Source organism: Gopherus flavomarginatus, chromosome 12 (assembly GCF_025201925.1).
Source record: "Gopherus flavomarginatus isolate rGopFla2 chromosome 12, rGopFla2.mat.asm, whole genome shotgun sequence".
Taxonomy (NCBI): Eukaryota; Metazoa; Chordata; order Testudines; family Testudinidae; genus Gopherus; species Gopherus flavomarginatus.
Genome location: NC_066628.1, coordinates 42,880,282 through 43,002,290, shown reverse-complemented (window position 1 = coordinate 43,002,290; position 122,009 = coordinate 42,880,282). Strand labels below are relative to the sequence as shown.

Below are 122,009 nucleotides of genomic sequence, written 5' to 3'. Positions count from 1 at the left end.
CTGATGTTCTATATTCTCCAAACCTTTTTAGGAGGTATCTGCCAGTACAAAGGGCTATTTCTCCCTGCCAGAACAGGTAGTTATTATTTAACAAGTTAATTACCTACGTTAGTCATCACAACACTTCACTAGGAGTGAGAAGGCAAATAGCAGGGCACTGAGGCTGAGATTTTCAGAGCTGCTGTGACAGTTTGGGGAAACCTGTCTATGTACAACTTATAAATTCCAGATTGATTTAATCAACTGTCTTTGTTCCTTATGTCTTACCATTTTCTTTACTGTGTTTAAATGCCATATACTCCTTGCATGAAGGAGGCAGGAGAGTGGTGACAAAGGCCCTTTATTTTTTGTTTTTATTTTGTTTATAATTTCCTGGGTATTTATCAGCCTTTATTACAAATAGTTAAAAAAGAGGTGAAAAGTCAATGCACAAAATTAACTTCACAGTTTTCTGGGTAAATATCAGAGTTAATATTAGGGGATGGGAGGGCTATCAGCACCTGAATAGGTCTTGCTCAGGCAGAGGGAAAAAAGAACTGCATCCTAGCTAAAACCAGTTTTATCCAACTTCTCTGTAGAAGGCTAGGGTTTGAAGGAATAGACTATTCCCAGGAGAGGGAGCCAAGCCATCAGGTGTTGGTACAGCCCTTTAGAAACAGAGATTGGGTGTTGGACTGATGAAGCTTGGGGCAGGAGAGTGGGACAAGCTTTTGGAGGAAGAGGGACTTTCTGGCTGTGGAACCAGACAAGGCTGAAGGAAGCTGGCTGCAGGAGAGAGAGGAGAAGCCATGAGCTGCAGGAGGGGGGACTGTGGACACCCTAAAGGACTTTGATGAAGTCCCAAAGAATGTTCAAGACTGGTGAGGAAACTGCAGCAGGTAATGGCTTATAGGTGTGTTGCTGATTTTACCTAGAACTGTATGGCTCTTGTGCTGTCTAGCTTGATTGTGATGGACACAGGCTTTGCAAGAGGCTTCTGTTTGCTTCAATTATTACATGTCCCTACAGAGGTAAACTGTAAACCAGAGTGTCTGCAAGGTTGGAGCTTTGGGAAAGGTGTTTAAGCAACTGAGACATCTGGATGAGCCTGCATCAGTCTTGGGATCTGGGCAGTTCGACTGCAGGGGATCAACTCTCAGAGGTGGGAGACAGAAAGAGAATCTGCACCCCACAAGCATGCCTAGAAACTATGAGCCTGGACTCTGCTCAGACTCCAGAACGGTTAAAAGTGCATGGTTCAGCATGTGGGACTCAAACGCAGCGATCTGGTGAGTGTCAAGCAGAGGGAGCTTGACTAGGGCTCTGATAGCTGCTTAAAAGATTTGGATACCCCATCCCCATTAGAAATTATAAGGAATTGGACATCCAGAATCTGTATGCAGCTTTGAAAATCCTGCCCTAAAATCTATTTTACACAAAGTTCCTTGAAGGCTTCACAGGTAACCAAGGGATGGTTTTGAATAACAAATGTCCCTTTAAAGTGTCTGCAGGATCTTAGTGCAAAACATCACTAATCTGAATTCTGCAAAAGTGCAGGATGCTTAACATGATAAAGGTTACTAATATAGCTAAGTGTCACTAGGAAAAGGGAGATAAGGTGATGATGATATTATTAAGAATAATTGTGGCTAGCAGCTTCCATTTGAGGACCTCAGTAATTTAGAAATATCAATGAAACAAGCCTTGCAACCCCACTGTGAGGCAGGGAGGTATTATTACCCCATTTTACAGACAGGTTAAGTAACTGGCCCAAGATCATAAAAGAAGTCTATTAAAGGCTTGTTTCAAAGGCCACTGAAATCAATGGAACAATTTCCACTGTTGATTTCAACAGGGTTTTAATCAGGCTACAGAAGAACCTGAAATAGATCCCACATCTTCTCTCTCTTGGGGCTGTACTTACTTTAATCACAAGAGGAACCTTCCGACTCAAGAGAGGGAGTAAGATATGGAGCAAGCCCCTCTATGGATACAACTTGCACTTCCAACACAGAATAAAATCACATGGGAGTGATAGCACCCTAAAATATTTCACATCATACTAGTACGGGGTAGGCAACCTATGGCACGGGTGCCAAAGGCGGCACACGAGCTGGTTTTCAGTGGCACTCACACTGCCTGGGTCCTGGCCGCTGGTCCGGGGGGCTCTGCATTTTAATTTAATTTTAAATGAAGCTTCTTAAACATTTTTAAAAACCTTATTTACTTGACATACACAACAGTTTAGTTATATATTATAGACTTATAGAAAGAGACCTTCTAAAAACGTTAAAATGTATTACTGGCACGCGAAACCTTAAATCAGGGTGAATAAATGAAGACTCGGCACACCACATCTGAAAGGTTGCCGACCCCTGTAATAGTATAACAGCCTTATTATATTATGGAACATTTTTACGGCAAATACACATTTTGTTTTGTAGTTCTGAAGTACAGGCTTGCTGAGAAACTCCTATCAGACCCCAGAGCACAATGCATTCGAATCTTCAGGCAAGATATTCAAAAAATAATTAAAATCCTGTCCTACTCTGAAAAGTAACTGTGAAGATGGCCCTGTGGGGAACGATGTGTATTGTCTCTGGCAGACACCACATCACATCTGCTTGCTTTACAAGTAGAAAAATGCTTTTCTAACTGCCAGCTCTGCAAACTTTCAGTGGGATTTTGAAATCACTCTGGCTTCTTTCTTCCCATGTGTCGTCACCACTAATAAAGATTCTGCAAGTGGATTGTAGTTAATTCTCTGGGTGATATCTGAGACAGAATAGAATCCAGCTCAGTCTCCGATAGCGGTACTGGCTGTGCAGTAATAACGGGAAAAAACTAGCAAAAACTTACTGTTAGATATAGGCTCAGTCAGTGGCAAAATTTGTATCCAAATTTTGAGCACACCAACGTTCTGAGGCATTTGGTTTTGTAGGGTGTTGGTTCAGTTCTATCTCTACTTATCTTTTGTCTGTGGAGTGAGAAGCGCTGAATAGAATGATCTAATCCAGGGGTAGGCAACCTATGGCACGGGTGCTGAAGGCAGCACATGAGCTGATTTTCAGTGGCACTCACACTGCCTGGGTCCTGGCCACTGGTCCGGAGGGCTCTGCATTTTAATTTAATGTTAAATGAAGCTTCTTAAATATTTTAAAAACCTTATTTACTTTACATACAACAATAGTTTAGTTATACATTATAGACTTATCGAAAGAGACCTTCTAAGAACGTTATAATGTATTACTGGCACGCGAAACCTTAAATTAGAGTGAATGAATGAAGACTTGGCACACCACTTCTGAAAGGCTGCCGACCCCTGATCTAATCTGTTGACCGTGAAGGTGCCATTTTTACTTACATTGTAAACTCTTTTTTGGCAGGGATTGTTTTGTGTTATGTATTTGTACAGTTCCTAGCGTAATGGGGCCCGGATCCATGACAGAGGCCCCCAGGAGCTAGTGTAATACAAGTAATATGCTCATTCAGTCACTTTTCTGATCCATAGCTGCTCTTTAAAGAGTTTTGTCACTGGCTCAGAGAAAAGGGAGGATTTTAATTATGGTTGTGTGGTGTTGATATTACAGAATTCTGTATTAGAAGTGGCTGCATTTCAAGGTATATCAAGTGATCTTTCAATATATTTTATTCAATGTTTAGATTTCTTCTAGCTTAAAAGCCCCTATATAAAGATAAGGTATTGTGTAGATACTACACTGTCTCTCACTCTACTAGTCATTGCCAGAAGTCCCCTCATCTCAGATGCGATACATCGTGGAACTGATCTTTTAGAGGAAGCAAATTAGGGTTTCTGCATCTGAAATATAATTTCTGGTGGGGCTGCCATCATTTCCTGTTAAGGGTTAATAGTTTGGGATGTGATATATCATTGAAAGCCACTGGGTGTTGGCAGCACTTGCTGGTTTCATTACAATGAGCTGCTTTTCCATCAACGTCATGTTTACTTATTTAGCAAATTTAAATCTGATGTCAGAAACTGTATGTAGAAACTGCACTACCCATGGCAGGTAACTTTATGATTTGCAATTCTGGTTGCCTTCCAACATATACATCCTTGGATATGACATCGTTAGGTATAACCTTGCAAAATATCCTCCTGGGATGAATTCACTTCGTGGGACTCATAATATCACTCAGTGAGGATCTTACTTTATAACAGTTAAACTTCTGCCCCAGGACATTGCCATTAATGACCTTAGAGAGTTGCTATGGTAACAGTAGGATGCAGGTTCCAGTTTGTTGTTGTTGTGTTTTAAACTGTTAGGGGTAAATCAGATGAAGAGAAGAGATAGTGAGAAAAAGGGATGTTGGCAACAGTCAATAGGGGTTTCATGTCCTATTCTGCTCCTGCTGTCCTCTAGGGCCAAAACATTCTTGAGAGGTAGTGGAGTTCTGCCGGGCTGGTTTGAAATGTTGGGGAAATTTCATCATGATTTTTTCCTATTTTTTTTTCCAATTAAATTTCCATTGAATTTGGAAAAATTTCAGTCAGCTCTTCACAAAACTGTGACACTTCTTCCAGGAGCTGTAATGTCCAGTGATGTTCCTTAAAAACATCCCAATTGACTTAGACTCCCGCCCCATTCTGCAAAGTCGTAGGCACAGGTTTAGCTGTACACATTATGAATGGTCGCAGGAACTTACACGGCACTACTCACAGTACGTAAAGTGAGGTGCATGCAGTAAGTCTTTGCAGGATAGCTAACCGGGATGATCTCAGTATGGGCAGTATTTCTTATACATTCCCTTAGCATGTGCCGTATTCCCTGTAGTAGTAACTGTAGGGAATACTGTACACACTATGGCAATGATACCAGTTTACCTAAGGTGAAATGGGAATGTTTTAAGGGTGACCACTGCGCGCTCTATTTGAAGAAACAACGTGCTTAAATACAGGTCACAATATAGAGTGCTATGTTGGGATCACAACAGCAAGGAATATTCTCCTGTCATTTGTACCTCTGTAGTCTTGTTGCTGCCATTTGGCTTGGATGACTGTTGGTAGCTCAACAGCTAGAAATACAAAGGCCCCAATTCTTATTCCCAGGAACATATTGCAAAAAGCTCGGTGCTAGTTCAAATCAAACCATTTCCAAAGTAAAATCACATGGTTACATTAGCCTGTCATTGACACCAGTGTGACACACATTGTCCGCATTCAGCTTAGCTAGGCTGTCTTGGTGTTCAGCAAAGGGAGAATTTGGCCTATGGTGTCTTCAAGTGCTGTTTGAGTATTTGTATTGATTGAACTGGCCCCTGACTTTGTTCATGACAATGTTTTCCCATGGTATTTAAAATTCTCCTAACTCCACCAAGTATCAGAGGAATAGCCGTGTTAGTCTGGATCTATAAAAGCAGCAAAGAATCCTGTGGCACCTTATAGACTAACAGACGTTTAGGAGCATGAGCTTTCGTGGGTGAATACCCACTGCGTCAGATGCATGTAGTGGAAATTTCCAGGGTCAGGTATATATATGCAGGCAAGCTAGAGATAATGAGGTTAGTTCAATCAGGGAGGATGAGGCCCTGTTCTAGCAGTTGAGGTGTGAAAACCAAGGGAGGAGAAACTGGTTTTGTAGTTAGCAAGCCATTCACAGTCTTTGTTTAATCCTGAGCTGATGGTGTCAACTACAAAACCAGTTTCTCCTCCCTTGGTTTTCACACCTCAACTGCTAGAACAGGGCTTCATCCTCCCTGATTGAACTAACCTCGTTATCTCTAGCTTGCCTGCATATATATATATATACCTGACTCTGGAAATTTCCACTACATGCATCTGACGCAGTGGGTATTCACCCACGAAAGCTCATGCTCCAAAACGTCTGTTAGTCTATAAGGTGCCACAGGATTCTTTGCTGCTTTAACTCCACCAAGTGGATGATCACTTCACTGCACTTTTACTAGTAGCCAGGAGACACTGCCAGACAAGCATGCAAAAGAGCAAGGAGGTTGGCACCAATCACAGTAGCCACTGGTCACCTGGGAAGCTGAGGTAATGACTGGATTGGATAAAATAAGCCTCCTTTGCCTCCCTCCACCTGAGTTTTCAAAACACTTAGGAACAAAACCTCCCCTTGTTTCTGGCATGCACTGGAACCAGATGTGCCACAGCACTTTGAGAATGTTTTAATGGGATTTCCGGTCATCTGCAGACTGGGTTTGGGTGAGAGGACCCACCATACCCCCTTCTAAAGTGGGAGGAGAGGAGCCCATCAACTTTCCTTCTGAAGGACTCCAAGCAGGGTGAGAGGGCTGCCAGTTGCCCCAGACTGTAAGACATGGCTCCACCAGGCTGCACTCTAACAAGGTAAAGCAGCCAGGCTGTTGGTCACCCCAAAAGGCCATAATTGGGTAAGTATCTGAACTGTGTCGGGGCTCTGAGGCTTTGGAGCAAATATCCAGTATCCTTTATCTCCGAACAACAGGGCAAGAGAGTGCAATTGTTTAGGGTGATCCAAATGGGTCATAAAAAGGAGCCAGGGCTGGCCCTCTATTGTCTAGTGTTCTCAAACACTAAGCCACACCTCAGGGGTGTGGTGAGACATGAAAAAGGACACTGCCAAATCCTGCAGAGAGTCTTTTCTCCAGATTCTTGGAACCATTATTTTAGAAATTAAAGCTGAGATTTTTCAAAGTCACCAAAGGGATTTGGATCTTCAATCAGCCTCAGCCTGTACTGACATCAGCTGACATGGTTTAAGCTAATTTTCCCAAAATGCACATGGACTCACACTGAATCATTTAGTAAGTTATTTTTCATTGCTGAGGAGTTTTAAAGAAAAGTCTCTTTTTAATGCCATCAGTCTTGTCCTGTCTGTGACGGATTAGACAATTGAATAAATCTTCCCCATCTGAGATCTTATGATATTTGGCAGCAAGGTATATAATTCCCACATACTTGTGGATATAGCAACTAGAATTGGAACATGACAATAAAATTAGATCATGATATAGCATACTAGTAACTAAAGCCAAACAGCAACTTGTATGAGCAGAAAGCCCAAGCTAACTGACTAATATCGGGGGGGGGAAGTGTCAACAATATTTATGCAAGAGAATTTAGGGTCCGTGTCATTGCAGTTCTTCCCATTCATGTGATGATAAGCATATATGAAAATAGTATGATTGTTTCAAAGACAATGTAAGTGACCAAAGGCTTATAGGGAAACATTACTGAAGAGGAAATTTTAGGAGCAGGGAAGCAATTATAAAAGGAGTCTAAATAAGCTGGTTCTGGAGCCATTTATGATGCTTTTGAAGAATGATTGTGGTCGTCATTTTTGAAGGCAGCTTGTAAGTAAGATTATTCCAGACAGCTTACAGCAGAATTGATTCATGGCATCTTAAAACCTTATTCAATCCTACATAGTATGGTGCCTACTTATCAATTCTGTTCGTAAGACGGGGAGGGGAGGGAAATGGGGGTGGAATGTAGGCAAGGCCATAGAACTGAGTTAATACATTCAAATCAATCAGGGTTCCTGAAGACACATCAGTGATGATAAGATGGTTGCCCCTCTACATTGCAAGTATTCTGGTCTTGTTTTTCAAGTGCTATATGAATTTTTACTAACATTTGCCAAAGTGACAGTCTGATGAATGAATTTTTGTCTGTATGCAGCTGCCAGAAGGTTAAATTTTTTAATTCAATTCATCCAGTACATTAGCTTGAGATATTTTTCAAGCAACCAGAAAGCAAAGTGAGAACAAAGACCTCAACTCAGCAAGATACGTATACATATGTATACTGCACTTGCTGAATTGAGGTCTAATGCACTCATCTCTGGGTAGATTGCTTTCAGAGCTGTTTGCATTGGCTGTGGAATCTCAGAAAGAGCAGACTGATAGCAACTACTCTCTTGCCAGCTGTTCAAGGTGGTAGTTTTGGTTATGGTATCTGGAACGAGGTGTTCACACCGAAGAGGAAGGGATTAATGGAGGCCTCATGGGCCTGTCACAGCCTGTCTCAAGGAGGAGCAGTGGGGGTGAATCCTCCAAGAAGCCCAGAGAGGCCATGCAAGAAGCAGCCAGTTAGGGCCCAGTGGGCTCTCATAAAAGGGAATTATAGAGCAGAGCAGGGCAGTGGCTTCTGGGCATTCAGGGAATGAGGACTGTGTCCCCTGAGAGATTAAGAGACAAGGAGTATCTTGGACACTGTAGCAGCAGCAGCAACAGCTAGAAAAGACTGGGGGAGCAAGAGGGAGCTCTTCGCTGGCTGCTAGGACTAACTGGTTTAAGACCCTAAGAAGAAGGCAAAGAAGGTGCTGAGGCCGTGGGGAAGTGGCCCAGGAAACTTGAGCAGCAGAGGAGGAAATTAAGGACTTGCAGCATGAGGCTGCTATCTACAGAGTCCCTGGGTGGGCGCAGGTCCTCTCTGCACTCCCTCCAGTGGGGAAGTGGCTGGACTGTAGAACTGGAAGATACTTCCCCTTTGGAAGGGGGAAAACACGGTTGGATCAGATGCGGTTGGATCAGTGTTCTGGATGTGGATGGATACAGTTTAAAAGCTCCATCAAATTTATGAATGTTATCAGGCAAATATATTTATGTTTACGCTTAATAATCAGATCATTAGTATTAAACTTCCCCAGTGTGTCCCTGCTGTCACAAACTACCCTCCTTCTCCAAAGGGAAAACCTGCAGTGACTAAAAATGATGACAGTAAAGGGGTATTCCACAGCCGGTCAGTCAGGGAACATCTCTAGTAGGTGTGCTGAATGTCACATTAGACAACACAACTGCTCTTGTGTGTGTCGACTTTTATCGACTTCCAATTATTCTCCTTTCGTCTTCACCCCTGCAACTCTTATTATTTAGCTTGGATAAAACAGTCTTTCAGCTCCTGCTGTTTAACCAAAATATCCCTCCAGGGTTGCAGCAGCATCATGAACCATTACTGAACTTACACTGCTGAGCTGAACATACCAACTGTACTTGAAAAGTTGGGCTCCCTAGTGTGTGGGAAAAGGCATTCAGCTCAGTTAATTAAACCCCAGTGGACTGATTCAGCCTCATGGTTGCTGCTCTATGGGGACACCCAGTGTTTCAGAACAAGCGGAGCCTGGAATGGCTGAGACTGTTGGAGTGGGAGAGGAAACAGGGCAAAAGCCATTCAACAGCTCTCTAGGGGTTTGACTGAAGTAGCAGCAAGGGCTTGTCTAGAACGAGTTAGTGCACAGCAAGCTGGAGTGTAAGTCTACAGCATACTAACCTGCTGTGCATTAACTGGCCGAGCGGACCCTGCTACCCTGCACAGAGGTGTTTCCTAGTGCACTTTGGCATACAGTACTCCTGCTTGAAACAACTCCAGAGGAAGTAATCGGTTTTCAAAAGCTTGCAGGCTAACAGATCTGCCACCATCTACCTAGGGTGATGATCAAGAAAGGGGAAAATGACTCCCCCGTTGAAGAAGCAAGGCAAATTGCTTGTATCCCTCCCTTAGATCATAACCAGCTGTTCCTCTAAGTCACTGGTTCTCGGCTGAGTCTTGCCCTCCACACTTTCTCTGCATTGGGCAAGGGGAGAAGAAACTTGCTGCTGTTAGCTACCTGCCACTTATATACCTATAAAGAATGGGGGCACACGGCAGTATCCTCCCATTGCTGCTTTTAGGCAGAAAGTGCTATAATCCATTACAACATAGGCTTTTATTTGGCTTCAAGAACATGTTAAAAATGTGACAAGAGCAGGATCAATATATAGATCAGCACAGATGTAACTACTGGATTCATTCTTTAGCACTTAGGGTTTTACTCCCCAAAGCCAGACCATAGAGGTACACATTTTTAGGCATCAAATCAACTTGATTCCACAAGGTGCAGTATTTAAGTGAGATCCACTGGTTTATTGGAAAGGCAGCTTGTTTGTGCATTGCCAAAGTTCCCCATAGCACAGTTTCAGTTTATTGATGCTCTAACAGCAGAGTTTGTGCACATGTGTTTACATAGCACTACACTGCAAAATAGCTGCTACGCTAATACTCTTAAGTTTCATATGTGGGGAAGCACAGGACTGTTTGCTATTTATTTAGGAGTCTGACAACTGGAACAAGCTGCCTGAGTGTTGATAAAAGGGGTCATTTTCAAAGAGGATTGCAGTTGCACAACAGGAAAGAAGTGATTCAGATACCTCATTTGTGTGATTGTTTTCACTGGGGAACTGGGATACGTATACTTTATAAAGAATTCCCACTTCAAATTGCAAAGCCAATAGCTCACTGTGAGACTCAATCCAAGATCAAGAAAAATATGGATGGGGTATTTGTTCTGACTTATGCCTCCTCCTTATCGCTTAACTAACCTCCTTTTCACTTTCTGGGTGGAGGCCAGAAGCCCAGCAGCTCTTAGCCATTAGAACTTTGGCTCATTCTATGAAGAGAAAGTATTGGCACAGTGTTTATTCTCATATTAAGTATCCATGCCTTCCTGTTTGAATTATGGGGAAAAGAAGGTTTTACTGAGTGATGGTTGTGTGGCACTGAGTGCATTAAAAAACAAATCTTGGATAATGCACATGAAAAAGGAGGCTCAAGAGTAGAAAAAGTGGTTCAGTATGAACACACACCTCAGTCCAAACTGGATCTGGATTCAAAATGAAGTCCTAGCACAGCCACTCTGCAGTGTCTTGATAGAAAGCAATGATGTCTGATGCAGATGCAAAGTCATCCGTTAAGGAAAAAACATCCACAGCTTTGGAAGCAGGCTTGCTGCCTGAGGTTGAATCTTTAGAGCAGCAAACTCATCTTAATATTGGTGCATAAACAGACAAAGAACATTTGGGAAATCCTCAAAGAAGCATCTGAGTGTTATTTATCAGAGTGAAGTTCCCACAGGAAAAGTCAGTGTGAGCAGTATTGAGGCAGAGAATCACAGTTTACAAATTCAAAGGCAGCATTTCATTTAAGAATAAACCATGCATCTCCTTAAATGCCTTGCACATTACCAAAGTGTAAAAGAGGCTAAATTTCCAAATAGTGATTGTTCCTTCTGAAGTTCAGTCTCTGGCACAAGTTCTGCTAATACACCGGAGTTGTATATGAAAACCATGCCAGCCAGCATCCATTTCACCAGTGTTTTTGTTGTGTCACCATCCTGACCATTTTCAACGCCATGTCCCCTTGATCGGATGGTACCTACCATAGGGAAAGAGCGTGTTATTAATTGCTGTGCGGAAGCAGACTGCTAGCTCTAGATGTTTCATAGTCACACTAATATTTAACTTGCTTTTCTAGGACAGCCTTCACCTTGCTCCCTTCTATTAGTGCATTGTGAGAGTACTTTCCAAGGGAGGATTTTGGTCAGGTAAAGATGGGGAAACAGAGGCACAGATAGGTTAAAGTGACCTTCCCTGGGTAAAACAGGAATATGTGGCAGAGCCAGGAAGAGAAAACACGTATCCTAACTCCCAATTCTATGCCTTAAACAGGCCAATCTTCCTCCCAAGCAGTGAGAGCTGACAACATTAGAAGCAAATTCCATGTGTCTCAAGCAGATAAACAGTCATGGGAATGTCCCTAATCTAGAAGCAAGCTTAGGCTCTTGCTCTAGGACTGGTGAAAATAAGTTGGATGCAGTTTAGAATTTGGTTGTTTTTTGTTTCCAAGGTTGCGGGAAGGAAGACAGGGGACCTGATTTGGATCTCATGCTAGTCTTACACCAGTGGGAATAAACTTTACTGAAGACAATAGATGTACTCCCATTTAAAAAAAAACCCAATGAAAGGATAATCAGCTCTTGAGTCCTTTAGTTCTGCCTTTTGGTACTCCCACTGGTAACATTTCTCCAGGGTCATTAAGGGAGAGGATTTATATGTATTAAGACTTTTCTACCAAGGAGGGAAATAAAGAGTGCAACTAGCAGGGCATTAGGATGGTGGTCAGAAATATACATTGGAGGCCTAAAAGTCACTAATTATGGGAAATTCCATGGCAAGACCACGAATCAGAAGTGTATTAAGGTGGCTGCATTCTGAAATTGTTTGTGGCTGGGAAGCTGCTAGATACAGTTTGGTGGTCTTCACTTAGGGTACATCTTCACTGGCAATGTTAAAGGGCTGCTGCTGCAACGCTTTAACATGGCTTGCGTAGTCGTGGCATAGCGCTCTAAAAAACAAACAATAAAAAAAGACCCCACCTCCACGAGGGGAGTAGCTCCCAGTGCTGGTGCACTGTCGACACTGGTACTTTACAGGGCTGAAACTTGCAGCACTCAGGGGGATGTTTTTTCACACTCCTGAGCGAGAAAGTTGCAGCGCTGTGAAGTACCAGTGTAAACAAACCCTTAAACAAGCCTCAGTGCATTGGCTGAACAGGCTTCTAATATTTTGGAGTCTGCAAGGAAAGTGTAATTAAGATTTACCCTCCTCCTACGGTTCTGGATTGTTGTACAGAACAGAAAGATTACATTTTTCTCAATACAGTAGATACATCTACACCGTGTGACAGAGATGGATGAAATGCAGATTACCGCTCTTTGTTCAAACAATTTAGAGAGACAATATTGAATTAAGATCTGATTTTCCATTACCTTATTTGACGGTCAATTAAACCTGAGCAAAGTACTGGGTGTAAAATGCGACCAAACCAGAAAGGCGGCGTTTTACAACCTGTGCTCCACATAATGCATATTTATTTACACCAGTACAGAGAAAGGGAGAATAAGGCCCATTAAGTCTGTGCTGGGTATTATGCAAAGTCTGAGTGTAAACCAGATCTCCAGACCAGGAAGTTAATTAATCAAAGGAATAATCTACATAGTCTGATTCGGAAGTGTTCATGCAAATGTGGGAAAGCTTTTAGCCATATTATGCAGGCAAAGCAGACAGATACATCATCATTTACAACTTGGCTAATATTAGGTTTCTTTTGTCTTTCAAATATTGTGCTATTTACCATGTGCCCAGCCTTTAGAATCCAGTAGAAGGCCAAGTTGTCATAGGACTTATGGAAAGCAGCTGTCTCAGGGGATTCTGGAGATACATACAGAGCCTTCCATTTTTGTTGGCTGAACTGCTTCAGTTTAGGCCATTTCAGTTTCCGAACCCACGCCTCCTGGCCTAAATTAGGGATAGAAGAGTTATGTTTCATTATTAATTGTTTATAGTAAGGCAGCATCCAAAGGTCCCAACTGAGATTGGTGTCCCATTATTCTAGACGCTGTATGAATATATAGCAAGTATAGTCGGTAAAAAATATGTTGAATGTTCAAACAAATTTTTTTTTTGCAACCACAAAAACAAAACAAACAAACAACACCCCCCCCAACACACCACACCCAACTTTCAATTAAAAATTTCAAAGGATTTTCTTCCCTGGCGACAGAGTCTTGTGAAAATTCCAAAAGTTGACCCAAAGGTTTTGATCAGCTCTAAGAACTGACACGTTTGTATTTTTATGTCTGATTTTGTAAGCGAGTCATTTTTATGTGATGCATTTTTATGCATTAGCAACTCCATCATATTTTCATTCCCCTTCCCACACAACTTCCTGAAGCCCTTCCTTGCTACACAGAAACCTAAAGATGGACACACCGGCAGGTAGGAATTCTCAGCTCGGGGGGCACATAAGACCAATGTTAGGCAGTTCCCACCATAACGCATGCTTATGCAAAATAAGCCTCATTCTGGTTCTAAATGTATATCGATACCAATACAAGCACTGGTCCTGCACGTTGCTGGACTCCCTGTCCCCAAGGCTGTAGGAATCGAGGCTGTTCAGCACCTTGCAGGATCAAGCTGACAGCACAAGCTGTGATAGCACAAGCACACATTGGAAACACGGTCTGCATTAGGGCCATTGTTTTGCTGTTTGTTACAGTCATTCAGCCAGGAGAGTCTGAAAAGGCAACATCTGTTTTCAAGAGCAAGCTAGGGAAGAGAAAAGTGTTGAGACAACTAATAAAGAGACAGTTCCAGGACATTTAAAAAAGCTGTTATTGTTTTTAAAACCACCGCTCAGTTACTACAGCAATTCATGCTGTAAGAAGTGCAGTTTAATTTTTTGTCAAAATTAGCAATTTGTGGCACTCCAATTTGTCTTACCAGTTTTGACATCCTAAATAGCATCTATTTAAAGAATTATTGATTGCTGGTTTGTCCATGAAAAGGAGAGCTTCAGGCTGTCTATTCTTAGCAATTAGGGGCTGAGAGATTACAGCAATAAAACTCCGTAATACAAGAGCATTGTTTGCCCAGATCAGTACAGGAGACTATTTTAACAAAGGAGAAAAAGGAAACAGAATGAACTCTGGGGATTTGCTTCAGAATGAGATATTCCAGTGACACCTAATGTGGACCACAAGCTTCATTTCACAAGTGTGGAGTCTCTTAAAAACAAACAAAAGCTTTTGAGCAACCGTGATGTACATGCGCTTAAGCTGAGCAAGCATGTGCTCTTGGGCAGGTGCACATGTCCTTCAACCCCACCAGCTCCAGACTGATCATTAGGCTCACTCGTCTCACTAGACACCATTATTAATGGTTTCTGTTCTGGTAACGCCCAGAGTCCTCAGTCAGCACTGGGCCACCTTGTACTAGGTGCTGTACAAACACATAATAAGACATGGTTCCTGCCCCAAAGGGCCTGCCATCCAATACAATCAATACCAGTAGGACAGGAGAAAGGAATGAAATAAATATGTCCATTTTTATATCTACACCAGTCATGTTTTGCATGTATAAATATATAGTCACCTCACAGCTCCTTAGTTTGTGATTAGTTAGTGGGCTAATCATGTGGAGGCATCATGGAAAAAGTATGTTGTGAGGAGAATTTGCATCAAGGGAGGGGGCCATTGGCTTTACTGATGAATTTAGAGGGCCTTCCTCACATAGGGGGCTGCCTGGAAGAAGGCCCATAAATTCTTGGGGGTGGGCGGGAAGTAGACATAATGGGGGAGCAAGGCTAGAGTGGGTGGGGTGATGTGGTAAAATGTATGGGGGGCAGAACTGTGAAGGACCTTAAAGGAGAGGGCAAGAAGCCTGCACCTGATCTAGTGGGTAAGGGGCATCCAGTGGAGGGATTCAAGTAGGTGTGGCTATGTGGAGGGGGATGGTTAACAGAGTCAGAGCATCAGGCCGGAAAGATGATAACTCAGTTATTTGTGCTTTGGGAGAGGAGGAGCCACTTCTTTATTTGTGCTATAAAATACCTAGCATGTAGTAAAATAGTTAACAACAAAATACGCCACCAGTGTAACCTGTGATGCCTAGAAAGACATAAGAGAAGACAATGAAGTAAACCACATCCCCAGTAATGGCTAGGGTCAGATAGCAATAAAAAAATAAAACAAAAACAGGATCTACCCTTATTGTTGGCTCCATCTCAGGAGTAGCAAGGTTTGGATTGCTGCCCTTGGCAAACTACACTATGTTGACATAGTTAGGAGTTACGTCATGGTGTGTAACTCAAGAAGCTGGAAGTAAGCATGGCAGAGATGTAACTAAATGTGATCAAATTCTTAGAGTGGGGGGATATCTCCTAGCACCAAATCCCCGTGATCTGAGACCTAGCCCAGCATTTCCCTTCAAACTTAATTTCTACTTCCCAACTCTAGCAAAGCGAGTTTCCAACAGTGAATTCTGTTCCTCATGGAACTACAGTTAGCAGTGTCCTCAGGACTGCAGGACAGATTCTGAGCTGCACCTCTCAAAGGTACAACTCAGAGGTGCAGCCCAACTGAGTGTGCAGCTGCTAGTGCGGCTCTCCTCATCCAGGCATCCAGAGTAACAGCCTCAGCAGACTGAGCCGGAACTACTGGCACATACAGAAGCGTTGCATAATTTACTGAATGACTCACTGTGTGCCCATTTTGGTGCATCTTTTAGGATGTCTCAACCACTCTGTATATTTTATAAGCCACTTGGAACTTCTGAAAGAAACAGTCTTTGTTTAAAACACTGCTTGAAAGCCACTTTTCAAGTCCGCTTTTAGTGATCTTATTTTGCCATAGAAGGAGAAAAAATTAGCCTCAGGTACCCTAATTAACTACAAGTCACATCAGCATAGAGTTAATGCTCCCAGCAGAGCAGGCTTTAATTTAATTGACTGAGAAATACTTAGGGATAGTTAACTATCCAGCACTGCAAACGGACTTTTCTAGGTCTATTCAATAGCTTCAGTGGAAAGCTACATGGAAGAAGCAGCCATATCCACCTATGCTCTCTCAAGATGAAAGGCTCCCATAGCATTGTGTGAGCAGAAAGGAGGGGACCCAAGCCCATGGGTCTGACCAGGATGGGATAGTCAAGGGGCAGCCAGCTCCCTTGTGGCCTTCCAAAAAACTATGACAGGGGCTCTATAAGGATGCAAAAATGTGTCTGGAGTATATTGGCCATCCATGTTGCTTCTCCTAGCAGCAGTCAGGGTGCTCTGCCAAGAGTACTAAGGGACAGCATAGAGGAAGAGCACCAGGTAGCAGTTGGAGGCACTAACCCCTACATAGAGCTGCCGTCCCATCACTGCACTACGAAGTGTGTGTGTGTTGGGGGGTGGGGTGGGGATGGAATCTGTGGATTTTGGGAACTGAATTCCTGGTCTCTTCTGGGAACAAACCCAGCTTAAACCCTCTCCAAGAAAACTATAAAGTGAATAAGATCTATGTGTCTATTGCCTGTGTTCCTGAAAGGGTGACATAGTGTGATTTGTAAGATATACAAATGTACCTTAATGTAGAGGAAGGATAGTCCATTGGTTAGAGCACTAGCCTAGGCCCTGGGAGACCTGAGTTCACTTCCCTGCTCTGCCACAGACTTCCTGTGTGACCCTGGGCCAGTCACTTAGTCCTTTCATGCTTTGGATCCCCATTTATAAAACAGGGAAAATGGCACTGCCCTTCCTCATAGGGGTGTTGTGAGGCTAAATACATTAAAGACTGTGAGATGCATAGGTATTATAGTAGTAGGGACTATGTAATTACTCTAGATGGGGGGATTTTAATGTTAATGACCAGTGTACATTTTTCTCTTCAGAGAGAAGAATGAATCCTTACCCATGGTGTCCACAATGAGATCCAGCTGTCCGTTATAGACAGTAACGTTGACATTGGCTGCCAGCAGCGCATCCACAATACGAATGACAGGCTTCATGAAGTCTTCAGCCATGTGTAAGAAGACTTCTTCTGACTGACCTATTCATACGGATTCAAACATGAAAGACAGTGCAATTGACTAAGTGTGTCATCTTTAAATGGAAGCATCAGTAGCAGGGCTTGCCAAGAGTTGTGCAATGCAATTCGTTGCTGCAGAAAAGCAAGCACTGGAACAGTACATTCCAGACCACAATGATCAGTCTGAGTGACTGGAGGGAAATGGAGAATGGCCAAATTCCACATATATACAGGGGATATCAAAGCAGCACAGCACATGTTTCTAACATTACTACACATGCGGATTTGTCAGTTTCCATCTCCCATTACAAATCTGGAGGGGTGTTGGCAGGTATTCAGCATTGCTCTCTAATGTTTCCTTCTGGTTTGATTTACACCCTCCTTTCCCTGAACTCTCACAGCACCGGCTTTCTGGCAGAGGAGAATGACTAGGAATCCTTTTGGTAGACTGAGGTACATGGATAGGTTTCAGCTGCTTAGGCATTAGGCATACTCTCCCTTCTAGGGTGTGCACCTAGTTAGACCCTGGCAGGCTAGAGGGGAAGACACAAGGACCAGAATCATGCCTATGCCCATAGGCCTGCCCAGTTCCCTGTTGTGGGTCCTTTTTAGGAGCCTGTCCTACAGCTGGGCCCAAGCAGGATGAGAATTTTAACAAGCAAGTCAGGGAGACTTTATGTGGTACAGCATCAAGACTGCTCTGAACAGACTACAAAACTGTGTAAGTGACAAGCTGCCCATTAGAGCCATGTCAGAGGGTAGGAAGGTACCTCCCCATGTGACAGAGTCAGGAATGCTTCTCAGCTTCTTTCGGATAGGTCCATTCATCAGGTCACTTAAGCTGTCCTTATGCAGACGTTCAACATGGCGCTGGTAAAGTTTAACTGAAAGGAAAGAAAAGAGTTTATTCTGCGGCACAGGGTGTTGGATTTAAAGATGATGGATATGCATGAAGATGGTGTCTGATAAACAAACACCACAAGGCAAAAACAAGTTATTGAGGCTCATTCAGTTCAGATCTAAGAAACTCTTTGCTACTGAAACCGCAATAGTACACAGAGGAAGAGACTTGCTAATTTTTAAGAGGTCTACAGTAGAAGACAGAATCAGCCTACAGCATGGTCAGAAGATAGAGGAGGAACAGAGTCATTATCTTGTTCTTTTTTCTGTCAGTGCATATTGTTCCCAACAGTACGTTTCTGGGGCTAAGTTTCTGCTTTAGCTAGTAAGCCTGAACAGAAATTCTTCTCATCACCAGATGAGTTAGTTTTGAGCTGCAACCACTTGTACTTTTAAAAGTAAGGAGGGCTCTTCACCTCATCCCTCCACCCCTATCTGTCTCTGGGAGCCAACAGAGACAGTAATAAAAACAGTTATTTTATCTCCATGTCAATATTTAAAGGCGATGAAGAAGTGATGGCGTGAAGGCAAGTGTCTAATCAGATCATCCCATGCACGTGTTTGGAGGACATAGTTAGTTCACAGGTTCTGAAGTTCTACAGTAATGTATTTACTACTGCCCCTGACTAATATCCCGAGTGCACAGGGTGTATCTAGGTGGAAGCACATGCCACAGAAGAGCTGTGGTATATCCCTCAAGAGTATTCTTCAAGCTCTCCCAGTAGGTTCAGGAGCTTGAGAGCACTGGAGGCATCTTTGCAAGATGCGGCAGCCACAGACAGTTCCTACTGCCTACAACCACATGTCTAGGTGCTCAGCACCTCTGCAAATCAGGCCCTTGGAAGCTTAATTTCTTAAACATACTCCCCTCAACTTACTAAGATGGATATTTTCATGTTTCGAGGCTTTGAGATCTGGGGACTTCTTGGCTAGGATGTTATAGAAATTCACGTTGTCCGTGTTCTGAAAGAGTGAGAGAAGAAGATATCAGACTCGACATTTTATTTCAATAGCTAGAAGAGAAACATCTCTCCAACACATGAGGGTTGCACTCTATCCGCAGAGCGGAGAGGGATCAATGTTCCCTACTTAAATGGGGCCCTATTCTGTTCCCTGTTCTGGCCCTATTTTGAGAAAGCCCTTTTTGGAAGGGCCTTTGGTCCCTTGCTCCCTCCTTTTTGATGATGGGTTTTGGGAAAGAGCTTTTTCCAGTCCCCAAAGTTCACACGCAACTGTGTGTGAGAGAGAGTGAGGGAGAGCATAGGCCTTTCTACTGATTTTCTTTCCTAGCCTTGAAGAGGTGGGAATCTCCTGGAATCCCACCACCCCATCCATGGCTCCAGAGACTTTCCACCAGCTGCTGCCATAGCCTCAGTGCCACAGATCTCCCAGATGCTCCCTTCGGCTAGACCTTCCCAATGTGAGGCTTCCCATTGCTCAGTTTCCTCTTATCACACCAGCCTGAGCCATCCCACATGCTCCCTTCTGTTAGCGTCAATCAATATCTGGCATCCATATTCTGGAACAACTGATGCAGCCAAATCATCACATCTAGATGAATCCAAGAATTGTGGATTCACCACATCCCTAATACAGCCAATAGACTGGAACTGGACCAGAAAAGAGGTGTGTTTCCATTAAAGTTACTCAGAATTAAAAACAAGACACTACACATTTTCCGTAATTAAATTTAAATATTTAGAAGTTCTGATGTAGACGTTAGACATCATTCCATAGCAACAACCAAAGTGGAGCAGCTGTGCCGTCCCTGTTACACACACATTGCAGCTGGGAGGAATGGTTACACAGGCTTAGCGAGAAAGGCAAAAAGATAGCCAAAGTATCATCCTAAAGCATGAAACGAGGAAGTGAAACCAGCCATGCACAGAACACTTGCAGCTGCAAAACAGCCAAAAATGAGAAGCAGTTTTTAGCATAATCTTTCAGCTTTACTACAGCATTATGTGACTTCTTTTTTTTAAGTCACATATGGTTCACTTATGTAGCACTTGTCGCTGTAAAACACATACTTTGGCCCAACCAAGTAAAGCATGTTTTTAAAGTTAAGATTGAGTAGTACCACTGAAGTCAATGGGCTTAGTCGTGTGCTTTACTTTAAATCTGCTTTAATGACCTTCGAAACCTTGCTGCTGTACTGCTTCGCATACATCTGGGCCTCATTCTCCATTGCCTAACACCTTGTGTAGTCATTTACACCAATGCAAAGATAGTATCAAATGCTTTCAAATCAGCATGGTGGCACACTGAGTGCACTGGTGTGAACAGCTGCACAAGCAGCGGGGTAATGGAGAAACTGTCCCTTCTGTACGTTAATAGCAGAGCGTTACCTGAATTTGTTCATTTCCATAAGCCATGAGCATAGGTTACTTACAAATCTTGATGCCAGACAGCGTTTTCATACCTGTTCAATTACTTCCTCGGTTTGACTCCAGAGCTCAGTGGCCAGTGTGTATTGCCCTTTATTCACTGCATTCATGACCTTTTTGGCAGCAGCAGTCACCTCCACTAGCCCTTGATCATCAAGGAGAGACTGGAATGCAAACAGGAAGAGAACAACTAATTACTCATGGAAGGAATTTGATTTGAGACCATAAGTCAATGTCATGCCCTATTAATTACCAGTATAATTACCAGTATACTGGTTGAAAGCTAGCCTAGAAATGGAAGTCCCCTCTTGGATTTAAATTGTATAATACAAGGTCTTGAATGAAGCCTTAAAAACCAGAACAATTATTGCTAATAGCAGAGATGGAGTAGATACTTACAGTGCTGTAAAGGTATGGCCCCCAGGAAAGCACAGAATCTAGAGAAACAAAGTAGGTTTCAAGCATCTAATAATTTCTCAGACACAAATTTCCCTCTAATATAGAAGGGATAACAGTGACAGCAGCATAGAGAGGCAAAGATGAATTACTCAGTAAAGAGGCATTGTACAAATTTAGTACAAAATTTAGGCATTGAAGCTGTTTACAAAGTCTAAACCCACCACCATGACATGAGCTCCGGGCAAATTAACCAATGGAACCAATAGACATTTCTCCTGCAGCATTTGCAACTGAAACATTGTAGCACTGTGCTAGTGCATGAGAACATGTAGACAGGGTTGTTATTTGTAGCACAGGTAGGGAAGATTGTTTAAAGTAAACCTATAGCTTCCCACCCTTCTAACTTCCCACATCTAAATCCAGATCCGCCAATGGGGTCTCCCCATGTAGCTCTCACTGCAGGATCAGGACCCTAAGAAATGCTTTCATCTCTGCCATTTTCTCTCCAAGCAGTCATACCAGCTTTGTTAACTATCACACTGCTGTGGCTGGTGGCTTCTAATGCTAGCGGTAAACTTAGAGATTGGTGGTAAAATGCAAACAGTAGTTTAAAAGCCTGATGTGGTGGAAATTTAGGAACACTTAGACCTCCCGATGTAAAGCCCCCTACTTACTGTAGAGGCTAGTGGTAAAACAGGCGTTTTCCTACCTGCCATTTTTGAAATGTGCTTGGATTACATAAGGAGCATGCCAAATCAGTTGCAGCCTTGTGAATCCTTCTGTAGCTAAGCCTTAGTGACTTTTTAGTGACTTTTAGGGACACTCCCCTGCTACCCATCTAAAGGAACATGAGTTTGTTACTAGCTTTGTCCTAAGGCCATTTTGATTTTTGACCCCTCTAAAGTGGGGCTGGTTTAATTACAGCTCCTTGGAACATCAATGTACATTTACCCAGATTAGATTTCCTGCATTCACTGGAGATCTGCTCCATTTAAAGTAGGCACAGACAGCATTCTAGACAGAGATGGGCTTTTTGGGGAGAGGGAGAAGTTCACAAAAATCCTATAAACGTACCTACAGGAGAAATCCATGAATCTCCGAGAGCAGCCCCAGCAAAATTGCACTCTATGCTCCCATCGTGAATAGCCTTTAAAAATAATGTAAAGAGAGCTTTTAACACACATTTAGGTAAACAAGGATCTTCTTCCTAGTTCTCCTTAACCAGCAAATGGTAGAAACAGGCTTCACAATGCAAGATAAGCAGAAGTGCCTTTGTGTTACAGGAAACAACCCTTTCATTTTAACTAGCATCAAGACACAATGACAAATGAGATCTGATGAGAGTCCACTTATGTCCCAAATGACTATAAATTCATCATTGGCACTTGTCTTGGTAAGAGGAGGCTCTGTAAGAATTGCTGAATTCATTCTTGAACTTCATGGCCTGATATGATTATCATAGGATAAGACAACAGCACCAGCAGGAGGAAGATAGGGAGTACATAGTTTGCTCGCACACTGTATCTATAAAAGTCAGTTATGGAAGCTCAAAGTTTTATGAAATTTCTAATTCAGTTTGAGCCTTTGAGAATAAACTGCTTCTTTCAGTGATCTTGAGCCCTCAAGAGCCTTGTCACTTGTCAGAGGCACATAGATGATTCAACAAAGCCCTGAGTACACCAAGTCAAGCAACTGACTCTGGGCTAAAGAATATATGGGGCAGATTTTCAAAAGGCACAAGTGGAAATTGGGTGCCCAACTCCTACTGACTTCCAATGAGAGTTGAGCACTTAACTGCCCTGTGTGCCTTTGAAAATCAACCCCAACAAGGCTGCCTGTGCTCCATTTAACCCCTGAGACCTGGGGCACAGTGTAATCATTTCCTAGTTATCCACTTCTTAGCTTGACTAAGATCTTTCTTGTCTACGGTGAAGAAAGTTTACTCTCTAAAAATGAAAAAGCTTTTACTCAAAAACTAAACAAAAATCAAATACACCATCAGACCCTTCTTCAAGATGTGAGAAATACACATGCTGCCAAGGAAGAAGCTGTTATTCAAGCCCGTAGGGAAGGATCTGCTTTACCTTATACAACTCTAAAGCGATTCCAGCTGCCATTTTTCCTCCATAAGATTCTGAGAAGATGTAGAATGGAATAGTCTGGAGAAGGAAACCATACCATAAGGCTATTAGGCTCCCAGAGCAATATACATTTTTCCCAACCTCTGTCACCTGCACAAAACCCAAACTGCAGCTGTTCATCCCTCAAACACTAGGTATTTTGTTTGTTCATTCTGAGTTGCATCTAAAGAGACTCCGATCCTACAATGCTGTATGCACAGAGCTTCACTGTCTTCAGTGAGGCTCAGCACAGGGACAAGAATCCACCAGCCTGAATGGAGGATTGGGGCCAAAGACAGCAGCACAAATAAATGCAGCTGCAATAGATGTCAATTAGACATTCAATGTCACCTTTAAACTGGGGAGAAAAAAAGGACATGAGTTGTGTCTGTAGGTTTAAAACAATAGGAAGTACTTCTTCAGCCCATGGAATTCGTTGCCAGGGGATGTTGTGAAGGCCAAAACTATAACTGGGTTAAAAAAAGAATGTAGGTAAGTTCATGGAGGATAGGTCCATCGATCGTGCTTAACCAAGATGGTCAGGGATACAACTGCTGCTCTGGATGTCCCTAGCCTCTGACTGCCAGAAGCTGGGAGTGGATGACAGGGGATGGATCACTCGATGATTGCCCTGTTCTTTTCATTCACTCTGAAGCACCTGGCATTGGCCACTATTGGAAGACAGGATACTGGGCTAGATGGATCATTGGTCGGAGCCAATATGGCCGTTCACATGTGCAGTAGCTAGTAGCATATGCTACCTTCTGGAGAGGCTGTTATCTTCCTCTGTCTAGCTGTTTACTAATCCTCTCTGATGCTTGATTAGAACCACACTTTTCTTTAGTGCTATTAAACAAAATTAGAGTTCCTTACCTGGAATTCTTTCATCAACCTGAAGAATTCTTTAAGAAGAACCAGCATATCGGAAGATACAGTGGAGAGATCTTTTGCAAACGCATTACTATCATTTGTGTAACTGAATCCAGTGCCAACGGGATTATCGACAAACAGTACACTGGCTGCCTGCAGCTATACAACCAAGAGAAAGGAGATTTGTATGAAGTCTCCATTCAATTACTAATATGTGCAGATTTCCCCTTTTCCCAGTCCCAGATGCATATTACAGACAAGTTCACCAAACGGTGTTTCCTCCACCAAATCAAATGGTTAAGCCTATGCTTAAGCTCTTAGCAGCTGTTTCCCCAACTATAGCATTTTAGGGATAAAGTTTTCAAAGATTAGCAAGTGATTGCAAACATGTAGAGGACGATGGTTCGATACCACCTTAAGTGTTTTTGTTGGCTCAAAAGTAGAACTACGGAAAAATTCTTGTCTGAGAAAGTGTTGAATTTAAGATGGACACCGTACTGCTTGGGGCATTTTTGTCCTGGTCAATCACCTGACTAAGAAAGCAAGGATCTCATCTATAAGTCAATGAGTAAAAGCTAAGATTAGCAATCTTAAACTTTCTGCTATACCCAGGTTGTATTTCTTGGTTTCAGTTCTGCATCCAAGGGACCAATTTCTTCAAAGTTCCCAAATCCACAGCCTGAAGCTCCTGGACCTCCCTATGAGGGAAAACAAGATAGCTAATTAGAATCAAGACAAACCAATAGAGTTAGATCATTGGAGTTACACAGCACTAGTTTGTGTGCTGCATGCTAAAATGCGAAAGGAGCCCCTGTCTTCCTTCTTTATATATACGGCCTGTTTGTGGAGAGAGGAATTTAAAAGACTCAATCACTAATTTGTGAAAGTATTTGATTATCTTTATGCTAGGCAGATACCATTCTGAAGCTTTTCTTCCCATCCAGAGCTGAGCACACTTCAGTGCAGTAGGTTATGGAACAGTCAGCTACTGAGCTAGTGCACGTATAATAGTCAGCTTTCCCCAGGTGCACAGCACGTGCACTACACATTGCAGAATTAATCCAGAATGTGAAAGCCTGTGTCAACTGGTGGATTATATTCAATATTGCCTCCTGTAATATACTGCCTAGGATTTGTGTGTTTTTCTGCCCTTTAGTTATGTGTTTGCAGGGTGCCTAGCACAAAGAGGTTGAGGCCACTAAGTACAATCACAATCCAAAGAATAATGAACTCTCTTGGTTTCTGCTTCTTGATATAGGGTGATCAGAACTAAACACACAATCCAGGTGAGGTGTCCCATTAATTTATATAATTGATTTTTAACATTTTCAGTATTCTTATCTAACCTGGAAACCTAGTTCAGACAGGACTCAGAGAATAAGCCATCGCTCACAATCTTATTTCCGTGTAGCTAGAATATCATGGAAGATCAGTATGCTGAATGGTGCAGAAATCAAGATTCCTTTTAAAATGTCTTTCACAATATCTTACCTGAAGCCACATAATGAGAGGTAATTCCGTGAAATTTTTGGCAGAGTTGTTTGCATAGTAGAGCCACCAGAACATGTGTGCATTGCTTCTGACTGTTACATACCCCCATGCTTCTTTCTGCTCTTTTGATTGCTTTATAACTGCACCTAAAGAAAAGGGGTATCCGATTCAGTCGAGTAGAGTAGGCATTTGACCAGTCCAAAAATAATTGGTCAACGACAGGTCAAGTATTGTCAAATCATATCAAAATGGTCAAATATTTTGCAGAACTAATTTATTTAAACAGTAACAACAAAGAGAAAGACTTTATGGTCTGCAGTAGGCTAGTCCTTAGACATAAATATCTATCTAACTACAAAAAGTAAGTTCTTAAGTGAGTTATTTTAACTCAGAAAAATATGAAACACAATGAAGTGAAGTTCTAGAAAATGAAAGAATGATATCATGATGCAATCAAAAAGGTAGGTCAGAGCATTCTTGTTAGGATAACTGATGGTGATCAAATAATAGCTGGTCAGTTGACATTATTTGTCAACTGACCAGCATGCCAAACCTAAATTAGAGTATGAAACATTTGGCCTTGAAACATTTGACCAACAGAGACTTGGCTGAGACCCATGAGTTTTAATTTTGGATGTGGTAATTACAAACACTCTCATTCAAAAATATTTACTACTTGAACAAAACACCTGAACCCTGACTACACTCAACTTCCACCCAAATCTTGCAAATATTTAAGCACTTGCATAACTTTGACTTCATCGGATCTACCCACAGGACTGAGATTATGCTTGTACTTAAGTGTTAGCAGGATTGGGGCCTTCCATTATCATTACCACCAGTGCAGCTGTCCAAATGCTGGAATAAATTTTCTAGACCAGACATGCCTTTAAGTATTTGCAAAGAGCTGGGCTGAAATACTGGTGCCTTGAAGACAATGTCAAGTCTTCCACTGACTGTGATGGGGCCAAGATTTCAGCCCCAAGGTATAACGGTTTGGTCCCAGTCTTGCAGGCAAGATCAGATCATGATATTATAGTATCCAAATATTGTTACATTTAGGGCCCTAAGAAAAGTCATCATTAGGGCCTGATCCAAAGCCCAGTGAAGACAGCTGAAGATTGATAATAACTTCATTGGGCATAATCTACTATGGTGTATGATGCAGATGCATTGTAGGGAGCTGACCTTTAAAGCTTAATCACCTCCCTAGACTTCTTTGTTCTAGTGACTGTCTTGTGATAATGTGGAATGTTCAGTAACTGAGAAGCAGGTTAGTCAGTAAAGATGACCTAGAGCATAGCACTGGAATGATTCCATCTATTCTGTTAGAAATGTGGGTTAAGAACTGCTCCACGTCTCTGCAACAGCACATTAAAGTGCTTCCTTATTCTGAAGGGGCACAGTTTCACTTGGATTTCAGGAGCAGCAGCATTCATGGCCTTGAACAAGCCTACAATTTGCTAGCAGCGTATCAGAATATTTTGAAAACACTGCAAGCAGAGGAAGGGTTACCCATGTAGAATGATATTATAAAAACAGAATTGGTTTAGCCGTGTTCTCTTTAGATCTGATGTGACTCTTTGATATTTTTCTTGGTACTTTGTAGCATCAAGAATCCACAATCATTCTTACCACCAAATTGGACTTCAACTCATCAGTTCACATTGTGTCATGGTTTCAAAAATAAGGATAGCACACTCGACCACTCCTCTGCCTCAGTCTGTCATTAGTTGACAAGCTATTTGGGACTAATAGCATTACCTAAAAATTCAGTCTGCTTTGAAGTGCAACAATGCATTTGCCTTATACGCAAGAAAAAGTCTTTGCTGCCCAATCAAGCAATGACCTCCGAGAGAGTTTGGTATCAAGCTCTAAAGACCTATGGCCCTGATACTACAATTGGATTCAAAACAGCAGACCATGTGCCTATGGGGAGCCCCATTGAAGTGGGTGCAAGGGTCTGCATAGGATCCAGGTCCAATTGCAGGATAGGGGCCTTAATTTTCAGGCAGCTTCACTCCAGGAAATACTCCATTACCCAGTACCAAAGAGCTTGGATCATAGAAGCTGAAGGTGGAAGCCGAAAGGCCAGGCTGCAAGAATCTTGTGGTAGGAAGGAAAGTCAGCCTCAAGTAAACTAAAATGCTTGCAATTAAACCACATAAATTTCCCAGCAGAAGTGTGCATCTAACTTTAAATCAGTTATTAGGAGTTAACGGGGCAGTTGCTTACAATGGTCAACATAGGTGTGTCTTGAAGTTATTTTTCTAACTTCAGGAAAAAAGTCCTTGTCTTGTCTATAACCCCCTAAATGTTGCATAATACAATAGCTTGCAGTAAATCAGAGAGATGGAATTTGAACAAAGAATATTGTTTTTTCAGCTTGTTAACTAGTCTTCATTTTTGTGTTTTCAATTTATTTAGTTATTTCAAGAACCCTAGAGATCCAGCAAGATCATCAATTGTATGACCCCTCATCTAAAACCTAGGCTAACTGATCATGTGTATAGACAATTATCCACATAAGACAAACAATGTCTCTCCAGTTATATCTTATCAATAGCCTTGACAGTAAGCTCCAAAACATCTCAGTTACATTATTCTTAGTCATCAACTTAATGTTTTATCTGAGAAAAGTTACACAACAAAGACTTATCTTCACTTGTCTTGGGAGATCAGTGATGGTGGGGAGGGTGAGAAGCAGCAGAGTTTAGAGTGTTATATTCCATCTAAAGCCTGTTCTGTGTAACAAGCTGGCATCTTTAACCCACTCCACATTAGATTCATGCTTTCAGGTAAGGGAAGTGGACCTTTTTCTCCAGGAAAAAAGTCAGCCACATAATAAAGACTGACACTATAGCTTAAGGGTGCACAGCACAGAGCTCTAAATTAAAAAGAGGCACATCATGTTCAAATTAAAGCACCACCTCCAACCAAAATTTTTTTGGACACACCAGATTTTCAAACTTGATCCCCAAACCTTCAATCCTGAGGTTGTGCAGACTGACCCATGCAGAGCTCTATTAAAGTCAATGGGGCTCTGTGTGGGGGCAAAGGGCCATCCACATGTTCCTTATTGATGGATCAGGGCCCCAGAGAGCAGTTCTTGTACATACCACATAAATAAGAGACTGCCTGTCTATCACTTCAGTAATGCAAGGCTATTTTTATGGGAGTAAAAGGAAAGAGCTACTCCTACAGATGGGAGCGGTGCTGAGTACTCCCGCAGCAGGTATATATGTACATTCTAGGACACTGGATGAGATCTCTGACTCATCATGCAAATACTTATCAGTGATTTCAGTGGGGCTACTTATATGTGGTTAGGTTACATATATTCTTAGGGCCTGCCACTGAACACACTTGTAAAAGCAGCAAAGAATCCTGTGGCACCTTATAGACTAACCGACGTTTTTGAGCATGAGCTTTCATGGGTGAATACCCACTGCGTCAGATGCATGACATGTATTCACCCAGGAAAGCTCATGCTCCAAACGTCTGTTAGTCTGGATCTGTAAAAGCAGCAAAGAATCCTGTGGCACCTTATAGACGAACATGGCTACCCCTCTGATACTGAACACACTTGGAAACTTTTTGCACTGTGAAAGACAAGGGAACAGCCAGAGTGTTCCAAGGAAGGGATTACATAATTAATGTCACAGGATAGGCAAAGCTTAAAACAGTATGAGCCTGAAACAGACTCCCTTAAAAAGGATCAGTCTTTGAAAGCTCTGCACAAAACTCTCAGCACATCTGGATTTAGATGCTTCTGCCAGGGCCTAGCACAAAGAATATCTGGGGAGTGGGTATGCAGGCTAAAAGGAGGCATCATTCATTCCTTAGTGTTCACCTAACAATAAATGCCTGAAAGTTCAACAAGCCATAAAACAGTCAATTTAGGAGAAAGGTGCTTGTGAGTAATGTCCACCACCCTAGCTTCAGTAACTCCTCATGGATCTAGTTAAACATGCATCTCTCGTACACTCAGCCCCCTACCAAACATACCTGAACCCAAAGTCAGCAGGAAAAGCAGCGGGATAACATGTTGTCTAAGCAGCAGCTCCATCTCTACAGCAACTGGGGAGTTTCCTGACTGAAAATCATATGACTCGGGTCTCTAGTCAGCTGCCTAGTGAAAAGGGAAGTTCTGGCTCTCTGGTTATAAAGGGAGCTGGTTACTACTCCAGGGCGCCCTCTCTCCTCCCCTGCGTGGTAAAAGCAACAGATCTCTGTGCTGCCGTCAAGATGCCAGTACATTTGGTTCTATCTGTGCAGCTAGATTTAGCTGGCTTCCCAAACCGGCTGATTTCCCTATGTTATGCTACAGAATTTATTATGCTTGTCTACATGAGAACTACTGGCTTTTCTGATGTTGGAGGCTAAATCCAGCCTGTGAGATGAGGAAAGGAATTGTGTATAAAATCAGCAAGTGATTTGTGTGTGCTAAAAGGATTTACAATCATTGTTTCCACAACTTCTCTAGTGATTTAGATTTTCCAAATTTATCCTTCCTGGAGACATAATCCTAAGAAAATATTTCTCCCAACTTCTTTCAATTTTAATGCCCACACATCTGAGATTCTCATTTCATGGTATTCAGGTTTTACACTTTCTATAGGAACGCCTTGCTCCTATCTTGCAGACCCAAACCAAAAACATTTATGTACAAGAGTAATTTTTCCGATGTGAGTAATTCCACTGAAGTTAATGAGACTCCACATATGCATAGGGCTCTACTCTGTAAATCTGACCTCAATAGCATGGATTTAAGATGTTAATATCAGTTTTTCTCCTAAGAACGTAAAAGCAGAATTGTTTTACATGATTAACGTTACATGAGGTGTGTTGGAGGGATTGGGGGGAACAGAGAGTTTAAATGATAATTAAAGCTTTGATCCAGAATCTGTCTCCAACCAGCCATATTCTAACGCCCATGCATAGCTAGCTGCAGGATCAGGGTCTAAAACAGACACTCCTCTGTGCCAAGGTGGGTGAGGTAATGTCTTTTATTGGACCAACTACAGTTGAGGAGTAGAGTGGCCAGACAGCAAATGTGAAAAATCGGGACGGGGTGGGGGGTAACAGGAGCCTATACAAGAAAATGACCCAAAAATCAGGACTATCCCTATAAAATCGGGACATCTGTTCACCCTATTGAGGAGAGGACAAGCTTTCGAGCCACACAGAGTTCTTCTTCAGATCGCTCCTCAACTCTCATGAATGTCACTATGAAAAAGAGGAAATAGGGAACAATAAAGGAAATATGGGCCCTGATTCTGCTCCGAGCTTTACAGTCGTCAAAAATAAATACGGCGATAAACCAAAGTAGATAAAACTCACACTAGTGCCTGGTGATCAGTGTGACCATGATTGTGATAGAGTGATTGACAACCCAGCCATTCCCTGCTGCAGCAGGCACGGTTCTCTGGTTGTAGTTAGCCGCTGCCGCCGGCAGGTGGCGCCCGCAAGGCGAAGCTGCTGAGTGATGCGTTTCTTGCGCCGCGTGGGGCACCGTAGCCTCCCTCCCCGCTCCGGCCTCCTTGTCCAAGATGGCGGCGGCTGGCGGAGGGGGCCTTGTGCGGCTCCGGCTGCTTTTCGACTACCCGCCACCGGGGAGCCCGGGCTGTTCGTTGTGCTGGCTGCTGCTGGAGCCCAGCCAAGTGCGCCTGGTCACCGACCTCATCAGCCTAATCCGGGAAAAGTTCGGCTTCAGCCGCCGGGCTCAGCTCAGCCTCTTCCTGGAGGGGGCGCTGCTGCCACCCACCGAGAGCGCGCGGCTGGTGCGGGATAACGACTCCCTCAGGTGGGGGAGTCGGGGAGCACGAGACTCCCTCAGGCACCGAGGGGACGCGGGGAGCGCGAGACTCCCTCAGGCACCAGGGGGGAAGCGCGAGACTCCCTCAGGCACCGAGGGGGCGGGGGGAGCACTGGGGGCGGGGGGAGCGTGAGACTCCCTCAGGCACCAGTGGGGAAGCGCGAGACTCCCTCAGGCACCGAGGGGGCGGGGGGAGCGCGAGACTCCCTCAGGCACTGGGGGCGGGGGGAGCGCGAGACTCCCTCAGGCACTGGGGGCGGGGGGAGCGCGAGACTCCCTCAGGCACCAGGGGGGAAGCGCGAGACTCCCTCAGGCACCGAGGGGACGGGGGGAGCGCGAGACTCCCTCAGGCATCGGGGGGAAGCGCGGGACTCCCTCAGGCACTGGGGGCAGGGGGAGCGCGAGACTCCCTCAGGCACTGGGGGCGGGGGGAGCGCGAGACTCCCTCAGGCACTGGGGGCGGGGGGAGCGCGAGACTCCCTCAGGCACCAGGGGGGGAGCGCGAGACTCTCTCAGGCACCAAGGGGACGGGGGGAGCGCGAGACTCCCTCAGGCACTGGAGACGGGGGGAGCGCAAGACTCTCTCAGGCACCAAGGGGACGGGGGGAGCGCGAGACTCCCTCAGGCATCGGGGGGAAGCGCGGGACTCCCTCAGGCACTGGGGGCGGGGGGAGCGCGAGACTCGCTCGGGCACTGGGGGCGGGGGGCGCGAGACTCCCTCAGGCACCGAGGGGACGCAGGGAGCGCGAGACTCCCTCAGGCACCAGGGGGGAAGCGCGAGACTCTCTCAGGCACCGAGGGGACGGGGGGAGCGCGAGACTCCCTCAGGCATCGGGGGGAAGCGCGGGACTCCCTCAGGCACTGGGGGCGGGGGGAGCGCGAGACTCGCTCGGGCACTGGGGGCGGGGGGCGCGAGACTCCCTCAGGCACCGAGGGGACGCAGGGAGCGCGAGACTCCCTCAGGCACTGGGGGCGCGAAGCGCGAGACTCCCTCAGGCACCGGGGGCGGCAGCGAATCTTGGTGGTGGTACCTCTGGCCACGGTTCAGTTGCCCCCGTGGGAGATTGACGCCCCTGATGTTTCTGCCCAGGCTCTCTTGGCCCAAGGTGGTACTTTAGTCTGGGATTAAAAAAATGGAGCCCTAGGAGAGGGGGCTTTTTTGATGGTTAGGCAACTTGGCTGTTCCCCAGGTGGCTGGAGGCTCAAAGCTCTGCTTTGCTGCGAGCCCAACCAGGACCCATCTCTCTCTGCACCTTCTCCATTCTCCGCAGTGTTGCTTTCATGTAGCCAATTTTGGCTGGATGTATTTCTGGAGATTTCATCACCTGACATCTTTAATTCCCGGAGATTCCAGGCCAATCCTGGAGGGTTGGCAACCCTACTTTCATGGCTGTCCTGCTCTGCTCTTGCTAGTGGATGGGAAAACCTGTTTCTGAAAATAGCTAACGGGATTTGGAACAACCTCTTCCCCTTGGGCAGACACCTTTTAATATTTCTAAAATCATATCAGCCAGTCATATTGTAGCCTAGGTTCAACTCTCTTTTGAAAAGTATCTTTATTGTTGCCTAGACATACCCTTAAAATCTTGAGATTTTAGAGGCAGGCCTGCCGTGCCCCACAAAGCCAGTGTGGTTAGATGTTGACAGATGTTTGGCTGTGTGTGTGTGTGTGTTCTCTCTGTGTGCCGTCCCAGCCCTGTGCAGACCGCTGGCATGACAAACCTTGCGCAAACTGCCCAATGACCACAAGTTTCGTTAAGGGACGAAGGCACCCAGCCAGGTTTATTGTTGACGAAGCATGGCACTAGTATTCTGGAGACTCTACTGGACCCACTAATTACATGTATGCCTGTAACAATGAATGAGCTCAGTGAACTCCCTGAGATACATCTTTATATTCTGATACAAACAATTTAGTACTGCCCATTTGATGTAGTTAGTTACTGCCCCCTGACATGGCTAGTTATCACACATCACATTGGTTTGATCAAAACATTTTTATTACGTACTGTCTTCCTGACCTTATCTTTTAGGGGGGATCTGTGTTCCTGTTATCCTTGGGGAATGTTTTTGTAGCATTCTTGATATCAGGATGTTTTGGTACCACTTGATATTGGGATGTGTTTGCGTTAGTACTTTGTGACTGGCACTTCTTAGGAATGTGTATTTCTGCAATATCAGCCCTGTTTTTGCCAGTTTTTGTGAGCAGGTTTTGCTTCATAGCAGGCCGTTGATACAAGGGCTTATGTGTCAGAGCTCTCTTCCTATTACAGACTGTGCCTCAGATCAAACACCTAAAGTTTGACAAGTGTGGCTAGAGGAAATCTGGGGTGCAAGACAAGGCTTCTTAGATACTGGAGGAAAGTGCAGCCCATGTTCCCTGCAGACTTCCCACTGAGCTTCCCTACTCCATGGTACCTGCACTGGCATGTGGTCCCCTCAAGCAACAGGGACATGTCCCCCTCCTCGAGTGAGCATATGGGGATTTTAGGCTGTTTGATGGAAGCTAGTTTAATCTTTGGTGGCATAATTTGTTGGGAGATTTATAGGTGCATCTCCTCATCTACTAGGGTAATATTCCTTAGCTGCTAAGTGAATAGCTGTGAGATTAGATTGTCTTTCAGACATAAGGATTACTATTTCAAACTCAATATGTAGAAAGGAATATTAATTTGCTACTTATACTGAACACTTGTTTCTCTTTGTCTTTTTCACAGAGTTAAATTGGAAGAGGTAGTTGCAGATAGTTGTGATGAGATGGGTAATGGTTTCACTTATTCATCAAGAAAAGAGAGAAAAAGGCACAGGCAAAAGTTGGAAGAGGAGGGGGAGTCTAAAAGTGAAGATGACAGACACAGAAGGAAGAAGAAGAAGAAACAGAACTCTGAACATCTTTCTTATAAGGGAGAGGACTCTGTAAATGTTCAAGGCTCTTGGAAAAAGTCCAAGAAAAGAAAAAGAAAAGAAGAGGTGAATGGAAGAAAGGGTATCACAGGAGGTAAGGATGACAGTGGTCTTGATGAGTCCAAAAAGCTTAAAAAAAAGTCAGAGGGGGAGAAAGAGCCGGAGACAGAAAGAAAGGATGTTAAGCAGAGAAAGACAAGGGCAGTTAAAGGAAAGACTGTGTTAGAAAAGGCCAACAACATTTTCCTTCTGAGTCCTAGTAAAAGTAGCACAGTAAAAAACATTTCAGCACAGTCCAGCAAAAAGAGAGGGGGAATTTCAGATTGTGATTCCTCCAGCACATCATCTGACAATGAAATAGATATGAAACAAAATAAATCCTCACATAAACCTGTGGCAGCAATCCTACACAGAGACAAAGCCCAACTTGCTGCAAATTCTGCTATAAAAGCTGTTGCTGCTAGTAAAGTTACTGCAAAATCTAAAGATGAAAATTCCCCTAAGACTGCCATTAGTAAAAAAGCTAAACCCCAGTCCTCGAGTTCAGATTCTGACTCTAGTATGGAGGAGGAGGAGCAAAGCAGTAACTCAACGAGAAATTTGCTGCCTAAAAATCCACCAATTGTGAACATTATGTCAAAGTCCCCCAAGGCAAAGACCTCCTCTTCAAAGTCTGATAGTTCAGATTCAGAGACATTTGTTATTAAAAAGCCCATAGTAAATGTTGGCTTCAATAAATCCTTCGTAAGAAATGGTAATAAACAGTTGTCAACTAGCAATCAAGGACCAGCTGTAAACCCTAGCAGTTTTGGAAGGGGACTTGGAAGAGGAGAGGATAACTTCTTCTGGAGAGGACCCAGGGGTCGTGGGTGTCGTGGGATGATCCGAGGCCGGGGCTGGGGCCGGGGCCGAAGCCGAGGAGAAAGCAATAGTGTCTTTTTCAACTACAGCAGTGAAAGCCAGAAACAGCAGCAGTTAAATGAAGCAGCAAAAAACACTTCAATTGTTATCCAGGTGAGTGACTATTTATGTCCTTAATACATTTCTTTAAAGATTTTTTAAAATTTTATAGTTTTTTTACTAAAATGTTAGTAATTGAATATACAAAAACATAGTAATACCACTAGCTCTTATATCTTGCTTTTCAACACTAGATCTCAAAGCACTTAACAAAGAAGGTCGATATCATTATGCCCATTTTACAGATAGGAAATTGAAGCACAGAGAAGAGAAGTGATTTACCCAAGGTCACTCAACAGGCCAGTGCCAGAACTGGGAATAGAACCCAGGTCTTGTGAGTCCCAACTGAGTGTTCTATTCACCAGGGAACACTGCCTCTCACATCAAATGAGCATAAATTGTAAAAACAAAACAAAAAAGATAAGAATAAGACCAATGCAAAGAATACAACTGTATAGTTCATATGGTTAAGGACAGTTAACTCACATCCTGAACAAGTGTTTTTAAAATACTGTTTTTTTATATTATACACATAGCTTGTGCTCTACCTTTGGGTTGGATGCTGGTTTGCGTGATGGATTTTCTCAGTTTTTTCATACAGCATTAATATTGCTTATTTGCTTTTGTTAAGTAATTGAATCAATAAGTGTAATGTTAATTTTACAGAATCCAGTGGAAGTTCCAAAGAGGGACTATAGTGTACTACCTCTATTAGCTGCCCCTCCACAAATAGGGGAAAAAATTGCCTTTAAGGTAAGGAAATCCTAAAATATATAGTGTTAGTCATATCGCTCAGATTTCTTTCATATGTACCAGTATAATACATTTTGTGATTTATTACTTTAGCTGTGACATCCAAAAATTTTGCAATGTTCAAACTTGCATTATTTAGTGACTGTTGCTGCAGAAATATCAGACAATATGTTTGCATTTATCCTGATATGCAGTTAACCTTGGTTCCCTTAGCTTGTAAGTTAGATGAGGAAAAATGGGTCCCAGTAGGATTGACATCACAACCTTTCCAGATGAATTATAAAGCTAGGCCTTCAACCATTAGCATAAGAACTGGGTATCCTGTCATAAACAGATAGCTAAGGGTTAATGTCTCTTTCACCTGAAGCACCTGACCAGAGGACCAATCAGGAAACCGGATTTTTTCAACTTTGGGTGGAGGGAAGTTAGTGTCTGAGTCTTTTGTCTGTCTGCCTGCTTTCTCTGAGCTTTGGAGAAGTAGTTCTACTTTCTAATCTTCTGTTTCTAAGTGTAAGAACAAAGAGATCAGATAGTAAGTTATATGGTTTCTTTTCTTTGGTATTTGCATGAATATAAGTGCTGGAGTGCTTTGATTTGTATTCTTTTTAAATAAGGCTGTTTATTCAATATTCTTTTAAGCAATTGACCCTGTATTGTATCATCTTAATACAGAGAGACCATTTGTATGTATTTTTCTTTCTTTTTATATAAAGCTTTCTTTTAAGACCTGTTGGAGTTTTTCTTTACTTCAGGGAAATTGAGTCTGTACTCACCAGGGAATTGGTGGGAGGAAGAAATCGGGGAGATCTGTGTGTTGGATTTGCTAGCCTGATTTTGCATTCCCTCTGGGGGAATAGGAAAGTACTATTTGTTTCCAGGATTGGGAACAGAGAGGGGGAGTCACTCTGTGTAGTTTCACAGAGCTTGTGTCTGTGTATCTCTCCAGGAGCACCTGGAGGGGGGAAGGGAAAAAGGATTATTTCCCTTTGTTGTGAGACTCAAGGGATTTGGGTCTTGGGGTCCCAGGGAAGGTTTTTCAGGGGGACCAGAGTGCCCCAAAACACTCTAATTTTTTGGGTGGTGGCAGCAGGTACCAGGTCCAAGCTGGTAACTAAGCTTGGAGGTTTTCATGCTAACCCCCATATTTTGGACGCTAAGGTCCAAATCTGGGACTAAGGTTATGACATGAGTGGCAGTGGTGGGATATAGACAGAATCCAGAAGCCAGTAGGAATATTATATTTTTCTCTTCTCTGCTAAGGGCTTTTTAGCAGAGAGAAACAGTTGGTTTTAAAAGGGAACCAGAGAGAATTTTTTTTTCTGCTCTCTCTGGCAGTTTGTGGCTTGCATGTTAAGCGAGAAGCCATTAAGAGACTGTTGAGGGTCTTTTGTCACACAATAGCACTCCCATTGAGAGTCATTACCAGCACTATATAAATGCAAATAAAGTGGTTTTTCAGGTTTACTTAACATTGAAAATTAGCTAAAGGCACTGTTGCTAGGCAGACTTCAGGAGGCAACAGAGAACCTGCAGTTCAGAAGATAAACACCGGAGGGCACCCCAACACAAGAAAACAGGAATCATGACTTCTAAGGCAAAAATTGAGGCCGAAGAACAATTCAAAGAAGCTGAACACAGGCGACAACTGGAAATAAAACAAACAGAGATGGAAATAAGAGAGAGAGAGAAAGAGAGGCAGCACACAAAAGAAAACTAGAAGAAGAAGAGGCGGCCCACCGCCGAGAAATGGAAAAACAACAAAAAGAAATGGAAAAACAACAAAAGAGAATGAAGAGAAGGAAAAACAGAGAAAAACATGAACTGGAGTTGGCAAAAGCTGGGCTGCATGTGCCAGCCAACCCTAATAACCCGGCGCCAATTATTGCTCCACAGCACAGGAAATTTCCCACCTACAAGGCAGGGGATGACACCGAGGCCTTCTTGGAAAATTTTGAAAGAGCCTGTCTTGGGTACAACATCCCCGAAGACCAGTACATGGTAGAATTGAGGTCACAGCTCAGTGGACCTTTAGCAGAGGTGGCAGCTGAAATGCCTAAGCAGCAAATGAATGACTATAAACTTTTTCAAACCAAGGCCAGATACCGAATGGGGATAACCCCAGATCATGCCCGTCGGCGCTTCAGAACCCAAAAGTGGAAACCAGAGGTGTCATTTCCCAAACACGCCTACTACATTGCAAAAAACTATGAGGCCTGGATAACAGGAAACAACGTTCAAACCTTGGAAGAACTGCACCTCCTCATACAAATGGAGCAGTTCTTGGATGGTGTTCCTGAAGACATCACACGGTACATACAAGATGGAAATCCCAAAGATATCGCTGAGGCGGGGGAGATTGGAGCCAAATGGATGGAACTGGCAGAAAGCAAGAAAGCTACTGTCAAGGGGAACGATTACCCCAGGGGGCACACAGACCATAAACCCTACAGCCGAGGACAGCCAAAGACCCCACATACCACCCAAGTAAAGCCACAGACACCCTACCCTTCCACCTCACCAGTCTCCAGTAACTCACCTCGGCCCAGTGACCCATCAGATGGAAGATGCTTTAAGTGTAATGAACTGGGACATATCAAGGCCAACTGTCCCAAGAACACCATGCGAGTGCAATTCATTACACCACCATCACACCAAAGATCCCCAGGCCCGGATGCCTCTCAAATACCCTTGGAGCGAAGGGAAAATTTGAGAGTGGGCGGAAAGAAGGTTACTGCGTGGAGAGACACGGGGGCACAAGTGTCAGCTATCCACCAATCCTTCGTTGACCCCAAATTCATCAACCCAAAGGCCAAAGTTACAATTTACCCCTTCATGTCACAGGCTGTAGACTTGCCTACAGCTCAACTGCCTGTCCAGTACAAAGGCTGGTCAGGAATGTGGACTTTTGCAGTCTATGACAATTATCCTATCCTCATGCTACTGGGGGAAGACTTGGCCAACCAGGTGAGGCGGGCCAAGAGAGTGGGAATGGTTACCCGTAGCCAAACCAGGCAAGCTTCCAGACCCATTCCTGATCCTGAGCCGTCCACAGACGCCCCGTCTGTGTTACCAGAGACCCAGACAGAGGTAATGGACCCGGATTCCATGCCTACCACTGAAACAGCCACAGCATCTCCAGTCCCAGGCCCGGAACTGGAACAGCAACCAGCACCAGCAAGTGCAAACCCATCTTCAAACTCAACGCCAGTGGGCGCCAGCGAGCCACAACTGGCAGAAGCAACAGACAGCCATACCCAAAAGGCTCAGCCAGAGCCTGAAATACCCTCAGGTGCACCAGCGGAGAGCGGTTCACCAGCAACGGAAACAACCCCATCACCTACATCGCTTCCAGAGGGACCAAGCCCAAGTCCACAGTCTGAGGAAGAACTGGTGACCCCAGCCTCAAGGGAACAGTTCCAGACTGAGCAGGAAGCAGATGACAGCCTTCAGAAAGCATGGGTGGCGGCACGGAGCACCCCACCGCCTCTCAGCTCTTCTAATCGATCCCGGTTTGTTATAGACCAAGGACTTTATACAAGGAAATTCTTTCTGGTGGACACCGGGAAGAATGGCAGCCGCAAAAACAGTTGGTGGTTCCAACTAAGTACCGGGAGAAGCTCTTAAGCTTAGCCCATGATCATCCCAGTGGCCATGCTGGGGTGAACAGAACCAAGGACCGGTTGGGGAAGTCCTTCCACTGGGAGGGGATGGGCAAGGATGTTGCCAAGTATGTCCGGTCTTGTGAGGTATGCCAAAGAGTGGGTAAGCCTCAAGACCAGGTCAAGGCCCCTCTCCAGCCACTCCCCATAATTGAGGTCCCATTTCAGCGAGTAGCTGTGGATATTCTGGGCCCTTTCCCAAAAAAGACGCCCAGAGGAAAGCAGTACGTACTGACTTTAGTGGACTTTGCTACCCGATGGCCAGAAGCAGTCGCTCTAGGCAACACCAGGGCTAACACTGTGTGCCTGGCCCTAACAGACATCTTTGCCAGGGTAGGTTGGCCCTCCGACATCCTTACAGATTCAGGGTCTAAATTTCCTGGCAGGGACCATGGAAAAACTGTGGGAAACTCATGGGGTGAATCACTTGGTTGCCACCCCGTACCACCATCAAACCAATGGCCTGGTGGAAAGGTTCAATGGAACTTTGGGGGCCATGATACGAAAATTCATCAACGAATTCTCCAATAATTGGGACCTAGTGTTGCAGCAGTTGCTGTTTGCCTACAGGGCTGTACCACATCCCAGTTTAGGGTTTTCACCATTTGAACTTGTGTATGGTCACGAGGTTAAGGGGCCATTACAGTTGGTGAAGCAGCAATGGGAGGGGTTTACGCCTTCTCCAGGAACTAACATTCTGGACTTTGTAAGCAACCTACAAAGCACCCTCCGACACTCTTTAGCCCTTGCTAAAGAGAACCTAAAGGATGCTCAAGAAGAGCAAAAGGCCTGGTATGACAGACATGCCAGAGAACGTTCCTTCAAGGTAGGAGACCAGGTTATGGTCTTGAAGGCGCAACAGGCCCATAAGATGGAAGCATCATGGGAAGGGCCATTCACGGTCCAAGAGCGCCTGGGAGCTGTAAACTACCTCATAGCATTTCCCAATTCCTCACTAAAGCCTAAAGTGTACCATGTAATTCTCTCAAGCCTTTCTATTCCAGAGACTTACAGGTTTGTCAGTTTACAGTCCAGGGAGATGATGCTGAGTGGCCTGACGGTGTCTACTACGACGGGAAAAAAGACGGTGGCGTGGAAGAGGTGAACCTCTCCACCACCCTGGAACGTCTGCAGCGGCAACAAATCAAGGAGCTGTGCACTAGCTTTGCCCCATTGTTCTCAGCCACCCCAGGACGAACTGAACGGGCATACCACTCCATTGATACAGGTAATGCTCACCCAATCAGAACCCCACCCTACCGAGTGTCTCCTCATGCCCAAGCTGCTATAGAACGGGAGATCCAGAACATGCTACAGATGGGTATAATCCGCTCATCTACCAGTGCATGGGCATCTCCAGTGGTTCTGGTACCCAAACCAGATGGGGAAATACGCTTTTGCGTGGACTACCGTAAGCTAAATGCTGTAACTCGTCCGGACAACTATCCAATGCCACGTACCGATGAGCTATTGGAAAAGTTGGGACCTGCCCAGTTCATCTCTACAATAGACTTAACCAAGGGGTACTGGCAAGTACCGCTAGATGAACCTGCCAAGGAGAGGTCAGCATTCGTCACCCATGCGGGAGTGTATGAATTCAATGTCCTTCCTTTCGGCCTTCGAAATGCACCCGCCACCTTCCAGAGGCTGGTAGATGGTCTACTAGCTGGACTGGGAGAATTTGCAGTTGCCTACCTCGATGATGTGGCCATTTTTTCAGACTCCTGGCCCGAACACCTACTACACCTGGAAAAGGTCTTTGAGCGCATCAGGCAGGCAGGACTAACTGTTAAGGCCAAAAAGTGTCAAATAGGCCAAAACAGAGTGACTTACCTGGGGCACCAGGTGGGTCGAGGAACCATAAACCCCCTACAGGCCAAGGTGGATGCTATCCAAAAGTGGCCTGTCCCACGGTCCAAAAAGCAGGTCCAATCCTTCTTAGGCTTGGCCGGATACTACAGGCGATTTGTACCACACTACAGCCAAATCGCTGCCCCACTGACCGACCTGACCAAAAAGACCCAGCCAAATGCAGTTAAGTGAACTGATAAGTGTCAAAAGGCCTTTACCCAACTTAAGGCAACGCTCATGTCTGACCCTGTGCTCAGGGCCCCGGACTTTAACAAGCCATTCCTAGTAACCACAGATGCATCTGAGCGTGGTATAGAAGCAGTGCTCATGCAGGAAGCAACAGATCACAACTTCCATCCTGTCGTGTTTCTCAGCAAAAAACTGTCTGAAAGGGAAAGTCACTGGTCAGTCAGTGAAAAGGAATGCTATGCCATTGTGTACGCCCTGGAAAAGCTACGCCCATATGTTTGGGGACGGCGGTTCCAACTACAAACTGACCATGCTGCACTAAAGTGGCTTCATACTGCCAAGGGGAACAACAAGAAAACTTCTTCGTTGGAGTTTAGCTCTCCAAGATTTTGATTTTAAAATTCAACACATCACAGGAGCTTCTAATAAAGTTGCTGATGCACTCTCCCGTGAGAGTTTCCCAAAATTCAGTAGTTAAAAGGTGTTCTTAAAATGTACAAGTCTGTTAGTTATATACTTCGTAGTATATGTAAAGGTGCATGTGTTGTAGTAATCTGTTTATTTTAAAGTTCTACAAGGAAATCGCCGCCAGTGAGCTTCCCCACTGTCTGCAATTTGGGGGGCGTGTCATAAACAGATAGCTAAGGGTTAATGTCTCTTTCACCTGAAGCACCTGACCAGAGGACCAATCAGGAAACCGGATTTTTTCAACTTTGGGTGGAGGGAAGTTAGTGTCTGAGTCTTTTGTCTGTCTGCCTGCTTTCTCTGAGCTTTGGAGAAGTAGTTCTACTTTCTAATCTTCTGTTTCTAAGTGTAAGAACAAAGAGATCAGATAGTAAGTTATATGGTTTCTTTTCTTTGGTATTTGCATGAATATAAGTGCTGGAGTGCTTTGATTTGTATTCTTTTTAAATAAGGCTGTTTATTCAATATTCTTTTAAGCAATTGACCCTGTATTGTATCATCTTAATACAGAGAGACCATTTGTATGTATTTTTCTTTCTTTTTATATAAAGCTTTCTTTTAAGACCTGTTGGAGTTTTTCTTTACTTCAGGGAAATTGAGTCTGTACTCACCAGGGAATTGGTGGGAGGAAGAAATCGGGGAGATCTGTGTGTTGGATTTGCTAGCCTGATTTTGCATTCCCTCTGGGGGAATAGGAAAGTACTATTTGTTTCCAGGATTGGGAACAGAGAGGGGGAGTCACTCTGTGTAGTTTCACAGAGCTTGTGTCTGTGTATCTCTCCAGGAGCACCTGGAGGGGGGAAGGGAAAAAGGATTATTTCCCTTTGTTGTGAGACTCAAGGGATTTGGGTCTTGGGGTCCCAGGGAAGGTTTTTCAGGGGGACCAGAGTGCCCCAAAACACTCTAATTTTTTGGGTGGTGGCAGCAGGTACCAGGTCCAAGCTGGTAACTAAGCTTGGAGGTTTTCATGCTAATCCCCATATTTTGGACGCTAAGGTCCAAATCTGGGAGTAAGGTTATGACATATCCAAAGAACCCTTTTTCATCTTTATTAGTGAATGACATTTTTGTCTAAATCTTTTTATAAGAAATCTGGAACTCTGACTGGTTCAAAGCCTTCTAAGCCTTCTGGTATGCCTTGTATTTGCTAGTAGCTCTAAAATTATTCATTAATCTCTCTAACCAAGTATTTTCTTGAATAAAAGCACCTGCTACAGTTTTCATTGTGCATATATTTTCAGATTGTCTTACTCTAAAGACACAGCTTGAAGGGAATCAGTTGATGCCTCTGTTTTAGAAAGCTTTTGAACTAGTGCATTTAAGTTTATTTTGTTTTAACTTAATAGAATGACAGCATAAGCAAAGAAATGTCATACTCTCCATCTCCACCTCAATTTCAGTAGAAATTCATAGAGAAATCTGTACAATAGATCCTTCCCTCAGACCACCTGAGTCAAGCCTCAGTTAATCAAGCTGACTTTGAACCTTCCCAGAATGCGTCTCTTTTCCATGGAAAAGGTGTCATGATACAAACAACTCCTTAAAGACCACCCCAGAGAGAAGTGCTTCTCTCACACAAAAATGAAGTCACTATGAAAATCCTCTTAAGTTACTATTTCTCTCTTTATGATGTTTCTGGGACATCATTGCAAAATTTGCTATAAAAATGCTACTTCATTTCCAAAATCAAAAATAAAGAAAACAATCACTGGTGCTGAGGAAACTGGAGTCACAGTGATCTCTTCTTGAAGCCCAAGCTGAATGGAAAGCCACTGGAGCAATCAGTCATGGAATAGTAGCAGGGGGAAGCATTAGGGTCTAGGAGCAGAATACACAGCTCTTACGCACTTCACCTCAATGATAGGGCCTAGGCTGGATAGTAAGTGGGTTAGCAAGGGCCAGAAGCAGGAGATAAAAATTTTTCATCTCTTATAATGATTTATATTTTTCTTTTAACAGCTTTTGGAATTAACTGAAAATTACACTCCTGAAGTATCTGACTACAAGGTATTTTTTCAAAAAATGTATGTATAATACTATAGTGGGTAAGACAAGGTTTTGGGGGAGTCTTAGATATTTTACAATTCTGTGCATTGTATATTCTCTCCCCCCACTTCTCATGTTATCATGCAGACTATTTCCAATATAAATAAAAAATAATTACAAAATACAAAACTATTCGAAATATTAAAGTGTTGTCAATAGAAAAACACATGCAAACAGTACTGCTGATTTAAGAGGAAACAATTTAAAATGTGAGGAAAAATTCCAAGCTTTTGGATGCAAAAGAACATTGAAAGACTTGGCACATTCGTTGGAAGTTGTCAAGACATTTCATGGAATTATTAAAAACATACCTTTGTAGCAGTTTCGAAGAACTTGATTTATAGCTGACTAATTGCCACAGTCACTGTGGATTAATGTAGCAATAAAAGATTTGGGTTTATTGGTATTACTAATTTAGTTCATTTACAACTTTTTAAAGTTAATTGTTTAATACTTTAACAGATTTTTCAGAACTAGACAAAAGACTTAATCAAATAGAAATATGTGCTCTGGCTGTGTTCAAGATATCCTTGTAATGTAATATGAAACTCTTGTCAAATTTGCTATGCTTCACCATAGGACCATTTTTGTTGTTTTTTGAAGGAGGGAAAAATAATCAGTTGGAATGCTGATAACAAACAGCTAGAGCTTGAGATTCTTTCATCTTCAGCAGGCAAGTATATGTAATGCCAGAAGTCAGTATGTAAATATCTAAAGTCATTTCTGCTGCGGTGGTAAACATATGTAAGACAATATATTACAATTTTTAGACACATTTTTTCAGCATTATCTCAAACATCATAAAATTTCCCACAGATTAAAATAGTATGTTAAATAGAGAAAATCCATTGCACTTGCTTGCTGTCTTGAAGTTGGTTGTACATATTGCCAAGCAGGTTTGGATACTCGAATGACTTGTTAGGTGTGGCATCATGCATATAAAGTTCACTTTGAGTTGTACTATTCACAGCTAGAAAGTGAACAATGTCCCATTGGAACTGCACTGTATCATCTGAAAGATTAAAATGGTTAAATGAAAATAACTGGAATAGATGTGCTTGTGAATGGAAGAAATTTTAGGGCCCTGTCCTTTGACGTCAATAGTATTGCCATTGACTTTATTTGGTGTAGGACTAAGTCCTCACCAAGTAATGGAGTGCACCTCAAATACTTGATTGAAATTCTGAATGCAAGTATAGCAGTTGCCATTTAACAACCAGCATTTATCAACAACTGCCACATATCTGAGTTTGACATAGTTTTTCCTTATACTTAAATCGGGAGAGATTTGTGATTGAGTTGGCAAATGTTGACTTTTTACTGGATTTTACTGTGTGGTCTTAACTAGATACCTGTATTGTACTTTAGAAGGGGTTGAACTAGGTCACCTATCCCTGATACATATACACCAGTTATATGCACTGTATAATTGCATAGTGACAAATAGGTCCCTACCGCAAACAAATTAGATTAATGAGTTGATACTATCTAGTGTGATACAGTGTAATATAAACACAGAGTAGTGTATGGTCATTACTGCTCAACTGCTTCATTGAACCACTGGGGAGTGAATGATTGTAACAGTGTTTGTTGTAATGTGTATTGCTGATTAAATAAATGAACTTGACTAGCTTTTTAAATATTATACAAATAATGTTTACTTTTACATTTATATAAAACTAACTGTAAATCATGTTTTTGTTCTTCAAGTGGTGAAAGAGCCAGGAAAATTTGATCTGGTGTACGAGTCTGCAGATGGAGCTGAAGTGATAGAATATGCTGTTTCTCAGGATACAAAGGTGTGTTAATATTCTTTAAACTGCTTGGCTTTGTGCTATGCACAGTTGAAATAGTATCAGTTGTATGTGACTGTTCTTTGCTGCTAAGGAACTTACCTGTTTTAATGAGATTTCTATTTGTCAATACATCTCAATGAAAATGAGCAAAAACAAAAAAAAAATTGCTTCTTTGTAGTGATTGGTATATATTTATATTATAGCAATCATTACACCTCATTTAATAGCTGCGTAGGTGTATAGATATATGTACTGTGACAAAGTTCCTCCTCTACCTTGGTGGGTCCTGCTCTTATTGGCAGATTTTCTCACCTCAGAGATCTTCCCCATAGTCTGGATCAACTCTTCCTGTGTCTGATCAGGAGTTGGAAGGTTTGGGGGGAACCTGGGCCTGCCCTCTACTCCGGGTTCCAGCCCAGGGCCCTGTGAATTGCAACTGTCTATAGTGCCTCTTGTAACAGCTACATGACAGCTACAACTCCCTGGGCTACTTCCCCATGGCCTCCTCCAAACACCTTCTTTAGTCTCACCACAGGACCTTCCTCCTGGTGTCTGATAATGCTTGTACTCCTTAGTCCTCCAGCAGCACACCCTCTCACTCTCAGCTCCTCACACACACTTCCTCTCCTCTGGCTCCTCCTTGCCTGACTGGAGTGAGCTCCTTTTTAAACCCAGGTGCCCTGATTAGCCTGCCTTGATTGGCTGCAGGTGATCTAATCAGCCTGTCTGCCTTAATTGGTTCTAGCAGGTTCCTGATTACTCTAGTGCAGCCCCTGCTCTGGTCACTCAGGGAACAGAAAACTACTCATCCAGTGACCAGTATATTTGCCCTCTACCAGACTCCTGTACCCCTGGATACCAATAGGACCAGACTCCTGTACCCCACTGGCCTGGGTCTGTCACAATACACAATTCACTGAACAAAATGTTTTGAAGACTTTTTTTTTCTTAATGTAACAGAATTCAATATTAAGTCTAGCATATTTCAGTTTTTACAAGTTTGTCTGTTCATCTGGTATTTTACTCTCCCTACATGTGTGGATCTTTGCTGATGTCAGTGGAATTCTGTGTGTATTGGGAAAGCAGAATAGCAGAGCAGGGATTCACCATACAGATCTTTGTATTATACAGCAGTTCTTGTTTAGTAATATTCTTGTATAGATGCACAGCTATGAACGTACCTTCTTAGTACAAATATAGACAATAAAAGAAAATCTCAGCTGTTCCACTCCATGCTAAGTATTATACGTTTGTTTCAGATAACTGAAAGCTGGGATGCACTGATTGAACCAAGACTGATCGTTGAGCATTCTCCTACTAATGAATCAACCACTGAGAACATAAAACTCTAAGATGTGAACTCATTTTCCATATGTGTAAATAGTTATATGGACTCACTGTTTTGTGAAGTACTTTCTTTTGGTTTTGAAGACAGCAAATGCACTGGATGTTTTTTAATAAATAATTTCAAAATGAAACTGTGTATAAGGAACTATAAATACAGTTTTTCAAAGGGAATTTTGGTGTATTTAATATCGAAAAGTACATTTGCCTCTCTTTTTAAAATTGTTTTAAATAAAACAGCAGTTTTTCTGCCAGACAGCCATGAGTTACATATTTAGGAATTGCTTGCTAATGGATGTGAAATACAGGAATTCTTTTAAAATCATAAGCTCCAGTTAAGTTTATTCTCTGTAAGGATATAGCAATATAACAATACAAAGATAACTTACTGTAAGGAGAACTTAAAATAACATTTATAATTCATCACAAGTCCAATCGGTAACCATACACGTACTCCACTTCTCAGTGCACTATCTGCCTCCACTGCTGCAAGACTTGGCATAAATGCTCTTTCTTGCAGTTCTGTAGCACCTTCCATGGGAACATCTCAAAGGACTTCATAGATGTTAAGTCCTTTTACCCCTGAGAGGTAGGTGGGTATCCATCCCTTGTAGATGGGAAAACTGAAAACCGTATGTAAAGCAAGCGGCAGAACAAGGACTAGAACACCGAAGTCCAACACTCCTAGGCAGTGCTGCCTTCTATGTGTATTAAATTAATCTGTTTGCACTTCTTTAAATAACTGTTCTGTTGCTCTTTGTGTTGATCTGTTTGTGTGCTATGTTGAGTGCCCTTTCTTTCCTCCTTAAATCCCGCCTCATTCAGTATCTTCCAGTAATACTCTGTTGTTGCTTTCTTCATTATTATTGATATTGTGATAGCACCTACGAGGCCTGATTATATGTTGCTTAGAACAATGGCACATAGACACATAAAGATGATCCTTGTCCCAAAGACCAAAGTTTCAAACACAAGAAAACAGCTAGATATAACAGACTCCTCAAATATTGTCCGTGTCATAGGCTGCTTATCTAGACTTGTAATCTATTTGGGTTAGAGAACTTGCCTTATCTATATTATAACATTGTGTAAAGTTACAATATCCTTTGATTTTTTTACTGTGTAAATACAGGACATACTAAAACATGTTAACATTCTACATGATCAGTTCAAATATTTTTGGTTATTTTTCATTTGGCATTGTTTGTGTTGCAGTATTAACTTTTTTAAAATTCAGAAAAATGGGATAATGAATAAATGAAAAACTATTTAGTTGCGTACTGAAACAGTAAAAAAAAAAAAAAAAACTAGTAAGATATTTTTGAGCCAAATAATATGTTTTATCCCCAAAAGTTTGTGTTTTTAGGTAACTGCTGATTGTTTTTCATTTCTGCAAAAGAATTGCAAACAATTTTATTTAAATGGAAACATTTTGCAATATCTTACAGAAGAACTGTCATCTAACAGAGTAGTCCTGACATTTAATATGCATTTTGTGCAACAGACCCAAGATCCATATTCCCCATTCTACAGCTGAATGTGACACACAGTGCACACCTGTCTGGATACAATGCTGTCCTCGGGAGCCAAAATATCTTACTGCGTTATAGGTGAAACTGTGTTATAGCAAACTTGGTTTGATCCACCGGAGTGCGCAGCCTTCCCCCCCCCCCCCCCCAAAGCACTGCTTTATCGCATTATATCCAAATTCATGTTATATTGGGTCGCATAATATCGGAGTAGAGGTGTATCATGAAAAAAAATTGAAGTTTAAGTACTTAGAAGGTTTTTGAAGATACACATTTACTAATTGTATTTGGCCACTGGGTGGCAGTATTACAGAATATTTCATTACTATAAAAATCGTTTTTTATAGTCCACCAAATCCCTCAACAAGCACAAACCAAGTCAATTGATATGAAACAATGTTGTTCGAACAGACTGAATTTCAGTTAAGTGAAGGCAGAGTTTGTACGATGTCCTATTAGGGTTTTATTTTGACAGCTACTGAGGTAACGTAATATACCTATACATTAAACACCTTGGATTATTATAGTTTTTAAGATTTAATTTTTTTCTACATCTGCAGTTTGCTTGCATCTTGTATATTTCTAAAACTGACCAATGTAAATCGAAGTATTCCAGGTTTACAAAATTCTGCTCGCTTGGGAGTAGTATTCTGTTGACTAGCAAGTCAAATATCTGCCCCCGCCCGCATTCAAAATCACATCAAAAGCTGGTGACCAGATGGTGCGCCTGGGCTGATATTTTCAAAACAGTTTTTAAAGGTTGGTATATAGTCAGTTACTAATTAATGTCACTTTTACATTCTTGCGTGCACTGGTACAATACTACATTTTTTTTTTTTTATTGTAGATACGGGAAGTGGCGAAGTCTTATTTTGTAGTGCATAATGTTTAGTAAAAGATTCCATTCTAAAACTTAATTTTTGGGGCTAAGAGTCTCCTTGCACAACTTCAGAAGGGGGTAATCTTAGAACAAAAGTATGGAGGAGTCTCAACTCCAGGCTGGATTAGTTAAAGTGAGAGAATTGATGGATGAATGCCTATTTTGGAAAAGTCTGGAAAACAGTTTTTAAGGTTTCCAAAACCATTGCCAATTGAGTAGATTAAAATTGTTCTTGAAATTATTTTAATGGGATATTGAAAAGACATAATTTGAGGAAGTAACAACTTATGCAAACACTGAAATGATTAGACTATGCCCTTTTGGAGGGGAAACATAACCTTGAACAAAACAGACATAGTGGGATTTAAAGTGAAACTGAAGATTCTTAATTTTCATTAATTTGAGTAGTGGACCTATAAGAAACATTGCTAATTTAATTCTTGAATGGTTTCTTTTAAGTAACTGAATTAAATACTTGTTTCTTTTTCATAGGATTTAGTTAATAAGATCACTTATGTTTGCCCATATATAGGTTATCTATGATAAATCAAACAGGACTCTGTCTGACTCAAACAAAATTCCTCTGCCCAGCTATAAACTGTTTTAGTTATCTAATATCAACTAAGGTACAATTCATTGATGATTTGGAGGAATAATCTATTTTGGTCACAATTTACCTAGTGAAGAATGTTTCTACCAAAGGCAGACCAACTCTTAAAAGTGTAATAATCTATGTCAAACTCTCCACAAGTGAGATATAACAGAAGAGATAGTAACTGAAATAGCCATTGCTTCTTTCTTTCTTTCATCAGTGATGAGTATTTTGCTTATCTTTAAACTCCAGTGTCCCCTAAGACATTAAAAAAAATGGAAGTCCCATCCTTAAATTGGGATCAACAGAAATACCAATAGAGATGATGTTTCTTTGAACAATAAAATTTTAGCAATTACTCTCAGCACTTTGACACTCTTTTCTTGTCTACACTATTTTATGGTTCTGAAGCCTAACCCGCTTCTCAGGAGATGTACATGCACCGGATCTACAAATTCTTTAGGAAAGTGGCATGTTTGTTTTTGCCAGAAGCCTATATGTTCTATTACATTCATAGCACTGTTATAGTGCTGGCAACAAACCAAAGGGTTTCAGGCACTGAATTCTCTTCTATGGTGGTTTTTTGTTGTTGTTTTTCTTAAAATAATCTCTCTCCACTTCCCATTTCTCAACCGTCTTGTGTTCAGATGCTAATCTAAAATGTAGCCTATCGTATTTTTGTAGGCAACCATTTCAAGGCCATGATCATGCTGCTGCATCTACATGAGCAAGGTTGTGTGCCTGGGAAGAACCCCAATGAGAAGCCAATGAGATTCAGTGCAGGGTGCAGCTGCAAGGGCACCACCCATATTACTAAGCAAGAAAATGAAGTCCACTAAATAATTCCTCATTTCCTGATAGTTTGTGCAAGATAAATAGTGCTGGTGCAATTCTAGTTGAGGAGGTAAAATCCATATAGGTAGCCCCAGACTCACAATGATAATATATATGTGATTTAGTCTTCAAAAACACTTAAGAGATTTTATTGTAAGGATTCACTCCTCTTTCTTAGGCTTTATGAGATTTCTTTTCCTCTCTTGCAGGTCCCTGAGCAACTACAGATGGAAACACCAGTGTCCCCTGCTAATGTATTTTTTAATCATATGTAAATTAGAAAATCAGCAGCTCTCAATATCGGTTCACTTTAGACCTCTGTCTTAAATAGAATTTAAGAAAAAGCATCTCTATGAATTACAGTACTAACCACTGGGATGTGTTTGAAATGCTAGGCATGGATTGCTGGCTGTGCACTGGCCTTCTTTCTGAGCATAATTTACAGCAGTTCAGGGCTACACTAATTTCATCCTGGCTATAAACTGTAGCGAGGGAATCACCAAGGTCCATGAAAGCCCAGTACCTTGACAGCCAGGAGGGGGGATGGTAGCACAGAATCCATTGTGGTAATTCTATGTCCCTAATACCATTCCTCTGTGCTAGATTGATCCTCCTGCAGTTGGCTCCACCGTCTTTCAGGCCTCTGTGCATCAGTGCGGTGATGCAAAGCAGCTCTAGTGCATCTGAGAAACAGGGCCTCTGTCTTTCACAGTTTACAGCTAGCCCTGTAGGGACAGCTGTCATATCTGGGAATAGAACCTGGGTTTCCTGTGTGGTAGTGCTGGCTGGTTTAAGTACTGGGCAGAGTTAGTCAAAAGTTACAAGCTGTTGAAAATAATTAAGTTATTTCTCTCTTGTTTTCTATATAGCTGGTTTAATAACAGTTGGTTTGGGGAAAATATGCTCCTGATACATTTATATTGAAACAGTTTCTATATGCACATCTTGGTATCCCAGGTCCTTTACAAATACAGCATAAACAATAGCTCATTTCTTGATCACAGGAGTTGGCCATAGCATGGAAAAATGCATTGTAACTTTATCAGTGATTCAACTCGGCATGCATTGTTTGTTACTCACTGTTTGCACATTCAGATAAAGCTCAGTAATACACAGCTGCAGCAGCTGTTATCAGTGTACACAGGGAAAGTGGGTATAAGCTAATCTGAATAATGTGATAGGGTGGACCAAGAAGCACAGTCATTGAAGCAAGGATGGCCAAACCCCAGTAGAGTCAGAAGTCCAATTTGATTTGCATAAGCACCACGAAATTATCCAGATCTTTTTGGTTTAGAAATCTGATAGGACAGTTTAGGAGATAAGACTCTCATGAGCTTTCCAGAACATCAGGGTTTAAGTCAAGTCAGACATCAACGTGGCCATGCACTTTGACATCTGATGAGTTTCCATGATCTCCACGTTTTATATAAACCAGAAATGCAGAAAGCACAAAAATATAGCGTTTGACTCAACGAGTAGGGGAAGTTTTTGATCTATTCTTAGACTGTCCTAGTCAGTTTGCTCATTTCTCACATGAAGAGCTATTAGGAATTTATAAGTGACACCCTTCCTTCTGAGTCAGCACTGAACCAGTCCCAGCATGGAGCTAGAGGATTATATGAGGGGCAGGGGAGATTTCTGAAGTTTTATAATGGAGGACCTGACCATGGTGATTATTAAAGATCCCATGCCACCTTTCGCAAATATAGGTATTGTTACTCTTTTCCAAATTCTAACCTTAGTAAGAACACTGCCTATCTTTATGCCTCATGCACTTTTGACTGCATACATGCAGTATCGCCAAGTCTTGACATTTTATCACAAGGATCACAATATTTGGCATTTTTCTTTAAGCCTTAGACTCTGCAGTCAAGTGAATACACTAGAATCTAAGGGATTTTTTAGAAGTAAGTTTCTAGTCCTCATGGTTATGGATATAGTTTTGAAAATGTGACCCTAAAGATGCGAATACTAGAAGGCAAACAAAAATAATCTAAATGTGTTTTTTTTTTAATCTCACAATCTGAAAGTCAATCTCGTGATTTCTGAGGGCTGATTTCTGAATGCTTGGAGCTGGCAATACTGTACAAGAGTCCTAATCCTAAATCGTTGTGCAGTATTCCTTGTCTCTATTGTACAGCTGCTGTTTCCCACTGCAGAGGTGACTCCTACATACTCAGAATGGTATTGTAAGGCCTAGTTAAGGAATGTTTATAAAATGCTCGCAGATCCTTGAATGGAAGTGCAAAGTATTATTACTATTTTGTTACTATTTCTGTTTTATTTTTATTACACAGACTATTACGCAGGTGTAGAAAATGGACAGCATCCAAATGTAATCAGAAAAAAATGAAAGTGAACTTCATTATTGGCCACTTATTCGTACTGTGCTGTTCATCCTAATCAAACTTATTTTTTCCACCTATGAAATGGTTTAGCATAATAAAAGAATAAAGATAAATGCTGAAATGAGATTTAAAAAAATCACAGCATTGCAGCAAGCAGAAAATGGTTCAGTTGTGAATTTCAAGCAACATAGTCATGAGTAAGGCTGCGTGTCTGTCACGGAAGTCACAGAGTCTGTGACTTTCCGTGACCTCTGTAACTTCTGCAATGGCCATGCTGGTTCAGAGGCTACCCGAGCCAGGCAGCCTGTGGGCCAGCAGCAGCAGTTTGGGTGTGGGAAAGGGCTCAGGATAGGGACAGTGGTTGGGCTGTGGGGAAGGAGGAGCTTATTGGGGGGTGGTCCCCCAGCTCCTACCGGCATGTCCCTACAGCTCCTAGGTGGAGGGGCCAGAGGGGCTCTACCCGTGCCCACAGGTGCTACCTCTGCAGCTCTCATTGGCAGTGGTTCCCAGTCAATGGGAGCTGCGCTTGCAGAGCTGGTGCTTGTGGCGGGAGCAGCACACGGAGCCCCCCGGCCTCCCCTCTCCCTAGGAGCTGTAGGGACATGCTGGTCGGATGGGTAGGGAGCCTGCCAGCCTTACCAATCTGCACCCCCTCCCCAGCAGAGGTCCCAGGTCATGTGCTGCTGCCTGCCTCCCCCCCAGCACCAGCAGGGGTGCCAGGCACGCCTCCCACCCCAGCACCCACAGTGCCCCTGGCCCAGGTATTAGTTAGGGATATATAGTAAAAGTCATGGACAGGTCACGGGCTGTGAATTTTTGTTTACTGCCCATGACTTTTATAAAAATACCCGTGACTAAAACGTAGCCTTAGTCATGAGCTATTTAGGGCCCCGATCCTGCAGTCAGATCCATGGCGTGGATCTTTGAGCCTTTATGGAGTCTCAGCGGCTTCATTTGATTGCAGGATTGTGGACTCAAATATTAGTGGCCAAGTAAGATTATTTTGGCAGGATACTAGTAATATTATATGGGTCTAGACAGAAATCTGAGCCTTATTGTGGGTCTGGTTAATGTGAGTGTAGAGTGACTTTTAGGTCACGTATGGCAATAGCATGGGATATAAAAATACATCTTTGCGTTTCTCTTCTGTATTTTGAATCAACATAAATTTGTTTTATTTAGTAATGGAGTTACTGGACTGTCTTTAAAGACATGGGGTAGCAATAGGAAATACTGATTTTTTAAACAATTGCATACATGCATTAACCATTTTGATCTGAAGGTAAAAGGGCTATTTAAAAATAAAATAAATGTAAGATATATATAACAAGTACTTCACAATAAAACGTGAAAAAAATATCATGTTGCCATTTTTTTTATATTTCAAATTCCTGTTGCTTGTTTCGCTCTTTCCCTCGTGCAATTTGCTTTCTTTTTAAATGAGCTGCCTGCCAAGCTCTCCGCTCATCCTGAACGGTGCACGAGTGGCTCTGCATGTTGCGTGAGGGGGCGGGGACCAGGCAAACACATTGCAACTTTATATGGGCTTTTCCTGCTTGGCAAGTCTTTCACTCTGGAGCAGTTTTGTCGGAGCGTCCCCCCGGCCAACCTGAAAGGTGCGCGGGCGAAGCGGAGAGGAAGGGCAATACCTTGCAGAAAACCTCTTCTCTGCTGCTCGTGTATTGGAGCAAAGCGTCAGCGGCTCCCTGCCCCCGAGAGTGCTTGGGGCGAGGGGTGAATAACAGCGAAGCAGTAGCCAGCCCTGATTGCTTGGGAAAACTGCAGCCTGGGGTGCGGGAGGGATTTGCTGGGAGCTTGGCCCTGCACGTGATTTCCAGGAACCGCCACCCCACTGCTCTCCGAGTTTCACTTTCCCCTCCCCGGCCCGCCTCTTCCGCTGCCAGCGGAGCGGGTGTCGTGTGTTCCCGAGCATGCTCGGTGCGCCCGAAGTAACAGCCCTGCAGGGAGCAGTTTCCTACACTAGCCCGGCCATGGCGGAGCTAGTGCGGGCGCCGTCCGTGCCCTCCCTGGCCGGGCTGGAAGAGGAGCTCACCTGCTCCATCTGCCTGTGCCTCTTCGACAGCCCGGTCACCACGCCCTGCGGCCACAACTTCTGCGGGCCCTGCCTGGACATCACCTGGAGCGGCCTCCTGCAGGGCTTCAGCTGCCCGCAGTGCCGGGCCAGCTTCCAGCGCCGGCCCGAGCTGCAGAAGAACACGGTGCTGTGCCGGGTGGTGGAGCAGTTCCAGAGCACCCAGCCCGCGGGCCCGGCCGAGGAGAAGAGAGGCTGGGACGGGAGCCGCTCCGGGGTGGCCTGCGACAGCTGCCTGGAGGCCGCGGCGGCCAGGACCTGCCTCACCTGCATGGCCTCCTTCTGCTCGGAGCACCTGCGGCCCCACCAGGAGAGCCCGGCGTTCCGCGACCACCAGCTGTGCCCGCCGCTGCGGGACCTGCAGCAGAGGAAGTGCCAGGAGCACAACAAGCTGCTGGAGTTCTACTGCCGGGACCACGCCAGCTGCATCTGCTGCGTCTGCCTGGTCAGCCACAAGACCTGCGCCACCGGCCCGGTGCAGGAGGCCAAGGCGGAGAAGGAGGTGAGGCGGGCGGGGTGCTGGGATCAGCCCTGCCCTGCCCTGCGGCTGGGCTGCCCGAGCCCTTATCTGAGCCCTAGGCTGGGTTTGCTCCGCGGGTGTCTGACCTCTCCCGCCCAGCGCACATCTGCAGCCCTGGCCTCCAACCTTCTTACCCCCAAGTTCGCTTTTGGAAGTTAAGAGCAACCCGGGATCTACGCTGTCCCCGAGGCCCTGCTCCCTCCACCCCCCCAGTCTCCTTTGCTCACTCACTTCCACCGGGCTGGGCCAGGGGGTGAAGGTGGGGGTCTCAGGGTGTCGGGGGGGGGCCTCAGGGCTGAGCCTGGGGTGCAGGAGGAGGTGAGGGGTTTTGACTCTGGGCAGGGGCTCTGGGCTGGGGTGCAGGAGGGGGTGAGGAGTGGTGACTCTGAGCATGGGCTCAGGGCTGAGGTGCAGAAGGGGGTGAGGGGTGCTGGTTCTGGGCTGGGGTGCAGGAGGGGGTGAGGGGTGCTGGCTGTGGGTGGGAGCTCAGGGCTGGGGTGCAGGAAGGCATGAGGGTTGCTGGTTCTGGGCTGGGGTGCAGGAGGGGGTGAGGGGTGCTGACTCTGAGCAGGGGCTCAGGGCTGGGGTGCAGGAGGGGGTGACGGGTGCTGACTCTGGGCGGGGGCTCAGGAGGGGGCCTGGGGTGCTGGCTCCGGGAGGGGACTGGGGATTGGGGTGTGGCCTCCCACCAGGCAGCACTTACCTTGGGTGGCTCCTGGCTGGCGGTGCAGCAAGGCTAAGGCAGGCTCCCTGCCTGCCCCGCAGGGCCCAATGTTGCACCTGGAAGGGGCCAATATGCTCCTGTGGCCTCTGGGGGGAGGGCACGAGGCTCTGCACGCTGCCCCTCTCTGCAAGCACCGCCCCTGCAGCCCCTGTTGGCCCCAGCTCCCAATTCCTGGGAGCTGCGGATGGTGGTGTTTGCAGGCAGGGGCAGCACTTGGTGGGACACCCCTGCCCCTTAAGGCCATGGGGCTGTGCTAGTGGCTTCTGGGAGCGGTGGCCACAATAAGCTCTCTCTGACTAGTCACTGACATCAAAGGGGTGGGCCCATTGTAGTAAGCACTCCACACAGTTGTAAATGTGTTTGCGGGATTGGAAACTTAGCCCTGGTGCCCACTGAAACCAATGGAAGGGTTTCCCAGATATTTCAGTGGACGCTAGGGCAGGCCTTAGCCCCTGATCCTGCAGACCTACACAACTAAAGCCTCACTGATGTCAGCGTGAGATTTGCTGGCATAGCACTGAATGCTTGGGCCTTACAAGGGCTTTCAGGTTCATGTTTCATTGTTTTGGGGCAGCTATTGCAGACCTTGCTGACATCCAGGGTGGCTTAGCCATTGTCACAGCATGGGGACACAGCAGAGTAGTGAAGTCCCATTGCTTTGATCACTGTTCTAGTCTCTGTTGGACTGTGTGTACTAAGGCCGTGGATCTGCAATCAGATCCTTGCAGGCAAACTCTTGCATCATGGAGAGAGCCTTGTGGGGATCTTAGTGGGCCCCAGAGTCAGCCTGCACAGATAAGATGCGGGAGGAGTGTCTATTGACTCCGTTCTGACCACAGATGCACACCTGCAGCTTTAGAACCCGTTGGCAACAATCCAGTGAATTATGAAGAACTTGTGCCGAGGGTGAGCTCTTAATTCTTCAGATCTATAGCCACAAGAGCTATTCAGGTCCACATCAAGGGCCTGCACACCTTCCACTCCCTGTGACTTAAAAGGGAGTGGGTGCTCTGAGTGTCACAGAAATGGGTCCTAAATATTCTTCAGGTAGCAGAATCTGTATGTAATAGACCAGGAAAGTAGCCTTTGCAAGGGAGTTTTAAGAGAGGTGAAAGTGTGGGGAGTGGAGGAATCACATGCCTTATTAAGGGCCCAGTCTTAAAAGCTTTTGTGCTTAAGACTTCCATTGATTTCCATGTGAGAGTTGCAAGCTCTGCGGTTTAGGTTCTGGCCACAAACATGTTTATGCACAAATACCTCTGTGACTCACTGGCATAGCTAGTGTGATGCTGTGGGGCACTGGCGTGGAAGTCAGCACAACCTGGGTTCTATTCTTGGCTCCGCCACTGGCCTGCGGAGTGACCTTGGGCATGTCGCGTCACCTTTGTTGCTCAGATTTACTCTCTGTAAAATGAGGAGAACGACACTTGCCTCCTTTTGCTTCATCCCTTTAAGAACTTCAGCTGAAAAGTCTTCTGCACAGGCTGGGTGGTGGTGGCTGAAGAAGCACGCTCTGGTTGGGAAATTTGATGGTGAAACTAAATGTGCTTCCACAGTTGGCTCAATCTGAAGCGTTAGGGAGACGTACTGAATTCATATAACAAACTTTTCTCATCCTGCCTAAACTTTATTGTTCTGTGTGTACAAAGTAGAACATAAACACAGTCGGGCAGGGCTTCTTAGCAACACACTGGAGAGAAGCTGAGCCAAGATAATAGAACAGCAGTAGGCCAAATGTGAAAGTCTATTTTTTAGATCTGGCGTACTTATTCAGGATCGGGTTGGGTTAAAATTATGTTAAGGTTCAGTCTTAAACCCACAAGAGCCAGGAAGGCTGCTGTGATAAGTGTGCTCTGACAGAAGTGCTGTGATTGGAGTACTGCCTTGGTAGACGCATGTTGTTGATACAGGACTGCGTGTGTGTCACAACTCGGAAAACATGGCATTGCATCAGGGATGCTTGCTCACCATCCCAACGATGTACAGAGATTCTCTTTGTACAGTTAAGGAACATTGGATTAAAAAAATAAATCCTGTGTTGGTGATAAAGGCTGATTAAAACTAACCTTTTGATTTGCCTTTGACTATTTATCTGGTGCATATTGAAGAGATGCAGTATCCATGCTTTTAATTTGAGGTCTGATCTCTTTTGTTGCAGTCACAGCTGAAGAACAGACTAACGGAGCTGTATAATCAGAGCGAAAAAGCTTCTCTGGCACTGGATGAAGTGAGGGTGCTGCAAAGACAAGCCAGTGTAAGTGGATAGCCCTTGTTTAAAAATGGCTCTTGTTCTGCTATGGGGGTGATGCTAGCCACTGGGATCCTGGCTTCTTGTATGTGGCTTCTGATAAGATGCTGTAATACTGAGATAAGAATGACTTTTAAGCAAACACCCTGGGATGTACCAGGGTACTGATGTGCCTAAATCGATCCACGCATTGTGTTTGGATCAGAACAAGCCTGAGGCCCCTTTATTGATTACAAGCATGCAGGGGGTGACAGCTATCAGAGCTGCCCCCCCAAGTCCAGGAACACACAAGCTTTTTAAAGCTTAAAACCACAGACAAATTACACCTACTTCTGTATTAATTACCTCATTTGGAATACATTGCAAAATTAATATAGGTCAAAAGCAAAAAAGAACAATCACCCTTCTTATTTGGCTTTTTCTGTTGTTGTTCAGTCTGGTTCGTTTGTGGTTTGACTTTTCTAACAGTGCTATTGCAGTTACATATTTCCTAAGCTTGGGCTATTACAAATTGTTCTGTTTGGGAATTTTTTCCACTCTGACTCCTTCTGCCCCTTGTACACAGAAACAAGCAGGATTTTAGTTCAAGACCTGTAAGCAAGCTTGACTAAACTCAAACCCTTGCTTAAAGTTTAAGGCCTGCTAAATTTTCCCTCACAGTACAATCCAGTCTAATGAGCAGCTGTGTCACCCCTGCCCTGCAACCTTGGGTGCCTTATGATACTTTGCTGAAGGAGCTCCCACCTCGGATACTCCCAAACAGCCTTCCAGCGTGCAAGCCACACCCTGAATGTCTGTGTGCAAGTGCAGCCTGCCAGCCTTGCTTGGGTTACATTCTGTCTGGCTCTCACCGGCCTTATACTGCAGGGCAACCCCAGAGATGTATGTTCCTTGCTGCCCAGCCCTCTCCTTGACAGTACAACTTATATAAAGTCTCTTATGTCTGTAATAGAAATAATATGCACACAGTTGACATCCCCAATGGAGTTTCCTGCACACTTCAGTTTAAACACACTTGATTAGATAAAACAAGTGTATTAACTATAAAGAGATTTCAAGTGAATACAAGGAATGAGGCGTAAAAGTCAGAAAAGGTTACAAGAAAAATAAAATGCAGCTGGTGCCTAATTTAACAAACTATGTTAAATTCAAAGTGAAGTTTTCTCATGACATACTTTCAGCAGTCCATCGGCTGCTTACATCATTGTTCACATGCATTGAATGGATGCGGGGGAGGGTTTGGGATGTTTGTTCCTCCTTTTTTTATAGTCTCAGTCAGGAGATAGTCTATGTGGAACAATATTCTCTGCTGTTTTTTTCCCCACCTGTTTGAACTTCCTTTGTCTCCCCTTCCTGCTTCATGACTCTGGTTACTGCTTAAATGCAAATTAAGCAGAGCACACATTACTTTTTTTTAGGACAGACCTGTTTGCCAAATTTTGCTTGGTAGGGCTGTGGTTTGGAACATGTATTAATAACATCATACAGGGAAGTCTTACAACTTTGCATACAGTTTTGCCACACACATTTTATCAGGAAAATGTTGACCAGCAAATTTATGATTTTTTTTTCAAGTGATTCCTTACAAAACGTGCCTTGTACAAAAAGAATTACAATGGTGTGGACCTGGGATACGTTCTGTCACATATAGGGTGACCAAACAACAAATGTGAAAAATTGGGACGGGGTGAGGGATAATAGGTGCCTATATAAGAAAAAGCCCCAAATATCAACTGTCCCTATAAAATAGGAACATCTGGTCACCCTAGTCATATACCCATATGAGTAGTATTTTGACAGGAAGTGTACAGAGGCATTGCAATCATCTGATTAAGAATGACCTATGTTTAATATGATAATCCCCGTTGGTACTAACGGTGGAGTTGGAACCCACTGAACAGCGTGAGCCTGTACAGCTTGAGCTAAAGGAATAAGAACTGGTCCAAGCCCACCAAAGTCAGTGGGATCCTGCTCCCTAAAGAGGGAGGATAGTCCAGTGATTAGGGTCCTAGCCTGGGATTCGGAAGACCTGGGTTCAGTTCCATGCTCCACCTCCAGACTCTTTTCTGTGATGTTTAGCATGTCATTCTGGGCTTGTCTGCATGGGACACTCAGGAAAACTAATCCAGATTAACTAAAGGTGTGAATTAAAAGTGGATTAGTTAAACTGCATTAAACCCATGCATGGACGTTCTTCAGAATTGAGAGTGCCCTTAATTTGGTTTACCTTAGATTGCTATGGACGTTAACTAAGGGACTGGACACATTGTCCCTCTTTATTGCAGACTGGCCACTACAAGGGGACAAAGAACCACGTTCACCCCCTGATGAATCTCTCTTGGGGAAAGTGAGGGTAACCAGCTGGCACTCCTTGGGGTGAGAGCACGCTTTGTGCCATCTCATTGGAGAGCCGACTGGAGACTGTTTAAACTCCTCTGCCCTTCTCTCCCCTCTGCCAGTAAACAGGCGTGTGCCTGATATTGTCACCTCTGCCATACAAAGGAGCAGGGGATTTGTTGAGGGTGTACAGGCCCATGTAATCTAATGAGAGCAGCATAACTGAAAATGGTGACCTGGAGGCTCCTGCTGTCGACTTGGATGTTGTGGGGAGCTGAATTTCTGTGGGCTTCTGATGCTAGGGATGAGCTTCGCCCAGCTGGAGTCAGGGGAGAGGAAGTTTAACCTCTTTTAACTCAATATGGACATTTGTTGCCCTCTAATAGCTGGACCACATATAGAGATCTGAGTCTGCTACTGTCTCCAAGCTAATGCATCTGGTCTCTTAGCTCAGGCAGGAGAAGCTCACACTGTTAGATCCAGAGGTCCCAAATTCAATCCATGCTGATGACCAATGGTCTATTACATGTGAATACCCTGCTGGCTCAGAGACGTCACATTCAGCTCATCCCTTCCGAATAATAACTTTGCACCCCAATCGGGCCAGTCTGTCTTGGGGGATCTGGAAGAGTTTTGTAGACGTTAGTTAACGATGCCTCACAAAACCTCTGTGAAAGGGGAGTAGTTGTAATCCAGGGGTCGGCAACCTTTCAGAAGTGGTGTGCCGAGTCTTCTTTATTCATTCTAATTTAAGGTTTCATGTGCCAGTAATACATTTAAACATTTTTAGTAGGTCTCTCTCTGTAAGTATATATTATATAACTCAACTATTGTTGTATGTAAAGTAAACAAAGTTTTAAAAATGTTTAAGAAGCTTCATTTAAAATTAAATTAAAACTTATATCTTGTTAGTTCAGTGCAGTGGTTCTTAACCTGGGGTGCCTGCACCCCCTGAATGTGTGAGATGCCCTTTTGGGGGGTGCAAGACATGCAAGATTTTTTTAGACGGTGAATCTTCAAAAGCACAAATTAAGCACAGGCACATAAGTACAACTACTTTATTTCATCACACCTATGTATTTATTAACATTATACATTTTTTAATCATTACTGTAATATGCATACAAAGTTTTCAAGTTTTTATGCTGATTGTAGTGTAATTTTTGATATGCGGTACAAGAACGTATTTTGAGAATTCCAGACCGTCAGTGGGCTGAGCGGGCCTGGGTGTAGTGTATTAAATTGCTCCCCATAGGAGTGTGCTGCTTACGGCTGCTTGATGCTCTGAACGGCATGGTAGAGGGATGGGGAATGGGGGTGGTTGGATAGGCATGGGATTCCCAGGAGGCCTGTCAGGGGTTGGGGGTGTGGATAGGGGACAGGGAGCTGGGGGGGGGCCAGTTTCCAGGGCAGCGGATGGTGGGGGGGAATCCCGGGAGGGGTGGTAGTCAGGAGACAAGGAGCAGGGGGGGATTGAATGGGTGGGAGGTTCTGAAGGGGGCAGTCAGGGGGCAGGAGGTCCCGGGCGGCGGTGGTCAAGGGACAAGGAGCAGGGGAGGTTGGATGGGTGGGGGCTTCTGAGGAGGGCAGTCAGAGTGGGGGAGGTCCCAGGGGGTGGTGGTCAGGGGACAAGGAGCAGGAGGGTTGGATGGATCAGGGGTTATGAGGGGGGCAGATAGGGGTGGGCTGTTTGGGGAGACACAGCCTTCCCTACATGGGTGTAGTGTATTAAAGTTTTCCCCATAGGAATGTGCTACTTACAGTGTACTACTTACAGCTGCCAGTCCTCCACCGCCGGGCAGAACCACAGACCGGCAGCCGGCTAAGTGGCTCAGCCCGTCGCTGGTCTGGGGCTCCGTCTGCCGGCTCCTGCCAGCCCGGGTCCTGGCTGCCAGCCCCGCTCAACCACTGCCGGCCGGGGGTTCTGTTCATCCAGGCTGGCAGCGGGCAAGCGAGGGCAGCGGCCGGGACCCCGGCTGGCAGCAGCGTGCCAGTAAAAATTGGCTCGTGTGCTGCAGGTTGCTGACCCCTGTTATAATCCTTATCAAAATCCTTATCAAAAGAGGTGTTTTGACTTCCCCTTGAAGTCTTGATTTGCAGTTCTCCATTCTAACCACAAGATGGCACAACCTGCCTTATTTCGTGCCTAACACAGTGACTGATTTTTGGGGTGAGAATGGGGATGGACTCTGTTTCTGCTCCCTTTGAAGTGAATAGGAAATTTGCCATTGATGTGGGGGGAAGGATAAGGCCTTTTAGGGGGCTGCTGTGGGGAAATGGAATGCAGGCAGAGATATTTCACTACAGGCCTTCCCCACCAGTAACCGCTTTGAAACCAATGTCAATATGTTGGTGATTTAGGAGACAGCTGCCCGAAAGATGGATTTGCTCAGAAGTGAGTTCTTGGAAATTAAAGCTTTAATAGAAGAAGAAGAAAACCAGGCAATGAAGAAGGTTGAAGAAGAGGAAAAGCGAGTCTGTGATAAGTTTGATTATGTACATAACGTCCTGGGAAAGAAGAAAAATGAAATTCAGGTCACCAGGGATCAGATTGAAATGGCACTGACTGAAGATGATGATATTGCATTTTTAAAGGTGAGTTCTGATGTCCGACTTTGTTTGAGCTCAGAGACTTCAGGAGGAGCCCTGCTCTAAGACTTCTTATCAATCTGTTAACAGTACATAAAAAGAGATTTTTTGTAAAGATTATATTCATAATTGCTATGTGATTTGGCTTTATGAAAGGCATGAAAATGAGTCCTGTGAGTACTCCAGGCAGTGATATGATTTGTCCATTGAATCACTGGTTAGAGGAGTTGTTGTCTGCATAATTGTGTTCTCCCTTTATACAGGCAAATTATCTTCCAGTTTGTTTCTATTCTCACAGCCTTTAGCCACAGTTGCCCCCTCCTGGCAGGGTCAGTTAACCAGAGAAGTAGTCATGGGGTAACTTAAGTTCACTGCTGTGACCCAGCCACAAAAGCTCTTTGTCAGTTTTCAGATTTCACGTGAAAAAATAATCAATGTAGGCTACTTTTTATTGAATTTTGCCATGAATGATCCGTGTTTGAATATAACCTCCCTTCCCCCCAATAAATCAACACACACAAGAAATAATGGAGAAACAAAATAATTTAAGCCAGTTATGACATTCCAGATGCAAATTTTTCTATGTGGTGACTTATCCCTGGCTTCATGAGCTCTTCCATATCTCATTACAGAAAGCAGCGAAATTACGACACACTTCAACCAAAGATGTGTTCATCCCCAGAATTGATCTGGACCAAAACTTGATACACACCATTTATCAAGGTGCCTTTTCCCTTAAAGAAATAGTGAAACGAACAGTGAATCAACCACAGGAGAAGAAAATGGAAGGTACGATATCATTTCAGAGAGAATTACCACTGCGGGCCTTTGTTTTATTGTTTTGGGATCAAATAGTATAACTTCTTTAAATTTAAAATATTCAGAGGCAGACTTTTCTGGCTTGTTACAATTTTGTATATGGATGTTTTAAAACTGTTGGTCAATTGAGCTGTTTTGTAAAGGATTGAAATCCTCCATCTCAAAATAAAAATGCTACAAGTTAAATATTCAGGATGTTTAGGAAAGAGAACTGAGGTAGGCGTGTGTTTTTTGTTTTTGTTTTTTTTTTATTTAAAGCTTGTCAACAAGACTAAACAATGGTATGTTTTATTTACATTTGGATAAACTTATAAGTGTCTTGATACTTTCCCACTGTTTTTTCCTTTGACAAAACTCATAGAAAGCTATATTATCATCAAGAAGTAGAATGTGATAAATAAAGAAATTAGTCTTGTATCTCAGCCTGTGAGGGGAAATTCACCAAGAGAATTAAAAATGTGGAAAGAAATGGCATTACACTTTTCCTGTATATCTATAGGCAGGTGTGTCTGTGTTCCTAGCATGTTGGGTTTTCCCTCATCTGTTCTGCTATTGCCGCTTTAGCATAGAATGTTGTTTTCCTTCTGTACTGCTCTGCGTGTGTAGAGTGATGTTGTAGAGAGCGGAAAGTTGGTTGTTTGATACATCATCTTAGAGTGGGGAAGTAGGGCTGGGTGGAAATCATGGAACCAAGAGTAAAATGGTGAATGTGAAATACAGGTTTGTAGCATCTTAGGCAGGGGTTCCGTTCCGTGGTTATCGCGTAAAGCGAAAACCGCATATAGTCAAAACCCCAAGCCCTTTAAATCCTGCCTGCAGCTCCAGCGGCAGGGCTGGGGGGGGGAGGGCATTTAAAGGGCTGGTGGAGCCCTTTAAGTGCCCCCCTCTTCCCTCCCCTCCCCCCCCCGGTCCCGCTGCCAGAGCTGCGAGTGGGATTTAAAGGCCCCCCCGCTGCCCGTCCGGCCACCAGAGTTGTGGGCGAGATTTAAAGGGCTCCACCAGGCTTCCCGCTGCGGCGGGGAGCCTGGTGGAGCCCTTTAAATGCTGCCCCGGCCCAGCTGCCAAAGCTGTAGGTGGGATTTAAAGGGCTCCGTCAGGCTTCCCGCCGTGGTGGTGAGCCCGAAGGAGCCCTTTAAATCCCGCCCGCAGCTTTGGAGCTGGGCTGGGGCTGGCATTTAAAGGTCCCGAAGTTCCACAGTGGCTGGGGCCTCGGACCCTTTAGTTTGCTCCAGGGGCTACCAGCCACCTCTGCAGCTGGGAGCCCCCTGGGTGATTTAAAGGCTGTGGGACTCCCAGCCACAGCTGGTGCCACGAGACCTTTAAATCTTGAGGCCACGCCCCTTCCCAGACTTCAGACCTTTCAGCGTAAAGCTGAAATCGCGCATGTTAAATGTGTGTAAGTTGCGAGAGACCTGTAAATGTTAGTGAATTTTATAGCACTGATCAAAGAGTAGGTTATCCCCATTAAACTTTCTAATTTATTGGCTCCATGTCTGCAAGGCAGACCTGCTGAATGGGACAGATATCCCTCTTATCAAAAGTGTCAGGCTGTACTTTTTGTCTGTAATTAAGTACGTTCTTGAAGTGTGACTGGGTGTCAGTTTTTATATCCTCTTTGTAGAAGTGCAGAGTTGTTCTGCTGACTCACCTTGATAGCCAGTCTAGGCATGGCTCTTTAGCTTCAAGTTCAGGCATATAAAAGGCTGACAGTCACTCAGAAGGAGGAAAAAAAATAAAAATCTAGAGGGAGTAAGTGTTTGTGGGATCAGACTTTTGTTTGTAAGTACAGTCTAGCTGCATGGGTCAGCTATATGACAAAGGATAAAGACAACAAAACTCAGAATGGGGGTGGTTTTTGAACTATAACCCACTGTGGGGAAGCTGGTGGACTTCTCTATAACACAAAATCCATCTAGTTGAAATGATCTGAACCTCTAAAATAAAATGCTTAAACCGGGTTTAAGTGCCTGTTTTAGGGGTTTGTGCCATTTCAAGTAAATGTTTTTTAAAATCCATGTAGTTTAAACTGATGTACTTCTCCAGTGTAGACAAGACCTGTGCACTGTTGGACATGAAGGGGATCTGGCTTGTTTACAAATCGTTTGAAGAGGCCATGCTGTCTTCATCATGTCTAGAGCCAAGTCACTTGTTGCTGCATAAAAGCCAGTGGGCTTGTAAGGGCTGCTAATAAAGATCAAAATGTATCTGAAACAGTTGTACCTACTGATACAAATATCCATAACAGCAGGTGGACAGTCCAGCCCAGGTGTGGAGGAGAAAGGTAAGTTCACCACGCCCTGTCCTCCTTTCTCCCCTGCTTCTATCTTTTTCACTCCTTCCCTGGCTGGTATCTGTTTTTTATTAAAAACATGTAAAAACAAAGTATTGGTACTGATCACTGTACCTGACTCTCTGGCAAGACCAAGCTTTTTTTTGTTGTACCTTGTGTCAGATGTAGGAAGGCGACAACATTGTAATGGGCTTATCTTTATAAATGTCTGCCTTGTTGTTCATCAGCATTACAGAGGACTGAAGGGTGCATGCAATGAGAGAGAGTCCTTGTTGCAAAGAGCTTATATTGTAATAGAGAAAGGCATAAAGCTATGAAGTCCACTAGTGCCTTTCCTGTTGCCAGGTTCTGAGACCTTACAGTGATGTCTGGCAGCGTAAAACTCTAAGACCGAGAGAAACTACTAGTGCCCTATTTTACAGATGCAGAAAATGAAGTGTTTGTGGAGTCGGGGACTTAACTTAGCCCTATTAAGCTGAGCAAAAGTGTTTGTAGGAGTGAGGCTTTAATTGAATTCCCAGCTCTGCCACAGATATGGGCAGGGATCTCCTGACTCCCAGCCAGATACTTTAACCCCAAGACTATCCTTCCTCTCATTGTACCTTGTTACAGCAATACAGCTCTAAAATATGGCATGTGTGATTTCATTGCAGCAACTCCACAGTGGAAACCTAAGGCTTTTCAAATAAACCCTTCAAATAAACTCTCGGCATCTGGAAGAAAAGCTGTTGGATCGCGTAAGTTAACAGTGTGGCCATCAAAACGCAAATGCTGCTCATTCAGTGTTTCCTTTAGCAGTCAATGCAGCGGTATCCATGAGAGCAGATAGGTGACTACTAAAGGGCACCATCAACTTGAAAATCACATCTCTGTTTGAAACAAGAGCAAGCTTCTCCACGACAACTAGAACTGAAAGCTCAGGGAAATTATTCCCCCAGCCCTGAGCTGGGTTAGATTGTATACTCAGTGATGACAGCTGTACAGTGCATGTGGCTGATGGTTGCTTATCTTGTCTCTTGTATGATGACATCCAGTTCTGGGCTCTGCCCTGTTGGGAGGGGAAGGTCACAGCCCTGCTCTTTCTTAAGCTCTGCCAGAGGGCGTGTACCTGTAACGGCTGCTGCAGAAGGCGAGCGTGTGCACTGAAAGGCGGGCCCAAGCAGGGTTGGTTTGTTGCTCCTTCACCCACCCAAAAGGCTCCGCTTCCCCCCTAAATTTCTTCAAGGGAGCCGGCAGAAAATTGGAAATGTTTTACAGATCAAAATGAATAACTCGAGAAGCCCTTAACCAAAGGGTGTGCTTTCGAAAAGTCAAGTGAGTTAGTTTTACAGCGTTCAAGTTGACGGTATTCCTCTAACTTAGCTTTGGTATGGGAATTTCAGGTAACATCTGCAGGGGTGTGCCCTTGGAGAGAACATTCTTGCTATGTAATTTGCATAGCCCAAGAATTTAGTGTGTGGGGTGTTACTGATAGGGCCTTGAAATAATTACAGCTCTGCCTATTGCTGGAGGCACCTACTTATACATGTGAAATGCCTGAAGATTGTGGATTGATGGCAAGATCATGCCCTGGGCCTCTATGCTGCTTTTGTGTGTCCAGATGGAGCAGGGCCCTGGTCCTGCGAGGTGCAGAGTTCTTTCTGCAAGGTGCAAACCCAATGGGATGTGAGAAGACCTTGCGAGGTGCCAGGTGGAGTGCCTCGGGAGGGCTAACCAGGCAAATTGCACATGGTGTGGTGGCCCACTGGTCTGTGGCTCAGGCACCGCTGTGTGTGTCAGTGCAGGTGGAAAGGCTAAGCAAGACTCTCGTTGGCCTTTCAGTTCTCTGCCTGCTAGTCCAGCTATTCCACGGTAACAGTGCAAGGGACCGAAGTCTCCATTAAGCTGGCCATAAATGTCTGTTCCTTGACTGTTGTTGCATGTGATGCGTCCTGCTTTATAAGCTGCTCATGTTCCATCTTCTCCCTTCACAAGACGCTCCAAAAATAGGTAAAGCCCCTCAGAAGCCTCAGCCGGAGTTGAGTGAGGATGCAGACACCAGTGAGTGATGCATTGTTCATTGTTCTTGTTGATCTTGGTCATGTTTATGCTCCTGGGGCCCAATCCTGCCACGTGCTGAAGCCAAGGAGGGGTGGGAAGGCAGATGAGATTCTTGGTACCTTGCAATGGGGCCCATAGATGAAGTGCTCTAGGCAAGCGCTTTTGGACTGATGTTTCTTACCTTGACTTTTTCAGTCTGATTTGGCAAGGTATCCTCCATTCCGTTGGCTTAAAAAAAACAATCACCTTGTGAAGAAATGACCTATGTATAATATAGAGCTATTAATCTGTAGCTAGAGCTCTTGAAGAGGGCAAAACAAACATATAGCAACTAGCTATCTTGGATGTAGACACAAGCAATGTTGCACGGGTCTTACATTAGCTGTGCAGTAGTGGTTTAAAAACCACTGGCTTGACCCCACAAGCTCTTGACAAGTAGATCTTCCGTTGGTTTCAATGGGAGTTCTGTGCCTAGAGCATGTGCAGAATCAGGCCCTGTATTGTCAGAGCTGAACTGACTGACTGGTAGCGTATGCTTCAGCCTATTGGAGAAGTGAGCAACCAAGTACACTCTGTGAGTGTGTATGTGTAATATTGAATTTCCAGCCTGGAAAAATCTACATTGGACTGCAATGTGCCAGCACTTCAGCTGCTGTTAACGGCAGTAATTCCATTGGCTTCAGCAGAGCTATACCAGCTGCAGCATTGTCCTTCTGTGTCAATGGATGTCGTTTTTAAATGTTAATACATCCAGCCTTACACGAAGTAACAGAGACCTTTACTTTTTCAGAGGATAAAAGAAAACCTGCCAAATCTGGTAAGTTCAGAACTTCAAGAGACTTTTACTCCAAAAAAACCCCAAACGTACTCCTTAAAATGCAAAGTGGAGGATGGCTGACTTCAGTGTGCTGGAGGCAAGTGGAAATGAGCGCTAAGCTTGAGAAGGCTCCTCGTGTCTCTTCAGGAGAGAGGTGTCTGGCTGTGTCAATTTAGCTCGTAAAATTGTGCGTGAGAATGGTCCTCTGTGGGCAGTCAGTGGGGACTGGACCCCAGGCCTCTTTCACTGAAAGCCTAGTCTCTAGTGCTTGAGCCCAAGGACCAGTCCTCTAGCTGGCATCTGTAGAAGAGTCATTAGCTGCTTCTGTGGACGGGCCACTAGGGAGGATCCAAGGACCCCCACTGAGGTAATGTATCTTCCACCTGCAGCTCACATAATTGTCAAGCTTGGGTCAAGCTTGGCTCTGGAATGGAAATGCAGGGGTGAGACAGGGCAGCCTCAGGCTGCATTTGGCAGAGCTGAGAGGAAATTACACCTGAGGAAATTCTGTGCCAAAAAATTCTGTGCATATTTTAAAATTCTGCATATTTTATTTGTCAAAACACAATAGAATCAACTCCCCACAATTCAGCCCTCCCTCGGTTCAGTCCTCCAGCCCCTATCAGCACCACCCTATCAGTTCACCCCCCAAACCCCATCGACCCCCTGCTCTCAGTTCACCCTCCCAGCCCTCGCCCCATCTGCTCAGCACCTACCATCAATACAGTCCCTCACCCCATCAGCCCCCACCCTCTTCACTTCAGCCCCCAGCCTCACCTCTGCTCCTTAGAGTTCTTCACCCTCCCCAAGCCTCAGGAGCCCCCTGGCCTGACAGCGGGAGCATTTTGATAGAACTCACAAATTCTGCATGGGAAAAAAAAAAAATTCTGCAGGGAACATTAGTTCTGCACTAATTCTGCAGTGTGCAGTGGTGCAGAATTGCAGCAGGAGTAGGAAATACACACGGTGTCTGAGCCAGCTGTGTCAAAGTCCTTGGCAAAACTTCCCCTCAGACTTACGCCTGTATTTCCTGTTCCTGCTCCTGATTTCTCTAATGGATGTCGAGGGCACTGAGGGCTTTGCGAGAGGAGCTGTGCACCTGTAGGATTAGGCTCATCGTGACTAGCTTAGTCAGGTTGCAAGTCCCCCTCTCACACATGACTTGCTGAACGCTTAGAGGAAGAACAGCTAAAAGTATAAGATGGGGAACTGGGTGACTTAGGGGACTTGGCAATAAGGTGTGGAGCCGCTTAACCTGTCTGAGTTTCAAATCGGGCCAAGGTCAGTAGTGGCCTGTGTGAAATAAGTTAGTGAGCAGTCCACACCCAGAACCCTTATCACGGCTGCCACCGTGGGCTGGCTCTACAGAGACGCCGGAGAATGTAAATTCAGCCTGCAGTTTGTCTTTTCCCCCTTGAGCTGGTCCTTGCAGAAACGGGTAATGACTGTTGGTGGGACAGAGCAGGGGATGCCTGGCTGGCAAGTTCCATGTTCTGTGGCTAACAGAACTCACTCTAGTAATATGCTCTTTTATACAACCTCTGGAATTTCTCCAGGCTGACCCATGTGCAGAGGGGTTCTGCTTTTCTGTGGCCTGTTCTATTAATCTGAGATTCATAGATTTAGCTTTAGGACATTATTGGATTACATGTAAGGAAACTGCGTGAACTCAGCGTGTTCCCCAATGACAAATTAAATGACATGCCATTAGAATCACAGAATATCAGGATTGGAAGGGACCTCAGGAGGTCATCTAGTCAAACCCCCTGGTCAAAGCAGGACCAGTTCCCAACTAAATCATCCCAGCCAGGGCTTTGTCAAGCCTGACCATTGTTTCTTTTTCTTCCATAAATTCAGCACCAAACACTGTGAATCCATGTGCAACATCTCTCGAAAGCTTTTTAACGAAATCGAGAGAGGAGCTCCTGGAGTGTAAGTAACCTGACGTGTTATGTTTTAAAAATGATTGACTCTTATTATGATCATATTAGACTTCAGTGGTATTATGTGACTCACTTCTTTCTGGATCTTTGCATCGCTATGGCTTTATTAATGTACTGAAATTGTCAGTTAACTGATATATATGAGAGGAGTTACTAGAAAAAGGGTAAGGCCGTTAACTACTAAAACACTGGACCTGTTGCCAGAGTAGTCAAATTCACTGCTAGCATACGTGTGACACTAATTTTGAGGTTCACTCACTTATGGCCCTGCTGGCTTGGGATCACTGTTCCAAATGAGTTTGCTGGGATATGGTATAAAAATTCAACTCCGCAGGTGGGGTTCATTGAAAGTTAATGGCATTTAGGCTCTGAAGGGAGACTTCCTACTGGAAGGTAGTAACTGCAATGGTGGGATCGGACCCATGGTCTATCTGGTTCAGTATCTTGTCTGCAGCAATGGCCAGCACCAGATGCTTCAGAAGAAAGCCCACGGTGGGCAGATATGGGATCATTCCCCCACCCCAGGAAGGTCTCGTGCTGACCCCTAAGATTTGCGGATAGGTTTCAAGACAGACCAACAGTGTGAGGCGCTCTCCCTTCCAGTACTCTGCTAGCACTAACCATTAGAACGCTGGTTATCTGCCTACAGCTACGCCGTGTCGGCAGCATTCTGGAATGCTTGTTATGTTGCATGTGTGTCATTGTCTGGCTTGCTCTCTGGCACTGCGCTTGGGGTGTGTGGCCTGGGGTTCTCATGCCAGTTGAAGCCTGGCATGTTGCAGAGCTCTGTCTTGGGAGGGGTGGTCGCCTCCAGGCAGGGGTGTAGGTTGATGGTGGCATATGCCTTTCAGTGCCACCTCGATAACTGCTGTGCTGTCAGTTCCTTTGAGATACAGCGGGAAGGGATCCTTCCACTCTCCTCCTCCACCCCAAAATCACCCATGCCACAGAGCAGCATTCGAGCCACTCGACAACCACGGCCGTTGTCTCAGGGCTACAGGAGCCTCCACAGGTCCTGGCCTGGGCGCCCTCCAGCCTGCTGGAGGAAAGATTCTTGGCGCTGCAGAGATGCTGCAGGCATCTTGCTCAACACCCACACTTCCCACCCCCCCTTCTGTGCACCAGTTCTGCTGGATCAGAGCCAAAGAGTAACGGATTCAGGGTTAATTCCTTGGAGGCTGCACTACTTATGGTGAACGGTCGGGGTGTGTGTGTAATGATCTTGAGGATATGTGGTTTGGTAGGATGGGTTGTGTTTTTAATCTGTCCTTATTAGATAACACATCACTCGCTCTTTCCCTTTATATGTGGCGGTGATCAGACTGTGTGTAATTCTGGGTCTAGGTCTGGGTTAATGGATCATGTGGCCAGAGAGCATTGAGGTCTGTGTGTGTGTGTGTGTGTGTGTGTGTGTGTGTGTGCAAATCTCAAACTGCTACCTTTCCTCTCCTTCCCAGCTTGGCCGCACTGCGGTGGCCATTCCTGTCTCCCCACCCGGAGGGGAAAGTGTGCTATGTGGCACTAGCTGCTGTGCGGAAAAGCGGAAGCTACTAGTGTTTTGGAGAGTAAGCAGTAGGGCCAGTAACTGTTCCATTCCTTCGCTCTCCCGCCCTTTGTACGTATACACACACACAGAGACATGCCTGTCCATGCACGCACACCTTGCTGAGGTATTTATAATTTATTGATATGTTTCTCCATAGATGCTGCTAAAATCACGCTGGATTTCAACACCGCTCATAACAAAGTGCTGTTATCAGAGAGAAACACCAGGATGTCGGTCTCTGAAATACCCCAGAAGTATAGCCCCCACCCTCAGCGCTTCACCTACTGTTCCCAAGTGCTGGGCTTCCAGTGCTTCAAGAGGGGCATCCACTACTGGGAAGTGGAACTGCAACGGAACAACTTCTGTGGCATCGGCATCTGCTACGGGAGCATGGACAGGCAAGGGGCGGACAGCCGCCTGGGGAGGAACAGCAGCTCCTGGTGCATTGAGTGGTTTAATTCCAAGATTTCAGCCTGGCATAATGATCTTGAAAAATGTCTGCCCAACACCAAGGCCACCAAGATTGGTGTGCTGCTCAATTACGAGGGAGGATTCGTTATTTTCCTGGGTGTTGGCGAGAAACATAACTTGATCTACAAATTTAAAGCGCAGTTCACTGAAGCGCTGTATCCTGCTTTCTGGGTGTTTTCCAGTGGCACTATGCTTTCACTCTGCCAGTTGAAATAATAGGCTGTCACACCTGAATCTGTTTGCTCCGGGTATTTACATCTGCTCGATCCCTCTCTCTCTCTCTTTCCGGGATTCACTATTGTAGTTCTAGCTTGCTCATTTAATTCCAAGCACATACGTTCTTGCTTTAGCTTGCTGGATAGCTTTTTCTAGTGGCTGTCTGCTTATCCAAAACCACTAGACTGCAGTCCTGCAAGTACTGGAAAGTTACTGGTTAGAAAAGCAAGATCTACAGACTGGATTTAATGCACTAGTTTGACACACATGAAGAAAGGTGGCTTTTACTGCACATTAATGTAAAGGAGAGCGAGAAATTCTCTCCGTCTCTAAAAAGATTTTACCTGTGAATAGCTCCAGTTTTATAACTTAAAAAAATAAGGTCACAGAGGGTAAAAGAGAAATTCTATTTTTAAACCTACTAAATTTATAATAATTAACTTAAGGCACCTGTTTTTTATAGCAATATTAAAGAAGAGAAATCCCAAATATGCCAGAAGGCAACAGCTCCACTGTTCCTCTTTCTACAGAGGGAGACAAAGATTTTTGCTGCACAATGCATCAAATGAATCTTGGGTCAAGTAGCACCAATATTTTTCTGTTTGGGCAGGAGGTTTAACTGGCTGTCACATGCAGTTTGGCTGCTGGTGCGTCCCATTCTTCCCATCTGAATTCCTAAATCCATAGGTGGAGCACTAATGACCATGAAAACTCTCTGAGGTTTTCCCTGTAATCACTAGATAGCAAAGATAGTTCAAGCAAAAGTCTTTAAAAGAACCCAGTTTCTTCTTTTACAAGAGAAATGATGGCCATACAACAAAATCAAATGATTTTCATGGCTAAACACAAGGGTCAGATCCACTTACCACTGACCTCAGTGGGAGCTGGATTCTGTCCCGAATGTAGGAAATTTTTTTTCTGAAAAAGCCCAGCATTGTCTCCCTCTCTTGCTCGATCCCATCACTAGTTCTAGAGGTTGATTTTGTTGTTGTTGTTGTTGTTGTTGTCTGATTTCCTGTTGCTCAGGCAGTAGTCTATAGGCAAAATACCAGCCTTGCACAGGTATCGGAGGCCTTTAGAAATGGTTAAACCTATGGAAGATGCTTCCTACACATGGTTTGTCTAACACTATTGCCGATGGGTGTGGGTTGAGTTAAATAAATACAAGTCTTTAGCACTGGATGGTAAAAGCCAACATGGGGTAGCATATTAGAATAGAAGACCAGAAACTTCTAAAGGAGACGTGCAAGTGACAGTGATGTACCCAAGAACCATGTATCGAAGCCAAGTGTCTTCAGAAAGAAGCCCTGCAGAAACTCCTCTGTAGTAGCTAGGGTTAAGAAGTTACCGAGTTATCATTAGCGTATCTGAATTGTCTTGAAGAAAGCTTCGATGGGATGGAACAACACAGATTCTGAACATTTGCAAGGTATTAAAGATCAGAAAGGTGAGCAGCGCCACAAACTGCTCCTGCCGTAGAGATCAAAATGCTTTTCAGCCCCACCAGTTTAAAAAAAACAGCCCTGTTTGAAATGAACAGAATTTTAAAAGAATACATCTAGTTTCTTTGCTGTGCCTCTTGGAATGAAGCATTCAGTCTCACATAATGTATCAGAGTGCTTTCGTTTTTTACACTATGAAGCTCTGCAATACCTCCTTACATTTTGAGGAGTCTTGGGAAGAAGTGGAGAAAAAACAGTACGTCTTGGGCTTGTCTAATAGCATTCATGTTCTGGTCACTCACAGCAGTGTCAGAGAAGTTTCTCTTCTGAAGTATGGCATTCCCTGAGTACCAAGTCTTTATGTGCCATTTAGCCATGATACTGAGCTCAGTACCGTGGCTTCCGAAAGTCTGAAAACTGCCTTCATGCAAAATTGAAGCATCGTTCTGAGTGACGTGTCCTCTTTGGCATTGAATGTGCATGTGGGCTGGTGGACTAGCAACATGTTGGAAGGATGATAGAAGGAGAATATATTTCTGGCAATGCATTTTTTTATTCTCCTCATGCATTGTTTTTACTTTACGTGCTATGACATGGGTTTACTTTGGAACACGTATAGTAATTGCTTTGACTCCTTCCAGGCATCGTATGCAGTCTAGGAGACCTTTGCTGTAGTTCACAACTATAAAATCCTCTGAAACTGGAGAAACAACCAGGGGACGCAGCTAAAGGTTGGAGATCTGAATGTCTTGTGCTGATAAGTAGGCGTCATTGAGAGACTTTCCTTGCTAGATCTCGGTGCTCAGACCAGTCCATAAAGAACTGTGAAGATGCTGAAACTGACCAAATATATTGACGTGTAAAGTTCTTCATAATGGAACTTTGTATGCCCTGTGAAATACAATGCAAAACCACTGTAGGATTAGAGAGGGGGAAAGTATCCGCAAGAGTCTTGGTGGCAGAATTTTACAGGGGCTGAGGTTTCTGAAGTGCTTTAGCAAAGCAAAGTATTGCAGCATTCCAGGCTGGATGTTTAACAGCATGTCAACTGTCTAGTTGTTCAGAGACACTAGATGTCAAAAATAGAGTAATATTCCTTTGGTCAAAAAGGGATTTAGTTAAGGAACTAGTGTGACCTCAGTGCTGGATCACAGTGGGGTTATTTGGAATAGCTGTGGTACTGAAATATAGAACAGGCCAGTTCATCTTTCCAAAACCAGTTCAGCAGGAAAGCAATCTGGAATGCAGGACAAAAGCACTAAAATAGCTTAGAGATCAGGAGCTGATGCTGAGCTGATCAGAGACAGGAACTTGCTGACTGTGTAGAACTCCTCCAAGGAAGGAATATAGATAACGTGAGTGTGAACAACGAGGAGGAAACCAGTGCAGTGCTGGACAAAGTTGGAAACCAAGTAATTGACAGGACAAAGACAGAGCTTTATGGTGGTATCCAGTGTGACTGCCAAGAAGAAAAAGATGCTTTGATGGGACAAAAGACCTTTAACATTGTATGGCCCATCAAGAACACACAAAGGGGCAGGAAATCATTGGAAAGTGGGTCTCGCTGCTTTCCATGTGCGGGGTTCCCCCACCTCCTCACTAAGGTGATCTCAGTCTTGTTGAAATATTCAGGAGTTCTGGGGTCTTATTCCCCATAATGAATCCTGCTTATTGCTCAGGAGAGCTTTGGATTTTTCTTCCATAAGAAATGGGCAGTTGACACTTCCTCAAAGAGTCCTACCTTGTATTCATTGTAGGTGCTCATTGGTCTCTTTCCCTCCTAAAGAGTTCTACGTTCTGTTGAGGAATTCTAGGATTTTTATGGGATCTGGGATCTTATCCTCGTGTGAAGTCCTGCACAGATTTCAGGTGCTGTGGACTTTTATTCACACAAGTGTTTCTAGGTTTTACACGTGTCTGGGAGGCACATGCTCTCCAATAAAGAGTCTTAACTAGTATGCAGGCATTTTGGATTCCCTTTCACATAAGGAATCCTACCAAGTTTTCCGATGTGCTGGAACGTTATTCCCCACTGAAGAGTTTAAAGTACTCCCTGTGGACAGTCCTTCTAAGGATCCCTGCTTTTGGATGCATGGGTATTCTCTAGGGCTGTCTGCCCATCCTGCAGTGCACCAAAGCATTAGAGAGCCATTCTGGAGTAGTAATCTTGGAAAAGGTCTTGCTGGACGGTAGCAACTTTGTGTATCCTTGTGCTGCCCAGAGCTGTCAGCAGTGGGAGTCCAATTCTTGTTGTCCATGCTCTGACAGAGATCCAAAAATTGAAAACCACAGTTTGGGGATCATTGATATGGAATATGTGTCATGGATTAGCGGAGGTGGACAAACAGACAGTTGTATTGGTAACTTCTATTTTCAGGCTAGCTGCAAGATGCATGGTTGAAATGTCTATACTTTCTTCTCAAATCAAATGAGAAACACTTAATTGGCTGCATTTGCTAGAAACTGTTTTATTCACTTTTAAGTTACGGTGTTTAATGCTTAGCTTGATATGCTTGGACTACATTAGATAGACTATCTGTTGTAAAACAGTTGACGTTAGACATAGCATAATAAAAATTTGATCAATTGTTTTCAATACAATCTCAAGATGATGCAGCTAAAACCTCCTAGGTAGGATTTTTTCTTTTCCAATAATGGTATAAAAATAGTATCTTTGTCATCAGTTTAAATACTGATGATAGATATAGTCATCCAGTGGATTACTTCTGTCCATAAGAAAAGTCCTTTTAAACTTAATTTTCTAGGAATTCAGTCTGGAAGAAAGGTGACCCAAAAAGCCAGAAGCATTTTGGGGAGGGAATGTGCAAAAATATAATGAGTGGATGGACACACATACTCAAAATGCTTGAATCTCTAGAGCATTCTTTCTGCAATTTCTCTGCATGTGAAATTTGTTAACAAAAAATCTTGTTGCTAAGAAAAATATGTCCAATTATAACAAGTTTTATTGAATGCATCTTTGATTAAAATTGTCTACAGTAACTAGAATAGTCCTGTGAGCCAGTTGATACTTATTGTGCTCTCGCTTTTAACACTTATATGTAGTGATGCATCAATAACACCTACAGTCTGTCTCATCAAGGAAGCCTGTAGCCATGTATTTGGGAGTTCTATCCTGTTGTTGGGACTAATGATGTACAAGTTGCATAATGTGATGAATCTAATATCTGTCATGATCTTTTATTGATTCTGCAGCTGAGTGAAAGTTTTGTGAATTCAGTAAAGTTTGATTGTTATGAAATGATTTGTTCAGTGATTTAAACTGCAGAGGCCTTGCTCCTTATAAATGCTGACTATATAGTCCACAAATAAACAGTACTTGGGGTGTCTTATAACTGATTAAGTGACTGAAGTGTTGTGGGGAAGGGTGAGACAAACCATCTTGTACAATTTTTATATAGAACCTTTCTAAACAGCACCTAAGCACTTCATCAACTCCACGGAGATCATTCTGCATCTACCACTGAAATGCACCCACCTCTGGGCTAGGACACTAACTGCTAAACAGCAGCACAACAGCATGCTTGAGGTGTAGACCATTATTGCACCTAGCAGAAGCTGCAGACAGAATTCAGTATAAGCAAAAAAACTGGAGAAAAAGGGAAAGACAACTGCGACTTGCCTCTGGTATAAAAACACACCATGGATTCTCTTTGCATAGGTAGTGCCTAAAAGATGGCTGCCCCAGCTACCTGTAACTAACAATATTTATTTAATACTTCTGTCATAATAAAGCCCAGAGACTCGGATTGGGCTGGAGGACCTTCTTTGCTACGTAAGCACTCGCCATGCAAAAGTTGATCTAAGTGACCGAGGACCACCCAGACAAACTAAGTGAATGTGACTCTTGGTGAGCACTGAGAGTGCCACCTCTGTGATGGGTATTCTTAAGTGACCTGGATCTCTGTCCCTGACTTACTTTTTCCTTTCCAGTGTGATCTTGGGGGGGGGGGGGAGGAAGATGAGGGGAGAGAGAGATCTATTTCTCCCTCAACGCCACCTCGCCTGAAAAGAAGACAGTGGAGAAGTGCCTTCTCCCCCCAGGGTCATGGTCCAGGAGCCCGCCTTGGGAGTGAGGGGAGGCTATTGGCTCCAGCATTAAGAATAGTTCCTGGCTAGGGGGAAAATGGATTCCCCACTTGCCGCCTATTCACTGTCGTCGTCTAATGTCTCTTCCTCCTCACTCCGTGCAAGTCCCCCCTTGCAGGTGTCCACGGACAGTGGTGGGGTAGAGGTGGTGTCACCCCCCCATAATTGCATGCAGCTAATGGTAGAAGTGGAATGTATAGGGCTGTGACCCAGAGCATCCATTCGCCTCCCTGGCTTTTTGGAACGCTTGCCTGAGCTCCTTCATTTTTGTACAACACTGCTCTGTGTCCCTGGAGTAGCCTCTTTCTGTCATGGCCCTGGAGACTTTAGTGTACGTATTTGCATTCCCTTTTTTGGATCTCTTGTGATAGTGGACTGTGCTGATCGTCACCTAACAGGAAATGAAATTCAAAAGTTCCCAGGGCTTTTCCTGCCCACCTGGCTAGTGCATTGGAGTTGAGAGTGTTGTCCAGAGCGGTCACAAGGGAGCATTCTGGGATAGCTCCCGGAGGCCAGTAACATCGAATTGCGTCCACAATACCTTTAACCCGGGATTGCGATCTCAATTTAAGCGCTACTCCACTTGCCGAGGTGGAGTACAGAAATCTGATTAAAGAGCCCTTTAAATAAAAAACGGTTTGGTCGTGTGGACGGAATCATTTTTTTTCGAATTAACTCAGCTCATTCCGAAATAACTGACTAGTGTAGACCAGGCCCGAGTTTGTCTAGTTTAAAAACTATTCCCCTGGGTTTTCCTTTTCGCCAAAAATGAAATCTTTTCTTCTAAAACAGGTTTTATCACTGGAGTAGCCATTGAGAAACTCCTGCTGTGTGTGTGCGGCGGGGAGGGTGTTCTCCCAGGAGGAGAACTGAGTGTGCAGTTTTTGGTTTTTGCCTTAAGGTCTACCCTGTGGGTGTGCTCCCACTCTCAGCTCAAAGAAGGGCGTCTCACACTTGAAGGGGGGAGTTTGTTCCACTTTTCAGTTACATTGTTTGTTTTTAAAAGACAAAGCGTGTAAAAGAAAACAGATTGGTTTACGTGAGAGTAGAGCCTGAGGCACTGTGCTACCTTAAGCAAGACACCTTTCTCTTCTGGCTGCTAGTAAGATGCCTAGATTCTCCTATGTCCAAGTGCACCGCTCTGTCCCCAACCTGCTGGGTCAGCCAAGACATTATTGCCTGGGTATAAGTTTGTAACTTCTGTTTGGGGCGGTATGTTGACTTTATGAAGGTTCCTGGGGGAAAAAGGACTCTAAAATGCTCTTCTCACTGGTGCATGCAGTGCCCATGTGGTTATATGCATGACTAAAAGGCCAGGATTTGGCCAATGCTTCAAAAGGGAAACAAATACATATTTTGAACCTTCCTGAATAAGGTCTGAAACATTAGGCCTATAGGCCATAGAAGAAAGTGAAGAGTATTGTGAAGTGATCATTATCCATGTGCACGTAATTTTGGGGGGTGGGAGGAGACATAGCTAATACTAAATTTTAGGGCCTGATTCAGATCTCACTAATGCTGGTTTCACGCCACTGATTTCAAGAAAGTTATTCCAGATTTATACTGATGCAAATGAGGACAAATCAGATTTCAAACAATAGCCTGTGGAAATGTATATGGGAACACTTATCAAACCATCAGTTTCTGAATGTTTGTTTCCCTCCTCATAAGAAATAATTTTAGCCTTTCTACAATGTGCAGTGTTTACTACTTCCTCTCTCCCCCCCTCCCTTTTTCAATTGAGTGGCTGCACTCCTCAAATAATCAATGTCAGTTAAAAACATGTCCTGGTGTGGCCATTGTACCACTCCTATTCAAAGACCATGTCATTTAGACTTTCATTGGCAGCTATTTTGTCCCATTAAAAAGTTCAAGACAGCAATTTGTGAATCTTGCTCAGCCAAGTAGAAGTGTGAAAAAAGGAGTTATTTTAAAAGTCAATTAATTGTGGTCTATCGGAGCCCTCTTCATTCATGTTTTTTTCAAGCCTTGTCACTGGCTCACATCTGTCAGCCCTGTGTTTCCCAGGCTGCTATCGGCTGCCGTTACATTGTAAATAATGGGTTTATTCAGGCCCTTTATTGGACTTTGTGTGGTAGACACATTTGTATATCATTTTACGGTGTAACAATTCCATTTACATAAAATATAGGCAATTATGGGAGCGAGACCAAAGCATTGGGGGAAGGGAGGCGGAGCCACCATTAAAATAATAAAAGCTAATTGAAAAGAGGCAAATAATTTAGGTGAAAATGCCAGCGTGAGCGATTCCAAGATGATTCAACAGAACTTTAGGGAAGAGACTTGGTTGGTGGTGTGTGTGTACATTAAACACTTAAAATTTTGCCATTAAAAGTTTTTGTATTTTTCAATGAGTTATTGTCACATTTCTTATTTCAAAAATCAAATGGTTTTAATGAAGGTAGACAGAGAGAGAGAGAAATCGATCATCCACAAAGTACAGCCATCTTTCAGCATTTGGATGTAACTAGCTTCGTGGTATTACTTTTCCCAGGCTTAACCCTGCAAACCTGCACTTGTCCTTGTGATTGCAGTGGGACTCCTTGCCTAAAGCCCTGTATGTGGAAGGTAAAAACAGAAAACTTTTGCTGGATTATCTTGACTGCATTGAATAGACTGAAAATGACTAGAAGAGGTTGCAGATTTTTGGGTGGCATGGTACAATTCCTGCAAAATATCCTTCCTCCTTCCTGTAACTTTGTGATGATAATTCACTATCACATGATACTGCTATACAGGCATTTTAGCTGTCCTTAATCTAGAAATTCTAGCTAGATGGAGGGTATGTAAATTCTTGTTCTATAAGAAAGAGGGGTGCCGTACTGAAGTTGCTTGTGAACTATCAAAATATTTTTCCAAGTTTTACTTGCTTTGGTGATAAGGGGAACTACTTGCTGAAGTGTCAGTGGGATTATGTGCTGATAACATAGCATAGGTATCCCTACAGGATACAACTGATTCCATCTTAAAGTCTTGTTCCTACCCTTTGTAGGGTGCATTAATCTGAAGTATGTGGTGGCTTTTTTACTTTTTTTAAACAAAAGCACAGAATTAATAAATCTCTTATCTACTTTGATACAAAGGTCATCACTATAGTATTGTAAGTGCATTTTTCCCTAAAAAGTTTTTGGATGGTCTGATTCAGCTCCCTTGTACTCAGTGGAAATTTTGACATTGACTTCAGTGGAATGAGAACTGGAGTGGGGGGAAGAGGGAGAAATAAAAATACTTATTAAACGGTCATTGTCTTCTGAGTTTGAATGTGCCACGTCTCAGCCCAGAATGAATTTGTATGAGCAGATTTTAAAACCCAGCACCTATGAATTCTGAATGAAAATGCTGAGAGAGTGTTAATGACATTAGAGTAGGAGCATTTTAGCTCTTCTAGACCTCAGTTGGGTGAGATGAAGATCCTGAATTTGCCAAATTCTGCAAGGTTTGTAGCCTTGTCACATTTAGCCCCGTTCAGCTGTAGCACTTGCAAATGCTGCACTGAGGTAGGTAAGATGGGGAAAGTGATGTATGGAGAAGTCAAGGGCCAGATTTTAAAGGGACCTACCTCCCACTGATTAACTTGAGTCACTGGCAGAGCTAAGAATAAAATTCAGGTCTCCGAACTCTTTTCCTTGGGCTCTATCCATTGGACCTGGCGGCATTAAACAGCCAGAAAATGATAGATATCAAATGTACTAAATGGGCATCTCTTGAAATATCCAGGTGTTACAGTTACTGTGCAGATAGTGCTGTGATCCTTTCCCTCTAGTTGAGAGACACACTGACAACCTTGAGCTACGGTCTAAAAAGTACCAGAGCTTATTAAGTGGTTTGATTCTAAAAGAAAAATTTAGAAGTGTAGAAAGTGGGAGTTAGTTAAACCTATGAGGAAGTGAGTAAACCTATATTCATGTAACTGATCACAATCTTCTGGAACTGAAATGTTAAAAATTGACTTTTCTTTTGAAACGGTGCGTGAAAAGGTCCGGCTGGCATTCAAAAAAGAGCCCCTGCTCTCTGAAGGGGCCAAATTTCACCCTGGTGTAAGCAGGCACAAATCCAGTGAGGTCAACAAGCTGATCTTGGCCCTGCAGTCTATTCATAAGCTTATTACTGGATGGTGTTGGTCCAGTCATTCAAAAACTCATTACAGATTCTTAAGGCTGTTTTTCTCTTTAATGAATCGAAGGAAATGTTCTGTCCCTCTTGATTCTGAATCTACAGAGCAGGCTCAGGTCCTGGAAAGAACAAATGTTTAGCTGCAGAAAGAACATTGCTGCTTTATGAAATGTTCCTGATCAGACAGTTTATAGAGCCAGCTTCACTCCTTTCTTGGAACAGTTTAAAAGATTGATTTGCAATTGAGGGGAGGAAAATGCAGAACACGCATTCTGTGAGTAAACAAAATCCACTGGTTGAAATGTAGGAACAGTAAAGAAAAAATCTTGCTTTGTTTTCACTGGCCGTGGTGAGAAGAATGGTTTACAGTTATATTGGATCTGCGCTAGGGCACAAGACCTAAATTTGCTAATGCGACTGATGATTTTGGGTGTTTCCGTTTTTGAGTATCTGACTGTGACTGGAGATGTCTTAAGGCCTCTGAAATCAGGTCCTTAAATGTGTTGGAAGGTAAGTGCACAAAATCATGAATCACTCTTGAAACCATAGGCCCGACTGACTGGTTTACCTCTTCCCCATGTGAACGTTACCCACACAATGGGGTAGCCTGAAATCTGTAAACTGATTTTTTTCTTTCAGTGGAGGAGAATTTGCTGTCTGAAATGGGAGAAGCTGCTCTCCATGGAGGGCTCAGTCACTGAATTTGGGGAAAGCTTTACTTGTAGGCAATGGGTCTAATTCACCTGGATAACGAGGGAGGGTAAAATGCTACCCATATGGAGTCTGTGGTCGGTTACTCGTGCTACACAAGGGGCAATAGGAGATCACACCAGGTTGGGACACCATCTTGAGGGACTGATGGGAAGGAGGCAGCCACTGAGCATTCATGTACCATGATCTTCCTGTCCTGGGGTGGATGAGGAAAAGGGGCACCTCTGCATCCCCATCCAACTATTTGGCATATCACCTATGGCCCGTAGCACTTGCTGCCTTCTGTTTTTTACTGCTACGATTAATTCTAAGGGCCGAGTTCTTCAAGAGGCTGTGTGCATCAGGCACCCATAGAAATTAATGGGGTGCGCATCGCCCCCCAGAATCGGGCCCTGTCCGTGAAAAAACACGAGCCCAGATACTGTAATATTGTTTCAAAGGAGGAGATATAAAGCTACCACTGCCCGATCTTATGTGGGGTCAGATGCTTGGCTGCTTGGGCCTGGGACCTTTATGAACAGTCTAGACTTTTTTGAAATGAACTTGTACATGCTTTGTTTATAGGTTGGGGGTTTGTTTTTTTTTTTGTTTTTTTTTTTTTAAAGCTGCTGCATGTTTTCCTTTATGGAAAAGTCCTAGAGGCTTTTTTTTAAATCATCTTGGAGACTTGCTTGGAGCGTGATGCCCTTTCTATGCCATTCTAGGGCCTGGATCAACACACACAGAAAGGATAGAGGCGGCTTTAGAATAATTTTTGTAAAATCTTATTGCTTATTTCCCTATTAGGACTTTTCAGCAAGGGTTTCAGTATACCTGCTATTTGGGGAATTTACAGAGGAATAGATTTTACATGCACGGCCTTTCCATTGCCAGCTTCTTACAGCTGACCTTGAATCTATGTATTAAGCATAACTTCTGGCCAGCTCTTCACCTATGGTGTTATATAGCTCCCTGGTTCTTGACCTACCTTGATTTCTTTCATTTCTCATTGCTTGTCTGTCAAGTGCATTATGGCTTTGACACACAATTAGTCTCTGCCTTGTCGTTTCCAAATAGAGCAAACACACATTGTGGGTGAACTGGGTTGCATTGAATGACCTACATAATGAAGTTGTGGGCATTACAAACTGCTTGCATAATTTGCTTTGTCTAGGTCTGTACAACCTCTTACTGTCGGGATGACTATAAGGGGCCCATGAATGCGTTTACTGGCTCCTATTATGCATGGGGTAATCCAGCTAAATCCCATTACCTTTTAGTCTAGTATAGCTTCAGAACAGATGTTATGATTCAATATGATCCTTCAGAAACTGGGTGAGGTATGAAGTTAAGGAAAGAAACCGTCTCTGCCACGCTCTGAAATGAATCCGTGCCCAGGAAATCTTGTGGGCTGCCATTCTAGCTTTCCCAGATTGGCTCTTTAGAAACAAGGTTCCAAAATCCAAATGTCCTGACCTGATCACAACCACTTGACTCATTTACTTGAACAATGACTGTCTACCTTGTCGTGCCAATGAAACTGAATGTACGTGGTCTGACTTCTTTATTGTAGTGGGATTTTTTAACTAGCCCTTTTATACAAAGTGAAATATTGGGGATATCACCCATCTGTTACACATGAGGCCTCATCAAAAGCTAATCTTATTGAAATGCTTGGTCCTGGTGTAAGCACATGCAAGTATTGATTTCAAGCTTACTACACCAGGATTATTCCGGGGCTGGCTGAAGCATCACTCGTTACAATGGATACAGGATCACTTAGCAAATGTATGGGCAGTTAACGCTTCTAACTGCGAGGCTCCCTCTTTCCTAAGTTCTTTGCCTTGGAGAATCTTTGGTTTCGCACCTGGATCTAATTGGTACTAGAGCTGGGCCAAACAAGGTGTAACGTTTATTTAAAAAAAAAAATTGAAAATTTCAAAATAACTTGGCATTCTGCATGTTTTGTTTCTAGTGTGAAATTCTTCAGTGTTTGTATCCCCTCCTATTTCTTCCCCCCTTTTGCCACAGAAAAAGAGGATGGGGGAAGGAAAAACCCACCCTCATTTTTAACTTTTTGTGGGGAAGAAGAGGAAGAATTTTTTTTATTTAAAATATTTAACACTTTAAATTTCCCAAAATGACCTTTTTTTTTTTTTCTTCAAATAAATTAATTTGAAAAATGTCAACCAAGTCTACTTGTTCTTTTGATTAGTCTTGACTTGGGAGCTCTCATAATGCAGTGAAATGTGTGTAGAGTGCAGCACGGCTGGAATAGGAACACAGTCACAATGCACGATCTCTTGTGTTTATTCATTATTCTGTCAGCCTGTGGGTGGTTCACATTGCTAAATTCAAGATTGGTGAGGCACTGCACAACACCATTCCTGAGCCAGGATGGGTAAGGAATGGTGTCCCTAGCCTCTGTTTGTCAGAGGGTGGAGATGGATGGCAGGAGAGAGATGACTTGATCATTATCTGTTAGGTTCACTCCTTCTGGCTCACCTTGCATTGACCACTGTTGGTAGACAGGATATTGGGCTGGACGGACCTTTGGTCTGACCCAGTATGGCCATTCTTCTTCTGTTCTTCTTAACTATATATTATATATCTGATATGCATGCATTTATATGTACATAACTTGTACCCAGATTAATTTCATAGTGGATCATTTGTATTTGAAAACATCTAACACTCAGTAAAACATTGTGTAGCTACGACAAGTTCTTCTGAAAGACTAAGTTACTAAAGGAGCGTCGATCTATGATCAAGCTTTATGAAAACAAAATATTTTATTTTCCAGGTAACATTGCTGAGATATAGCTAAGGGCATTTGTACTCATAGGTAAAACAAATACACAATAATGTATACTATCAACATGTACAATTTTGTTCCCAAATATACAAAGCAGTCAAATACAGTACGTAGGTGATCAGCAAAAACAATGTTTGAAAGTGCAAAGTACAGCTGGGAAACATGGACTGCACTTTAAAAAACCAACCAACACTAACCCTTTAGACAAGCCCGCTCCTACAATTGATATTCAGTGAGCATGGACTTTCAGAAGAGCAGAGTGAGTGCTGACTCTGGGATGTACGAACTGTCTCTGAAACTTAAGTTCCTCAAAACTTTCATTTTTGCTGAGCAAAGTTCACAATGCAAACATTAAGTTAACAACATTGTTCATTTACTTAATCACAAAGCAGAAAGATCAGATTCAGGAACAGGACATCCGTTTTACCTCTTTTGATACAGCACAAGCTTCAGTTCTGTCTCAGCTTGATCACTTTCTACACATCGACCACTACTTACAGTGAATTGTGATTCCAATGCATGCAGTTGGGGGCTAACCATGCATGCCTTACCAGTCGACTTGCCTTGAAATAAATGGTTTTTACCTGCCGTATCTTTCTTATAGGGCTTGACTGAACTGGGACAATTCATCATGTTAGTAACTCATGTTAACCAGGATGATGATAATCACAAGAGCTCTTATCTACACTAAGGTCTTTAGCTGCTATAACCTGAGCAGTCATGGGCACTACACAGCTTTAAAACAGCCAAGCTTCTGCCCTAGAGTCTTAGTTAGCATGTGTTCTAATGAATTGTAACTTCCCAAGAGAGAGACCTCAGGAAACTGACAGACCCACTGATAGGCTGTGGGCTTAGTAGTTCAACTCAAACTCTGTGTCATTGAGTCTGCATCCTCCTTACCCTGTACATGCAGGGTGCAGGGAGGGAAGCTAGTGCGTGAAAACTGAAGCACAGAGTGAAAAAAATAAGTGTGGGGAGAAAAATGCTAATGGAAAATACACTACCAATAGGACACCCACTTAGGGCATCCTAGATTTTGTGAGGCATCTCCTACCTCTAACACACAGCACAGGCTACTCTTCAGCTGGGGTGGGGAAAGCAGTCCCATAAAAAATCAGAAGCTCCCAGGAGGGGCACCTGTAATTGAATTACAAGCAAAGCACTTCATGACTTTAAACCATTCCAGTCTCACTATCCTAGTTTGAGAGGTTCACAGAGCCATAAACTCCAAGAGGCTCTCCCAGCCCTAGATCCAATGAAATCTGTCGTCAGCCTTTGCTGAACCTCATGAACAGCATCCAAACATGAGACCGCGATCCTCTTACTCAGCACTCTTGGGACATGCATTTCAGCGAAACTGAAACTCACATGGGTTTGTTCCCCGTTCTCTGGCTGTTTGGTAAATAGAACTGAAGTCTTTAAATCTAGGGGCACAGCCCAGCCAAGCTTCTCCGAAATGTTCATTGCCAGTGAACAGGAAATCTCCAGCACCTTTCTTTACCTTGCACCGCAGCAGGGTTTTTATGGGGCCCTTCCATTCACCAGTTGCTTCATCCTGTCGGAAAATTCTGTTTTTCTGCCTGTAGACTTTCTGGCCGCTGACTTCAACCTGGGACATGTGATTTTCAGGGTCATGGGAAACATTTTGGATTGATCCTCTCACCACTAGATGCGAAGACGACATGAACAGTGAGTTGGTTATGGCACAGATCTTTCTGATAAAGAGTTCAGCTACTATAGTATCTTAAGTGCATTTTTCCCTAGAAGGAATAATGTTCTGATATTACATAGCCCCTTTTATACCAATGGTTCCACATCACTGTACAATTAATTACCTGTTTGAGAACTTGCTGACATGCAGCCACTTCTGGGGTATAACACAGCAACTGTGCACACCAACATACAGCGACAGTCTAGTTCAAGGGTTCCGTAAATGTTTTCAGTCTCTGTTCCCAGCGAGTGACCCTGTCATGGGCCATCACTCCAAGTCCCCACTATTCCTTTTGGACACCAGTTGAAGCACTGTTGGAAGTTGTAGTGTGGCCAAGCCTCAGAACAGGGCTCAGTCTACACTACCATTTCTCATGCTGCTGCCAGTGGTAGAGGTGCATTGATAGGCCCCAGAGCAAATGCAGCTGAAGTGTTTCCCCCTGAGAGCCCCAGAGAAGGGCTTTGCAGATGCTCCATGGATCATAAATTGAGAGCCATTTGTTAGGTTGTTAATTTATTTTTTAGATTTCCAGTACAAATTCTGCAGTTTTGTGATTTTGAGTGCTACAGTGCTGTATTATTTCAGGTTTCTTAAGAAAACACCATGACTAGTAAAGCATTGAATGTCAGAAAAAAATTGGAAACCAAAGCTAGGTATTTCATTCCTACAGTGCAACTATGGACAGATATTATACTTGAATCAAAAATTCACCCAAATCATCATTTGATCAGTAGCCTTGTTTTGACAAAGTTTTGATTTGTCATCATCAGAATCAATCTGCAGCCATGGTCCACCTCCATAAGGACTAAAGGGCATTCGATGTTTTAAAAAATGTATTACTCAGTATGAAATCTTCTTGTATAAAAAAATTAATTAACCTAGTTAACAAGACAGACATTTTAGGGTCAGCTCTTCCAGTGGTATAAAGCAGCACAGCCCCCGTGAAGTAAATGCAGTGATGCCATTTGAGGATCTGGCCTAATGTAAACTAGATCTGGAAGTCAAAATAAAATAGAGGGAACGGTTTGTACACAGTGCTCTAGATGGGTAAGGGTTTGTGTTCTGTTGGCCATTCTTGGTGATTTCCAGGGGGCGCTTCCTGTGGATGCAGGGTCCATGCTAGTATAGGACTGGGAATTTGGGTTTGGTCAACACTAGAAAATTGTACCAGAAAATCTCACTTTTTTTTTCCTCCCTGGCACAGCCTGGTGTGCATACACATCGAATTTTGTCTCCTACTGACAAAACGCTCCATTTCCCCCAGCATACTTATTCAGTCCCTTTTTTCGGAGCAACAGAAACCTTTATGCCTCATTTAAACCCGCCCCACCTGTCAAAACTAGCATAGCTGGTTTGGGAAATAAAAATAGAATAAAGACCTAAATAAGTTTAATCATTTGTGGCTCCAGCACAGAGAGTGTCATCCATTTCACAACTGCAAAACTCATGCCTGTTGTTTGCCGGTGTGAAATCTTCCTCTCCGTCCCACCTCCGGTCCCCAACAATCAATGGAAACTGACTTTTCTTATTACCTTTCTTCAAGAACAAAATTCAATTTGAACCCAAAATACAGGGAACGCTCAAGAGCATCCCTCAACCATTCTGCCAACAACAGGCCCTGAGCAAATGAGAGGTTACACATTGAGCTGGGACTTTGCAAAATATCCATCACTTAGCTCTTTCCTTTGGAGATAATGGTCTCATTAGTGTAAGGGGCACAAAGAGCTTATTTCTGAAAAGTCCAGGACCTTCCCTAGCTAATTTAATTTTCAAGGGCTGCAAGGGCTTAGCACAACAGATGTCTCCGCTCTGCTCTTCATCTCCTTCTTTGTGTGAGCATCTTTAATCAGATGCAGCCAAGTCTATTGACAAGCTATAATGCACTTGTGCCTGTTCCTCAAAGTTAGGCCATGAGCTGTGCAGGAGCAGTCACTGAAGACCTCTGCCTTAAGAATAACCATAAAGCCTCCATTCACTCCCGGTGTCATTTACACTTTCATTAGCAGCTATTTTCTCTAATCAAAAAAGTTGATGATAGCGATTTGTGAGCGTAGGGCAAGGAAGTCAGGTCATAAATAGAGTCCGTTCAAAGGCCTATTTCTTCTGGTCTGTTGGTGCTATAAGTATAAATGCCCCCCATTGTGCACCCTGGGCCTCCACATCTGTCAGTCTCTGGGGCTACGGGCTGCACAGAGGGAGAGCTGTTTGCATGGGAATTGATAACTTCATCAAGTAGAAACAAGGGGGTACATTGCGTCAATTAGTTCAAATGAAGAAGAAAGATGATTGACGCAGGAATAAACCGAAAGGAGCCCAGGTCTTACTATGGAAATTTTGTATTGATATGCCAATATAGTTCTACCAGGACAACCCCTAGAATGGATGTAGTTACACTGGAATAAAGATGTCTGATATCACGATAGCTTATAAGTAGGCTTGAAAGGAGTCGATTTTTATCAGTAAGCATTGGTAAATGTCCATGTCACCACAAACTGACACAATATTTCCATCCATGATCATCAACATTTACAGTTAGGCAAAGTTAAAAAAAAGTGCTGCTTGAGAACTTATCAGAGTTTGATGTAAGGCTGTTTCCTTTGGCTGTTCTAATATAGACAATTTGTGTTTTAATGGCTGACAACCTTTAACTTTTCAATCTCACCATCTACTGTCATTAAATAAATATCATGACATAATTTCCCACACCTGTGAAAGTTTAAATTGATAAAAATAAAGATAATTAAAATCTATAATTTTGCACAACTGAAAATTTAAATTGAAAAAAGCTTAAATTTAAACATTGATGTTATCTCTTGGAATTTGAAAAAATAAAAATTGAACGCTGCCAATCCTAGCTATAAGCATATTTAACTGTGTCCACATTAGGGGAGGTTGTATGGCTTTAACTAGATCAGTATAATTAATATGATACAATTTGTGTGTGTAAAGGAAAAATCAGTGCAATAAAAACAAAAAAAACGTTACAGAGCAGGAGACAATACTGAGAAGTAACAGATCAGTAGAGATTTTGCAAGATGAAATAAAGGAGATAAAGCCTTTGCTACAGCATCATGTTAACGGTTTCCCTACTTTATAGCATATTAATGCATTTGTTTTCTCAAAAGGGATGTGCAATGCTGGGGCTGAAAAACGGTGTCATTAATGAAGGGTAAAGCTTCTCATACAACTAGGTTTAAGTCACAAGCAATGGACTCCATCAGTAACCAAACTGGAACGTACGTGTGCGCGTGTGTCTGTGTGCGTGTACTTGTGCTAAGTATAATAAACCACTGAGAGCACAATATGAAAGAGAGTAGAATGAAAGGGAATGTACAAAGGACAATTATAAATGTATCTGTGACCTTGTCATGTGCAGTCGCTGGCATTATGTAGCAGGAACTATTTCTGATTTGGCTTCAGTTTCAAGGCTGCACCCACTGATTTTATCAAGGATAAAAGATCTCCTTGCGGGATAGCAGAATCAATGGTGTCCAAAAATATATCTTTTTTTTAATTTGGTCAAGGGCAGTGGAAATTGGGGTTTTGCCATTGATGTCCATCGATGCAGGATCAGGTCTATTAACGTTGTTTGCATCTGATGTTCTATAGCATCTGTGTGAGGTTACACCTCTAACCAGACTCACTTTGGGAAAGTTTGATGTGGGGGTATAACGTACAGTCAGTGCTTAAATTCTCCTAGAGTATTTCCTGGAGCTACCAATACGCTATAAAAACTGCAGGGATTTGAAAATATCTACCAGAGCTCTGCTCCGGACAGCTCTGGCTGAATTTAAGCCCTGGGTACAGCCCCACCGTGAAACACATGGCGAGGAACAGTCCCCACAAAGATTGCTCTGCCATCATTACAGCAGTTTTAAGGTGTGATCAGTTTGGAAAAAGCCAACCTGCATAAACAGGGATTTTACAAAATTCTTCATATCTGTGCAATTAGATGGAAGGTAAGTAAAGAATATTTCTGTTGCACGTGTGTGCATGTGCAAAACTATCAGAAAGTGAAAGGCAAGGGAACTGTGACAAAATGATTCCAGCAAAAAGCTTCATGCCAAAGAGGGAGCGTGTATAATGTACGTGGAAAGAAAAAAAAATTGCTAGATTCAGTGTGTTTGATCTACAGATCTGATTTATCCCATCTTTTTCATTCTTTGACACAAGCTAGTGGAGTTTTCAGATTGAAGAGCAAGAAGATCAAAGTATTTAAAGAAGAGGCAAATAAGCCAAAATAATCAATGCATAATGAGAAGCAGAATATTTTCCTGTAAGTCTGCTTACCAAAATCACTACTGCAAATGGCCATCAGAAGCTCCATGTTGTCACAAGGACGGCACATCGCTAAAGAACAAAAGAATCAGTTACTGATCAATAAAATGATTGCTGACAGACTGGTGAAGGGTGTGAGGACAGTAGCCTGATCCATTGATTTCAATGGGCTTTGGACCAAGCCAACAATATTTTTACTGTCCTTTCTTCAATTCAGTAGTTTTTGGAGCTATCATATAGTAGAAAACTTTGGTACTTTACGCATCCATCTACGTTGATCTCTGAAAATATCAAGAATTCTAGGTGGATTTTTTGTTTAATTTCCAAAGTGAATTCCATTGGAAATCTTACAATGCTGGACTGCAGCACCAATGGCTCATTGCAACAATTACAATATTTTGCACTTCTGTAGCCCCTTCCACCCATTGTGTGACACGTTATATTCATTGCTGGGAATTCTGCAGTAGCACTCCGGTAAGAGGCAGTGCTAGAGACCATTGCTCTGAAATACGGGGCTATTTTATAATAAGGATTCAGAGAATTTCCAGACACTGTCTGAAATTAATGACCTAAATCTCACAGGGAGAAGTGACTTGCTCACAGTCACACACTGAGCCAAAAATAGAACACAGAATTCCTTACTCACAGTCCTATGCTTTAAGCACAGCGCAAAAGTCTTCCTCACTGATTTTCTGTTACATTCCTTCCTATCTTAGGCTAGGGCAATTATATCCTGGTAGCCAATATGGCTATTTCCTCACTGTGAAAGACATAAACCTGATGCAAGAATAATCAGAAGACCAGAATCAAGGAGGATGTGTCTAATGAATCTGTGGTCTCCATCCATCAACGTCGAAGAGAGCATTATGGCTGTTTTCCAAATGGCCTTAAGAGAGTTAGTTGCTCAAATCCTATTCAAAGTCAATGGGAATTGAGGGTTTAACTCTGGAAATCCCCATCCATGGCTCAAAGCCTGCTTCCCTTGGGGACATTCCACTTCCTTGCTAATAGCTGGGCATATGCTGGAATATTTGTCATTTTGTAATTTACAGGGCCATGCCTACTTTGTGACAGACAGATGTTCATACCTGCTTAATTCTATGTCATTCTAATTTTGAACATGCCACTGGAAAATCAGTTTGTTTCTGTTCCAAGTAAAGGTTATTTCATTATGTATTTACTTTGATTTATACTAAGTTTATTATACAGAACATCTACGTCAGGCAGTGCTTGAGTGTGCCAATCTCTTTACAATTACACCCTTAGGTAAGCATATTTCCTCAGTTACAGCCAGTACACAAAACGAAGCCTCTCCCCCCAATAGTCTAAGAAAGGGGAGAGGACAGCAGGGAAGTGCTGTGGTTTCTCTTTTTATTCAACTTCCTTTCCCCCTACAGTTGGCCTCAGCTCTGAGCCACTGTGATGTGGGTTGAAGACATTGTCTGAGGGTCTCTCAGGGTACAAAATGGGAACAGAACCAGGGTAAAATCTTCAAAAGCACTATAAGAACTTAGGAGCCTAAATCTCATTTACAAAAGACACTCCGATCCAGATCCTTAAAGGCATTTAGGCTCCTCCAGTGAGACCTGGGCTCTTAAAGTGCCTAAAGTCATTTCTGAAAAGGGAACTCAGGAGCGTAAAGGGAATGCAGGAGCGTAAGACACTTAAATGCTTTTGAAAATGTTCCCCTGTGTTCCAGCGCTGCTTGCTCAGGTGCCCATGATTAAATTAGCTGACAAACGTGGGGACGGGACAGAATTTTCCCTCACAGCACTGGGAGCTTTTCCTGCTTTTGGAGCACGGAAGAGGGATAGCTCGACTCTGTTCTGTAAGCATCGCCCATGATCAATGTGATGTGTTAACAAGGGGAGTAGGGAGAGGGGCAGGTGTTGGGGTTCATAGGTAAGAGATTATCCGTCTCCTGCAATAAGGAACACCACAACCCCATTCATGAAATTGGTTCCCTGTTGATGGAGCCCTGCACCATTGTGGGAACCCTACAGAAGTGGCTGAGGTTCTGCATGGGTTGAGGGTTCTGTCCTGTCCCCATTTGCAGGATCAGGGTCTGTGGGAGATCTCAGCCTTACCTTCTACAAGGGCCATTTTCTGGACATCAGGGCCCGCTGCGCTCTGGTTGCTCAGCAGTTCGTACTGGAAGCTGGCCGTCCTGCGGCTGATATCCCTCTGTGGGCTGGCCTGCAGGAAAAGTGCTACCCGCTGTGGTGTGTGGGCACTGAAGCAGGACACGTGGCGCAGCCGTGCCTCCTCGGCTTCGCTCACCACCAGGTGCAGCTGGCCAGCGCGCTCCACGTAGATACTGGCACCCTGGAAGTCACTTGCTGGCTTGATGCAGACAGTGGTGTGCCTGGTGCTCGACAGGTTGGGCTCCAGGACAACACGCAGGGCTCGTGCTGGGTACAGCCATTCCAGGGAGCCCTCGGTGCAGCGCAGGTGGACCTGCTCCACTGTGCGGGAACGGGGTTCCCAACTTAAACCACTGCCAAGGCAAGGCCAAATATACATCGTTAATAATGAACAAAACCTAGGCAGCACAGGCTAGTGGGAGGCAGCAGAGTGAGGTCACTCCCTAACCTGCCACTAACCTGCTGTGTGATCTGGGGTAACCCATTTTACTGTTCTGTGCCTCTGTTTCCCTTTCCACCCTTTGTCTTGCAGATTAAGATTGCCAGGTCTTCCAGACAGGGACCGTCTCTTTTTATGTGTGCAGTGCCTAGAACAACAAGGCCCCCATCTCAGCTGGGCTTCAGAATACACATAATAAATAACAATCCCCCTTTTTTGTACACGAAACAGGGAAAGAAATGACCCTCGGGAGTCAGAGCCAGCCTGGATGATTTGTAAGTCTTGTCCATCTCCTGGTGCCTGGCCACTGCTGGATTGCTCCCTACACTCTATTTTCTCCCCGTTTTCAAGAGGAGACAGCAAGGTGCTTCAAAAGTCTTGTTGCAGCAACTACTGGATGTAGATTCATGGTCTACATTATTAATGATTGTTACTACTACATTTAATTATTTCTCTAGTGGCAGCTAATAAAGGAGAGCTGCTTCTGTGGCGAGCTGCATGGTAACAGATGTAGGGTAACTTTTTCAAACTTTGCCACTCTCCCAGCCTGGGGTTGACAGAGTGGAGTGGGGGTCCTGCTAGTGCTCTAAAAAATCACTGTGAAGATTGCATTCTGAAGCTGCAGCTTGGGCGCTGAAGCCCACCCCTCGTCCCAGGCTTCAGAGTCCACGCTGCAACTTCAACGCTAAGCCTATGTCCCATTTTAAAAAGTGCTCAGCACTGACCTTTCCAAACCAGGACAAAATTCCCATTGCCTTCAATGGAAGCAGGGTTAGATCAATGCTTAGCTCTTTTTGAAAATCCTACCCCTTGGAGCAAGTCCTAATGCCTTTCCATGAGAATTAGGTGCCCAAATGCCTAAATCACTTTTGAAAATGGGACTTAGAAGCCTAAGCCAGGTGGACTTTGAAAATGTCACTGGTAACTACCACTGAAGAGTCATTTCTAAACAAAGAGCTGGCCCTGGTTCTGATCTTGCTCACGCTAGCTTTACATCAGTGCAATTTCATTAATTTGGAGTTACTTTTGATTATAGTCGTAGCTTAGATCTGAATCAGGCCCAGTATCTTTAATACTACACCTGGTTAAAAAGGATCATAATTTTTGTGAAAAATCTGAACCACGCTTTCCTTCAAAATTATGACAAAAATATTGTTGAAAATTTTCCATCAGTTTTGTATCTTCCTGTTGTTTGACATAGACGATACACTGATTTGTTAAGGGGAAAATCTTTCAACATAGCTTGACACCCCATGTTCGGGTGCAGGTGTTTTCTGCAAAGGGCAAATCCTGCTTTTTTTAAAAAAAGACACTTAAAATCAGACACTGACATTTGGGGATGTTGTAAAATAGTCTGGTGCTATTTCTGCTGTCAGGGTTCAGGCCTTCAGTAGACAAGAGAAACAAAATTCAATATTGTTCTTTCTCTAACATCAAACCTAATGATTGAAGTCATTGCTGTTATATCACTGGATTGCTTTTGTGATGGCTGTAAAAAAAGAGGCTCAGTTTTAAAAGCGGGACTGGGAAGCTGGAGCCCCGGGCTCGTGACTTGCTGGCTGGCTGCAGACAAATCAAGCTGCAGCGCTGTGCCTCAGTTTCCCCCATCTGCAAATACAGAAATAATATGCAATGTGCCAGTCTCAGATGGGGTCGGTTTGTAATGGGCATAAGAAGCTCGGCAGGCACCACGTAGCTATGCAAGAGCTTCACATTGTCTTAGGCGGACGAGACGCGTCTCCCTGATCAGAAGGGCCAAAGCTGCTCTTCCTGGCTGGGTAACACCGAACCCCAAGAGTTCCCCCTTTCAGCTGCCGAGCGGGTGGAAAAATTTCGATCTAACCGGGGTGGGGGCTGACAGACAACCCCCCCCCCGCCTCATGTCCGTTGACATTTTCTGGGGAGTTTTCTAACCTTTCGGGCAGCCCAAAGCGCCCCCCCCGGGGCAGCGGCTCCAAACCCAACTCGTTGTCCCGGAAAACAACTAAATCCATCCCCAGGAGCCAGCAACGCCTGGCCCTGGCCCGGCTCTGGGGTCGGCCCACCGGCTGGGGCCCCAGCCCGGGCTCTGCACGCCCCCACCCCCCGGCCGGCGCCTACCTCCCCTTCCAGCTGCAGCGATCGGCGGCGCATGGCTCCAGCCCGCTCCCCGCCAGCAGCAGCAGCAGCAGCCGCGCCACCCGCCCGAGGGGCATGGGGGAGGGGGGGGCACCGAGCCCGGCCCCCCGGCGGACCAGAGCCCCGCGCGCGCTCGCTGCAGCCCCCGGGACAGAGGACGGGCGCGCGGCGCTGCTGCTTTGCCTGGGGCTGCCGCGTTATAAACCTGGGCAGCACGAGGGGGTGGGGGCTGGAGGGGGCCTTTGCTGGGACAACCCCCCCCCCGCCCCAGCCCTGTCAAATGGCCCTTTGGCGCTGGGATGCCGGCAGCGGGAGGGGGGGGCCTGGATCTTGGCAGCCGAACTAATTGCAATAGCATATGACCCCCCCTTCCCCCTCCCGCGCAGGATGTGGGGGGGTGGGGGAGTCGCAGTCGGGGGGGGGGGGTAGGGCCAGCTGCGGAGGGTGCATGGGGGCTCCGGCAACCTGGTCAGGTTCGCCGCCCCGCCCCCCGCCCTTGCTGTCTCACCCCTGTGGGGGCTGCTGCGAGCTGTTGGGCTAAAGCTGCTGCCACTAGATTCCAACCCAAGCCCCCCCCCGCCCCCCAGCCTCTCTGCATCCCTTCGGGCTCGTGCCGCGCTGCTCCGCATCCCCGAGAGACCTGCAGCCGGGAGCTAACAGGCACAGCCCGCACCCGCTCTCCGGGTAGGTCTCGGCATTGCTCTAGCCTCGTCCATTGGCTCCCCTGCTGCCGCTGCCGCACTTGGGCTTCAAGCTTTGCGCACACCACTAAGGGCTGGCGGGTGTTTTTAGGACCCAAGGGGCAGATCCTCAAGCGGTGTAACGCAGCCTTGCCAATAGAGTCACTCCAGCCCTAAACTGGACTAGCGGGTTTATGCAGGGATTTGTGGGAAATAAAGGTAATTGTGCAATGGGGCCATCTAGCTCTCTTGTCTTAGCCCTTTCTGCCTCTCATTATAGCTAAAGCAGGAGACAAGCCCCCTTAAATTTTTTTTAAAGTGATTACAAACACTTTCTCACTGCAATTTAAGACCAAACAACAAAATCATGTCAACATAAGCAAAGCAAACATTGAATGACTGATGGAAATTCAATAGCGTTAACTTTTGCTTTCACCATTACCTTTCAGGGGTCCATGCACAAGAGAGCATGAGGGCCCTGCGATTATCATGCTAAACGCGGGGCTGTGCCTGCCAATAATTAGATTTCTATATGCATTGCCCTTTCCATATTTGCAATGAGCAACATGGGGAGCTGCTCTTTTGCAGGTTTGAGAGACTGAGGGTCTTTTCTGCAGCTCTTAAGCGTGGAATTGGGATTTTGCACTAGGGTGACGACAATGTGCCTGAACGCTGTTGGGTGGCGCATGCATGGTATTGTTTCCTGCTCTCAATAAGACAAGGCCCATGGTCACCAAGCCTTCTTGGCCATCTGTTACCGTGTCGCTAACAGAGCATTTTCCACAGCTGCATGCAGAGCTTTGGAGCCTTTGCACTTCTGCCACAAGCTTTTCCAGTTACATGGGGAAATGTAATCATTACAAAAAAGGCTTCCAAAAATCAAGGACTTTAGAGCTGCATAGTGTTTAGGTCAAAACTTTTAAAAGTGAGTGTCTAAAGGTAGGTTTCAGAGGAGGAGCTGTGTTAAAGGTAGGCTCTTAAATCCCTCTTTAGGCCCCTCAATAAGAGATTGGATTGTATTGAGCATTTCACTATTTTGATCATTTATTTAGAAGCCTAACTTTGTGCACTCATTTTCTTGAAATCCTTGGGTTTTGCTTTCAGCTTCGCGAGGTTCTGAACTCATAATATCTCCACCTAGATAGAGCTTTCAGCCTAAATGTATGTGACAAGATCCAAAAGATGGTGCAATTCGGTGTTCCTTGCATATTGTAGATCTATAGCTCACTTCAGTACATTATGTGAAAATATTTCTAAAAGCATGAGGCAAAGAAAAATTGGCATCTTAGGATAAGATCTTGTGTGAACAATAGCATCACGCTTCTGTGAAACGATTGTCTCAGGCATCTAAGGAAAGAGTTGCTGAAAATATATATGACCTGACCCCATCCTGAATAAAAAGCAACATGCAAATAGTCTTTAAAAAGGTTTGATTGTAGCACAGTATAGGAGGTAAGATGCTGGAGCTCCCCTCCTTTGTGCTAGTCAGTCAGGGTGGGGATATGGAAAGGAGAGGACTTGGGAGGAAACTGACATGATGATGAAGTGGCCTGGTAGGAGGATTTATTCAGTCACAAAGGCCTCCACACCCAAACCAGCCCATCTGCTGCCATCAGGAGAAAGCATTGAGCCACTTGATCTCTGAACCTCTTCCAGCAGCAGACCCACAGCTTTCCCTTTCCACCAAGAGCTCTCCGCCTATTTTATTGACTTGGCTTTGGGATTTTTTTTCTTTCATCACCTTCATATTAACACAGGTCACAATGAAACATTATCCGAGTCTGGTAGGTGGATTTACAAATCCTTGGCCCTCAGAGACCAGGAATCGTTAGCACTTAAGAGGCTGATCAAAAACAAATCAAGACTTTCCCTCCTGCTAAAGTCATTAGTAAGTGCATACCAGGAAGACATTTTAAGCTGCTGCTCCTTCATTTTCATTTTAAAGAAAATCACTTTTTGTAAAGCAACCCTCATATTTAAAGACTAACATTAACAGAAATCTCTAATTGTGATGTTCACTTTCTCCCATATCTCCTTGAAAACTGACATCCTTTTGCTAGCATCAAATTATATAGCTAGATATTTGAGTGTACTTTCATAGTACTAGGACTGATGGCCCATAAACAGAGCTTAGAATGTTGCCTTCTCTTTAGTTTTGGTCAAAATAGAAATAAATAAAACACACTCAGAAAAGCTCCCTGGAAAAATCAAGGGGCCAGATCCTCCTGTGCAGTTACATTAGCTGAGGAACTTGCCTGAAGTTTCCTGTTTGGAAACCCATCATTACAGGTGGTTAGTTATTGAAGTTATTGTTGCCTCCACTGCAGATGAAATTCAGAATTTTAACCCAGGTAAATAGCAGGTAAGAAATTAAGGATGACCTGGATTTCCAGGTTTTGTATTAATTTTTTTTAAAAAAGAGCATAATTTAGATCTCCTGAAATATTGTGTGAATGTCTTGGGAATCTTAAAACAATTTACCAAAAGAAAAAAAAAAGGCGTGGCAGTTTATCTTTATTACCATTCAAAACCTGGAGTAGGCTCAGTAAAAACACCCATTAAAAGGCCACACAAATCTAGTGTTACCTGTATGTGAAATACCAGAGGCAATGACCCCTTAAAATGTAGTCAAACGTTTAATCCCTTTCGAAAATACTACAAAACCCCCCTCTTTAAAGTGCCAGATCTTCTACCTGTCAGCACTGAAGAAACCACATAAAACTACCATCAGTTCTTCAGAAAATGCAAAGCATTAAACTCTGTGCTTAATTTGTGCCAGGAATTGCCAGAGCTGAAGGCCTGCACCTCTAGGCTTGGCAGTTTGTAGCCCCGGCCCCTTCAATTATGAATGTAAAAAAAAATTGCTTGAGCTCCAGCATCCCTTTCATTACATATTAAGCATTGATTAAACTGTAAGAGATGCCCCTTAAAAACAGAATAGTTTTTTATTTAAAAAAAACCTTGCTAGAACAGGCTCATTCACAACCTTTGCTTGCTGTGGAATTTTAAAAGGAGTTAATCTTCTTAAAAATCAATCAAAACCACCTCAAAAATTACTGAAAGTGGCAGTTTGGGCTAGGGGTTGAAACAAGAATTCCTGGGCCTAGGATCTAGTCTGACTGCCATGGACTCACTATGTGGTTTTGGTCACGTAACTAACCTCATTGTGCCTCAGTTTCCCCATCTGTGAAAACATGGTTTGAGACACTACGGTCTCCCACTTGCTCTCAAGAAGGCAATGGCAAAACTCTCATTCAATGGAAACAGGCTTTTCAGTGGTCCTGCCTTTTCAGGAAAAATTATTGACTTCAACAGTGTTACACCAGACACTGACATGCCCAATATTTATTGGAGTGCTCACAGATCATGTGATGAAAGGTCAAGAGCAAAACATAGTAACAATGATGGGCCAGATTCAGTGCTGTGGCTGAGCTGTACTCTGCAAAGATAAAGGGGATGGGGCAAGTGAAGAGAGAGAGAGGTGCAAAGGCAGCCTTAAGCCCTCCTTGCTCCAACCACACCCCCAGAACAATATATGGAGATATACCTACCTACCTCATAGAACTGGAAGAGACCCTCAAAGGTCAGAGTCCAGCCCCCTGCCTTCACTAGCAGGACCAAGTACTGATTTTGCCCCACATCCCTAAGTGGTCCCCTCAAGGATTGAACTCCGACAAAGTGGGTATTCACCCACGAAAGCTCATGCTCCAATACGTCTGTTAGTCTATAAGGTGCCACAGGACTCTTTGCTCCTTTTACAGATCCAGACTAACACGGCTACCCCTCTGATACTTGAACCCTGGGTTTAGCAGGCCAATGCTATCCCTTCCCATTAATTAAATAAATTTAATCAATTAATTAATTAAAAAGGCAGTATACAGTAGGGTGTAAGGAGCTGGAGCTGTTACAGCAGCTTTATGCCACCTGAGTATTCCCCTAGGCAGAGGGAACTCTTGAGGTTAGAACTGCCAGGTTTATGGCTGCTGTGTAGGTGTTAAATCTTTCAATTAACTAGTAGTGGGGAGGCTGGCTTGGAGTGTCAAGAACAAGCCGGAATTCTTAAGCCTTACAAGATACACAGGTTATGCTTTCTTCACTTCAGAGGAATATGGACACCCATGGGAAAACATGGCGAATGCTTTCATCACAGCAGCTTTCGGAACCATCAGCACAGCTGGCAATTTCACTAAGGAAAATAACCAGCAACATCTTTTAGAATTGTTAATTACGTGAGGAATAAAATAGGGTATTTTAAGGTCTGAACTGTTAAAAATTGGGAGGGGAAGGGTAAATCAAAAGGAAAGTTTTTATTTAAGTACCATCACCTGTTATAACAGATAAATTATGATACCAAGAAGCCTTGAAATCCTTCTATGATCACAGCTCCTTACTGATTGTCTACAGTCTTGTATTTTAAGGGTGACCCATCTTTTCTCTTTTGTGTGTGTGTGCTCTTTAGGTCTGGGACCTCATGTTTCTGTTGTGTAAAAAACAGTGTATACTTAGTGTTCAAATAACATACTTGTCTTTCTTCAGAGTACAAAAAAGTACACACAAAGTTAGGTGTCAAATATTCTCACTAGTTTATTACAGATTTTGAAAGCTGATGTTCAGATTTGTGAATGAACATGAAACAGACAAACAAAATGGATTCAAATGTTTTAATCCACACACATTTTCTTCAGTCTGGTTCATACAGAGAAATACAATACAGATCAACAAGACAACAGAAAGATGCTTCAGGAAATTCAGCAACACAATTAGTGGTATGAAAATAGCTTTTATTTATTTACAAACATCTAAGAGGAATATGAAGCAGACATCCTTTCAAAAGGATTCCTTTCTGCGCATTTTCTCTTCTAAGTCATAAGAACGAGCAGAACACAAAATTAACAGATGTAAATCTGAGTAACTCCACTGAAATCAATGGAGTTCTGCTGATTTCCCTGGGAGTTACTCTGCATTTACAATTGCGTACAAACAGGTCACTCAAATATTTTTTTTTACTTCTCAACAAAATACACAACACCTACAGGCAATGATTAACTAAACTGGTCAGTATACTGTCAAAGCGACCAAACATATACTCCTCAGGCAAGCAAAACTCCCATTCAAGTCAATGGGAGTATTGTCTGCTTAAGGAGAATATGATCAAGCCCAAAGTGTGCATAAACATAAACCAAAAAGTTTGACCACAAAAAGTTTCCAAAGTCACATTACTGCTTGTGTATAGGAAGGTACAGAAGATTGTTTTAAAAGAAAAAAAAATTGTTCCCTACTTTTATGACTAGAGTTTTGTGTAACACTTTCCCCCTACAGCTTATTCATTCTTTTTGAAAGCAGAAAAGCAACTAATTCTACCTGGGGGGTTACAAGGCATCTCTTTGATGCCAAGGAAAATGTAAGTGTATCTACTACTTTTTTAAAAGATACTTTGGAAGTGCAGTATCATGCTAGTTGTAATTCCTTTATAAATAAGACCTCAAGCACTTTGCAACTGTGAATACACAATGTGTCATTTTCTTTTTTGGGGGGAGGGAACATGGGTGGTGGTGGTGGTGGTGGAAAAATGGGCATTTGTTAATTTCTGGGCACTTTAGTGAATGATAGCCACAGCTTAATATGCAACATTAGGCACCAATTTATGTTTCTGAATAAATTGATGGGTTCCCCCATTACTGTTCTGTGGGAAAACCACTAACCAACCACCCATCACTTTTTCTGGATAAAAAGAACACTAAAGGTTACAAATTCAGCATTTTGATCCAGTGCGTGGATCTGTAAAAAGCTCTTTGTTTCTTATTTAGTGCAATTTCAGAATCTGCATATGCACATTGAATACAAACATATTACACTATCAGAATACTTCTATCCTAAAGAATAGGCTTTTGTAAACTTTTGATGTGCTGGTATTTTCTCACAAATATTATTTAAGTGACTATGACTAACTCACAGTTACAGCTCTTGAAATTCACATTTTTACAATATTCAGAATATGGTTTTTGAATTATTTCTATTATACATATTGAAGGCATAGGCTACAAAAATAAAAAAAAATCATTCGGTTTTACTATAAAAAATCTATAAAGATTAGATGGCTAGAGTTCTAAGAGCTACATGAATTAGTAGTGGACATATGGCTAATGAGGGATGTCAACTTTGAAGATACAGACTGAAATCCTTACAACAACAGTTTCCATTTCCTCTTTAAAGAGAAGTCAATACAATAATCGGTATTATGTTTGATGGATGCAAACACTTTAAATTAACAACTCTGAACTTGGAAGTGGAAAGATCATTGCAGATAATGTGGGCACAGAAGACAGGGAAATGTTAAAGAGAAACAAAAGATAGTTTAAAACTATGAAGGTAATTCAGACTTCCAAAACATGACAGCTGGTGAAAGTCAGCTTAGCACCGCTTGGTTCAATGGAGCAATGCTGATTTGCTCCAGCTGAAGATCTATCCCAACGGACCCCAATCCTGGGATCAGTGAATATTCAGCACTCAGTGAAGCAAACAGGAATTTTGAGTGGGCAGAGCTTGCAGGAATGGGCCTTAAACATATGGAATGTGTAAATAATGTTCACACGAAACAAGTGATGTTCTGTTACCCTACACTGTGCTCTATAAGCAGCTACAGTTCCTCAGAACAGGGTCAGAGCATATTTTTAAAAAGTGGATAGTTCACATTCAGTAGGATCAACCAGGCTACTAAAATGTTGCAGTCATCTCTTTTTAAATCTAAAAATATTCTAGATTATTTCTAGCTGACAGTTTAAAAAAAGAAGAATCTGCAGTCACACTATGTAATGAAATAGGAAACAAAGAGCATACATACAAGGAATTTCAAAAATGTGTTACTCTTACATCAGAACTAAGTAACAGTGGTATGTGTTCAACATTCGAGTGTTCTTTAAGAAGTCACCATGTATTGCATTAACATTTTTAATGCTATTGAAAGCTATGGCACAATAGTTAGACAATATTTTTTCCAGCTAAAGCCCGTAACTTGCACTTTTTAAGGAGGTTATTTTGGATCTCAACTAAGCCCGCTTATCCCAGTGAAGAACACTGCAAGCACATTGCTGAGTGTAATTGCTAGACTGAAAAATATCAAGGTCCTGATCCTATAAAGACATACATGCTAGAAATTAATCAAGTTCATAAGTCTTTGTAGGTTTCGGCGCAAAGACCATAAATAATCAGCATTGTCTCCTCAGTGAATACTGTCTTCTAGAAAAAAAGTGCATTGGACTGCTAGGGAGGACCTAAATTTTACACCTATTAAAACATACCATGAATAACAACATTATATATATATATATATACACACACTAAAATATAGTAGCACAGGATACAAGTCTACATACTGACTGAAATGCAATCTAAATATAAGCACAGAGCTGTGCACTGACCTCAGAATGGCTCCAACTTACAAGGATCACAAAAACAAGTCAATTACAAAAAGTGAATTAGAAGGAAGTTTCTAGTATTACAACTGCCTGAGTGCCCCCGTCAATTTTAGTAGTTTCAAGCACGTTTTACAATTACAAATATTCCTCTTTCCCTTGTTGCTAGTTAGTTAACATAATACCGACGATCATGACTGTGTGGTTAGTGGAGACCAGACAAATCTTATTCATCATCATCATGTCAACTAACTGGGATTAGATTTTGCTTGGATCAGGAGTTAATCTTGGTCTGTTAACATGGTGCTGAATAAGATTTGCCCTATGACTGCTAAATCATGTTTTTTTTCATCCTGTTATCAAAATCAGGTTCTCTCGATTGTTTATATGGTAGAATTCTAGAATGTAAATAGGCCCAAACAAAGAAAAATTTAGTAGGGGCCTGGTTTTCACTCCAGCTGAAGTGAATGCATTCCAGAACAATCAGCAGATTACAAAAATGTTCCAAACACACATGAGATTTAAAGTTAGGTGTGTCCATTTAAAACGAGAGCCTCATCAGTGCATTGGAAAGGAGAATTTGGACTATTTACCCATTGGGATAGTTTTTGGTGCTATGCTGGGGTATGCTGTAAATACTGTAGTATGCTGTAAACACATGACCGCCAGTACACATCAGGTTATAAATATATCATAGTCAAGTAGCAGCACAATTTCTTATAAAAAAGATAAACATGAATGGCAACTACTGTCAGACCTCAACTATTTTATTTCAAGGGGAAAACCAGAAAGAGTGTAGGGACCACCTTATGGATTGTGAACATTCCTTTTAAAAAAACAAACAAGTTGCAGAAGACCCAAGAATACAGACGTGTGTCCAAAAAAAATCGATAAACTTTTACTCTGACCTGTGAACTACTCTAAGGAAAAGATAAATATATATATTTTATACAAATTGTGAAAGTTTATAAGTAAGGTGGTTGTGAGGGGAGAAAAAAAGTTCACTCCATATCTAGGTTTTGTGTGCAAGTTTAAGCCCACCAAAAAATTTTTAACCTGTAGGTTATAAACCCAGGAAAAGGATTTATAACAGAAGCACTGACCGATCTTTAGGTACACTAGCATATGCTGCAATACAATCTCAATATAGCCTAGAATTATAGCTTTGTGAATGAATAGTTTGAATGCTTGCTAAATTAATATCCCAATATTTCTACAGCTGTATATTTTATTCAAATTAATATGCTTATAATAAGCCTCTGAGAAATTAAATGTATTCATAATTTATGTCATCCTTAAATGCAGTGTGGCTTTTCTTAGAGCAGAGCATGAATTTCAATAGCAGAGCACCCTCTTCTGAGTAACTAATATATTGCAATATTTTTATGTTTCCAATTGTCAAACTCTATTTTTAATTTAAAAAAATAGGATAATCAATAGACAAAACTGTATCATGTGCTTAATGTTTTCTAACATCTATTTTTTTTAACTGTGAATTTCATCAGATTCACAGCCATGATAAATATACAATAGCACACGAGCAACTATCATTAAATCTGAAAAGTATCTTTATTTAATTTATATGCAAATTAGACATGGGGAGGCAAATGATAATGACTTATAACTTCCGCAGTCAGACTAAAGTGGTTTCACAGGGAGAAATTCACAACAGAATCTGAGTTTAAATTTGTGATGAACTGAAAACTTTTGATTAATAAAACAGTTGAGCAAGAGAAGTTTACAAAAAAAAAATCTTCAAAAAAACCACAGGTTGGTAAAGTTGGGAATTGCAAGATTCTTGTGATCACCTGACTTATTTAAATTCTAGCCTTAACATTTGTTTTTAAAAAGTCCTCTGACCTGTCTCCAGTTGTCCACAATTCCAGAAAAGTGGGTATGGCATATCTGACATCGAGATAAAAATTTATAGCGAGTGCAATCTTCTACCATCCTCAAATAGAATTTTCTGAATGGCTTTCCAAGCATACATTGTCTAAATTTGCTACTGATCAAATGCCCTCAGCTATTCAGACATTCACTTCTAATCGCTCATACATGCAGCATAATTCTCCTCCCATCAGCATGCAAAGAGCGATGATCTGGCTCAGACAATTATGGCCATTCTCAGAAAGCAGCTCTCCAAAATTACCAAGTAGGTGTTAGATGAAGTGTTACCTTCACTGCCCACTCTCCTCCTGTATTACAAAGCTATTCATGGATTTATATTGCCCAGAGAGTATTTCACCCATTTGGTACCAGATCCTGAGAAGTGCTCAGTGAGTTGCAGTCAGTGGAAGGATCCAGCTTGTCTGCATACAGTACCTCCTGGCCAATACCCCATTGTCTGAGGTGCTGTACCTAAGTTTCCTTCCTCCAACCAAGAACAAAACAAATTGGGAGACAGCCTGTTCTCACCAACTGTGATGTCATCTAGAGCAGTGTTTCTCAACGACCAGTCCGTGGACAGGCACAGATCCCTGAGATCTCCCTGACAGACAGGGTTTAGGAAGGAAGCAATTCGGTCACTGGTATCCATCTAGAGACAGGATGGATCTTCAATCTACCAACTCCTCAGAACCAGGAAAAAAGCATTTTATAAGCTTTTATTTAAGGGTAGGGTGGGGGTTCAAACTTTCAAAATTCAGGACAGTTTTTGATCCTATGAGTATTGAAATAGATCTTGAAAATTTCCAGATAAACTTTAGATGATTCTCCCCAACACAGTTTGATAAGTTTAGATCAAGAAATCCTGTCATTGTCTTTCTAACGTATCTGCATTCCAAATACATACCTAGTTTTTCCAGAGCTTTATAACTTGTCTGTAAACATTAGTATACAAGGATAAGAGCATAATATTTAAATAAATATTTTAAAAATAAGTGTGAATAAGTTATTCAAATATAAATAAAGTAGAGGTTTACCAGTTTAAAATGATTTTTAAGCTAGTATAACCTAAAGTCAGTTTTAACTAAAGAAGATTTGGATCGTGGATCTATCCATAACATGGTATATCTACTTTGGGTATTTTTAATTTACTTTTTATGTGGACTTCTGTGACTCAAATCGCAATGTATTTACATGATAAATTATAAATTCAAAGAAGGTCTATAAGGCTCCCAAGTATAAAATTTACATTTTTTGTCAACATTTACAATTAATTACATTCTAATCACATATATAAACAAACACCTTGCAAATCTGTCTAAATATGAATTTACTAATGTCAGTAGTATTTAGAATCTAGCATGTAAACTTTTTAAAAGGGACACTGTCAAGTTAAAACATATTTTTATCTTGAAAGATTATTAAAAATGGAAGAGTTTCAAAAATGTAATTAACTTTTTACCATATAAACTATGTTTGCTTTTTGCTTTTCACTCAGCATGGAAAATTTAAACCAGAAAGGGTCTGTTTAACTTCCTGGTCTATCATGCACTGATATAGTGCTGTTGTGTTTGATTTCCATAAACCTGTACAAAAATGCTTAAATAAATTGTTTAAAAAAATGTTTTCATGAACATTAGGTAATCCATGGAAGGTCTTTTTTAGATTTTGTAAAACAACTGCATTTGGTTTACAAAACCTAGATATATGGCCTACCCTACTTGATAGTGTCCCTTTAAACTAGCATATAGAAAACAAAAGGAAAGTTATTTGAAGGTGCTGGCTTAAAATGACAAAAGAGGTAAGAAAATTCAGTGTTTAGACCTTTCCTTAACTTGTCACTGGGCTTAATGTATACAGCACACATCCACTATAAATTCAGTTACTGTTTGGAGATCATTTGCAGTACATGAGCTCAACTGGATTGATTAGTGACAGGTTTACTCCTTAGCGTCAAGCTCTTGGCTTTGTAGGTTAAGTTACTCGCTCATAAAATAACTAAAGAGCAAATATTGATTTCTGCTGAAGCGACCATGAAGTTTTAAACCTGAGAAGCTTCAACTAGGTCAATATTTACCCTGAGAAATCTTGATGGTTACCTAAACAGGATGTTTATATCTACTGTTAGATCTATTCAGAATTTTTGTATCATTGTTTGCAATAATGCTCTTTTGTGGCCATAAATTTAAATGGGAAATAAAGTTTTAAATCCCGCAGAGCTATTATTCACCTTGCATGACCTAGTCAGGAAGCAAAATATACATATGTTCTCCATCTGTTTTTGCAGATAATACATCTTTACTGATCATATATGTATATACGATCAATGTGGTGGCACAGACTGACTTGCCATGTTGCTATTTTCAGATCATCATCAGACAAGATCAGTTATCTGTAACAGTTTTTAAAGTGTTACCAATGGTCTCCAAAAGAAACAATCTTGTTACATAGGTCTTAAAAGATGGTCGTGCTACCCAGAGTCACATTTCAATATTTCTGTTATGTGCACTTCACGGTATATTGTTTAACTGAGTAAGACATACTGCTTATTTAAAAGAGAAAATAGTATTCTCAAGACATACTAAAACGACATTTAGCCTTAAGAAAAATCAGTTTAAGTTATGGTGAGATTTTCATTTTGATAGTATATACCTAAGTGTTTTACTAAAGGTTAACCTGGAGGTTTTTCCATTAATACTTGAAAGCATGGCTTTTTTTTTTTTTACCCCTATGCCACTCACAAGTCTACACCTTACTGCATAAAGATATAGTCATTGAGATAGAACATTTAATATACATTTAATTACGTTTTTAAACAAGAATTGATTAATATATTATGTAAAATCCTTCAAAACCTATATGTCTTCATCCATCTGTTCCTTTGTGTGTTCCTGCTCCGACATGCTGGAAGCATCATCATCCGTTTGCTCACCCGAGTGATATAACATCAGTGCATGTGTCTTATGAGTTATGGTAACAGTGCAGGGTCCCTGTGCCCATGGCTCTCCATCCACCTGCATTGGCATCTTTGAATTCTTCAGAATCAGCTGGTATTAAATAAAAGAGCATATACAGAATCATAACAGTTCACTCCAGCCAAAGGTATTTCATTTACAACTACTGCTTATGTACTGATATAGCAAGACTTTAGCCTCCCAGTAGAGAATCTTAGTATATTGTTAGTTATACACATGTATAGGGTGTCCATAATTGAGTTGTGGGGGTGCAATTTAAGTGGCAATTAACTTTTCCAAAAATGCTGAACACCAGAGTCCCCAGTAAACTGCAGCTTTTAAAAACAAAGATGTGGTCAGCAGCTGAGCGCCTAACATGACACATTCACGGAAAAACTTGGGTAAAGGTAATCATAAATGCTACGTACCCTCACAGTGTGTGCCTGTCCTAGTCGAACAGGATTTGCTAATTTCACCTGAATCTGTGCACAGTGGAAAGAGCCATAAACTCCAGCAACTTCCAGCAATCCATCATCATACCTAAGGTTTAGAAAAAGAGACACTTACTATAAAAAAAAAAGGTGTGAACACCACTGAAATAACTGTATAAAAAACTTTACATGGTCTTTGTATTAATAGATAAAACTATAATTAAAGTGACTGATACAGTACATAAGCTTAAAACTATCTGTTTGCCTTCTGCTGCATAACAAATTCTATGCACTCTATAAAATCTTATGGCCCAGATCTGCAGCACCTACTTATGTGAGCAATCCCTCTGATTAATGAGACTGCTTACTTAAGTCCATTGGTCCTTACACTGTAATAAAAAAGTATATATTATAACCATTGATGCACTACATACCTTGCCAGGGGATAAGGCTCATCACCCATTCCTTCCCATAATCTACAGCCACCTCCCCAGTATCCAATATTCAGGACGATGATACCTTCCAAATTCGGCAGATCAATTCTCTCACCATCCAGCTCTAGCTTTACAGATACACAACAGATTGTTAGTAAGTTACTGTGGGACAAATTCTGCATGTGGGCATGTGCCACTCTCTTCATGCATTAGGGTGGCCATCCCACTGAAGTCAATGTGAACTGGTCCAATATGACCAGCATGTGTGTTATTTATAAAATAAATATAAACATATTAAGAAACAATATTTTTGAATTCATAATATGGTATTGTATCCTACAACCCCCACTTCTATTATTAACTAGCACTTTACAGTTGCAAGGGTATGTGACTCAGACTCGTATAGTCCCTCTGCACTGGAGCAAGTTTCACCTATACACCGGGATTTTAGCTACACCAGGGGCTCGATCCAAAGTCCATAAATGTAAATAGGAATCTTCAATGGGTTTAGGATCAGGCACTAGATACTGTACAGTAAGTTCTGAATAGTCAGTTGCCACAAGTTAATTTTGCTATTATATCAAAAGGTAAGCAATATACAGGTACGCTTTAAGAGGTCTCTCTGATTGTATCTAGTGGAAACTAGGCGTTACTTAGACTTTTTTATTTATAAAAACTACTAGATCATTTCCATTTAAGATCCTGCTTTCTTGAGGGAGGGAGATGTATGTTCCCCTGGGAAAAAAACGTGCGTTAGCAAGAGAACATAAGATACCTTACCTCAATTTTTTTGTTAAGATCTTTACATTCCTGTACTAAACAATCTTTGGTTCCATAGAAAAAATAAACAGCCTACAAAAAGTTAAAGAGAAATCAGTATCAGAAACAGAGAGCAAGACAAAGATAATTCAATTACAGTTATAAGAGCTCAATCTGAAATTCTTATGTAACATGAGATATTTGTGTATCATATTTGCTTTTAAGTTTCAGGAAGAGGACGACTCAGTCATTACTACCTAGCGCAAGTAAGAGTTTTCCCTTTTAAAATAAAATCCGTACTACACTTTTAAATAGAGTTAGGCAGTGCCATTGCTCCACTCCATTAAGTTTCCAAATGACTGAAGCTCTACAGAGATCAATATACTTAAGACTGCTTTGCAGGTAATTAAGAACAAGAGTCTTTCCCTCTGCTCCAGAAGGGGAGAGCAACCCAAACAGTTGGAACCTGGCTGCAAATGCACCTGACCCACCATAAGCTCCCCAAGGAAGCTCCTCTACAAGAGCTCTAGGACTGAACCTCTTCTAAAACTGAGGGAGGACAAGGTAGCGCTAAGAAGCATGTTCCATAGCTGATACTACAGTCCATATTCACAGCCACTACTGTACAACCTAGAAATATGGAGTGGTAAGCCAGCCAAAAGCAGCATGGTGGTGACAACAGTCCCCCGCCCCCAATTAACCAAGATCCCTGTGCATCTCAAGACATGTATTGCTGAAGGAGAATGAACTTCCTGACCCAGGGAGATAAACCCTGAATGTCCAATGGAACCATGAAGATGAAACTCCGGGAGCTAAACTAGAAGAGTTTCTCTTTCTCTATGTAGGAAAAAATTTCAAATAAGGGAAAATAGGGCCCTAATGGCAGTTTCCAAGGCTGGACGTAGCTCTAACAGTAGTAGTCACAACTGCAGCAAATCAGTGGCCTGAGCTGTTTCCACAGAAGTCAAAGAGAATTTTGCCATATTACTAGAAACCGTAACTGTGATACTGAGCAACAACAAAATGAACAAACATTAGAATAAACTAGACACTAGTAAAACACAACCTTAGATTAAGATGCAAAAAAAAATGTTTTGCTTGATTGCTATAAAATGTTAAAAAGCCCCAAGTTTGTCTCAGACTGTTACATAAAACAGCTGATACTTAAATACTTGCATGAATTAAAGGAGGCTATTTGCAATCTTTTGATTAAAGGGTGGCAATTCTCAGTATTTTTGGCAAGAAGTGGGAAATGCTATTTTACCAATCACACCTTATTAATAATTCTGCTGGAAAACAGTGAGGGGGTCTTCTCACGATGTGCATGAAAGTTGAGAGCCATGAGAGCATCAGGTCCTATAGAAAAATAGTTGTTCATTGTGAACACCTGCGGGAAAACAGCTCTAGTTAAAATTATGGAGACATGAAAACAAAATCCTAGCAATATGCAAACTGGAAGTCACACATGTGTAATCTGAAGTAGCAGATAACCAGTTCTTAGTTAATATAAAACGATTAAAGGCTCTCAGTTATACAGGTGCTTCGATGAGAATTACCAAGGGGTGGGAGAAGCACCCACATTACAGAGCAGAATTTCACTGACTCTTTGCATGTATCAATACACTGCTGCCACTACTTAAATATTATTGTTGGATTCATGGAGTTTTGCACACACTTCTCAGCTACCCTTTGACTTCCTCAGAGAGAAGGAAAGCCCTATGACCACTTTCACAGTATCCTTTGTTTTAAAAAGCTTCTTTTGGCACTTTCAGTGCTCACTGTGTAATTTTTAAAAATAAGCAGGGCTATCGATTAATCACAGTTAACACACTTGATTAACTCAAAAAAAATGAATTGTGATTAATCACAGTTTTAATCGCACCAAACAATAGAATACCAACTGAAATTTATTAAATATTTTTGGATGCTTTTCTCCATTTTCAAATATGTTGACTTCAAGCACAACACAGAATGCAAAGTGTACGCTGCTCACTCTATATTATTTTTTATTACAAATATGTGCACTGTAAAAATGATAAAAGAAATAGTATTTTTCAATTCACCTCAGAGAAGTACTGTAGTGCAATCTCTTTATCGTGTAAGTGCAACTTACAAATGTAGATTTTTTTGTTACATAACTGCACTATAAAACAAAACAATGCAAAACTTTAGAGCCTACAAGTCCACTCAGTCTTACTTCTTGTTCAGCCAATTGCTCAGACAAACAAGTTTGTTTACATTTACAGGAGATAATGCTGCTCACTTCTTATTATGTCACCAGAAAGTGAGAACAGGCGTTCACATGGGACTTTTGTTGCCAGCTTTGCAAGGTATTTACGTGCCAGATATGCTAAACAGTCATATGCCCCTTCATGCTTCCATGCTGATGATGCTTGTTAAAAAAATAATGCATTAATTAAATTTGTGACTGAACTCTTTGGTGGAGAATTGTGTATGTCTCTGGTTCTGTGTTTGACCTGCACGCTGCCATGTATTTCACGTTATAGCAGTCTCAGATGATTATTCAGCAAATGACGTTCTTTTTAAGAACACTTTTACTGAAGATTTGACAAAACGCAAAGACGGTACCAATGTGAGATTTCTAAAGATGGCTACAGCAATCGACCCAAGGTTTAAGAATCTGAAGTGCCTTCCAAAATCTGAGAAGGATGAAGTGTGGAGCATGTTTTCAGAAGTCTTAAAAGAGCAACACTGATTCGGAAACTACAGAACCCGAACCACCGATAAAGAAAATCAACCTTCTGCTGGTGGTATCTGACTCAGGGTATGTCTACACTACAGGATTATTCCGATTTTACATAAACCGGTTTTGTAAAACAGATTGTATAAAGTCGGGTGCATGCGGCCACACAAAGCACAATAATTCGGCGGTGTGCACCCATGTACCGAGGTTGGCATCGATTTCTGGAGCATTGCACTCTGGGTAGCTATCCCGTAGCTATCCTATAGTTCCCGCAATCTCCCCCGCCCATTGGAATTCTAGGTTGAGATCCCAATGCATGATGGTGCAAAAACAGTGTCGCGGGTGATTCTGGGTAAATGTCGTCACTCATTCCTTCCTCCTTGAAAGCAATGGCAGACAATCATTTCGCGCCCTTTTTCCCTGGATTGCCCTGGCAGACGCCATAGCATGGCAACCATGGAGCCCGTTTTGCCTTTTGTCACTGTCACCGTATGTGTACTGGATGCCGCTGACAGAGGCGGTACTGCAGTGCTACACAGCAGCATTCATTTGCCATTGCAAGGTAGTAGAGACAGTTAGCAGTCGTTCTGTACCATCTGCTGTGCCATTGTAAATTGGCGATGAGATGATGGTTATCAGTCGTTCTGTACCATCTGCTGCTGTCATGGGTGCTCCTGGCTGGCCTTCGCTGAGGTCGGCCGGGGGCGCAAAGACAAAAATGGGAATGACTCCCCGAGTCAATCCCTCCTTTATGATTTATCTAAAAATAGAGTCAGTCCTGCCTAGAATATGGGGCAAGTGTACTAGAGAACCAGTGTATCAGAGAACCAGAGAGCACAGCTGCTCTGTGTCAGATCCCACAGAAATTATTAGCTGGAAGCCATTCTAGGGGGTGCCCCTGCAACAACACCACTCGTTGCTTCCCTCCTCCCCCAACCTTCCTGGGCTACCATTGCAGGGTCCCCTCATTTGTGAGATGAAGTAATAAAGAATGCAGGAATAAGAAACACTGACTTTTTAGTGAGATAAAATGAGGGGGAGGCAGCCTCCAGCTGCTATGATAGTCCAGGCAGGACATTAAACGGTGGCGGGGAGAGGAGCCCAGCATCCCGCTACTATGATAGTCCAGGTAGTACAGAATCTTTTCTTTAGACATGAAAGGGGTGGGGGACGCTGATGGAACTCAGCTCCTAGTTGCTATGATGAGGAGGTTACCAGCCGTTCTGTACCATCTACCGGGAATGACTGGGAGTCATTCCTATTTTCACCCAGGCGCCCCCGGCCGACCTCATCTGAGGCCAGCCAGGAGCACTCACAGGATGATGAGGACAGCTCTCAGTCCTTTTGTACGGTACCGTCTGCCACCGGGGAGGGGAGGGGAGGGGAGAGGATGCTGCTATTCATTGCCGCAGCACCGCGTCTACCAGAAGCATGCAGTAGAAATAGGGTGACATATAAAAAAGTCAAGAAACGATTTTTTCCCCTTTTCTTTCACGGGGGTGGAGGGGGGGTAAATTGACGAGATAAACCCTGAAACACCCCAGACAATGTGTTTGACCCTACAGGCACTGGGACTCAGCCAAGAATGCAAATGCTTTTCGGAGACTGCGGGGACTGTGGGACAGCTGGAGTCCTTGGTATCCCCTCCCTCCCTCCATGAGCGTCCCTTTGATTCTTTGGCTTTCCGTTACGCTTGTCACACAGCACTGTGCTGTGGCCTCTGTCTATCATAGCCTGGAGATCTTTTTCAAACACTTTGGCATTTCGTCTTCTGTAACGGAGCTGTGATAGAACAGATTTGTCTCCCCATACAGCGATCAGATCCAGTATCTCCCATATGGCCCATGCTGGAGCTCTTTTTGGATTTGGGACTGCATCGCCACCCGTGCTGATCAGAGCTCCAAGCTAGGCAAACAGGAAATGAAATTCAAAAGTTCGCAGGGCTTTTCCTGTTTACCTGGCCAGTGCATCCAAGTTCGGATTGCTGTCCAGAGCAGTCATAATGGTGCACTGTGGGATACCGTCTGGAGGCCAATACCATTGATTTGCGGCCACACTAACCCTAATCCGATATGGTAATACCGATTTCAGCGCTACTCCTCTCGTGGGGGAGGAGTACAGAAACCGGTTTAAAGAGCCCTTTATATCAATATAAATGGCCTCGTTGTGTGGACGGGTGCAGCGTTAAATTGGTTTAATGCTGCTAAACTCGGTTTAAACGCGTAGTGTAGACCAGGCCACAGATGATGAAAAAGAACACGGGTTGGTTCTCACTGCTTTAGACTGTTATCCAGCAGAACCTGTCATCAGCATGGATGCATGTCTTCCGGCATGGTGATTGAAGCATGAAGGGACACATGAACCTTTAGCGCATCTGGCATATAAATATCTTGCTATGCTGGCTACAACAGTGCCATGAGCACACCCGCTCTCACTTTCTGGTGACATTGTGAACAAGAAGCGGGCAGCATTATCTCCTGCAAATGTACAAAAACTTGTTTGTCTGAGCGATTGGCTAAACAAGAAATAGGACGGAGTGGACTTGCAGGTTCTAAAGTTTTACATTGTTTTATTTTTGAATGCAGTTTTTTTTTACATAATTCTACATTTTTAAGTTCAGCTTTCATGATAAAGAGATTGCACTCCAGCACTTATATCAGGTGAATTGAAAAATACTTTTTTGTTCTTTACAGTTCAAATATTTGTAATAAACAATAAAATGAGCACTGTACACGTTGTATTCTGTGTTATAATTGAAATCAATATATTTAAAAATGTAGAAAACATCCAAAAATATTTAAATAAATAGTATTCTATTATTAACAGTGCAATTAATCATACAATTAATTTTTTAAATCGCTTGACAGCCCTAAAAAGAAGATAAAGGTTCTTAATGCCAGGTCTGCAAGAAAAACATGTAGTAATCTAGTAAAGAAACCATAAATCCTGCAGTTCGTTCTGTGGATCCCAACATTTTAGAGCTGACGCTGCTACTTAACTACAATATGCAAATATAGATATTTACAGTTCATTATACCTTGGAATTTCAACTAACCCTGTAACAAGTCAGATATCAACTCCTTCAAACACTATTCAAAGCCTGATTCTTCTCTCACCCTGATGAGAATCAGGGGGTAACTCTACTGATGTCAGTCCCAAAAGTGTAAAACTGATGTGAGATTAGATCACTCTTTCAAATACGTATTCACTTTACAGGCAGCTTACTTATCTTCTTCATATACCAAATGGTTATATCTTTTTTCCTGAAACTTTCCAGAGTGGAAACACATGATTTGCAATCCTTCTCACATTTCCTATTTTATTATTCTTGTTTATTGTGAATTATAAGATTATCATGTAGTAAGACTAGTGATCTCAGCACTGCTGTAAACTTGCATAACAGCTTCACTTCTGTGTCAGCCAATTAACAAAGCAGTTCATTATTTTCAGTGCTGCCATCTACTTTCCTAATGTACTGTGAACTGAAGAGAAAAGCATAACAAACAGAGCACTGGACTGGGACACGGAAAACCTGGGTTCTATTCCTGGCTCTGTCACTGGCATGTGGAGTGACGGGGGTGGGGGGAATTATTTTACCTCCCCGTGCTTCAGTTTCCCCATCAGCAAAATAGAACTCCTTTGTAAAGCTTTTTGAGATCTTCTGATGAGAAGTGCTCTATCAGCAAGGTATTATTATACAAACCTTCAGGCCAGGCAGTTTATTTTATTTTATTTAAAAAGCATATGCAAGTAGGAAATAAAATAATCAGTTCATACAAGCATCCGGTAAGATCCATATTTCAGTAATTTTGAAATCATACCTTTTGTTTTCTTAAATTGTAGTATCCTTTGTTTGTTATCTGAACCTTCCATCTGAAAAACAAAAGGCTATTATTTAGTCAAGTCACAGAAGATGAACTACTCTCACTGAACTCAAACTGCAATAAGAAACCAACAACTGCAATGTAAGAAATTATAATTAGAAGATGGATGTTCCTCAGAAGATTCAGAGGTTTGGTTAAATATTTAAAGGTTCAGCATTGGAGAAGCTGCTCAGCAGAGGCTCCACCATGTCCGACATCCAGTAGCTCCAGCTTCCCACTGGAGCAGTTACACCTGTGCACATCTGCAGGTGCCTTGTTTGTGTTTCCTTACCAAATCTTTGCGGTCACTGAGTGTTACTGTTGATTGGTAATGCTTTCTGGAGTTTATAGATAAAATAGTCATGGTGCCATGGGATTCACTTTTGTACTGTGTTACTTACCTGTCTAATTTAATTCCATCTGCCTCCATTACATTTCGTAAAATTTGTTCCACTGGGACTTCTCCAGCATAACCTGCACCCCAAGCCAATGTATTAGACAGGTCATTACCTGTTCCGAGAGGTAAGATTGCAACTTGTGGAATATACCGTTCTTGTCCCTGTGACACAGAAATGGTACATTTTAGAATCTCCTTTTCTAGAGTCCTCTCCCTCCCTATTATCACCAGAAATGTTGAAGATAGCGGAACACCATTAACAGAAAAGCTGCTTCAATGGTTATTACAGAGTTGCACAGAATGTACTGCAAGCATGGCAAATGTCAAATCTAAGCACATGGGATCGAGAAAATATGAAAGGTTGAATTTTTAAACTAGGCAAATACCAAATGCACAAAAATAACATATCCTCAAGTGAGCAGCCCCTTTGGAAAATATCTTGCCTTTCCTTTACTGCCGTAGCCTTCCCTCTGTAAAGCTGGTCTATCTACCTAGTTCATAGAGCTGTTGTGAGATTTAAGTTTTCCACTGTGAGAAGTAATTTGAAAAAGTGGCATCGTGGTTACTGTTGTTTAATCAGGATATATATGTTTATAAGAAAAAGGATGTTTCCTCTTCTTATCAGCCCTGCAACCAGGGATCTGAGAGTCAAGCTAGGCTCTTTTTTCCCCTTCACTTACCACCAGTAATAAAGGTTTTAAAGCTCAGCCCTCAGAGGAATACCTATGTACTGCCAATGCCTGTAATAGGTTTTCAGGAGCATAACATTTTGTCAAGAACTCGGCTAAGGAGGCATGAGAGGGCCTACAATCCAGCTGACACCATCTTAAGTATGTTAACTCTCCAGAGCTAAGACGACATTTTCCTCCACGTATTTCATTGTACCAGCAAATATGTCTCTCTCAAAAGAGTTTATAGGTTGATGATATGCATCATGACTCAGTCGCAGCTTTCAGTACAGTACTTTACAAAGCAGGGCCGCCCAGAGGATTCAGGGGGCCTGGGGTCTTCAGTGGCGCGGGCCCCCCACTTCAGCAGTAATTCGGCAGCGGGGGGTCCTTCTGCCCCGGGGCCCGCTGCTGAAGTGCCTCGAAGACCTGCAGTGGGGATCCCTTGCCGCCGAATTACCGCAACTAAGACCTGGCACTTCAGCAGTGGGTGCCGTTTCGGCGGTGGAGGGTCCTTCCGCCCCGAGCAGAAGGACCCTCCGCCGCCGAAGACCCGGAGCAGAAGAAGCTCCAGGGGCCCGGGCCCCATGAGAGTTTTCCAGGACCCCTGGAGTGAGTGAAAGACCCCACTCCAGGAGCCCCGAAAAACTCTCGTGGGGGCCCCTGTGGGGCCCAGGGCAAATTGCCCCACTTGCCCTCCCCCGGGCGGCCCTGTTACAAAGTATTATTAGTTAACAAATAAACATTCACTTTGACTGGCTCCAGAAAATTGGGAAATGGGAATTAAATTTTTATTATCCAATTTTGTGAATTTGCCACTTGTTTTCTTTTTTCTGAAGAGAAAAGGAGGTGTGTGGATATTAGGCAGAAAGGATGACAATCGAATGAGACATCCCAGGAGTTCTTGCTGACACCTCTTAAACTGAAAAGATGTTCTATTTAGAAACAATACTAAACACAAAATTTCTTTACTTCTTGTCAGTAAGTAACGGTAGAATGAAAACCAAATATTTAATAATTTATCTACTTCTGTCCCTTAATCTCCTTCTAAAGTCACAATCTGTAATTGTGCCATTATTTTGATAGCTTTAGAAGTTGAATACTTTTGCTGAGAAATAAGCAACCAGAGCAGAAGAACCTTACTATATTAATGAGTCTATTAACAGCAAATTAAATTTCTCTTTAGATTACAAAGGAATGCATAAAATAGGCTACACTCTGTGAGCAGAATGGCTTCTAAATTAAATGTTCAAAGTCTGTATCTCTTTATTGTGCATAAGCTACTTTACAAATACTTTTCTTAATAGGTTTACTCTGAAGGATAGGCATGACCCATATCCAGATAAGAGATTAGGGCTTACGCTTTGGCCAGTTACAAAAGTTATTTCACCACAATACTTGCAAAGATATTCAAACACAATACCTTTATCTTCATTTCATCAATTGCATCCAGGACCCAGCCCACTGTGCCATCCCCACCACAAACAAGCACCCTAGCAGAATTATAAGGCAGCAAGGTACAAAGCTGGAGTGCTTTGGCAGGTGAAATTTTGCTCAGATCAAAAACCTATGAACAAATGAAAATAAAAATGAAAATTTCTGTAAGTTAAGACACACCACATAGGGTTTACTTCACAGATCAAAACATCTTCACTTATATATCAGGATGCAAACTGATCATCATAAGTTCCAGTCAACTGCACTGGCAAATGATCATACCAAAGACCAAATCCTACTCAGATTCATGTGAGTAGTTACTTCAGTGAATATGCATATTAACAAAGCAAGTAGGATTTTGCCCCAAAATAATTTTTTTTTAATCCAGTAATGTCAATCTTTCACTTTTACAAGAACTAAAAGTAATGAAATAAAAAACTGTTTAAAAAAAAAGACTTAAAATTCAGTTTGTAAAAGAGTTTATTCATTGAGACTACTCTTGGCATTGATATTTTTTTTTAAACAAAGACCTTAAATTCAGACTAGCAGAAATCATTAAAGGCTCTTGCTTTGAACTTCCTTGCTTTGAGGAAAGAGAATTAAGATGTAGTCA

General features: G+C 43.0%; 5 protein-coding genes across 12 annotated transcripts in view; 2 read left to right on the top strand and 3 right to left on the bottom strand.

The window, feature by feature from the left end:
* Positions 1-9,631: 9,631 nt before the first annotated feature.
* SCPEP1 (serine carboxypeptidase 1) lies at positions 9,632-29,404 on the bottom strand. Its single transcript, XM_050920730.1, has 13 exons — positions 29,281-29,404; positions 25,273-25,418; positions 24,390-24,479; positions 23,785-23,940; positions 22,876-22,950; positions 21,866-21,938; positions 20,792-20,829; positions 20,428-20,556; positions 18,884-18,968; positions 17,876-17,989; positions 16,989-17,126; positions 12,893-13,056; positions 9,632-11,134 (listed from the first exon to the last, which is right to left on the bottom strand). Exons 1-13 carry the CDS (start codon positions 29,339-29,341, stop codon positions 11,066-11,068), a joined length of 1,338 nt encoding a protein of 445 aa, XP_050776687.1. The 5' UTR covers positions 29,342-29,404; the 3' UTR covers positions 9,632-11,065.
* Positions 29,405-30,805: 1,401 nt separating this feature from the next.
* COIL (coilin) lies at positions 30,806-47,191 on the top strand. Its single transcript, XM_050920723.1, has 7 exons — positions 30,806-31,078; positions 33,808-35,008; positions 35,621-35,707; positions 43,831-43,878; positions 44,521-44,590; positions 45,628-45,716; positions 46,973-47,191. Exons 1-7 carry the CDS (start codon positions 30,825-30,827, stop codon positions 47,063-47,065), a joined length of 1,842 nt encoding a protein of 613 aa, XP_050776680.1. The 5' UTR covers positions 30,806-30,824; the 3' UTR covers positions 47,066-47,191.
* Positions 47,192-54,607: 7,416 nt separating this feature from the next.
* On the top strand, positions 54,608-78,596 carry TRIM25 (tripartite motif containing 25). Of its 3 annotated transcripts, none has more exons than XM_050920713.1 (10): positions 54,608-55,834; positions 58,735-58,830; positions 63,523-63,756; positions 64,383-64,539; positions 66,818-66,850; positions 67,513-67,596; positions 68,834-68,899; positions 69,690-69,716; positions 71,574-71,648; positions 73,363-78,596. In XM_050920713.1, exons 1-10 carry the CDS (start codon positions 55,172-55,174, stop codon positions 73,890-73,892), a joined length of 1,965 nt encoding a protein of 654 aa, XP_050776670.1. In that variant the 5' UTR covers positions 54,608-55,171; the 3' UTR covers positions 73,893-78,596. The 3 variants fall into 3 exon arrangements, with proteins under 3 accessions (XP_050776670.1, XP_050776671.1, XP_050776669.1); XM_050920712.1 differs by having other exon boundaries at positions 54,611-55,834; positions 66,815-66,850; XM_050920714.1 differs by lacking the exon at positions 68,834-68,899 and having other exon boundaries at positions 54,609-55,834; positions 66,815-66,850.
* Positions 78,597-87,041: 8,445 nt separating this feature from the next.
* Positions 87,042-97,850, bottom strand: LOC127033005 (meteorin-like protein). 4 transcript variants are annotated; one of them, XM_050920734.1, is made up of 5 exons: positions 97,756-97,830; positions 95,676-95,803; positions 95,160-95,569; positions 93,085-93,144; positions 87,042-88,748 (listed from the first exon to the last, which is right to left on the bottom strand). In XM_050920734.1, exons 2-5 carry the CDS (start codon positions 95,699-95,701, stop codon positions 88,432-88,434), a joined length of 813 nt encoding a protein of 270 aa, XP_050776691.1. In that variant the 5' UTR covers positions 95,702-95,803; positions 97,756-97,830; the 3' UTR covers positions 87,042-88,431. The 4 variants fall into 4 exon arrangements, with proteins under 4 accessions (XP_050776691.1, XP_050776689.1, XP_050776690.1 ...); XM_050920732.1 differs by lacking the exon at positions 95,676-95,803 and having other exon boundaries at positions 97,756-97,850; XM_050920733.1 differs by lacking the exon at positions 97,756-97,830 and having other exon boundaries at positions 95,676-97,581.
* A 9,565-nt stretch (positions 97,851-107,415) lies between these two features.
* Positions 107,416-122,009, bottom strand: part of DGKE (diacylglycerol kinase epsilon) — a 25,654-nt gene continuing 11,060 nt past the window's right edge. For 2 of the 3 annotated variants that reach the window (XM_050920728.1, XM_050920727.1), the window contains exons 5-12: positions 121,383-121,526; positions 119,296-119,453; positions 118,853-118,904; positions 113,601-113,714; positions 112,349-112,420; positions 111,569-111,696; positions 111,132-111,243; positions 107,416-110,796 (exon numbers count right to left, since the gene is read on the bottom strand). In XM_050920728.1, coding sequence (XP_050776685.1) covers positions 110,605-110,796; positions 111,132-111,243; positions 111,569-111,696; positions 112,349-112,420; positions 113,601-113,714; positions 118,853-118,904; positions 119,296-119,453; positions 121,383-121,526 — 972 coding nt within the window. In that variant the 3' untranslated portion in view covers positions 107,416-110,604. The remainder of the gene's footprint in view (positions 110,797-111,131; positions 111,244-111,568; positions 111,697-112,348; positions 112,421-113,600; positions 113,715-118,852; positions 118,905-119,295; positions 119,454-121,382; positions 121,527-122,009) is intronic. The other variant, XM_050920729.1, reaches the window with a different exon arrangement.

Coding starts and splice junctions, on each gene's coding strand:
- TRIM25 (XM_050920712.1), top strand. CDS start 55,172: ATGCTCGGTGCGCCCGAAGTAACAGCCCTGCAGGGAGCAGTTTCCTAC. Junction 63,757..64,382: donor ATGATATTGCATTTTTAAAG/GTGAGTTCTGAT, acceptor ATCTCATTACAG/AAAGCAGCGAAATTACGACA. Junction 64,540..66,814: donor ACAGGAGAAGAAAATGGAAG/GTACGATATCAT, acceptor TATCCATAACAG/CAGGTGGACAGTCCAGCCCA.
- COIL (XM_050920723.1), top strand. CDS start 30,825: ATGGCGGCGGCTGGCGGAGGGGGCCTTGTGCGGCTCCGGCTGCTTTTC. Junction 35,009..35,620: donor ACACTTCAATTGTTATCCAG/GTGAGTGACTAT, acceptor TTAATTTTACAG/AATCCAGTGGAAGTTCCAAA. Junction 45,717..46,972: donor CTGTTTCTCAGGATACAAAG/GTGTGTTAATAT, acceptor CGTTTGTTTCAG/ATAACTGAAAGCTGGGATGC.
- LOC127033005 (XM_050920732.1), bottom strand. CDS start 97,850: ATGCCCCTCGGGCGGGTGGCGCGGCTGCTGCTGCTGCTGCTGGCGGGG. Junction 93,145..95,159: donor GAAAATGGCCCTTGTAGAAG/GTAAGGCTGAGA, acceptor TTTGTTCTTTAG/CGATGTGCCGTCCTTGTGAC. Junction 88,749..93,084: donor CATTTGCAGTAGTGATTTTG/GTAAGCAGACTT, acceptor CTTCGCATCTAG/TGGTGAGAGGATCAATCCAA.
- SCPEP1 (XM_050920730.1), bottom strand. CDS start 29,341: ATGGAGCTGCTGCTTAGACAACATGTTATCCCGCTGCTTTTCCTGCTG. Junction 25,419..29,280: donor CCTGCTGACTTTGGGTTCAG/GTATGTTTGGTA, acceptor CCTTTTCTTTAG/GTGCAGTTATAAAGCAATCA. Junction 13,057..16,988: donor TCTCATTGTGGACACCATGG/GTAAGGATTCAT, acceptor TCCCTAATTTAG/GCCAGGAGGCGTGGGTTCGG.